Below are 144179 nucleotides of genomic sequence, written 5' to 3' on the forward strand. Positions count from 1 at the left end.
AGAACATTCTCGCCTCCTTTTTTCCATGCAATATCCTGGCAAAGATATTGGGCTGACTGACAAGATGTCCCCAAGAATTCTAAACATCAAATCAGCAAGCCAAACCAATGCTACAACCACTATGCTGCTCTGACCTTTATTTGCCCTTTTGTCCTTTTCTGATAATGATTCCTTAACTGATTTTACCAAACTGCTTCCAAGGGATAATGAGGATATTACAAACGAAGGGCCTATGTGCCATGCTTCATCTAAGCCATGGGTGGGGAACTGGATCCAGCTGTGGGCTGGATCAATATTTGCCCTGCAGCCTAGCTTGGCAGGTGGCAGATGACCAGTTTTCACCCATTCTCTGAGGGGCACTTTGGAAACCCAACAGACCAGCTACAAATGGTGCTCCTAGGCCACAGCATACATAGCTGCCAAGTTCTCCCTTTTTTAAGGGAAATTCCCTTATGCTGAATAGGCTTCCTCGCGAGAAAAGGAAAAACTTGGCAGCTATGACAGCATAATGCAGCCAGAGGGGGTGGCACTGTCCTCTTTTTGGATGATGCAAAACCTCTTCTTTTGGCAGTGATAACTAACCACCACATTGAAAGTACAGTTCTGAATTTTCTCTTGTCTTCAGTGACACTGAGAGATCTGCTGTGCTCCATCTTTTTGTGAGAGATCTAGAAATATTAAAAGATTATCATGTTCACTCCAGTCCTAATCAGTTTCTATATTTACCCATACATGAGTAAACCATGGAAGGGTAATGGGGTTGTACACAACTGCCTCACACGTCCCCACCCCACCCCAGTTCTACCCTGACCTTCACATATTGATTGGGGCGAAGTCTGAAAAGTGATTCTTCATGTGTTTCTCTGAAAGCACTTAGAATCATCCCCATAATTGGGACCCCTGATTACACAACATTTCTGATCACAAGGTAGATTCTTAGTGTGTTTGGCAGAATGGATGAAGATCATCCCCCCCACACACACAGAGAGAGAGATCAGCCTCCTTGCAGAATGCAGGACCCAGAAAGGGTGTTGGCTGGTACATGAGCCTCTATGCCATCTTCACAATTTATGCCCCCCCCCACATGTCAGGGACTGGCAGGGCTCTGAGGAGTGGGAGAAAAAGGTAGTGGGGCCAGAAGCTGATCCATTGGAAGGGGGCGGTGATTTATGGGGGTTTGTTAGGGTTGCCAAACACCTGAATTTTCCAGAGATAGCTGGTATTTAGCCCCCTTAAGCAGAGTCCGGGCAAAAATCGCTAAAAACATCTGGGAAAATCTGGACGTACGGCAGCCCATGTTGGTAATGAGATTTCTCAACAACCCTAGTTTTGTGCCTCCCACTAGGCAGGAGCCAGAGCCTGAGCGCTGGAAGATGGGGAGAGGCCTCAACAGTTGAAGAGAGAATAGAAAGTTCAGGATGTGGGGCTGGAGCGGGAGGTAGAGGAAGTGTAAGTTGTACCAGGAGTTGAGGGAGAGATAGTGCCTGGAGGGAAGGGGCTGCCAGAACCCCTCCCAAACTGCCTCTCAGACCAAGAGAGGACTGAAGAGGCAGGTACAGCGACAAGGTGTAGGAAAAGTCATAGGTTGCTTGTGCTCAGGCTGTCAGGTGAGGGTACTTAAGTTGGTGTGTGGGCATGGCCACACCATTGCTCCAACAGTCCAACTCGGAGCACAAACCTGGGAGAGAGCACCAGCTACCTAGTCAACAGAAACATGTGTGTTGGTGCAGCTCAGGTGCTACTCTAAGTTCAGTTAAAGCATTTAAATACCAGCCGTTATTGCTCCTTGTACTGGGTGTGCTCAGGACAGCTGACCTTACAGTGCTATCTTATAAACTGAGTGGTATTCAACTAAGTTTTACACAGGCTACACCCACTGAAATGAATGACAATTACTAAGTTAGGTCCATTAATTTCAGTGGGTCTACTCCGAGTAAAAGCTCAGTTGAATTTTATACACACCACTCAGAAATTGTTGTTTTATTAAGTTGTTTTATACATTTTTTAAAAAAAACAAAAAAAAACCCTTTATACTGAGAAGTAAGTCACATCAAATTCAAGGAAACATGCCCACCAGAGAGTGGTTATAGGTTGCAGCCTCAATATGGGACTCAGCTAGACTGGTAAAGAAAAAGTGTTTTATATGCATTATATATGCATTATAACACTGTGACACCAGACGGCGCTGTGGAGTCCCGTTTTTGCCAATGCAATTTCTCATACAAAGTTTGCAATGCGTTTAACTGAAACACTTCGTTGATGTGCATCTTTGATGCATGATGTTGATCTTGTTCAGTGAACCGCCCTGAGACCTCCGGGTATAGGGCGGTATATAAATTCGATAAATAAATCCAGCCATGATTTTCAGGATAAACTTTCAAATCTATATTCTTTTATAAACCACCTGAAACACTACCAGTTTATTATTTTCAAGAGTTTCTTCCAATCATTAAATTCATATTCAATGTGGAATGGCCAATTTTCTGGCATATGGAATCAGTAACTATAACTGAATAATCCTAAACATGTCTACTCTGAAGTCAATCCCATTGAATTCAACAGGGCTTACTCTCAGGTAAATAGAGTTAGGGCCACAGCTTAAGTCACCATGGCATCTGAATGTGGAGTATTACAACATATGGTGAGTCCAGCAGTTGCTTAATTAGTGCTACTACTTTCTGGACCTCACAGTTTTCTTTAGATTGTCTGCAATATGTTGTTGCAGCATTACCTTGATGATTCATTAAAACATTCTCGGCAGCATAACCCCCAAGTCAGTTTTGCATTCATTCTGTACTGATGTATTCATAAACATGTTTTTCCAAAAACATCATCAGTATCATTGGTTTAAAAATGACAACAATTTATTTTCTACAGGTGATTTTATAACTTTGCTTTCCTACTCTCTTTCTTATATCTATTCCTGATATTCGTATTTAGTTGCCAAATCTATTTTTATGCTAACTGCAGTCTCTTTAGCTGTCAGAAGGCATGCCTTTTTCTGTGAATTTTCTAGCTTTCTGGAACAATCTACCAAAAGTTTTCCACATGACTGATTCCCTACTGCTAATAAAATGGATCCCAGAAGCTAGACATTCTTTCTTCAAAACTTTATTAGACTAACTTCCCATTACTGTAGCAGCAGGAGAACTTAATGTTTTCTGCTATGTTTACTGTTCCCAACTTTCCCAGCAATGAAAGTTCCAGACAATATTTTGAGAAATGTGCCTCCACTTGGAAATATGAGTTCTCAGGTCTATTTCCACCGTATATTTCTGAATACCAGTTGATGGACATCACAAGTGAGGAGAGTGCTGCTACACTCCGGAATTCTAATAGGTATCTGGTTGGCTAGGATGAGGGACTAGATGGAACTTAAATATCTGCATTTAACATCCACCAAAAGGAAAGCCTTCTTCAGGCATTCTGATGGTGTGTTAAGTTAACACATGAGGGGCCTGTTGGATGAGTATGCTAGCTCCATCCTCATACTTGACACTCTCTATGAGTTGCAGTGTAATATAGCCTCTTGTACCCTAGGTACTATATTGTTCAGTAGGCTCCCCAACTCATGGGAAGAGATATGACAGTGACAGGGGGCAGATCTTGTGCACTCACCCACACAGCCCCCCCCCTCGTGATCAGCTTTCACAGAAGTGCAGTTTTCTGAATTGCACATATTGTCATGAATTAGTTCAAGGGACTTGTCGGCTAATACTAACAACACAATCCTATGCATGTCTATTGTGTTGTTGTTGTTGTTGTTGTTTTGTTTTTATTAGGTATTTTGTGGCTTTATATCTTGATTTTATTCTGGGAACCGCCCTGAGGGGGGGACCCCCCCCAAGTATAGGGTGGTATATAAATTCAATCAACCAATCAAATAAGTAAGGACTTCTGAGTTCAGTGGAACTTACTCTCATTTGATTGTGTATAAAATGCTGCTCAGTAAATAAGCCCTGATCTCCATGGGACATTCACTTGTACTTGATGCTATAGGTAATGCAATCTTAGAAACAATGCAAGGGAACTGTTTTTACAGATAATTATTGCAAAGACTCAAGATGAAAGTTGGGGGAATGGAGAGAGGGAGAGGGAGAGAGACTCATTCTTCTTTACCATTTCAAATATAAATCCACCACTAAAATGATGATTTTTTTTCCCCTCCATTGGAGAAAACAGGAAAGTTCTTGTCTTAATGGGTCATATTACTGGACCATCTTCAAGCAGGAAAATTCCGTTCATGAGTATTCAGAAGCCCATCTTTAATTGGGATTTACTAGGAAGTGTGAGCACATGATTGCAGCATAAATTCCAGTACTTCTTGGTATTGTACTAAGATGGAATGCTTTGAGTGCACTATAAATAGAGCTGTCAGAAAATTTCTAATGTTGACAGAGTGATTTTACTCCCTGCTCTTGCTGATATCCAGCCTTCTTTCAAAGCATATAAGCATTCACTTAAGCATTCTGGAGAAACTCGAGATCAGATGTAGCAGCAGTGAATAAGTCCATGGTGAGATGTAGAGGTGGTGTATTTCCCTTTTAGAGACCTGCAGTCAACACAGCATTTGAACACCTATAGGTCAGAATTTACAGTAGGAAATAAATGAACCCAGCTATCTAAATAGCTTATTCTGTATTTCCATGTAAAAGGCCAAATGTGTGTGCATGCAATTGGGTTATATTTTGATTGCTTCCGGTGTGACATTGTGGGCAGGATGAATTTTTAGCTATTTCCTGATTTGTCCACTCATTGAGAAACTTGCTTTTATTTCAAACTGGAAACTGCTTCATTCCAAGTCAGGTCCATCTGCCCTCCATATTGTCTACACTGACTTACCAGGGTTTCATCTCCATCTCCTGCTGTAGCTATAGTCCTTCCCTAGAGTTTCTGTCTTGATCTCAGGTACTGTTTGGTAGTGCACAGTAGAACAAAGGGGGGGGGGGCACCAGAAAAGCAGAAAAGTTAGGAAGAGGTCAGTTCAATTTTGTTGCCCTCCACTCCTAGAGGTGGCCTTTCTAGTGTGAAATCAGGACTATGCGGTGCATAGATGATATGCTAAAGATGATATAGATAAGATAGCATTTCTGGTCAACCTGAGAAGTCATAAAGGAATATGCAAATGATCTCTTTTTTTCAGCTGTGTTGGCCCAAACTTTTAAAGACTTTTAAAGATTTTATTAGACATTACTTAGACCTTGACTTAACCCCAGAAGTCAAAAAGTAACCCAGTGCAGACATTGGATTGTTGGGAAAGGCAGCCTTCACAAACGGTAGTGTCCAGGGACTATGACTCAAGCAAATACACTATACCTAGGTTATCAAGAGGTTCCTATTTTGGGCAAGTTTAGGGATCAACAGTGTGACTCATTAGCCTGCTTGCGCTATTGGTGCTTGTTGACTAATGAGTCCCTGGTATGAAGAAAGGGACAGTTGCCAGTACTCAAGGCTCAGTTCTGGGAATCTTGAAGAAGATAAATCGTATGCAAGGAATAGAAAACTCTAAATAAGAATGTGCCCATTGAATAACAGTTTGTTCTTTCCTATAGTTCCCCTGAATTATCATCAGTACCAGAACATTGACTGTGAGAGGTAGACATGGCTGTGTGTATGGATAGAAAAATGGGGGTGGTGGAGTGCTCATGAAAGGGAAACAAACATAAAACATACCTGTTTATGTACCGTAAATATATGAAACAAAACAACCTTAGCTGGATATATAAATAAGTGTATCACCAAACTGAATGTGTTTAATTATAGTGCAAAATTACTATAAAAGTTCTGAAAAGATCTCATCTGAAAATAATAATTACACAAATTATAGAGGAAATTGTGTGAGGATAAGCTTGCTCATATCATTTTACTTAAAAATAAAGGAGATTTACATTTTAAATCTCATGAAGAGGAGTATGCAAGTCTCGAAGCAAAAAGGTTAAAAGAAAAGAGCTTTGTTAGGAGCAATGATTCAAAGAGGGGTGAGAGTTGTAGCCTCACACTTCATTGTACATGGCTAAAAATATATTCAGGGTGTTCAAAGTGGAATGAGACAAAACGTTCTGTTTATATGTGGGTGACATGGTTCGGATGATCTTTAGCATTCATTATAATTAAAAAAAACTATGGTGGTTATGCAGATGTTTAGTGAGATTTCTGACAGAGTAAATCATTGGCACCAAATATAGAACTAATAGTTGCCGAACATACAGAAAATGGGAGAAGAGGTGCTAGAAGACTGGAACCAGCATTGGTTAGGGTGCAATCTTAGCCCCCCTTACCTGGGAATAAACTGAACTGAATTCAATAGGATTTATTTCTGAGTATACATTATAATGATTGCAATGAGGAATATGGCCTAGTTATTGAACTCTTTTAACTCTCTGAATGTTAGCATGCATCAGGTTTTAGTGAGCATATGGGCTCAAAGCTTTCAGTCATGCTTTAGGGGACTCCTATTTCACTGTATCTGAAGAAGTGTGCATGCACACGAAAGCTCATACCAAAATAAAAACTTAGTTGGTCTTTAAGGTGCTACTGAAGGAATTTTTTTATTTTACTTCGACCCAGACCAGCACGGCTACCTACCTGTAACCTTTCAGTCATGGTTAGGGATGGATGCTTCATATTGTTTGTTTGTTTGTTTGTTCATTAATAAATTCGTATATTGTCCTTCATCTGAAGATCACAAGGTGGTTCACAACATAAAAATACAAAATGAAAACAAATAATAAAAACAGGAACAAAGCAATAATCCCCCTCCCACAAACACATTTAAAAGGATGTAGAATGTTAATCAGCCAAAGGCCGGGTTATATAGAAACGTTTTTATTTGGTGCCTAAAGATATGTAATGAAGGCACCAGGTGAACCTTCCTGAGGAGAGCATTCGACAAATGGGGAGCCACCGCAGAAAAGGCCCATTCTCACTTTGCCACCCTCTGGACCTCATGTGGAGGAGGGCCTCAGATGATTATTGCAGGGTCTGGGTCAGTTATCATCTTTCTTTTCTCAGCTAGTCTATTGAAAACTCCTACACAATGCAAGCTAGTATGTATAGGTTTTAACAATATTTTAAGCAAGCTGGAGTTACTCATATTTAGAGGCATGTTAAAAGTAGGTGATTATCTTCACCCAGCATTATAAGATATCATAAATTGGCACTTCTGAAATCTTTGAAACAATGAATATAAAATTCTAGTTGACATTTCCTTTTCTTAAAAATACCAAGCACTGAGCACAGTTTCCATTAAGTAAATGGATGTGGCTCTCAAAAGTAAATTGGATGACCATTCAAGAAAGTGAGACATGATCTGCCATTATTTCTGTATGAGAGAGGCTTAAAGGGATGTTAGCACCTCATATTTCTCCTTTAACATCATATATTAATTGGAACAATTTAGGTGGGAGGTAGATTAGGAGATTTTGATATTTCACTGGGCCATGAGTGGTGTTTTTTCAAATAGGAAAATAAATATTGTAAGTTACAGAACTGGTACAAAGGTAATCCCCTTCCCCCCAAAAGATATTTGTATAAAATGCAGAATACTTGATAAAATCTAGCAGTATGATGATAAAATCTGAAGCTGGGTGGGGCAGGCAGGAGGTATTTCAAATTGTAACCAAAGTAAATCAGTATAATCTTCTAGGTGCCGAGGAATCCAAATACATACAAGAGGGTGCTACAAAATTGATCAGAAAATGAATGGAGGTCTACTGCAGATGTGCTCTAGGAATATGGAGCATATTTTACATGGTTGTAGGATATATAAAGATAGACATGTTTAGATGGGATTTTATAAATTTATGAAATAACCAGTAGCGTCATGTGGCTGGATTAGGGTGGCAGTGGTTTCCTCGTGGTAGCAGTACTGCTGCTTGCAGTATAGGATTGATGAGGTGGCAGCCAGGTTGAGGGAACTCTGGGCTGGTGCTGGTGGTCCTGCAGGAGTGTGGCCCTGAAGGCATATCAGTAGTTGCAGCACCATGGAGAGCTCCCATTGAACAACATGCTACAAGCCCCACTGAAAGTGAGCCAAGGCCTTTTGAGCCTCAGCCTCCAGTCCATCTTTCCTAGGCTGTGCTCCTTATGGCAAACTAAGAGTCTCTTAAAGAGTGCCGACCTACCAGTCTGAAGGCAGGCACTCCTCCTGTGCCCCATGGCCTCCTGCCTAATACACTCCTTCCACCATTGGACTGGCAAGGTACAGTGGGCATATTGTTCATCGGGATAAGATACCCATAAGGATCCTGGTGCTATTTCTATAGGCCCTGATGTATGGCATCTGGTTAAGGGGACTCCTACTTGTCAGCCCCAGGTTCAAGAGTTTCCTGATTAACATCAACAGGTACTAAGTCAGGAACCTGGTCTAGCTCCTTAGGTACAGCACTGTAGCCTCTGACTCAATATCCCCATTGCTGCTAGGCTCTGTGCTCCTTCTGCTATCTTCTCCTCTGTTTCATTTAGTGTAAAAATTCCTTGGTTGCAAGGACTTGTTGTCTTCTTCTTTTTAATGAATCCCTGCAAAGCACTGTGCATTCTTGATGGTACTGTTTAAACTTTAAATAAATGATAATACTGAATCAGCACTACAGCAATTACCAAATTTGACGAGCCAGACATGAAAAAAGAATTATGTTGGTCGAGCAGCAAAATTTTGCATTCTGAGTGCTGGGAAATACAATTTTTGAAGCTGAAGCCCTAAAGGAAAGAAAGATTTTTGGATCCCACATCCAACCCAGCAGTGTTCCCTCCCCAAATAGCAAGAGGGAGACAGCTACATTAGCGCTATTTAGTCTCCAGGCTACAAATATTCTTTTCATCAAAGCTTTTAATGGTTCTAATGGTTTATTATGAGCTGCTGTGACAATTAAAGGATATTTGGTGGTTATATATATATATATATATATATATATATATATATATATATATATAGCTGCTCTCTTCATTTTGTTGTTTTAGGATTTTGTGAGTTAGTGCTCTATGAATGTTATTGTTAACATAGTCTTTGTAGGCTTATAAATAGATAAATAAATAGAACAGCACTGTTATTACACAACCTCCACCCCACACGTATGTGTGTGCATGCACATGCACCACATACCATTTTAATAGGCAGTTTTAAGAAGAGAAGAGCCTGCTGGATCAGGCCGATGGCCCAACCAGTTCAACAACCTGTTCTCGCAGTGGCCAACCAGATGCCTGTAGGAGGCCTGCAAGCAGGACCTGAGCCCAGGAGCACTCTCCCCACTTGTGGTTTCCAGGAACCGGTATTCAGAAGGATAGTGCCTCTGACCACAGAGACAAAGCACAGTCATGGAGGCTAGTAGTCGGAGTTTTAGCATTCCACATGGCACGATGCAAAAGCAGCCACTGACTCTCTGTCCTCAAGTTCAAATGCGCAACTGAAAGTCCTCCTCCACATCATCATCTTTCTTACCTTGCCACATCCAGGTTTCCTTGGGGAACACTCCATTCCCATGATGGGGAAATCAGAATTTGTTCTGTTTTGAAAGAGCTGGTGAGATCACAGCACAGTGGTGGCACGTAATATGGCTGTGAATTTTTGGAGATGGGAAAGCTCCGGGAGCTATTTTAATTGGTGAAGATTCAGTGCAGACTTGATGTGCTGAGGACTGGACGTTCCCATCTTTAGTTCCCATCTCTCACACGTATGCATTTTCTTAATGCACGCAGCCACCCTCAACAGTACATATCAGGCTCTGTTTCTATCCACATGCTGTTTTCAAAACATTCTTTCCAAAATTGCAACTTCCTATCAGAGGCGAGCACCATAGTCCAAGGTCACTGTATTGGACACGGGAGAAGAGTTGGCTCAACAGATACTGGAGCATTAGCTAGAGGCAAAGAGGCAGTGTTTTCCTCCCCCAAATTAATAAAGGAACTGTTGAGGGGGCGTCGGGGTGGGGGTGGGGGTTAGAGAGCTAATACAGGACCCAAGAGAAAGTATGTGAACTTTATCTTACTTTTTTTAAAAAACAAATCACTCGCAGATGATAGCAAACGTGAAGCAACAGAAAGAATGTCTGCCAAAAAAATAAACAAAAAAGCATTCGCACAAAATGCTGAGGTTTAGCGCACAAGGGAAAATAATAATATTGAGTAGTCTTGCAAATACAGCAAATGCAATATATGGCACCCAAGGAGGAAATGATTCGTTTCTCTCAGCAGTGACGCTCGTACTTGGACTACTGGGCTTCTTTCCAGCTGCAGTAATAGCCCACTGTATCATACTGTGAGACATAGCCAAGATGTATTTAGAGGCCTAGACAGAGTTGACCAACCTAGGTCTGTGGCTTATTGACCAAATAAAGCCTGAAGGAAGGGGAAGGGACAAGAAGTATAGGCAAAAGTTTCTCAGCCTCAGAGAGTCAAAATCAATGTGTTGTGAAATGCATATCGACATTTGAAATGCAGTTTTTTTAAATGTAAAGAGGATCAGCTGGAGTGGGGGCTAGTCATTAACTTCAGTAGGCATGGGGGATATTTGAACTGCTCCCTCCCCTGCTGCAGTTCTGAAGAAAATCCCTCCTCTGAAGGGATTGGCATTGGAAGCAAAGTTTAGGAGGAATAGATGTGGCACAGAAATAATAATAATAAAAAAAACTGGCTGCAGCCACATGTGAGTGCCCAGGCGAAATGCTGGATGAGCAGGCAGGTCGGATCAGGCCCAACGGCATCACCTGGAGGCAGTGGGGTTGGCTCAGGATCCAGTAGATTCCAGGCCAGCTCAGCTCCTACCTGCCCTTGGAATGCTTCATTTCAGAACTTTATGTTGGAGATCCCATGGGGGACACTTCTACTCATATGCACATTTAGCTCATTTAACTTCTCACGTAGTTTAACTTTTAGTAAACGTCTGTAAATCATGAAAACAAACTCCAGAATTTGAGGAGGTGGGACACTGGGATGAATAAACAGTAGGGAGCAATAGATGTATAAAGAGTGAGATTCGAGAAAACATTTGCCCTGGACACTGGAAAGCCCCACATAGCTCTGGTCTGGGAAGAGGTGAACTGAGGGCCAAATTTAGGGACAGGAAAGAGATTCCCTTAAAAATTATATGTTTGTCTCACACCTTTCCACAACTACCCTACACATGGGAATAAATAACTTGCTGGTTTGTGCGTGCACTCACACCCACGCTGAAAGTCAGAATTCTGATGATCAAGCAGGAACTATATTTTTTCCCCATTAGATACATTTTGTGTAGTGTGACTGCAGTCAGGGATATTCTTATTCTTGTTCTTATTCTTTTATTAGAAAAGAGTCCACCAAACTGTTCCACAAACAGGGGCCTGTCCTTGGCAGATACTGAGCCTCTCTTTTATTTAAAAATAAACCATGTACTGTTAAAAAAAAATCATGGAAAGGATTATAATTCTTTGTACAGACAGTATGTTTGCGTGCTTGCTGTCCCAGTTCCAAAATGAAACCCAAACATTCCTTGTCTGTAAACAAGAATTCAGAATAAAACAAACATGATTACAGCTGTCATTTTAAAGTGGACGCAAATAGGATCCCTCAAATTTATTTGTTTCTTGTTTAACCTGCTCTGTCCTCTCAAGAGGGTCAGAAGAAAAAGTTAAACTTTGAACATTTTATTTGTATACTCACATTTACATTTTCTGTGAGTTGCATTTTTCCTATTGAAACGAAACAGCTTTTTAAGCAGAATAGTGAAAGGTGGTCTCATTTCTGAACCTAGAATATAACTCATATGTTATACATAGGTTAAGTAATTTTGGACAGTAGCACCCTTTTAAGAGCTGGACCATAAAGAAAGCTGATTACCAAATAATTGATGCTTTTGAATTATGGTGCTGGAGGAGACTCTTGAGAGTCCCATGGACTGCAAGAAGATAAAACCTATCCATTCTAAAGGAAATCAGCCCTGAGTGCTCCCTGGAAGGACAGATCGTGAAGCTGAGGCTCCAATACTTTGGCCACCTCATGAGAAGAGAAGATTCCCTGGAAAAGACCCTTATGCTGAGAAAGATTGCACAAGGAGAAGGGGACAACAGAGGACAAGATGGTTGGACAGTGTTCTCAAAGCTACCAACATGAGTCTGACCAAACTGCGGGAGGCAGTGGAAGACAGGAGTGCCTGGCATGCTCTGGTCCATGGGGTCACGAAGAGTCGGACAAAACTAAATGACTAAACAACAACAATGCAATTGGACACCTCTTAAGATATTATAACTAAATTTAGCACAATGGTTGCAGAGATCAAGGAACAGGTTTTCATCAATGTTTGGGTGGAATAGGAAGCCATTATGGATCAAGATGGTGGGCAGAAGCTTTCAAAAGTGCCCTGATTTGGAGGGGTTCTTAGAATTCTGGAACAATGCCAGATATAGGGCTATCCAGTATCTATAAATAATTGCTAAAGCCATTGTTTATATGTAATCATAAATTCATTTAAAACATATAACAATTACCACAGGACAGATAGCCTTTATGGAGTAATTGATCAAATCTGGGTCACGGTCCATTAGGGGTACTGTGCAGGAAGCCAAATAAGGTGAGACATTGGGCATCAATGATTGGATTTCTCCTGATTTAATTTCTTTTAAGAGCAGGCATGGAAGAATGCTATTTGAAACAGAACCAGGATGCTGAAGAGGTTACCTTTTTCCCACCCACCAGTTTCCCCCTCAAAATTCTATCCTTGTTAAGAGGGATAATATAGCTTCTTTGTGATTTTAGTGATGCTATATGCTGTATGCTATACATAAATGCAAAAAGGAGAATTCTCAAAAGGGTCAACTAATGATCATGGTACAAGACAGGCAGCAGAACCTGTGCAAAGCTGCTTCAGCTAAAGGGCTGTATCCAACATTAGTTATACTTAGAATAGACCTATTGAAATTAATGGGCATGGCTAACTTAAGTCCATTAATTTCAATGAGACTGTTCAATTAGGTTCATTAATTTCAATCAGAGTAGAGTTCAGCCGGGTTTAATATTGCTCCAGAAGAAGGAGCCTGTTTTCTGAAACACAGAAAAGGCTATAATAAAGCCTCCTGTTCATTTGTTAATATATTACTGTAAAAGACCCCTGATGCCTGCTCCCAAGACAAGTGCCTCTATCACTCCACCTGCTTTTTAAAACAAAGCTATACTGATATTGCTATTTCTGCTTCTCAAGTGATGCTAAAAATGTCTTGTTCTCTCTCTCTCTCCACATATTATTTGAGTTTTGGAGTATTACCCAAACCACTGGCTTCAAGTTGCAAGAAAGACTAAACATCAGGAAGAACATTCTGACAGTAAGAGCTGATTGGCAGTGGAATGGACTCCCTTGGAAGGTGGTGAACTCTCCTTCATTGGAGGTTTTTAAGCCGAGGTTTGGTGACCATCTGTCATGGGGTTGGACTAGATGATCCGTTAGGTCCCTTCCAACACTACCATTCTATGTGCCCATTTGATGCAAACTTGTGCCCTCTTTTGTTCTGTCATTTAGTGGTGTGTAAGTGGCCACCCTAGCCTTTGGGCCTGTCTACGGGAACATTGTCAAGCCTGCACTTCTTTTTGGTTCTTCCACAGGGCACTGCTGGAGGTCAGTACAGTGGTACCTCTAGTTACAGACTCGATCCGTTCCGGGGTGCTGTTCGCACCCTGAAAAGTCCGTAACTAGAGCGGTGCTTTTGCATGCGCGCGCGGCAAAACCCGGAAGTAAACACTTCCAGGTTTGCCGCGTTCTTATCTTGAAAACACGCAACCCGCAGCGGACGCAACGTGAGGTATGACTGTCAAGAGGAAAAGCCACACGAAGGCAGAAGGATGCTCCGCATTTACTTTAATGCACAGTAGAGTGGCACTATCAAACGCTTTCCGTTTAACTTGTGGCACACTTGCTGAAAAGGGTAAACCAGCAGTTTATTCAAAGAGCAGCTGTAAAGCGGATGGAAGAGCATCTTCAGATTTGACATGTTGCACTTCCTACTCTTATTATTTCAACAACCAGGAAACTGTGAGAGAAAAGCAAAGCGCTCATTTTTATTTTTATTTTTGCTTTGTTTTTCTGCCGCATCTTCTGGGCCTACGTGATTTGGAGATCAAAGGAATTTATGTTCGATGTTGCCAGCTTATTCCTCTCTGGAGTGTGCTTACTGCTTCGTCTTTATCCAGTATGATGTCTGTCAGTGTTTGAATTACTTCCTCATTCTCTCACTGGCTCACTCATCCACTGAGGCTCTGCTTTCCTGGATGTCCTAATACACAGTGAACTTAAGGGACCTATTTTCTATTTCACGTTTAAAGAGGAGGCATATATTACATACACACACACACACACACACACACACACACACACACACACACGATGTTCATTACTGCCATTGCTATTGAATCTGTACAATTGTACTTACCCGAAAAGACTTGTTCTGAAAAGAGGTGGTACACATTGTTTATATATATATATAAAAATACACAGACCCCATAACCTAATGGTCAAAAAAATATTCACAAAACAGAAGCTAATTAAATGCAGCAAACTATTAATCGTACATTGTGCCAGTGGTGCGACATCTGGCTGTAATTAGAATGGAAGCCCCAGAATAAATACTGGTAATGTACTAGTCCTCGTGGACACATCTGGGTCTCTATTCTATTTATTCATCATGGAAAGCATAGTTTCTGGTGCATGGTTTGGAACTGGGGAGAAAAAGCATTCTCTCCTTTATAATTAAAAAAAGTCCTCTAAAATTCATAACAAAGATTCTTGCAATTTACAAAAGTACAGTCTTTTAGAAATGCAGATATCAGAAGGTCAGAGCCAGAGAATGTTTCCAGTGGCTTCAGGCAAATTTTATCTATTATCCGAGCTTTTCCCCTGGCTCAAAATATGGTTTAAATATATGCAAAATTAAATTTCCTTTCCAGTGTGATCCTGAATATGGAAATAGGATTAGATCTTTGATGTATCCAGTTAAAACCTCACACAGAAAGAGATAGAGGTGGTGTTGCATTTCATGCATGTACAAATTATTTTTTTCTTGCTCTTTTGGCAAAACGTCATAAAATAAATCCTAATGTGACCTAACCGGCCCTTGAATGGTGGTGGTGGTAGGTAGTTCTTGGATTTTAATTTCCAATTTCCATACATAGAAATCAGTATCTCATACTGCAGTCTTTGAACTTATTTCGGCCATTGGTAAGGCAGAATAATTTAGAACAGGGACCCATCTTCTCTTAGGCTTAATAACAGTTCATAGAAATGTGATGATCTACTTCCTAAGGATTTCTCTCTTTGTTCCTGTAAATAGGAAAAAATTTAAAGGCAGATGTTGCGAATAAAAACAAAATAAAAGGGACAAGTTTTATTTAGATTCTATCAAGGCTACAATAAAGCATTTTGTTTCTGAACTGCCACTCAGTGCTTTATGAAGCACATAACCTGCTCTATACAGTTCAGTTCATTTAATTATTATCTGTCTTCTGAAGTGAAAGTTAAATAAAGCATTTCAAGCTGCTTGCGAACTAGACCATCTTTATTTTCTTTCACAAACCACATGTTTATGCCATTAAAGGCTGCTTTCCAACTGTTTTCAAAACATCTCATATTCTACAGCAGGGGTGGTCAATTTGTGTCCGCAGATGGCTATCAACCCAATTTCATGCAGTGTTCGGCCGGGAGTGCTACATTTGTCCCCCAGTACTAAGGTTCCTGAACCCTGATCTAAGTTATCTCTACCTGAAGCACAGTGGCAGCACTGTGTGGTGAACTGGGAAGAGGCAGTCTAGAAAAGTTGTGAGCCTTTGAAAAGCCATACTCAAAACTGAGAATGCCCTTGTTCAGAAGCCTGCACATCTTTGAGTGAAGCGGCTGGCTGCACAAGCAGTTGAGCAGGCGTTCCTTGCTTCACAATGCTAGTGGCTGCCTCCCCTCCCCACCCATATCCTATCATGGACTCACATAGCCTTAGATGAGGCATAAGGTGGAAGTAGCACAATGTGCCCAATATCAATGCCTGATTGATGTAAAGGTTCATCTAGTCAAGCATCCTGCTTTCAGCAATGTTGAAATAGCCACTTTCTTTAAGGAAGCTCCCTAGCAGGGTGCAATGTCACCAGCCCTTCTGTTTGTCCCAGCATTTGCCATTCAGAAGCATATTGCCTCTCATGATTAAATTTCAGGTAACTGAAAGTCATAGGACTATGAGTCCAGCTGAGGAGCACATGCTATACTTCTGGGCTTCCTGTAGGCATCTGGTTGGCCACTGGGGGAAGCTGGGTGCTGGCATTTGGTCTTACCCAAAAGGGTCCTCTTGTGTAGGTTTGAAGCATTTAAATTCAAACATTCATGACAAAACCGAATGAATAATAAACCAACAGAAACATAGCCTGGATCAATACTCAATCAGTTGATGTGTATGAAATCCTGAACTGAAGTCTGATCGTACAATACCTTTGGAAATATGCATTCCAAACAGTATATCCAAACAGCAGCACTAATTTTAAATTAACTGTGCTTAGGTGCCAGGTTGCAAACCTGCTTTCCCATGCTCATCTCCCCCTAGTACCATCAATATATATTCTCACATTATGTTCTTACAAGTGCGCATGGTCCGTTTCAACACCACCACTCTACGTAGCCAATGGTTGCTAACTTAAGCAGCACTAGCTGACATGGTGCCAACCGTAAGAGTGTAAACATAGAGACTATTTGACTTCTGGGCTGGGAAAGCATTTTCCCTGGAAGAAGGAGGGCATGACAAGTAACAGAAACCAAGTAAATATTTGCATAAGGGAGACAATCACCTTTGTTTGCAATGTTCTTGGAAACATTTCTCAGGCTATGAGCAATTATTTTCACTACTTATCTACCTACAAAATGCTGTTTAATGTTTCACACACACACCCTTCTGCTTACAAAATATATTCCAGGGGAGGCTAAATGACATATTGACACATGCTGTTTTAGAAACGGACCAAGGAACAAATATGCAAATAATATTTGTTGAAGTGCAGTATCTTCAGAAAAGCAGATTGCCTAAGAAGATTCAATCTAGTCCAACATCCTGTTCTCACGATGGCCAGCCATATGCCCAGGGGGAGCCCGCAAGCAGGATCCAAGAGCAACAGCTCTTATTCCTCTTGCGGTTTCTGGCAACTGGTATTCAGAAGCATGCTGCCTCCAACAGTGGAAGTAGAGCCTAGTCATTCTGGTTAGTAACCACTGATAGTCTTATTGCCCATGAATTTATCTAATCCTCTTTTAAAGCCATTCACATTGCTAGCAATCATTGACTCCCGTAGGAGCAAATTCCATAGTTTAGCTATGCACGGTGCGATGAAGTACTGTACTTTTCACCTCTCCCTCCTTACCTTTTCCCATGTGGTGCCCATACAACCTGGAACAAAGACGTGAAACAGGTCTTAGACTAATAACCACTAAGGATCTGCAAACAATTAGCAACCTGGGTAATTTCATTAACTCGACAGGCAATGTGTTACGATAAGAGCTAGGAAGATGCTTCTACCCTTGCCTGCCCCACATAGGCTCAGTCCATGAAATGGGGATGGCGGCAGGGAGAGAATCTGTTTTGATTTGTTTGCAGGGAGGTTATTCAACAAAGAGCATTTTTCTGGAATGTATCCTGACTTGCTTGGAGAGGGTTTATCTTCCTGTAAATCTTTCCACACTTTTCAAAGCATTTCCCCATCACTTTCCTTTCCACGGAGAGTCAAGGTTTTGTTGTTGCTGTTGTTCAATGTGAATTTGTGGCACTAGAGTGACAAGAGTGCTTTAGTCCACTTTGATTACATGAACCTAAATTTTCCAATACGGTATGTGCCTCAATCTCTCCTGCTAAATACTGACAGTCTGGAGATGCCTGACAGAAATACGACTGTGGAAAGAGCCACTTTCTTCCTGTTTATGGTCTCATCACCTTCCAAGACTGTGAGGTAGCAATGCGGCTTCTGAAAGAAAGCTTACATGCCACATAGCACCATCTAAGGTGTGTGCTGGGGGGGGAGCCCTATAAACTAAATAGCTTTCAGATCTTCCTTTCTTATTCACAGACATTCAGACAAATACACTTCAGGTGTTAAAACATCCATTTTTAAAAAATATCCTCACAATTCCCTCCTTACTATTGCTTCAGTTCTCTAATTCTCTGACTGCAGGAAGTTTCACAGGTAGCCTTGACTAGGTCAGCACTGGTGTATTAGGCTACATGCAGACATCCGTATAAATCAGAACCTCCTGTGGAGGGTTTTTTGGTTTTTGCTGCAGCTTGAGCCCATCTTCCAAGCCCCTTTGACAGACATCTTGAACAGTGAATTAAATGCTGATTCAGCAGTTTGTCTTCTCTCCCTGGAGCACTTCAGGCAGGCTCCATGTAAATTCAGGTTACAGTATGTGGGTCTGCTTCCTTTGATAGCTGATCTCACTCGCCTGGCAAGTCAGAAACAGGATTGGTGTGTTTTGCTGGTCAGAATGATGGTGCTGTGTTGTTTAGTCGTGTCCGACTCTTCGCGACCCCTGGAACAGAGCACGCCAGGCACTCCTGTCTTGCACTGCCTCCCGCAGTTTGGTCAAACTGCTGATGGTGATGTAGGACTATCCAAAAGGGTTTAGGCTTTTTGTGACATCCAACCTCTGCAGCATCAGGGTTGATTTGTACACACTTCAGGATGTGGCCTTTTCATGTTGTGAACGGGCCTCCAGAACAGATCCCGTTCACAACCAGAGGTACCACTGTAATTCCTCTGTGTACTCTTGCCAGAGGCAAGTGTATTTTTTTTATTAAACAATAATACTTGACAATGCTCAAGCCCCCTTCAGATCTGAATGCAGAGAAGAGCCCATGCCAGTGGGACTATTGAGGTAGAGCTTTTCTGCATGCCACTCACTATTCTACAAAGGTTTAACCCTCATGTGTTCAGCTGAATACTTGAAAAGGGCTATAGCCTATCATAGCGTTGATTCAGCCCTTCCTGGGAACCATAGCTGCCAAGTTATCCCTTTTTTACAGGGATTTTCCCTTATGCTGAATAGGCTTCCTCGCGAGAAAAGGGAAAACTTGGCAGCTATGCACTGGGAACTCACTTCATTTGATTTTTTTAAAAAAATTAATCTCAGTTGTTGCAAAAAAAATTGAGAAGAGGATAGAATAAATAAATAATTTAAAGCAGATTTATGGCTGAGAAATGACTTTGGTCTTTTTCATCTTTAGCAAATTCAAAGCACTGCCATTCAATGATTGATTTGAAATGTCTGTACTCTAACTTCTCAGAATCTTTTTCCATACGTATCTTGAATATGTTAATGATGAAATTGGCCAAAGTCCCTGGTCATCCATAAATCTACTTTTTACAGTCAAGAGGTAATTGATATGCTAAGGCTGTAATTTGCTAATAGCATTTTATAGGTAGGAAAATGGAAGAAAATGGCACCTAATCTCCTCCTTGATTTATTAATACATGAAAGTATAACAAGCTGAAGTGTATGACCCCCACACACCATCATTATCACTCAATTAGGAGTGAGCATTGGAGTTGGAATACCATTCTTAGGAGATTGACTGGTCTGCTAAGTAGTTCTGGGTACTAACAGTTTTAAAGGAAACCAGCACTCTGGAAGTAATGGGACTTAGTCTCAGTTTTACAGAGCAGGCTGCGGTGGTACACCAGAAATACCATTGTGATTTCATTTGTGATTTAACAAAATGTTGAGTTCAAATGTAGTTATTGGATTTCACTAACTATCATTCTGCTGTGTCACTCCTGGAATATTTAAGTGACATAACTTTATAGAAATAACCTAGAGTTATCCTTAGCTTCAAGTTTCCAGCATTCACTCATTCCAGATGCTACAGTGCTCAGACAGCATGCCATGACAATACTTGTGGATCCCAGGAAATGCCTTTTCTTCTGTCCTCTGATTTCCAGATCATTGTTAAACAGAAGATCTCCCTAAGTGTGTGTTTAGGGCACAGCAGTTGGCTTGACATCCCTGACACAGGAGCAGTGAGGAGAGCTTCTTGTACTTCACAAGTTTATTGTGTACACCAGTCAAAGGCCATGGGGAAAGGGAAAGAACAGCTGATTCATTGCTGACTGCATTACTCAAACCATAAAAAGAGTAAGTTTCAGTTTGAAATTATTTATATTTTCATTACAAAAATGTTTTCTTCACAGATACACAGCAACATATGGAGATGCATAGGAAATGTGCATAATTACTGCTAGATGTTTTGGTTGTGGCAAGATAGATCTATTTGTCATTCCATCTTTTATTTAGAAAGTTACAACTTTCTGAAAGCCCTGCCTATTGGGCCTGCATTTCTGCTGTCTTTTCATGGCCAATTGTGGGGGTTGACAAGCAACAGATGAAAGAGAGAAATAAGTTCTTTAGCGAGATTTTCAAGATTACAAATGATTCACAAATACTGAATTAGAAGGAATCCTGCTACCAGGGATGTAGCAAGTGGGTGTGGTAGGTGCGGTCCGCCCTGGGTGCCCCCACTGAGGGGGGTGACAAAATGGTGGGCAGCACTCACCGCAGGGCCTGCAGCATGCCTGAGCCACGTCTCTTGGGCGCCCCTTGGCCAGCTGAGGCCCCGCCCCCTGTGGCATGCCCCATCCCACCTCTACAGGTGCCGCATGCCCCACCCTTCCCTATGGGCACTGCATGCCCCGTCTCATCCTTCCCTAAGGCCACCATGCACCTAGCCCCTATGGGTGGTTTGCCCTGCCCCTGGGCGCACTTCCCCAGGTGCCTGAGAAGCTTCCTCCGCCACTGCCTGCTACCAAACCATGCACAAAAATGAAACTTGTAGGTCTCCTTAGCTTCTCATCCCTGCTGGTCACACCCAGAGCTGATTCCCCAACCTATAACCATTTCCAAATCATTTTAGTTCCTGCTCACATTACAAGTTCAGCCTGGAGAAGAGAAAATTAAGGAAAGACACAATAGCAAATTCCAAATATCTGAAGGACTGCCATGCAGAAGATGGAGCAGCTTTGCGTTGGCCTGGATGGCAGGACAAGAACCAATGAATGGAAATCTCGGAGAAGCATATTTGGGCTAAGTATTGAGTGAAGCTTCTTAACCATAAGAGCTGCACAATAGTTAAACAGATCTTATCAGGAGATAGTGGTGGCCAGTCCTTTCCTATAAGGACTTAAGCAAAGGCTGAACAACCACCTGTCTGCAGTACTGTTGTTCCATCCTACACTGTAGGTTCTGCACTGAGCAAGGGAATGGACTAGATGCCTTCAGTTCTATGGTGGCGGCAGGGTTATTAGGAGGTGGCTGTTTCTACTTCCTTTCTACAGCTCATTGCTTCAGCTGCCTGTTGAGAACAGGACTGCAGCTACCAGCTTGCACAGGCATTTTCCTAAACATGCAAACACTCAAGGTGTGAACAGGGGCAAAGAGCCATGGACCCTGACATCTTTGTGTGCATCTTTCTGCTGGTGGATCCCCGACCACCCCATATTGTATAGGGAAGGCCTGTGGGTGACCTCTGTGTGCATTCGTTTGGAGGTGAGTAGAGTGCTCTGCATTATGGGGATATGCCCTGTGTTACATTATAACATCTTAATATTACGAAAACATTTTTACAATGAAATTATCAATTATTTCAAACGAAAACTCTTTTTATGGTTTGATTCATTCATTATGAATCCATTGTTCTTTCTCTTTCACCCTGGCCTTTGACTAGTGTACACAATGAATGGTGAACTGAGAGAAACCCTGCTTATATCTCTCCTGTGACAGGGATGTCAAACCAGCTATGGTGACATGCAGACATTAGCCTAAGGAAGCAGGACCATGGGATCACCTTATAAGGAGCTTGATACAGTTCACTGGTTGTAGTGATTTGTCTTCATAAAGATGCCTCCATGCACATGAGTCAATATGAAATGTGTGTAGAAACTCTTAGCTTGCTGGCTCTGGGCCAGATTGTCATATATCTAATAAAACACCTAGTAGCCCGTTGGAACTAAACACATATTTATTTATTCATCATTATTACCATCTCCATAAATTCCTACTCATTCAAAATTTACTGCTGACATTTGTTTGCACTGCAACACTGTTTTCACATTAAGAAAAAGTGGTCATTTATTTTAGGCTTTGCAAATCAAACGATTACACCTCAGATCTTGTTTAATGGTAAAGCTGATCCAAGCACAAGCATGTCTTTTATAATTAAATACTTAAAGAAGAATGGTTGGGCACTGGTGTGTTCAAATTTGATTTAAAGTCTGCTGCACATAGTTTATTTAGCCACATGCTGGAGGCTGACAGTTAAGTGCAAAATGTGGTAGGGAGATTCGGGTAACATTGTTTTATTCATTTGTTTGCAGATTTATAACCACATTTCAGCCAAAAGTTGAAAAGTCCACCAAGTACACACGTAAAGTGCAACAATTACAGGATAAAACATTACAAAAAAATTAAAAAAACAAACAAACATGCAAATATTAGTATCTGAGTATATGAAAAGAGGCAACATTTTAAAAAAAAATCATTCCCAGTGGCATACAACCCAAGGACCTGTCTGAACTCACTACTGTAGGTGGCCACAACAAACCAATGTTTCACAGTCTAAGATGGAGATAAATAATACTTGCTTACCTTACAATGTATTTATTATTATATATAATAATGGCTACCTTGTTTGTATAATAAACATGTTGCAAAATCTGTTACAGTCATACCTCAGCTCCTGAATGCCTTTGGAGTCAAACGTTTCGGCTCCCAAACGATCAAAAACCAGACGTGAGTGTTCCGGTTTCCATACGTTCTTTTGGAAGCTGTATGTCTGACGGGGCTTCCGGGGCTTCCAATTGGCTGCAAAAGCCACGCTTTGATTTTTTGATTTTTGAATGTTTTGGAAGTCAAATGGACTTCCAAAATGGATTCCTTTCAACTTCTGAGGTACGACTGTATTTTCTTGCTGTGACATATTCCCACTTGAGATTATAGTTTTTGCTGAAGAAGTGTATCTTCCAAGAATTGGTTGGATGTTGGGGACTTCACAGCAAAACAACTATAGGGGTGTGCATTACACCCCGAAAAACATGTCTGGTTTTCTAAAACAAAGTCAAATGTATGAACCACATCATTTCTCCCCAGCAATTTCACCTGTTTGTTTGTTTGTTTGTTTGTTTGCTTGCTTGCTTGCTTGCTTGCTTGCTTGCTTGCTTGCTTGCTTGTTTTAAAACTGGGATAAGGCATCTAGAGACCACATGCTTTTCTTATCTTACGTCACTCCAGCAAGTTAATAAAAGGAAGAGCAAATATAGAATTGGCCTTATCTGCTGAGACAGGAGTAAAAAGCATGATTATAGCACTTCGCTCTTATTCATTCTATGTAGGAGATGTACAAAAGCAGCTGACCTTGATTTCTGGGGGGAAAGGAACTGCAAGTGAGTAACTTAATTCAAGAATAGCATAGTCAAGCTTTTGACTTTTGGCATTTTGTAGCCTTGTCTGCAGATGCAGTAGCAAGCAACAGCCATTTTTGTTGGCTGCATACAGTTGACTCACTTGCAGATGGATGAGTTTACCAGAGTTTACTCTCTGTTGCTGGGATGGGACCTTTGACAGTTGGGTGGTATTTAATTGGAGTGCTACTCGCCAGCTTCCTTCCTGTCCTTTTATTGATTTGTTTTAATCATTCCTACTACTGCTGTGAAACATCTGTGGCATAAAGGCTCAGCAGATATTAAACTGTAATAGCCCCCAAACTGACTGTAGGACAAGAACCAATGAAGATGGCAAAAAAAAAAGTGTGTCAAAAAAGGGTGTTTTGTTAGTTTATCATCCGGCTAGGTGAGGCTGGGACTGGAGTGAAAGTTAAAAGCATGTGTTAAAGTCTTGTCTAACAAACAAATATCCACAGGACAAACACCCACATCTTAACAGGGCTATGATCACTTGTTTATTGAGAAGCAGAGATGGAAGAGGATTTTTTGTTTCATACAACACACACTTGAGTCTCTAAGAGCATTGCATTGGGGGCAGGGGACATGGAAAATCAAGGTAGCTTGAATCTGCTTCCTTTAGTTCAAGGGTCAGCAAACTTTTTCAGCAGGGAGCCAGTCCACTGTCCCTCAGACCTTGTGGGACAGACTATATATTTTTTTGGGGGGGGGATTGAACAAATTCCTATGCCCCACAAATAACCCAGAAATGCAATTTTTTAAAAGCACACATTCTACTCATGTACAAACATGTTGATTCCTGGACTGTCCGTGGGCCGGATATAGAAGGCAATTGGGCTGGATCCAGCCCCCCAGGCCTTAATTTGCCTACCCATGCTTTAGTCACTACAAAATAAATATAACCTCCATCTTTCTTCAGCTTATTGTATTCAGACACATTGTTGCATCAAAATTTCCTTCGGCAGGGTGAAGCTGTAGCATCCCACCATACCTCAACTGATGTTTTCCCACAACTCCCCTTTATTTCCCCACCTTTGCCACCATTTTATTCCCATATACATGAATGTAACTCTTCACTAGGCTTTTCATTGCTCTGTGTTCAAGCAGGTAGGATAAAAGTCCAGTAACATGGATAATTCAAGTCCTGGCAAAGAAGGCAATGGTGCTGTTTGTTCACATGGCATCTCTAAACTATTATTTCTACAAACGCTACCTCTAGGTTTAGACCTGGCACCCCTACTTGATGTTAGAGAGCTTTTTTAAAAAAGCATTTTGCACACAATCAGTTGTCCTTTCTTCTAATAATAATAATAATAATAATAATAATAATAATAATAATAATTTATTTATACCCCGCCCATCTGGCCGGGCTTCCCCTGCCACTCTGGGCGGCTTCCAACAAACATTAGAATACATCAAATATCACAGATAAAAAACTTCCCTAAACAAGGCTGCCTTTAGGTATTTTCTAAATGTCAGGTAGTTGTTTATCTCTCTGACCTCTGATGGGAAGGTGTTCCACAGGGCGGGTGCCACTACCGAGAAGGCCCTCTGCCTGGTTATTATTAATACATATACCTCAACATGGAAAATGGGTCCCACACTGATGCCTGACTCATATTAAATAAACCTGGGGTTGCTCTATATACCCATTTATTTAAAGCCCCATATTAGTCTTTTCCCCCTTCATCACCCAATTCTCAGACAAAAGTCCCAAAGGCTGCTAACAAGCCCCGCTGTGATTTGTGACATTATTACAATTTGCATGGGAAGGTTTTACAAGGCAATTCATATGAAATATGCTCTCACATTCCCAGATTTTCTTTTTTCTGTTTCTTTTTAAAGCTGGAGGCATGTCAAACTCACTTTATGTTGCACTGTGTGGCCAGACCACAGTGGCAAGCTGATAAAACATCGCTTTCTTTTCTTTTTAAGCTAGGTAGCTGAAAAATCCTGCCTCTGCAAGTGCCAATTAGTTGGACTAGATTAATGGTTACTAATATCCTGGTGTGATTACCTGCCTAGCATTTTGATTTCATTATTTTTCCTTTGTATCCAACTGGCTTTGTTCTGAGTTGGTCAGTCCTTTTGGGGGGACAAGGGGAAGTTTGGTAGCTGCTTGTTTCAAATATAATAATAATAATAATAAACCAACTTCCAGGTGATTCAATTGATAGTTTGAACCAAGCAGCTGGACCTCATTGTTGCTATTATCCCAAATAAAACCTGCAGGGAAGGATATGTGAGAAGCCTAGAGAGATAGCATGCTAGGAAATAAATTATTCTGAAGTCCTTTGTTATGACTATGTGTATTCCAAACATGATGGCACAGATTTACTGCTTGCCAGAACTGCTAAGGAGGCATTCTTATTCAATGGCATGTCTTGGCAGAGAGCAAGCCTAACAAAATTGCCAGAACATAGCCCATAACTGGACCCATTATCATTTATGAAACATCACGCAGTGGCAACATTTATGTGAATGCTACAGCTTACTCCCTGGGAATTTGTTTTATATGTTGTTCCAATATCATATCAAGAGACTATTTCAACCTCTGTCCGGGTTTTTGTCAGCTTGGCTGGATGGCTTTATTTAAATGATAATGCCACCTGAGGGGGAAAAACAGTGCATTATTAGTAGCCCTGCTATTTTTATTCGTAATTTTATATTTTTATTAGTCATCCATTTGATCCAAACGGTGGACGGGTTTTGTCAGGACTGATGGAACTCTGGCATGGCAGCACCAAAAAAAGAGAAGAAAGGAGAAGAAAATATGCACAAAAGGCAGTCATTTAGAATTAATTACATGTTATTCACCATTAGTTTGAGTAATCAGAATGATTCATGGAAGCAGCAGCCCTATGAAAGCTTCACACATGGTTTTTCTACACAAAATATCATTGTAGAAATGTCCTGGGGGACGTTTTAGTGCTTGAGTTGTCTACATTCCATGCAAGATGGCACAGAATGTCTAGAACATCTTTGAGATAACAAACGTTTCCAAGCTGGAAGATAAACCTTAATGGAAAGCAAAATATTTGTGCTCTGTGTGTGAGGGTTTGTGTGCATGCACGTAAAGAACAGCAGCATTTAATATTTCTAGTTACAGGTACCTAAGTAGCTGTGTTGGTCTGATGTAGTCAAAACAAAATAAAAATATTCCTTCCAGTAGCACCTTAGAGACCAACTAAGTTTGTCATTGGTATGAGCTTTCGTGTGCATCCACACTTCTTCAGTGTGCATGCACATGAAAGCTCATACCAATGACAAACCTAGTTGGTCTCTAAGGTGCTACTGGAAGGAATATTTTTATTTTGTTTTAGCAGCATTTAAATTATTGCTCTGACAAAAATTAAAGGGAGAGGGAAAGTCGTGAAGGATGTGTTAGGTGAGCTGTGATCTCCTTGAGCTACCAAGAAGAATCACCCAGTAGGGTGAACTCTTTATTAGGACCAGCCAAGATGTTGCAAATCAGTGAGACAACTTTTGAGTTCCTCAGAATCCTCCATCAGGATCAATGTTAAGCATAACAGGAGATGAGAGAGAAAGCATGTATGTGGTCCTTCAAGAGACAGGCAAAATGGAATCACAGTGGTACCTCGGTTTATGAACACAATTGGTTCCGGAAGTCTGTTCATAAACTGAAGCGTTCATCAACTGAAGCGAACTTCCCCACTGAAAGTAATGGAAAGTGGATTAATCCGTTCCAGACGGGTCCGCGGAGTACTCAACCTGAAGCGTACTTAACCCGAAGCATGGGTGTAATTGGTTCCGGAAGTCTGTTCATAAACTGAAGCGTTCATAAACTGAAGCAAACTTTCCAATTGAAATTAATGGAAAGTGAATTAATCCATTCCAGATGGGTCCGCGGCATTTGTAAACCGAAAATTCGTAAACCGAGGTTTTCATAAACCGAGGTTCCACTGTAGCCTATGGCAGATATCATGCAATTAGCCTCTACCAGGTGCCAACAATCCCCAGGACACACCCAGTCTGCTGGGAGCAGACTCACCATCATCCATTTCCTGAATGTACAAAGTCCAACTGTCACTTGACTATGCCTCCATCTCCAAGTGAAATTCACTGGGTATGTCCTTGGCCACAAAATGAACCTGTGCAATCCACCCAGAGCAAGGGACAGTACCAAACAACAGCCAGACCCCAGATATGGAGGGATGGTGGCAAGATTTCACAATATATATAAGCTCCCTGCTCCCACTGGTGGGACTTTGCAGAGTAGTAGGTCCACTGCTGCAATGGTAATCCTTCTGCTTACAGTTGCTGCAATGGAAAGTGGTGGGGCAAGGTGAGTGAATTTGACACAGTCGCAAGACAGCAGTGAGTTCAGCTCAGCTGGGAGATTTGGGCAGAGGGACACCTCTGCTAAACCCAACTCCCCCAACCCAGTGGAAGCGGGGCGGGCTAGATTGCTCTTCCTGAGTTCTTTCAGAGTTTCTTGAATCAGCTGAACACTGAGAACTCCTAGAATTGGTTTCATGGTTTCTACAAGTTATAAACAAGATCATGATGAAAAAAATTAAACTCCAAACCCCAGAGATATTTTGTATTTCAAAACTCATCTGCTTTTCATTTCTTTTGTTTGTAGTGCTTAGTAGATGTTCAGTCAGAGCTAAGTATCCTGAAAACCCAGTCCTCAGAGATTTCAGCATCAAGGCTGAATTGCAAATTCTTTCCTTTCAAAGCACATTTGTGCAGCTTTACAATATTGTTTACATGTATGTGTTGCCTTTTCTCCAAGGAGTTAGTTGTGGTCTATAGTTTATCCTCACAAGGCTGTGAGGTAGGTTAGGCTACGAGACAGTGACTGGCCCACAGTTATCCAGTGAGCTTCAGGGCTAAGTGGAGATTTGAACCCTGGTCTGCCAGATCCTAGTTTAACAATGTAACCAGGGCACCACACTGGTTCCCTTCAACTATCTCCAGTGTATCCCAGTGATTGCTGGCATATTCCTATTCCAGCTGTTTTCAGTTTACCTGTGGTGTATTGCCTGGCTCAACTGAATGATCTGGAGCTACTCGCTGCTCAAGCACACTTCTCCCTCTGTCTGATTTTGTAGCATGCTGTGCTCTAGATTGCAAGGCTTAGCCTATTTATACATTATGCAAGAGCTCCCATAGACTAAGACTGATGCTCACTATTTGGCAATGATTTTAAGCATACATCTTCCTGTGTCAGCATGCGCTCTTTCCACTTGTAGTATCTGTTGGGTTGGGTAGAACCATTTGTCTCAATTGTCAATAGACAAATTGTGACTTACTGTTAGTATCTGCTTGTACAGGAAGCAAAAGAAGAAGAAGATGGTGATGAAATAGTGTAGGACAATGTAGTGTCCCAGGCTGCACCATGAGGAGCAGACCTGCAAACCTAGCCTCTCCTCCTTTGGGTCTCAGAAGCATCTTTATTTCCAGGCTGACTCCCATAAACAGTTCTTCAACCTCCATAGTGTGAATAGTCTTGTGAAGAATTTGAGCATGGGGTGAATAGCAAAGACAAAAGAAAATAATTTTAGCTTTTACTAGCAGTTTTTGGAAAGGCAGCAAATGAAACTGCTATTGTAAATATATTAGAAGAAAGCTAATTTCAAAGCAGATTGAGCAATTAACCATATGGGCAAATGAAAATAACACACAAAAACAGATTCAGCAAAACCTAATCTAGACTATTTCGCTACCCAAGCCAATATAAATAATTTCCCTACTGCTAACCATGCCTTAGCAATGTCTACGAAAACAGTTCAGAAATTGCCACGGGTTCAGATGACATCATAATAGATTACATCTTGCTTGTGTTGAAACATCTTCACTAGCTTCAAGCTTGTTTCCAGGAGCAATTGAAAGTGCTAGTTTTAACAGATAAACCCTTACATGACACGGGTCTCTGGCTTATATGAAGAAGTACTTTCCTCCATATTATTCTGTTATCATCTGCTGTCTCCAGAAAAAAACACACACTGAGGTTAGGAATATATGTGCTGATGGATTGGCCCTGGCATCACTCTGCAGGCACTAGAGCAGGGGTTCCCAAACTAAGGCCTGGGGGCCGGATGCGGTCCAATCACCTTCTAAATCCGGCCCGCGGACGGTCCGGGAATCAGCATGTTTTTACATGAGTAAAATGTGTCCTTTTATTTAAAATGCATCTCTGGGTTATTTGTGGGGCCTGCCTGGTGTTTTTACATGAGTAGAATGTGTCCCTTTATTTAAAATGCATCTCTGGATTATTTGTGGGGCATAGGAATTTGTTCATTTATTTTTTTCAAAATATAGTCCGGCCCCCCACAAGGTCTGAGGGACAGTGGACCGGCCCCCTGCTGAAAAAGTTTGCTGACCCCTTCACTAGAGGCTGGCAGGGCCAAATGGGGAAACACCTCCACGCCCACCATCTTTCAGCTTGGCAAAAAGGAAGTTTGGATTGCCTGCAACAGTATTTTTTTCCTTAGATATGTAACTCCATGTTCTTAGCCATACACAATATGTAAAACAAAAAATAAGGGTACTAAACAAGAATTGTGCTCCTCGCCCTCTACCCTACAGATCTGATGTGGCTTCTGATTCAGCCCTTTGGAGCAGCCCTGATCGGACCAGCAACCAAACCAACTGGAATCTGGGCCCCAAAGCAAATTGGAAGCCTTGCCTAGACTTTCATTATTATTTCAATCCAACATTGGGGAGAAGGGGTAGATGCACGCAGGCAGCCATTCCAGGGGGAAAGAGGAGGAAGGTCTGAGCCAGCCTGGGATTCCCTGGAACTTGAGTCAGCCTCTTGCTGTCATTTAATGACACCAGGCCTAAACTGGGTCCAATAACTCCAATTTCAGGTTGGTTCTACAATTTGCCTGCCCCCTTGCCTTCCACCCAGGTTGGCATGAGCAGCAGGGCTGCAGGTGGGGCAATGGCACACACTCCATTAAGCTGGGCCACTTCCGAGGAAGCTGCTGGGATTTAAAGGCTTTAAATTTTTTGTCCTGTTAGATTTCTAACAGGAAACATTCACAAAAGCAGAATGTTTTCCATTACTAGTTTGATACTGTTTGTGTCCAACCAGTTCTTTCTTTGTCAGTTACTCTACTCAACAATACCTACCATACACAATGCATATCTCAAACACATCACTTTTGTGCTGGGAGAATTGTATAGATCACAGTTATGTTCAGAGATAACAAGAGAGGTTTTTTGGGGGGAACGGAATAGCCATAAGAATGATAGTCATGAAGACAGGAAGTTAAACTTGGATGCATTTGCCATTTTTAAGATAGTTTCCATTACCTTGGCTTTCCACAACTAAATTGGTTCCAAGACACAGAAATCAAATACAGCAAGGATTTTCTATTGGGGGAAAAAGAATTTTATTTCTTCCTCAGTTGATATTATCGAACTTTTCTTTTTCTCAGATAAAGCTGCAAACAATCAACCTTGTTGTGCAGACATTGGGAAAGAGAAGTGATAAGGGACATTCCCATGAAAGAACTCTGACCTTCTGACATCCGTTCAACCTCAATACAGTTTGCATGATAGCAAGAAAATCTATGATATTCACCATGGAAGCCTTTGTGAAAAGCTTTCTTATAGAAAAACATTGAGACCCAAAGTGTGCATGCACACGAAAGCTCATACCAAAATAAAAACGTAGTTGGTCTTTAAGGTGCTACTGAAGGAATTTTTTTATTTTGTTTCGACTCAGACCAACACGGCTACCTACCTGTAAATTGAGACCCAAGTCAGTCATAATCATAGAAGCAGAGAGTTGGAAGGGACACCAAGGTCATATTGTCCAACCCCCTACAATTCAGAAATTACAGGTAAAGAATTCTGATAGATGGTCATTCAGCGTCCAGTGAAGGAGAGTCTACCACATTCTTGTTAGTACGCCCTGTTCAGCCCATGTCTTAAGCGCGTGTATGGGCTAGGCGACTGGAGCACCTTCATCAACCTTCCAATCACAGGAACATAGACATAGCATTCCGGGATAACTGGTCCTGGTGCAGTGGACTCACATCTGCTCATTGTGAGCACCAAACTTCACAGAGTAAAACAGAAGCATAGTTATGGAGGTTTTGAAGCATACCTAATTTATTTCTAACAGTTACTACAAATCACTACAGACATGCATGAGAAGAGCAGCCCTCATGCAGCCATCTTATCTCTACAAGAGTGAAAAACTTTCAGTACCAGAGACGGAAGAACCAAAGAGCAGCTTCCGCCCCCTCCTTTCTCATGACATGAAAGCAAAACAAAAGATCAGGCGATTCTTGCAATGGGAGGGGTGAAAATGCCAACAGTTCTGAGGTGGTCCGTTCCACTGTCAAACAGTTCTTACCATCAGAAAGTTCTTCCTAAGGTTTAGTCAGAATCTTCTTTCTTGCAAATTGAATCAATTAGTTCAGCTCCTACCCTCTGCAGCAGCGGAAAACAAGGTACGTAGCTCCATCTTCCATGTGACAGCCCTTCAGATACTTGAAGATTGCTTTCATATCACGTCTTCTCCAGGCTAAACATTCCCAACTCCCTCACCTGTACATCAGAAGGCTTGGTTTCCAGACTTTTTATCTTCTTGGTCACCCTCCTCTGCACATGTTCAAGCTTGTCAATATTCTTTTAGAACTGTGGTGCTCAGAACTGGACACACTACAGTGGAACCTCGGTTTACGAACGCAATCCCTTCCACGGAGGCATTCGTAAACGGAGGCATTCGCTCCCCAAAGGCACGCTTTTGCACGATCTGCACATCCGACGCTGCGGAACGCAGATGTAAACACTTCCGGGTCCGTGGCATTCATAAACGGAGGTGTTTGTTTATGAGGTAGTTGTAAACCGAGGTTCCACTGTACTCCAAGTGGAGTCTACACAGAGTAGCTCCATTTATTTCAGTGCACCTTCTCTGAGTATTTACTTACTTCAATCTCATCTAAAGCATTTAGAAAATATTTTCTCCAAAATTACATGTACACTTTCCACCCAGTTTCGAAAGGTTCATAGTACAGTGGGGGGGATGGGGGTGTTGTATTACACACACACAAAATGGTATACTCTACAAAAAAAAACAACTGTAGACATTTTCAGTACTTCAAACACAAGTCCATAAGAAAGAAAATAAATACATTCTGAAAAATAAATTTCACATAATGAACAACAAACTGCTTATAGTGTGCATATGAAGTTCCTCTTATTGTGGAAGTCTGTCTGCCAAAAGATTCTACAAGTTTCCTGCTCACAAGTAGAAAGCCCAAGCTGTGGCTCTATCGGAGTTTTAAGGATTTGTTGTATTTTTATCTGCTTTAGAAGTTGAGTGAAACTGGTTTTATTGGACTATTGGTTTACTGTTTTATTGTAAATTAACCATTTTCTTCCTTTGGATCCTACACAACTGAGTGCCACAATTTTTCTCTCTGAAATCCTTAAGACACTTGGGAATAACAATGTGACGGCTGAGTTGCAGTAAGCTGCCTAATTAGAAGTTAATATATGTTTACTTCTTGAGAGATAGCTGAGGCATGCTGTTTGGCCACCTTCTCTCACCCCCTTGAAGCATTTTGCTTGCCCAGAGCTGCATGATAAAACAGTTGCTCCTTTGAAATAGTGTGTCATGTGAAGGTAACCCAGAGCATGACCACCCCCTTGGAGAAAAATTGAGCAGCTTGATTTGAGCATTCCAAATGAGATAGAGGTGCCTCTGGCACCAAGGAGACATTTGGCAACTGAAGATAACTCTAAGGCACAATTTATTCTCTGCTAGACACACAGAAAGGGGCAATTTTGAAGGGATGTAGAGAGGTTTTGTAGTGCTGTATAAGGGCCAAAGAGTGACAGAATGCCATGGCTGTTCTCATTTTGCAGAGCTCACTTTGAGTATAAAGTAATGTATTCTGGTCTAACAGAAATAGATGAAATCTACATATCCAGTTGCATAGTCTCCTTGTTCTCATAATGTTTCCCCTGCACTTGGCCAAAGTCTCTTGATTTCCCACTTTGGGTAAGATTTGAAAAAGAGTGCCAGCCTATTTACTCCTAAGAGTGTGAGTGTCTGGAGGCGGTTGGATGATGGATGGCTGCTAACAGATTGAGGTTGAAACCTGACAAGACTGAAGTACTGTTTTGGGGGGACAGGAGGCGGGCAGGTGTGGAGGACTCCCTGGTCCTGAATGGAGTAACTGTGCCCCTAAAGGACCAGGTGCACAGCCTGAGAGTCATTTTGGACTCACAGCTGTCCATGGAGGCACAGGTTAATTCTGTGTCCAGGGCAGCTGTTCACCAGCTCCATCTGGTACACAGGCTGAGACCCTACCTGCCCGCAGACTGTCTCGCCATAGTGGTGCATGCTCTAGTTATCTCTCGCTTGGACTACTGCAATGCGTTCTATGTGGGGCTACCTTTGAAGGTGACCCGGAAACTACAACTAATCCAGAACTAATCCAGTACGTTTCCAAGCAGAATTCAGTTGGTGCTGACCTTTAAAGCCCTAAATGGCCTTGGTGCAGTATACCTAAAGGAGCGTCTCCATCCCCATCATTCTGCCTGGACACTGAACTCCAGCGATGAGGGCCTTCTAGTGGTTCCCTCACTGCGAGAAGCCAAGTTACAGGGAACCAGGCAGAGGGCCTTCTCGGTAGTAGCGCCCGCCCTGTGGAACACCCTCCCATCAGATGTCAAAGAGAAAAACAGCTACCGGTACCAGATTTTTAGAAGACATCTGAAGGCAGCCTTGTTTAGGGAAGCTTTTAATGTTTAACAGACTATTGTATTTTAATATTTTGTTGGAAGCTGCCCAGAGTGGCTGGGGAAACCCAGCCAGATGGGCGGGGTATAAATAATTACTACTACTACTACTACTGAGAGAACAGAGAGGTTTCTGAGGCCTTTCTGGGAGGTTTGGTGACCCTCAAGAAGTGATGTGTGTTTAAGTCAATCCACAGCATTGGGCTTCCCAATGGATATTCTTACAGCTAGACCCAGGTTACCATCTATAATAGCTAGAGCTGACCTGATTTATTTGAGATACTAGTTCAGATTATATGACATTTAAGTTACTAGTCCTACTAAACTGTGCTGGATGGAACGATTAAGGCTCAGATGTGAGGTAAAGGGATGTTTAAAAAAATGGCAAGTTAAATGCTGCCAAAATGCTCCTTGGCCTTAGACCAGGCATCCCCAAACTGTGGCCCTCCAGATGTTTTTGGCCTACAACTCCCATGATCCCTAGCTAACGGGGACCAGTGGTCAGGGATGATGGGAATTGTAGTCCAAAACATCTGGAGGGCCGAAGTTTGGGGATGCCTGCCTTAGAGCGTCATTGTGCCCTGAGGAATTGTTTCTTTGGTTAAGATGCAAGGAAGATTGTGCAATCATTAATTATCTGCACTTCTCCCAATGGGATGCTACGATCAAAAAAGATCTTAGTGGGGCACATTCTTTTCAAACACTGACTTTCCCCCAGTTACATGGGCCTTTATAAAACATAGATGCCAAGTAATGCCATCTGCTTATCTTGAAGAGAATTATAAAGGCATCCCACAGCAGGACAGAAAATGTGCTTTTGGATGTAATATTGAAGACATAACTCACTTTTTATTATTCTTCCCACTATATGCTGACCCAAGGGAAATTCATTATCTAGCATTATTTTATAGTACCTGGATAAAACAGCTCAAGGTGATGTGCCAGTTATTATTAGATAACCAGCTTTATATTACTTTATTTGACCAGCTGAGTTTTGCTAATGATTCTAACTTACTAACTGACCTGTGTTTTATGTGCAGTAAATACGGTGTATAGGTTTTCGCTTTTGTGTACTTTGCCAATGTACATGGTATTTTGCAAACTATTAATCGGTCCTGTGAATGGATGAGAGGTTTTCAAAGCTCTTTGGCTATATGCAGTAAAGTTTATTACAAGAACTAAAAGGGAAAATAAAAGAGCTTCAAATGAGAAGCTTGTTTAGATGGAAGCCAAGATCATACCCATACCTTTAAACAGTGGGATCACAAATGTCTCAGGTGCGTTTTGACCCAAACTCCACAGTCTTTCCTACTGCAGCCTTGGCAAATGAGTGCTCCAAAGCTGGATGGGGAAAATTGAATGGATCGTTACCTGGAGGGGCAAATTATTGGAAAGAAAGAAAGGCATAGCACACTGTCAATCCAGTGTGGTCAAGAGATGAATGCTAGGATTTCTTCTACCAGAAAGATCGGGATGCAAGGGAGGGGGTAGGGAGGAGGCACCTTGCTACAGAACAAGGGTGGGGAACCTTTGTCCCTCCAAATGTTGCTGAACTACAACTCTATTCAGCTTTAACATGCATGGCCAATGGTCAGGTATGCTGGGTATTGTAGCTTTGCAACATCTGTGTGGCCATTGTTTTCCACCACACCTCCCTCTAGAAGTTGATTTACAAGGAATGGCATCCTTGTACATTTGGACAGAAGTCTTTACAAACCATAAAATGCCTATCTCAAGATGCTGGTTTTCTGGGGTACATAATAAAATCAATGCATCTACTCGAGACTTCAGTTAAAATCACTTTGAATAAAATAGTGGTTAATCAAAACTGACATTTCCCTGTTCTCCCTCCACCTCCATTTTTAAAAGATTTATCATCACTGCATATTTGATCTTGCTGAACTTAGGGAACAAAAGATCCGTTACATAATACATTGCTCCGGCCTCTTAAAATGCTATTCAATTTATTTTCACAAGAGCTGGCTATTGGAATGCAAATGTTCATTGATCGGCCATCCAGGCAACAGGGAGTACCACTTACAGATGTTTCTTTTGAAGAACGAATCCCTTGTACATCAAGCCACCAATCATCTCCCTCAGACCTTACATCTTTCGTGCCAATATCATGTCTTCTAGGTACTTCGCTGATTTCCCCACCTGAATTTGCTGTGATAATCTTATAAATGATACCAATTTTGTATCGTGGTTTGGTAGCATTTCTCTTAACATTGTGCTCTTAAAATATACATTCAATTGTAGCGAGCAACCCTGAATTGGAAATGAATTGGTCAAGTTGGCTCACTTTTAATTTAAGTGAATTTACAGTAGATTGCACCAAATATTCAATATTTCTTTTCAAAGCTTTTCACTCTATTCCAAGGGCTTGGGGCAAGTAAAAGTACATTTTTATCCTGTTTTATCCTCGTAACAACTGTGTGAGGGTGTATGAGCTGCCAGTCAGTTAACCACTTCTGTGACGTGTGAGTTGTATTCCTTTGGTATAATAATAATAATAATAATAATAATAATAATAATAATAATAATAATTCATTATTTATACCCCGCCCATCTGGCTGGGTTTCCCCAGCCACTCTGGGCAGCTTCCAGCAAAATATTAAAATACAATAGTCTGTTAAACATTAAAAGCTTCCCTAAACAAGGCTGCCTTCAGGCCTTCAGATGTCTTCTAAAAATCTGGTAGCTGTTTTTCTCTTTGACATCTGATGGGAGGGTGTTCCACAGGGCGGGCGCCACTACCGAGAAGGCCCTCTGCCTGGTTCCCTGCAACTTGGCTCCTCGCAGCGAGGGAACCGCCAGAAGGCCCTCGGCACTGGACCTCAGTGTCCGGGCAGAACGATGGGGGTGGAGACGCTCCTTCAGGTATACTGGACCAAGGTCGTTTAGGGCTTTAAAGGTCAGCACCAACACTTTGAATTGTGCTCGGAAACGTACTGGGAGCCAATGTAGATCTTTCAAGACCGGTGTTATGTGGTCTCGGCGGCTGCTCCCAGTCACCATTCTACCGTGTTTCTCCGAAAATAAGACACTGTCTTATATTTATTTTTCCTCAAAAAACACACACTATGGCTTATTTTCAGGGGATGTCTTTTTTTTTCTTCCTCCTGCTGCAGCCAGCATTGCTGCTGTGCCTATCACTATGTCTTATTTTCGGGGTATGGCTTATATTCCTTGAATGCTTAAAAATCCTGCTATGGCTTATTTTATGGCTACGTCTTATTTTTGGAGAAACAGGGTAGCTGCCGCATTCTGGATTAGTTGTAGTTTCTGGGTCACCTTCAAAGGTAGCCCCATGTAGAGCGCATTGCAGTAGTCCAAGCGGGAGATAACTAGAGCATGCACCACTCTGGCAAGTTTGTAACTCTAGTCATCTTCAGGTTTTCAGTCTGAACACACGAAAGGGCAGGTGCAAATGTGTGACATAAGCTCCACCCTTCAATAATGCCACATGAACCAGGCACACAAGGCATACATGACTATGCCTTGCATATGCAGCATCATTGAGAGGGTGGGGTTTGTCCCATATGTTTCAACACATCCCTTTTTGGTGGGCACAGGGGAGTGGACAAAAATGGTTGCTCCTCCCTTCCTCCAGCCGAACATCCCATGGGTAAAGTCCCACCCATGGGTACTTTGATCCAACCCACTGAGTATTTGACAGTATTTCAGGAACTGACAGCTTATGAGACCCTGTATTTCAAGCCTGTCAAAATCAAAATGATCAAAGGATGACAGTAAGGAAGTCTTACTTATTCAAATTTTTTGGAGGATAAAGTCAGGCAAACTGCAATGCTTGTCGCCGCTTGACTAACCATTGTTCAGGGATGGAGAACTAACTTGGCTTTTTCCCTTTTTACTTGGTTTAAGAAGGCTCCATTTATCACATCTTGGGGGGGGGAGGACGACACTCATTCTTTATGAGTTTCCAGGGGTAAAGACAAACCTACAGACTATACAGCTACATGGTGGTCATTCATTATTTATGTCAAAAGACAAATTTAGGTCTGGCAAGTTCCTGAAAAGTATGTTTTTATCTGGATTTGAATTTATTCCATGACTTTTTATTAACCGCTCCATTGTGCTTCCGCTGAATCATTATCTTATTCATTGTAGTGGTATTTCTAGATTCCTGAAATAACCATTTTTCTGCTCTGCATCATTTTCTTTATTAACTTGTGGACCATATGATGTTAAACATGCAAGCCTTCTTTCTGTGACTCTCAAATACCTGTATTGCAAAAAATACAATTTCGGAATGTGCTGCACAAAGTTTGTAGAGCGAATTTGGAAAGTTTACCATATTCTGAATATTTCTGAATATTAATTTCAGCACTACTCTGTGCTTCCTCTTAAGTTTGTTTCAGCCTAGAGAATGGAAAAGTACAGCAAGTGCTTTTGAATCTATGTGTGTTCTTTATCACCACCAGAAGTTTCTATTTTCAACACACAGCTGACTTACGAATATCTAAAAATTCAAAGCAAAGATATGGAATAGGCAGGATGTCACCAGAATTATGACAAGATCAAAGAAGTTACAGCCCACTATCGACCAGTTATTTGTCATCAAGTGGCACTTTGACAGCAGACTTATATTACAAAGCCATTTCTCTTCTCTATTCCACATAAACATCCCATTAACGTTTCTTACCATAGATATTTTTTATATATGTGTGCTCAAAAATGAACATAAATGGTGTTCTGAAAATCCATTTAGGAATCATAAGCGAGAATAAATCAGGCAATCAAAATCCAACCTTCACATGCAAAGAAATAAGACGAAATCTTTCTCAATAACTAGATATGTTGCCATAAAAAATGTCATGTAATTGGGAGGAATGGTCTTGTAAAATGTCAAAAGGGGGAGGATGCCCACAGTCAGTGGAAAGAAGGAAGGGCTTCTTTTGTTTTCGTCTTGATAAAGGGAAATTTGGTAGGTGCAGCCTTGTCCATCTGTGAGAGGTTGTCAACATAGCTGCCAAGTCTCCCGTTTTCCCCAGGAAATCCCTGTTTTTCCAGCTGTTCCTAGCTGAAAAAACAGATTTTTTTTTTGTTTTTCCCCGGTTTATTCTGGCGCGGCGGCCATTTTGGAACTGGGCGGCGCATGCTCAGAAGTGACTTTTGATGCTGCTTTGCCCAGTTCCAAAATGGCTGCAGTGCGACTTCTGGCGCGACGGCCATTTTGGAACTGGGCAAAGCAGCATCAAAAGTCACTTCTGAGCATGCTCCGCCCAGTTCCAAAATGGCAGCAGCGCTACTTCCGGTCTGCTATTTCCGCCCGGTCCCTTATTTCTCTGACAGCAACTTGGCAGGTATGGTTGTCAAGGTGTTTGAAACTTTTACAAGATCAGTACTAGAAGATAAGCCTTGGCAAGATCATAACATGGCTGCATTTCAAGCTCCAGGGCACAGGTGAAAGGACTCCATAGCCTTCTGGGTGTAATTTGTATTTCAGATATCCTTTCTCCTTAACTGTGTAACCCAAATGTCCTTTTAAGATCTTAACATGACTTTCTCCTGCAGAAAATTGTAAAAAAAAAAAGAAAAAAATATCATGAGAAGTGGGCACAGTTTCTTAGAAAGTAATGCCAAAAAGCAAAAAGAGTATTTCTGAATTTCTATTGCCCAGCTGCCTCTCCAATCTCATAGTCCACACTCCTGCCCTCAGGCTGTTTTTAAAGTAATGTTGCACTACAACATATTCTTGTTTTGTATTTTTATATTGAGAACCTCCCTGCTTCATCTTCATATGAAGGGCAGACTACTAATTTAATCAATAACAACAACAACTTTTTGTAAGCAGTGCTCAACAGCTTTGCAGGAGAAGCAGACTGAACAATCTTTAGAGAACGGGCAAAGTCCTTAAAGACTGGAAAGTGTGTTACACTGAGAAAATCGCAAGACACACTTTTTTAAGAGGACTTCTGAAGGATGACCAATCTTGTCAATATTCTTATGAGTTTCAAGTTCATAGCCTCCCATTTTCCAGGGGGGGGGGGGGAATCAAATAAAGATTCTACCATAAGGTAGAAAATCATAATTCTATTGTGTCAGGACCTTCTTAAAAGTTTGTCAGATTGGATCTCTTACGCGATTTAAAAAACTTTGTATGGATTCTTAGAACTCCTTCAGGCACTTAACATTAAAAGTCAGCACAGAAATCCCCAAACATGTGGCCTTGATAAAGCATGGAGCAAACAACCTTGGGCAGTTCATAGGACAAAATGTTATGGCAGGTGTCAAACTACTTACTAGCTGTGCTTGATGTTACATAGCTTGTTAAAAAGCACAAAACTTGTTTGACTTTCTTTTGCCCTGCAATATAAATTATGTATTAGAAAGATGCCCATGTACTACAGGTTTATAGCTTAGCATACATAGTCTTCTGTTTGCTCAATATAACAGCATGAAATGAAACTGGCCTTCTGCCATTCAATATCACTGGTCTCTTCCTCTTTGAATTTATTAGCGTTCAGCTGGATTCTATTAATGGTTTATTATCATTATTAGTATTATTAGTATTACTTCTCAACCATACAACCTTCAGAAACAATGCATACAACCTTCAGAAACAATGCATTTAGAAGTCAGGGAACCAGCTACAGGGAACCAGGCAGAGGGCCTTCTCGGTAGTGGCGCCCGCCCTGTGGAACGCCCTTCCATCAGAGGTCAGGGAGATGAACAACTACCTGACATTTAGAAAACACCTAAAGGCAGCCCTGTTTAGGGAAGTTTTTAATCTGTGATATTTTAATGTATTGTTGCATTGTTGGAAGCCGCCCAGAGTGGCGGGGGAAACCCAGCCAGATGGGTGGGGTTTTAATAATAATAATAATAATAATAATAATAATAATAATAATAATAATAATAATGCATTTAGAAGTCTGAAAAAGAAGGCCCATGCATTTAGAAGTCTGAACTAGAGTGGGGACCCATTTCAATGTCTTTTGTTAGCATCCCATGTCCTTGTGCACATATTTATAGTAGTACACCTGTACACCTGAATGTTGGAATCTTTAGCCTCTGCCCTAGTCATAGTGTACCATGGCAGAAACTATATTTTCAGTAGGCAGGATTAACAATGAGGCAAAACACTAGAGTTCAGAAAACTCAGATGTGTGGTTCATTACACAAATAGACATAGTGAGTACAAAGATAATATTCAGGGGAAATTAGCACATTTTTTGGTAAATCTGGAGGAGGCAGGAGATGGAGAAGACCAGCAGAGAGGAAGCCAAATGAGTATATCAAAAAGTATATGAATGAGGTGCTTTATTTTAATTGTGATATTGCATCATTCATTGTGCTAGATTCACACATACTCAGTAATGCAATCTGGAGCATGTAGCTTAATGAGTTGCATATTGCCAAATCAAAGCTTACCTACAGTCCCAGATAGGACACTTTCCTGTACATCAATTTTAACACATCAGATGTTCACTGCATCCTGTCCCCTTTGTTCATGGAGGCAGAAACTATTTGCCAACTAGGCAGCATCCCAAAATGTGTCCACTCAACCATTTGAAGAACTGCACAGCCATTTGGAGCAGTGTTCATCATAATTAAATATTTAACTTGTTTGCACTGTTTTAATGAGAGGTAACAGAAATTTTTCCCGGCCTCAACTAATTGCTGGGGAAATCTGAGGTACATAAAATAACCAATACAAAGCAAACTGGCCTTGGAACAAATTGTTGGTTTGAATTACAGTATTTATGCAGCAAAGATAAAACACAAAGTTATGGACAGAATGGAAACAACATGCCAAGTGAAACTGGGAACCAATTTAATCCTAAAGTGGTCCAGATTTTATCTACATGTCTGTCAGCAATGGTGGGCTATTTATCGCCCCTGTTGAGGGGGACCATTGGTATATTGACTTTCATGTGACAAATGTCCTCTCTTACTAGGACTGCTACTGCTATATCACCATCAGGATGTATGACATTACAGAGTGTAAGAGAACACATCCCTGCTCCAAGAAGTCTGCAGACTAAAATTTGACAGGGAAAGCATAGGAAGGGGAGGCAGGGATAAATAGGAAAAAGAATGTGTGACTGTTTCACGTGTGATTATGTGTGTGTAAACCAGCGTAAAGACTATGTTGAATGTGCAGGTACTCACCCTCTACCTTCAGAAATCATCCAGATTATAATACAGTCCCTTCTAACTGGGAGTTTCCATTCCATCTGCATATATATATATATATATATTTAGAGTAGGGGCTTAAATTCTTTTCTAGTGGCACTTTGGAACATACCTGCATGTTAGTTTCACTTCCCAAAGAAGCTGTCTGGCAGCTTCACCAAGCCTTTCAGATAGTGGCATAAACAATAGGGTCAGGTTGACCTGAAATGGGTAACAAGCTATGTAATTACAAGTGACACTGACCTTCACAGCTGTTGGGGTTTTGTCCCCCAGACTTGTGCCAACATCATAGCTGAAACAGCACCGTGTCATTTATAAGGTTATTTAAAAGGCTGTTTTCTCCCCAAGAAGAAAGGTGTGCGGTCAAACGCAACAGGCTTAGTAACTTAACTTAAGACCCTATCAACATCCACCTGTCTGACCAGATCTAGGATTGATAGATTGTGCAATTTGGGCTTCAAGTGCTATAATGTTGTAATTTCATAATAATGTTCTATTAAGTCTAACAAATGGTTGAAACCACTAAAAATCCCTGATTTATTTTGATCACCTACTCCTACCCAACTTTACAACCTAATACACATAATCCGCCACAAGCAAATAGCAGAGATTTGATAAAATAGGGTTTCCATGTCTGGGAGTCCAATGGCTAAATTAGTGGGGGGGGGATTTTGAAAAATTGTCTGGGTTTTTGCCAACAGAACCAGGAAGTGTGTGTTTGAGTATCACTCTTTGCCTTTTTTGGGTGAATTCCAAAAAGGTTCATTTCCCTCAAAAAGCTCAAGAACCTTGATGCCAATAGGGTTGCCATATTTCAATTTTCTTGAAATATGGCAGCCCTGTGATAAAATAAATTCATATTATGCCCAGAACCCAAATATAGCATATAATAATGGTGGTTGTAACAATAATATTTCTGTACCACTTTTAAAGCAGTTTACTAAAATAAATCCATTTAAAACAGATAAACCAAATAACAGATAATAGGACAGAAGGACATAGTGGGGCCTATATAAAGGAAGATGGTCCTTCAGATGCAGATGTCAAGAGTGACAGTCTTAAACTTATTCATATCCATTTTACAACTTGATGAGCTTCTTTAATCCCCCAGTTGCTTTGGATAGACTCTTCAAAAAAAATATTCAGGAATCATTGTAAACAAAAGGGGTGAAATTCAGTGTTGCACTATCTTGATTATTCCTTCGGGACAAGCTTTTAAGCTTCCCAGATGGAACAATTCTCCATCTCCTCCCCCCTCATGCTGCTCTGAGGGTTCTCACAACCCCCCTCCCCAGAGTCAATTTCAGGGGAAATCTATGCAAGGCCTCTTTAGTTGGCTCCTACCAAGTACCATTGTGGGAATGCCCACAATGTACTAATAGAGCTGAACGGTGGTGAGCCATGGTGCATAGATAGTTTACTACTACAGGACTGATAGAAAGAAAATGAAACATGGGATTTTGCTATCTCATTTGCATTTAAGCTTGTAGCTTCCATAGTCTAGAGGTTCGAAAAGCCCCCTCCTCCTTTAAGTTTTTTAAACTGTGTAGAACATTTTTACAAGCTTCACCTTTCTGATGCCTCATTAACATAGCCACTGTAAACACAATGGTACAGTCAATGTGAACCACATCAACACAATTTCCAGATCCTGCCATTAATCATTTCTCCTGTCGGGAGCACTATTTTAAACCTTTCTCCTCCTATGGAGATGCCAAACTGGCAAAGTCTCTTAAAAAGAAGAAAGAATGTCACGCAGCTTTTACATCTGCTTAAAGCTAACTGAAGGGTGATGCATACCGTATAAACACCTCATTTAGTGAGAACACCCGGCATAAAAAGTTGACAGGCGAGAAAAAGCAATTGAAAAGATTAATTCGCTAGGATGTGGGTGCTGAGATAAGCTCTTGAGATGCAGCATCTTGTTTTCAATGATGTCTCCAAATGTGGCTATGGTCCTAAGAATATTTAATTATGTTTAAAGCAGCGAAAGAAAGAGCTGCAGTGTTTAAAACGATAGCATAGCTAGGACATTGCACACAAGCCCAGAGCTTCCATCTTTAAACAAAAGATATTTATCTTTAAACAAATTTGGTTGGTGTTAGATGTTATGGGAGATACAGAGTTTCCACCAAAAATGTATTATTATTTATAACTTATTATTTTCCTATGTAATGATATGCCACTTTTCTTCTAGCATGGAACTCAAGGTGACATCATCTGGTTCCCACAAAATCTCCCATCCAGGCATTAACCAGTTCCAAACCTACTTAGCTTCACCAAGGTGGTGGTCTCTGCTGCTTTCAGAGTTGTAGTCTCACTTGCCCCATGTCCATATAACCTGCCTCACCTGTTCTGTGAATGGGTGCTGGACAAGGGAGTCCATTTGAGCATCCCCATGACATGTCATTATACATAATGGTACATCTGTTCTCTCAACCTCCCAGGTGTTCCAGCTATTAGTGCTAGTATTACTACCACCCATGTTATTGTGTCATAGAATCATAGATTCATAGTCATAACAGGTGAGTCAGTCTTCAAGGTGTCACATGAGACTTCATTGATTTTGGTGCAAGAGACTAGCACAATCACACCTCTAGAAATCAGTCTGGGTTGGGTTTTTTTTTTTTTACTTTGCCAGAATCAATATATATCAAAGTGACTCAGTGTCTGCAATTTCAGTCTTCTTCACTTTAGTTAGGTTGCATGTCTTTCAAAATGTTCTACTGTAGACTTCCATGTAATCTATTACCAAGGTAGGCTTTTTAATTGTTATGTCTAACAACAACCATCCACGATAGCCTGGATATTACTAAGGAGGAAAAATAAAAGGGATTAAACAGCTCCATCCATTTGTATAGGGATGTTGCATAAATTTCAGGAACAGAGAAACGTTTTCCAGGAACTAATATTAGAAAGAGAGATGATTCAACAAAGACATTGAAAATAACCTTTAGATAGAAATGCACTACGGCAAGTTAATTCTTATCCTCTAACAATGACACCTTAAACCTCCCTAAGCCATATCAGAAAAAATTCCTGTGTGCACCTAAAGATGAATTCACAGGTCACATGAACAATTGTGTTATTTACAGTTAACACTTGATAACTGAAATCTATTAGGCCAGTAACATCAATGATTGCAAATTAATACATACCCACAATTTCCAAGTGACGGGCATTGGGGGGGGGATTCTGGAAGCAGTTAATACAGATATGAGCACTAAACTTTTGCTGAATTCCACTATGTTGTGAAATATCACATAAAATGCAAAAATGAGCAGGTAAGGAAATTTATTAAGGTAGAATGAAGAGTAGTCTGGATCACATACCTTCAAAATGCCCTGGAAAAAACAGGACATTCCATTTTTTCATTTGAGATCTCTGAACATTTTGGGTGCCATGCTCTCCCCCCACGCCCCCAAAGTGCTTTTTTCAGGGCTGCGATCTCGTGCGGCAAAAAGACCCCACACTTTTTTTCTGGGACAATAGTGAGGTGCGGGTCATGTTACTTGCCGGGGAGCACGTCCTGGTTTTGGGTTGGGAAAAGTAGGATCGTATGTGAATGCAGCCAATGATATTCTAGACTAATGCAGAGGATTCCACGTGGAGAAAAATGGTAGGCTTCAATCCTAGCTGAAATATTAGTGACACTGATATATCATGGGGAGAAAGTTGCCACAGCTTGACTTTAGAATCCTAGCAATTAAAATATACCTCAGTTTGACAGGAGTTAGACTTCCTGGTAACATCATAAATATGCAGGAAAGCAGGTGTGATTGAATACTTTCATGTCAGAAAATAGGGTTCAGATGATCCAACATAGAGGCTTTTAGAGAACATTGTTGTGTTCATTCATAGCAAGATCAATAGATATTGGACAAAGACTGTTTCTTCCTGAGGCCTCAGATTTACTGTAATCAACATTGTAATCTGTAAATGCTCCATATATATTGAATTCACACACAACAAAATCTGACCAGACCCATTCAATGATAACAAAAAGCACTAATTAAAGACTATGAGGCATAAAGAATCAGAATCACTTCCCCGCAAGAGGGAGGAGTTCTTCTGAAAAGTAGAAAGCACTTGATCTTATTGCCAGGCCAAAGTGTCTGTACACGAAATTCAATTTCATGTTGGAGATGAATCCTTATTTTTCTGGTCATTCTTAGCAAGTAATTTTATACTTTGTTATGTTTTGTGTTGCTGCTGTTTGTTTAATTCTGAAACTTCTTTGGGATCAGATAATGAAAGGCAGGATCCTCTAATAAATAAAATAATATTAATTATATCTAAGCACTCATTCCCCCACATGCTGAGATGGTTAAAGGATTCTTTATCCTCCCTCCCTACCAAACAGAAAGGGGCTTTCGATAGGTCCTCTCTTCATTTGCCATCTCAGGCTCTCTGAAACACTGAGACAGTACTTTTAAAGTGCTTGCTTTGGCAGCACATATACTAAAAGATAGTACTTTTTAAATCACTACATGAAGACACAATAATTGTTCCAGTGACTTTGACAAGAGCTTTCCCCATATCCACTTCAACTGCTCTCTTCTGTACATGAAAATGGGAGTGAACTGCTGAGTGGTTTGGGGGTAGGATTAAGGGCTGTACTTGGGGCTGCATGGGAAACCTGTGGGGTCTGGATCGAGCCCCCTTGGCATTAGTTTCCTATCCCCACTCTGTGGACAACTGCAAAGGGAATTAAGAATTATTACAACAAAACCACATCCCATTATCTTCCCATCACAGCAAATAATGTGGCATGTTCAAGAGCTTGTTACTGTAATTGTGTGATTCGTTTCGCCGTCTGAAAAATCCATCATGGCCACATTATCAAGAGACATTTAGAGAGAACTCTTCCCGGACTGCCAGCTCTTTGGATGGCGCACAATGAATTACATTTAAAAGCAGACAGTCCAGTCACAACCAGTGTAATAAAAACGGTATCTTTGCTGCTGAGAAGAAATGATTAATTGGGTAGGAATGACCCAGGCAAGAAAAACACACGTGCAGGAAGTAGATCAAGTTCTAGTTGGTATGTTAACTGAACAGCACAGGAGCTATTGGGGTATGGCTACCTCCTATAGCATACCAGTAACTTCCCACTCTAGACTCACTCTAAATCAATGGCTAGCAATGCAATGGGAAATAACCACAAGGGATGTGCACAGCCTCTGGTTCAGTGATGGGAAAACAACCATCTTCAATCCAAAGCACTTCAGAGGCTGGCCAATTCAGTTTGGGGTGTGAGGCCGAATCAGTTTTGGGCAAACAAAGCAACATGTACACTCAGGCACACACACACCCCATTTACTATGGCAAAATAAAAACCAGCTCCCTCCCCCTTTTGACAAACTGGATGAAATTTATAGGCATGGTAATCCTTCCAGAATGGATAAAGTGACAAACTGGTCCAGGAGTTTCTGTACTGGACACCTTTAATATTTTGGAAGAGGAAATGTGGAGGAGGAGATCCTAAGGGGATCCATTGTGTACGTATCCAAAGGATAGCTACAGTGGCTTTCCTGCAAGAGAAGATAGAGCTTCGACTGGCATACCATACTAAGCTGGTGAAAAGCACTGCTTTTTACTTATGGCACTGGGAGTCAGAAGGAACTGTCCCTCAGTGGTAGAGCACATAAGTTGGTGCTCCTTCCTTCAGCCTGGTCATTCAGGTACCCAGTTTACATCATCTCAGCTCCTTTTGAAGGATTGTGTAAAGTGAGTATCTACTCAGATTTCAGTATGGTATGCCACCTACATCGGAAGACATCTGGAGAGCAGGCACACCAGTCAGCTAATGCATGAACCAGGGCTTGGTGGTTAACTTTCATGGATTTATCCAGACTGTGATACCACAATATTATGGAGGATGGGTAACTCAGTGACATGCAAGAGTACAAAATAATGCAGCACGTAAATTTATCTGCTAATTCAGGATAGGTATAATCAGAAAAGCTTATTTGTTTGCTTTGCATTCTCTCATCAAGTATGTTGAAGGCCAAGTGCCTGCAGGGGGATCTTGACATCGAGATTTATTCTAAGGCAACAAGATGGGAGAAAATAAAGGCATAAACAACACTTAATAATTCAGGCATTGTGATTACTCAATCTCCTGCATTCATAAAAATGGCAAGCATATTGGTTACTGCTCCTCTTTCATTTGGAATGCACCTTCAGTAAACATTGTCTTGCTTAATGAATTTTATATGCCGGGTAGGAATATTATAAATCAAAGATGTTCAAGGCAAGTGGCGTTTCCTACAACAAGCCTATTTAACATTTTGATGAAAGAATGACTGCATCGAGTGCCTATCTACGATAAAATAGAATTCATTCTGCTTTGCTTGAAGTATGGGGAAGTCTTTCCAATGAATATCAGTGCACCGGATTTCACCGACTTGTTATTCTCAGCTTTGGTAATTCATTTTTATGAACTTCTCTAAGACATTATAATGTATATCTCCATTTGGGTGATTGTGTTCATTTCCATACACATGTAGAGCAATCCCTACCAAAGTCCCCTCTAGGCAAGCACTCTGTTTACACAACGGCCAACTAGATGCCAATAGAAAGTCTGCAAGCACAACATGAGGACAAAATCACCATACAGATAATAATACCCAATTTGTGCACTCAAGTCAGAAGGATCATTCATCCATTTCTGGAGTAGTGTGACTGCTGCTTCTCCACAGCTTTGGCCAATGCTTCGAAGTGTTGTTTTCCTCTGTTTTAGCAAGGAGGAGTTTGCATCAAAAACTCTGATAAAATAAAGGAAAATAATTTTCATTTTAGCAGCACCTTGGAAAGTGCTTTGAAGTCCCATCTCTGGGACTTCAAAACACCTTGGACCTGATGTTATGAAATCAGGAGATTGACTGGTGGCTGGCCCCGCCCACTTGTCAGATTTGACCTTTAGTGCCACTCCTGCCTCCGGCCCATGGAGCCAAATGGTTCCCCAAACCTGCTCAAGGACTTCACCACAAAAATTATGTAAAAACCCAAATGCCAGGATCTTGTACTATGTGTAGCACCTTTCAAGTCATCAGGACTATTTCTATGTACGGTACATGATGCCAACTGTTTGGTATCAAAGTTGAAGTTGTACAATAAGGGCTAATTCAATGTAGGCTAAGCAGATTGTTTCTTCAGCACCGGGATTTCTCCTTGCACAATAGAATGATCTCTTCTTCTGCACACCTCCTAAATCCGTTATCAGATTCCCCCAACCAGAGCAGATTCGGGGATGACACGGGGACACATGCAAGGGAAGGAGAAAGGGGTAGAAATTCCCTTGCACTAGTGGAAAAATGGACTTGAATACTCTAAGTGCGGACATTTAAATATACGAAGGACAGTCTAGTGTGAAAATCATTTAACTACATTCCACATAGGATAGCAGTTTATTTTGTAACTGCGCGCACACACACGCACACACACACACAAATATTTTAAAGCTTTTGATCAGCTGTAGAGTTGACATGTCAATTAAGTTGGCTCCTATGTTGCTAAAAAAATGCAAACAGCGTGTTACAGTTGCTTTTGATCTATGAAAAATTTGGGAATTATCCTAGAGGATATCATTACCATGCAGTCTGGCAAGCAATTGTAAGGGGTGGCCTTTGATACATACTGACGTCGTGAGCGGCTTTGAACTTGACAGTTGTAAGCTGAGCACATACTGTAGTTCATATGCCTCAAGTTTTCAATTCCTCTAAAACAGCACCTGGTTGAAAATTAAAATGCTCCCACCCCCCCACCAGAAGTGCATGCACATTTTCTGAACACTCATGTGGTGAATTTATTTATTTGTACAGTGCCATAGCTGCCAAGTTTTCCCTTTTCTCATGAGGAAGCCTATTCAGCATAAGGGAAAATCTCTTTTAAAAAGGGATAACTTGGCAGCTATGTACAGTGCCTTGCCCAAGAACTGACCCCATGAAAACTCCGAACAGAACTTTAGTTTTAAAAGTGACTGGAGATTTGGCTTGAGAACATTTTAAAATTAATTCAAAGCGGGAAATGCAGCATGCTTGAACTAGTGACCACTTTCCTTTTGACTACTTTCACACCAAGACTCTCTTTCAATTCCCCCAAGTATCTGTGTGGGCAGCTTTCAATTAGGAAACACTGGATAACATTTGGGTGCTTAGAACAAACATGTGTGAGGCCTAGATCATAGAGTAAGGCTTTGTTTTTATCTGCTTATTTATTAAAGCGATCTCCCCCCCCCCCCGCTCTTTGTTTTTTAAGTAGGATATGGTTTATGGTTATCCCCCAAGGATGCGATAAGGAAATATGCAATAAGCACTCAGCTTTACACCTCATTAGCGGATTTGGGGATCTGTCTGCAAATGTGTTGCTGCTAGGACTGGTTGCTGGCACGCCATGAGGAATGAGCTTGCTTATTAAATTTTGGAATACTGAAAAGGTCACAGTTGTACTGCACCAGCTAATATTTCATAAAAACTATTAGATAGGCATGCACTCACGGCAAGAGGGGTAAAGCAGGAACAAATTAACAGAGGAGGCTAAACGTTGGCAACACATGTTCTGGTGCATTATTTTCTTGATCCTGTTTTAGCATTACCAATGTTAATTTCAATGTCCCTACACAAAAGATGTGACCTTTCAGATGCTGCTCAGTTGCCATAAACCCAGCCAGGATAGACAGGGGATATGAGATATGGTAATCCCCCAATAACTGGAGGGTCATGGATTCTTCCTTTTTCCTGATACAGACCACTGTAAATTGTATTATAATGTGGACACTACCACATTATGGTCCTTTAATGCTGCTCAGGTTTTGTAATCTTTCCAAAGGGATATAACACTGTGGTGGTCCCTCACCACACTTAACATTTAGGCAAGCCTACCAAGACCTGGTAGGTCGTGGGTGGCTCTGTGGGTTAAACCACAGAGGCTAGGGCTTGCCGATCAGAAGGTCAGTGGTTCGAATCCCCACGACAGGGTGAGCTCCCATTGCTCGGTCCCTGCTCCTGCCAGCCTAGCAGTTCGAAAGCACATCAAAGTGTAAGTAGATAAATAGGTACCGCTACAGGGGGGAGGTATTGTGTTTCCGTGTGCTGCTCTGGTTCGCCAGAAGCGGCTTTGTCATGCTGGCCACGTGACCTGGAAGCTGTACACCAGCTCCCTCGGCCAGTAAAGCGAGATGAGTGCCGCAACCCCAAAGTCGGTCACGACTGGACCTAATGGTAAGGGGTCCCTTTACCTTACCAAGACCTGGGATGCAGGTGGCGCTGTGGGTTAAACCACAGAGCCTAGGGCTTGCTGATCAGAAGGTCAGCAGTTTGAATCCCTGTGACGGGGTGAGCTCCCATTGTTCAGTCTTTGCTCCTGCCAACCTAGCAGTTCGAAAACATGTCAAAGTGCAAGTAGATAAATGGTACCGCTCTGGGGGGAAGGTAAATGGTGTTTCCGTGCGCTGCTCTGAGTCGCCAGAAGGGGCTCAGTCATGCTGGCCACATGACCCGGAAACTGTACACTAGCTCCCTCGGTCAGTAAAGCGAGATGAGCGCCGCAACCCCAGAGTCGTCCGTGACTGGACATAATAGTCAGGGGTCCCTTTACCTTTACCTTTACCAAGACATGCAGAATGCAAGGGTGTATATCTGAAATGTCTGGTATTTATTTATTTATTTATTTATTTATTTATTTAGTAAACAGTTTAGAGGTTTTATTACGAGCAAGCGGTATATAACCTGTAAATTAAAAAGTAAACATATGGTGGACTCTTTTTCTGTTAATGTCCTAAAATGCCTAGCCTAGAAAAGGTAATGTCAGGGGGTTGTTGAGGCTATTCTTGAGTAACGGCCATCCACATCTGCTTCTCTTTAAGATGTTTTTATTGGTGCATATTATTTACAGTGCAAAGTGTCCATAAATCATGTCTGCCTCAGTCTGAGTCAGAACCTCGCAATGTCTGCTTTCTGTTTCGCACCCAACGTAACAGCCTGGGAACCCCAAAGCGCTGCCCCTTGCTCCTACGGGGAGCCGTTCGTCTCAATTCCGACGTTGGGGGGAATGGCTTCCCTTCTTACTGTCTGCCGGTTCCTTCCTCCACCGCTCTCTCTCCCTCCTTTTGGAGCAGAGGCTCTCTGAGGCTGCCAGAGCCTCGGGTCTCCCTTCTTTTTCCTGGCTCTTGTAATCTGATCCTGTGCTGGACTTACTGCTCTGCGAAGAACTCGACCTGATGAGGGGGGGCTGTTCCCTATAAGCCTTCCCCCTTATAGGTAAAGTGGATGTAGACAAAGACAATTTATCATTAGTGGCTGGTCTTTCGGGTACTTGGGAGAGAAGGGGGGATCTCAAAAAGCAGCAGCTTCTTCCCACCTGAATCCTGTTGCCTCCACTACTGCCACCCTCCCCATCCTCATTAATCCACAGTAGATACCTCAATTTGCATCACCAAGATCTATGGGTTCAGATCAATTCATGACATACATGCCACAAATGGTCCCTCAATGTTTGCTTGCCTGCTTGCCTTGCCAGTTTAGCTGGAGCCTGGAGGTCCTATTTCACCTCCCCTTCTGGATCCAAAGCCAGTTGGACAAGTCCCCCTCATACTGCATGGAAGGGAACTAGAAAGAAAGAGACTCAACTGGAGATGAAGAACGAGGACTTACACCAGGTTGCAGTGAGTGCATGCAGGAGTTGAGCTGGGTTCGTCAGAGAAGGCTATAACAATCACTCCTTGGTGCGAACTCTTTAAAATTCAGGCTTCCTGCAGCTAGGAATGAGAAACAGGATTCTCTGCCTCTGGCTGCAACTCCTACCCTTCAATCTGGAGCAACTCCACACATCTGCACTATTCTCAGTTTATTTTGTGCACATGCACCCTCTCTTGCCCCGCTCTCTTCATTTCGTGCATAAGTTCCCAATACAGTGGTACCTCTACTTACGAATTTAATGCGTTCCGAATGCACATTTGTAAGTAGAAAAAAATTGTAAGTCGAATCCCATAGGAATGCATTGGGAGAAAAAATTCGTAAGTAGAAAAAATCCTATCTAAAAATTCGAAAGTAGAAAAAATCCTATCTAAACCGCATCCAAGATGGCGGATGGAGCTCCATTTGTAGGTAGAAACATTCGTAAGTAGAGTTATTCGTAAGTAGAGGTACCACTGTACTTGTTTGCAGCAGCTGTAACAATGACAGCTGGGGAAATTTTACCTATCCACCCGCTACTGTTGTCCCTGAAAATGATAGTTGTTGAATGCACCAAAGAAAGGAGAGCAAGGGGTGGGTGGGTGGGTGGGTGTGTACGCACACACCCATTCATTGGGGCATAAGCACACAAGATTAGCCCTGTTGGATCAGATCAAAGGACTTACCTAGTCCACCATCATGATTCTCACTGTGGTCAACCAAAAGCCTACAGGAAGACCACAAGGAACAAGAAGTCCAATAGCCTTCTCCTGCAATTCAGGAGCATATTGTCTCTGAATCAGGGTATATCATGACTGGGAAATACAATCTACTTTAATCTGAAAAGAGAACACACCAGGCAAGACTGAAACAAGCCAGGAAGTCATGCCTCCTCCACCTTCTCAGTTTCAATTTATTGGAAAGGGCAAAGCTGTTCTGGTGAAAAAAATAGTGATGGACTGGAAGGGCAGGCAATATTGAAAGGCAGGGCCACCAATCATGTCACCATCTATTTGCCTGCAACGGAAGTGACAATAGCCTGTGGTGAGTACACACCTGAAAAGGCATTGCTGTAATTGTGTCAAGAGCTAAATTAATCAATGCTTTATAAAAGCGCCAGAGAAACAGGTAAGGACAAGCTTTGTGTTGTTTCTTAACAATAAATTAGTGAACACATGGTATAAATACCAGACTAAAAGGAAAACTTGGGGAGGAGACCCATTATTCTTTAGTAGATTTAAACAGAAAGTTAATGTGAAATTCTTGAAAATACTTTGCATTCAATATTAAAAGGCACATCAATTTCCTGTCCAGCCCTGCTGAGCTCTAGAGATGTTTGAAGCATCCTGTCATGATTGATAGGCATCATTTTTCACAGTGGATGTTGGAAGCTTCTTTTCGAGGCACAGCATGCTCTCTTAGCATGCAGTAAACAAATGCTTGTTGTGTCTGTATGATACACTTGCAGCAGCAGTCTCTTGAAGCATTGTCGTTCCTCCCCCACCACAAGCTTGCAAATCCTCTGCTATGATTATTATTGCAATCAGCTCCAGTTCAATAATTCAAGTAAGCCACTCAACTGTCATTCTGAGAAAGCCTTTCAAGTATGCACCAAGCAGACAATATTGGGAGGGAGATGGACAGGGGGGGGGGGGGAACCAATGTAGCCTCCCACACGGCAACAAAACCATGGACCTTGATTATTGGTTCTGTTTGCTCCCCTATTTTTGATGCTGTGGTCTGAAGTATTTGGTGCTGTGATCCAATATCCCAGGTTGCTGAAAAGCCTCCAAGAGCATTGCAAACCTTAAAGTTTCTCCTAGCTCTATTCCTCTACTCACTGGATTCATATATTCTGCCACACATTGGGGTTCCAAAGGACACACCACTCTGCTTAACACACCTTGCCCTTGCAACAACAAATCTTCACAAATCCTGCCTGAATTAATATGGTGCTGGCTACAGGTTCTCCTTAGAAATCACTGCCAATTCATCAAAAGCCTTTCATGGATGAACTCAATTCTGGCAATATGCTAGAGTTCTCCAGGGTCTTTCACTCTAGGAAATAGTAATGTCTAGTCAGGAGGCCAAGACTCTTGAAGTCTTTCAGCTTTTATAATAGTTTGTTTACAAGATCAAATATTGAACACCACAGGTTCTAGGGCAGGCATCCCCAAACTGCGGCCCTCCAGATGTTTTGGCCTACAACTCCCATGATCCCTAGCTAACAGGACCTGTGATTGGGGAAGATGGGAATTGTAGTCCAAAACATCTGGAGGGTCGAAGTTTGGGGATGCCTGTTCTAGGGGCTACATTCTGCTTGGTGATGGGCAGAGCAATTCAAACTCCTGATCCACCATGCAGGAGGAGATTTGGCTGAAGCAAAGAGATCCCTTCCATTCAGCTCCAACAGCTTCTCCTGGCATTGGAGTTCTAGTATTGACAGGGAATGTCCCACTGGCAAGGACTGCCTAACTTTGCCTGCGAGAAAATAGTCCCAGGAGAAATGCCTGTAGTGGCAGTTTTGTGGATGGTGAAGGAATTGGGCCAGTACAGGATCTGCTGAATCCTGTGCAGGTGCTGCTGTTGTCATGATAGAGTAACAGGCTCAGTCTGGACCTCTTTGCTGTGGCAGTCTGGAAGCAAAAGGGTGTCTCCTGCCCCCCCCCCCCGGTCATAGTCCTGTGCTGCCAGCCATGGCAAAGCTCAGTGGAGGGAGAAGCCAGCCAACCAGCAAAATCTCAGGGGGGTACTTGCCTTGAAGCAAAGCCCTAATAATAATAATAATAATAAATTTATACCCTACCCATCTGGCTGGGTTTCCCCAGCCACTCTGGGCAGCTTCCAACAAAATATTAAAAACAATACAGCATCAAACATTAAAAACTTCCCTAAACAGGGCCACCTTCAGTTGTCTTTTAAAAGTAAAATAGTTGCAAGGTTGAGTCCAGTCCTAAGGTCAGGAGAATCTCAGTTCATGTAGTCAGATGATCCAGGGTCCAAGAAAGCAAGAAGGTTGGACCAGGACCGATGAATGCTGTTTCCAGCAACTAACTGAGGCTGGAAACCCTGCTTATGAAAGCTGAAGCCAGCTGGTTCTCACCAGGAGCAAGAAGGCTGATCAGCAGCAGGTGGAGTCACTTCACCTGCTAACTTCAGGCTGCTGCTCAACAGGTGAAGCCGACTCCTGACCCATGACACTCCCACCTTCCACAATGCATGGTGTGAGTACCAGGACTGTGGATGTATTTTCTGGCATTGCCACTGCATTAGGCCTTCCCACTGCCAGCCAGGGGTTTAATTTTGTTTATAATTTGGTATGTTATGTTTTGCGCCACATGTATTCTTATCATTATAAATGTATACATCTGTCAAGCTTCTTCTCTTCTCTCATTTTGCATCGGTGCTGAAACCCTTTTTATCATAGCTGCCAAGTTTTCCCTTTTCTCACGAGGAAGCCTATTCAGCATAAGGGAATTTCCCTTTAAAAAAGGGATAACTTGGCAGCTATGTTTTTATTCCAACAGGCAATTTGTGATTAATCTCTGCTGTCTGTATGCTGTCTCCTCTGGTTTTTGTGTTTATTTTATTTGATTGATTTTAATCTGCTTTATTTTTAATGATACTGTGGTTTGCTGTTGCTTTCTTCTAAGCCACCAGGGGTGGGGGAGAAAGCTAAAATGGGGTATACACACGCACAAATAAAGAGACCTTTTGTTTAAAAAAATCTCTGAATACAGTGCTCTGGACAACTACAATGGCATTGTTTATCTTGAGGTTAAACAAAAGCAGGTTAAGATCCCCAGAGTAACTACCGGTAGGAGCTCATTGCCTTCTGCTACAGATTAGCAATGTGAACAGGTAAACAATTAGAGCACGGGTGTCAAACTCAAGGCCCGGGGGCCAAATCCGGCCCTCCAGACCTTGTCATGTGGCCCGCTGAGCGCCCCAGCCAACGGGACCCAGCAGCGGGACCTTGCTGCTGAAGCGCCGCGCCGACAATGCGGTGACAAACAGCTGGGGCCTGGGGGGGGGGTAGAAAGGTGGCCGGAGCAGCGCTGCGTGGAGCGCCCCAAGCCACAGCAGGAGAAGGAGGAGGCAGCTTGCCGGGTCAGCGCCCAGCAGCACCGCACGAAGAGTCCCGAGCCTCTGCGACGCAGCAGTGCTCTGTAGCACTTTGAATCCTCCTCCTCCTGCCATGGCTCGGCGCCTGGAAACGGCTGCTGCTGCTGCTGAAGCACAGACAAAGCACCCAGCAGCGCCGCGTGGAGGAGGAGGAGGATTCAAAGTGCTACAGAGCACTGCTGCGTCCCAGAGGCTCGGCACTCTCCGTACGGTGCTGCCGGGCACCGACCCGACAAGCCGCCTCCTCCTCCTCTTGCCTCACCTCCTCCTCCTCCTGCCGTGGCTCAGCCTCATGAACGTGAGCTCAGCAGCGACTCAGCCTCATGAACGTGCAACTCTGAGGCTTTACGCACGTCTGCTAAAACCGACACCCGCTGTCTCACGCTGCACGGGAAATGCTTTTTGCCCCTGGGTCCCTTCGCGCTCTTTTCTGGCGCTGAATCAAGGCGGTGACCCCCCTTCCCTTTCTTTCTTCCTCTCTCTCGTTCTTATTATTTCTTTCCATCTCCTTCCTTCCTTCTTTATCTCTGTCTTCTCTCCGTGTTTCTTTTTCTTTCCTTCTTTATTCCCTTCCTTCTTTCCTACTCTTCTTTCTCTCCCCTCTTTCCTTCCTCTCTCCCTCCTGCTCCCTCTTTTCTTTCTTCTCTTCCTTCCTTCCTTCCTTCCTTCCTTCCTTCCTTCCTTCCCATCTTTCTTCCTCTCCCTCATTCTTATTCTTTCTTTCCCTCTCTACTTCCTTCTTTCTCCCTTTCCATCTTTTCTCCCTCTTTCTTTTTCTTTCCTTCTTTATTCCCTTCCTTATTTCCTACTCTTCTTTCTCTCCCCTCTTTCCTTCCTTCCTCTCTCCCTCCCACTCCCTCTTTTCTTCCTTCCTTCCTCCCCTCCCTCTCCCTCCCCCTCTCCCTAGAAACATAGGATGCTGCTTTATACTTCTGGCCCTTAAACCCTGGAACCAGGAGAGCAGCTCCAGTGAGTCAACCTCAGCCAGTCCCTTTGGTGAAGGGTGGTGGCTCACTGGCAGAACATTTGTCCTGCATGCAGAAGGACCCCAGCATCTCCAGGTACTAGTAGCTCTGCAAAGCTCCTGCATGAAACCCTAGCGAGCCTCCACCACCCAGTGCAGTTACCGAAAATCATTTTTCAATAAATTGTACAATAATTGTACATTTGAATATCTACTTGCCATTATTCTGACTATGTTTCTGCTTTCAGAGCTAGTTATTACTTACATTATTACAAAAAACCAGTAATAATTGAATGCAGTGACAATAATTTATGATAATAAAGAGTGGACACATAGTCCTACAGATACAACTGGCCCTTTGAGGGTGACCAAACTGCTGATGCGGCCCCCGATGAATTTGAGTTTGACACCCCTGAATTAGAGACTGAAGCAATTAAGAAACTGTATTAGCAAAGCGTCTGACACAACATAAAGAAAGGACCATAAACTTGATGAGTGAATTATTGTACAGCCATAACAGCAGCTCGGATTTGTGGGTTTTTTATTTTTTTTATTTTGCTTCAGGGTTTATATTGCAGCTTCATTAGATGTGTGTTTGTTTACTATTACCCTTTTTCAGAATATTTTATTCATTAATATGCTTTTGCCTGCAAGCTTTATGCTTTCAATAGTGTGGGAAAGCAAAATCATCATCCACTGCGGTGAAGAAAAGGTTTTCCCCAGCCATGAGGCAAGTGTCTGCCCGCAAATGGCTCATCAGATGATTGGCAGACGATGTGTGAAGTGATTAAAATAAACCTCTCAGATAGGTAAACTGGCTGTGGATGCAGATGAAAAATGCCATGGAAATTACAACAGAACATTACATACCTACTTAGGGCTGAGAGTTTTTCAAAACTCAGAATCTCCCCGGAGTTCTGAGGCAGTGGAGGGACCATGTTTCCACCTCCGAAAAACCCAGGGCTACCCCAACCCATCCTGTGTCCATCACAAATCATCCAGAGGAACCGTGATTCAATTCAGGATTCAGCCAGCTTTGTTGCACAGCTCTAATATCTACAACAGGAACTTGTGAAATAAAGTGAATAAAGTTGTGCTTCTAAAAAGAATACGATGTGTTGCTTGGCCTTAGGACGATCATGACCTCACATCTGAAATATTACAGTGCCCTTTACATGAGGCTACCCTTGAGAGTGGTCTGGAGGCTGTAACAAATGCAGAAGTAGCTGCCAGGTTGGTAACTGGGGCAGCAAGAGGGGATCTCTGCTTGTGTGCTAGTGAACCCAAATAGTAATGGAGGTGCACCATCTCTGAGTCTTTTTCAGCACTAAAAAGCTGCAAAAAAAGAGAAGAACACCAACTGCTCAATTCTCTTGCGGTATGGTGGGATTTCGGTCCATTTAGCAGTGCTAATATGATTTTTGATGCTTGAAATGCTCCTTTTTAAAAGCTTTAAAAAGAACCCATCTTCAGATTTTCTGCTTCCTGCAGGAAATAAAAGTAAGTGTCACAATAATGCCTCTATATTTTAATATCCCAGTGCTTAGAGATTATCCACTCTGTGTCCATTTCCAATTAATTCCACACTGGCTAGCTACAGGGTGGGTTCCCTCCCACCCACCATGTATAGTTTTAAAATCAATCTGTTATGGGTGATCCATTGGTTCCATTCCAACAGAGAAACTCAAGCTAGAAATGAAACACCTAGCCCTTTTTTTTATTACTCTGTCCAAAAAATGTCTCTCATATAATAAGATGTATGCCAGCTGTCAGCTACTATTTGAATAATTTAGGGGGGTTGAGTAATACATCAATGGAATGCTACCATACTTTCATACTTTTTGGGGGGGGGTTGTCTAGGGTGGATGAAACTGGTCTGTGACAATTTTGCACAGAACCGATTCAAAGTCCATCCCATTCTTACTACATGTGGCTTTTTAAAAATCAATTTAAACAAAATTCTCTTTAAACAAACAAAAAACCAGACATTACTGTGACTAAGCACATCAGCTGAAGGTAAATCATTCATTCTCCATCTAAAAGATGATTGGTCTTTTCCTTTTAACTCACTTCTTATTCATAATTAGGTGCTTTTCCTTGAACAGCTGTTTCCCAATTTAACCAGAGACAAGGGTCTCTGGTTAACCACTGGTTAACCTCTGAAGAGGAAGCATGTAAAATCAAAGGTACCCAAAGATATAAATGTAATAAGATACCTCCATCCCAATTAAACAAAGATTCTCAAATGCATCAGAGAGATAAATTCTCTCCTTTTTCTTGTTTTAATTAGATACCCCTTTGGTGCTATCAGAAAACTGACAACTATCCAGACATCTCTCTTCAAGGGAAGATTTAGGCCACATGGCTGTGTTTATCTCAAAGTTTTTATGGTAGAAATAAGGATTCATGTATTCGATGATGCTTAGCCATAAGGATCATTATGACTTCCGGAAACCAAAATTTTAGTTAATACAATAGGTGAACCTGCTCCTCCTGTACAGCACCCCCAAACCCAGAAAATAAGTTCAAAAGGGATTTGATCAACACACTGAAATCTCCTGGATTAATAAGTACTGCAGTGGGATGTGAAGACTCCATGAACTCTAAGTAGCTTTCTAATTAGGCCAAGAGATTGTTCAGTTGTTTTCTAAGAGCAGGGCAGTATCTACCGTCATGTGGGTTTCCAAGAACATAATGGAAACAGGAATCACAACGGGATCACAAGGAATTGTAACCATTATAGGGATGTTGGAGAAACTTTCCAGATTTATATTGCGTGCAGATTTGAGGTGTTCTGGAATCTCAAATCCACCCTGGAACAAACCTATCTCCACTACTTCTCATGGCGAATTAATGTAGAAGGGAATTTGTATTCATAACCTAACATCATACAGGCAGCTCTCAACCTACGCTGGGGCTACGTTCCGGGGAGAGCACATAAAGCTAAAATCACATATGGTCCAAACATTGGGTTCAATGGCAGCTGGAATTACCAAAGTCTTTTTTCCTAGACTGCCCCCTTCCCTCCCGCTGTTTATTCATTGCCAAGCATTTAAAGCTGAATGTGCCCAAGTTAAATGTGCGTAAATTGCGAGTTACCTGTACTTTGTTATGCTGACATTATGGCTTCCAAATCACATAACTCAGTGTTTCTCAACCTGTAGGCTATAACTCACCAATGGCTCACAAAGCCTAGGCAAATGGCTCATGGGCTTTATAAGTAAACCTCAAATAATTATTTCTTGTAACCCTTAACTGGTATGATGAATAACTTAAAACTTTCCCTTTTTTGGTATATTATATAGCTGTGTTGACAGATACGACAATAGGTCACCACACCAAGTAACTTTGGGCTTACAAATCAATGTCTCACCATACCAAGTAACTTGTGGGTCACCATACAAAAAATGTACATGTATGCTAATACATAGGTGAGGAACCTATGGCCATTCAAAAGTTGTTCCCATAATCCCTAGCCATTGGTCATGCTGAAAGGGACTGAAGGGATTTTGAGTTCAAGGGAGTCTGGAAAGCCACTGCATTGCAAGTGGAAAGAACCTGATTTTAAAAGTCAAGGGGTAGGGAGTTAAAAGATGGCCCTTGTACCAGATAACTGTACATCTGGGGGAAATGCAGGCTGAGCCACATACCTACGTCCCAATTTGCACAGTGGTCCTGCACATGTAACCAAGAATATATCCTCAATGCTGGATGTTCTCATCTTTTGGTCTTTCACGGTGGCGGAAACTTCATCAATTGGCTTGGCACCAAATTTGATGTCCTAGGTTAAAGCAAGCTTACTTACCCAATCTTTTAATGGCTTTTAAATTGGCTGTAGGTTCTCAATAAGATCGCTAATGCTTCAAACTGCTTCATTTAATTAACTGTTCTATTGTTATTTTAAATGCATTTTTGGAAGCCACCTATCAAAACCCTAAAAGATGGAATAAAATAACATTTTATATAAATAATATCAGCATTGTGGTCTTATAACCAAGTGTGGGTGCACAAGAAAGAGAGAGAACATTTCCAGTAACTGCTTTGTGCACAGTGCAGATTATAAAGGGCAATTGCCGCTTAATTAATAAGAAAGTGCTTTATACATCAAACTGCCAAGGAAGCAGGCTTTGTAGTCTTAAGGCCCCTGGTTGCTCCCTATCACAGTTCACTTATAATGATGTATTTTAAAAAAAACATGATTAAGTATGGTATGACTCCATATATTGGAGCTATGTAAGTGGTTAATAATTTCAGCATGCTTGAGAGTCTCCGCAAGTTTGTGTGTGTGTAATATGCTTCAACTATTAGGGCTGAAAAACAGATTGAAGAAAGCCAGAGTAGTTACAGTCAGTTCAGTTCTGCTGGATAAATGGTGATGCAGTACTTGCCACATAGGCAGAGTCATGTATGTCTGTGGAGCAGAGAGCTTATCTAAAAGGTCACACCAGTACAATATTCTGAAATGAATCTAGTCTCTCATAGTTTACTCACCCCCAGCTGCAGGGAGAGGGAGTTAAGTGTCCTATCTGAAGTGTCCTGGACTTCTTGTGCAGATCAGTCTAATGTCAGACCAAGAGATGTACAGTACATTTTTCTGCATGTTGGGATGCAGTCTGAATGAATCGGTGTATGGATTTACAAGGTATTTTGAGGGAAAGATGCATTTAAATGCAAACTCAAGTATTATTTCAATAGCATTTTTTAAAAATGCAGGTTAAAGCGGAAAATGAATGGAATGGGATTGAAGGTAAAAAAACAAAATGGAAAAGGAAAAGTGGCATGATCTGAAAATAGGCATCTACACCACTCCATTTATTTAAGAACAGGCCCTAAGCAGTACACTGTAAAAGTCCAGCACTTTCTTTATATGTTTTGAAAGGGTTTATGTACCCTGCAGAATGACTGCCATGAGAGAAGCTCAAACTTATTATTAAAGTTCTTCCACTGTTGTTCTCAATATACTACAGAAGCGATGCATCTACTGTATTCAGCAAAGAACATGCTCTTCACACAATGCAATCAAAGCAAACATCAATAAAATGTGAGCCAAACTGCAAATCAGTCATAATATTTCAAATAAAAAGAGAAGGGCAATGAGTTACCTCAAATTAAATGCACGATGAAACAAAAAGGTCTTCACAACTTGCTGAGATGCCAATAAAAAGGTGGGGCAGTTGAAATCAATGAGAGGGCTTTCAACAACCTGCTTGTTTGAGCTGAAATGGCCTGTGTCACATCCCACTGCTTCTAGTCTCCAGCTAGCCAGGCATCCCCAAACTGCGGCCCTCCAGATGTTTTGGCCTACAACTCCCATGATCCCTAGCTAGCAGGACCAATGGTCAGGGAAGATGGGAATTGTAGTCCAAAACATCTGGAGGGCAGAAGTTTGGGGGTGCCTGAGCTAGCCCTTCGGGAGCTGCTGACAGAAGAACAAATGTGCAGGGTGAGAGCCTTCATAAGGGAGCTGTTTCTGGAGGAAGAACTGTGAAGGGGGAGATATTCTGTGGTTGCCATCACGGGATGGTAAATTTCATCTGTGTGGCCCCCACCTTCCAGCCCTGGGGCTGGAAGACAGAGGGCCTTCTTGGTAGTGGCACCCGCCCTGTGGAACGCCCTCCCAGCAGATGTCAAGGCAATAAGCAACTATTTTACTTTTAGAAGACAACTGAAGGCGGCCCTGTTTAGGGGAGGTTTTAATGTTTGATGCTGTACTGTTTTTAATATTCGGTTGGAAGCCGCCCAGAGTGGCTGGGGAAACCCAACCAGATGGGCGGGGTATAAATAATAAATGATGATGATGATGATGATGATTAGTGAGCTGCTGCCACAGGAACAACTACGAGGGGTAAGAGACTTTGTGTTGGCCAAAACTGGAGGGCTTTTGCATCTGTTTTGCCCCACCCTCCAGCTCTAGGAGCCTTCATAATACAGTACCCTTAATGGGCATTTTGACCCATTAAGTAAGCAAGCCGCATGCCTAGCTGAATGTTTATATATGTAAAATGAACAGTTAATTATTTTAATTTTGTCATATTAGGGGGCAGTGATATTATATGTCTGGCCAAAAACAGATTGGCAGTCCCTGGGTAATACATCCAATTGCGTCTTGCTACCCACATCTAAAATATACACTACATTAATAATTCCACTGAAAGCCAGGCTGTGTGGATAAGCAGCAGTGCTCTCAAGAGATTTACAACTGAGTGGGCATCTGAGCTGGACCCAAAGTTCTTAATCTATCAAGAGAGATGTATGCAGAAGGCTACTTCCATGCAAGGATCCCCTATCTTACTGGATGTGGGGAGGGGCAAGGTAAAGGAGAAGAAATGTCCTCCTCTTTGCCCTGTGCCCCTAGTTCTTTGGGGGTGGAATGTAACAAAAGAGAGGAGGAGTAATATATAAAACTGTACATTTCCTTCAGACCTACACATGTCAAATCCAAATACTGCCTTCATTTCTTTGATCTGCCTTGCATCCTCTGGAGTCAGTACCCTGGCAACCTAAGTGGCTGACTTGGAAAGAATCTTGATCATTATAAAGAGCATTTTCTCAAGCATCATTAAAAAATAAGTGCAGCATACACCATAAATGTGTGGCTTGATTTAATTGAACTTTAGTTTTCTGTCTGTTCATGGTTGCAAAATTTTCTGCTGCATTTAAATATTAAGAATGAACCTGCACATAGTCAATTCCTGCTTTCGTCCTGACTAGCACAGTTGTTTCTATTCCAATTATCCAACCCACTGGCTGCCTAAGTATTGATGTTCCCAAGCTATGGGCATGAGGAAATAGATACAGAAGCAAATTGCCTTGTAGTAGTTCTTTCCTCAAGTGTAATTCTTTTGGAAGGACACTTACGGTAGCTTTTTTCATTATCTTCTTTCTTCAAAGGGCAAGCATGCACAGAAAACTTTCTAGAACCAGGTGCTATTTGCTTTGCTGCTACTAATTGGTTTATTTTAAAAGAGCAAAGAGAAAGGTATCTTTTGCATGTGGAGACCTTTTAACCATCCCCAAGAAATAAATTCAGACAGACTCAAATTTTTGGTTTGGTTTTGGGCAGAATTTAGGCCACAACTTTATTGATTACAATCAAGTAAGTGGTTGCATAGGCTCTGGTTCGACTAGCTACCTGCAGCCCTGCAGGCAGCGCTGACCCTGGGCACCAACCATAAGTCAGCCTTGGGTGAACACCTGGGACAATGGCAAGCAGGCACCTTGCTATACGTCCACCCAGAAGAGCCCTGGACTCAGGCTCAGGGCACAACCCCGCACGGGGAAGACCAACCATGAGTCCGTGGATTCCATCTTAAAGGAATACCCAAAACATAGGGATGGCTAGGTATCCTGCCAACCCTATCCACCTGAACCAGAGCCTATACGCAACCTTACAAGTTGTGACAGTTTGCTACGCGGCAGGCGAAACCCAAGTGGTACCTGCCAATTGGGGAAAATTCCTGCCGTGCCCCTGTCCCAACGACAGGCGACACACGACGGCATAGCAAGGTCAAGTGCAAACCCTAAATATAGGGAAAGGTGGGCGGGTCTTCCGATGCACTGAGCCCAAAAGAGAATCTCAGGGACACGTGGAGCGGGTTTAATAGTGGTCCCTCGATAGCTTTGACTGGCGTCCCTCTAGCCCAATTGCTCCCAAGATCAAGGGACCACCAATAGGGTGTTGTGGCCGCTCCAATGTTCCCACCAACAACACAGGGTCTGATTGCCAGGTTCCACCACAGCACGTGCCCTCTTGTTAGTGAGGACCCGATTCAGGAAAATGAAAAACATGTTTTCTGAGCATGTTTAATCCTCTGAGCAAATAAATGCTATACAGAGCATCTTTATAAAGGTTGATTCTTAGAATGTATTCACATCTAATAAATCTTCCATATTTCTGGTATCACTTGCCATTGAAGGTGAACTTTCAGCTTTTCATCCCCCCCCCATGTTTTGGGGAGTAGGCAAATATCTGAAACACTGCCTTCTTCCCTATACAGATCCCTTTGGGTGCTAAGATTGGCAGAGAGGGCCCTCTTGCCAGTTCCTCTCCACCCTCAAAATAACAAGGGATGGGGGAGACATTCAATTCAGTTGGCATTTCAATGCAATCCCACCTAATTTGCATTTTTAAAACTATTAACTGAAGCCATCCTTTTACATTCACATCTCTGACTGTTCTTATTCAGTGCTGTTCTCCAGCTGATTACTGTGTACAAAGTTCCCTATATTGTGCACAGAAATGTATATGTACAAGTAAGGCCAGTGTGAGTTGTGCCCTGGACAGAGTTTCAAGGAAAAGGCGTGGTTGGGCACATTTGGCCTGTGGTTCCCAACCCCTGAGATATGGTTTTCTGCTGCCATTTGATCAAAGGAGCTCCTACCGTGGTAGGTTCTACCCTCTGTGAGTCTTCTAAAAGGCCAGAAGCTCTTTACTGTGTGATCTAAGAAGCAATATCTGCGTGGTTACCATCTACATCAGTATATCCATTGAATGAACAGTAGATTATCCTACAGTAAAGGGAAAACAAAGTAGTTTCAACTGCTCCTTCATATTAAATCAAGTTAGACTTCCAAATCCAAGCCTTAATAAATGGAAAAAAATTGATTCAGAGTGTGGAAATTAATATAGTAAGAATTACCTCTTGCTTATTGGCGAGGTATGCCTTGGTTTAATCCATATTATTGATTCAGGTGTAAAGTGACTGACAGAAAATGATAGCTCCCACTAAATGAAATATAGCAACAGTTCATGGAAACCATCCTCTCCCCACCTAAAAAAGAAAATATTGATGATGTTGAAGCCAGTAGGCTGTCACTATGTTCCCTCATTATTCCTTTTTCTATTCTCATATTTTACATTTATAACTAACGATGCTTGCAGTTTTGCTGTGCCTACGTATTGCAGAAGTTCAGCTAATCAAGAGCAGTAAAAATAAAACAATGCTGGAGAAATGAGAGAAATTCCCTCTTCCGCCCAGAACAGGATCTAACAAACCTTTCATTAAGGCAACCTGTTGGCAGAATTGTCCTTCATTTGTCTCTTGCTTCCATTTATGGTAGTTATAGTCTCTGTTACACCTATCCACTGCAACCTGAAGGCCCACCTATAAAGTTCTGTTGTGCTCTTCAAATAATTCTACTTTTTTAACAGAAAACTTCAGGAATCAAACACAGAATGTGTGCATATGTTTACGCTGAACTTGCATCCTGCCAAGACAGTGGCACTCTGGGTAAGGAGTGGTTCCTGTGTTTGAGAAATTAGTCAGCTGCCTGCCCTGGACAGGGTTGTAGCCAGAGATGGCAGCTTACATGTAGCTTATATGTACATTTAACATTTAACATCCAACAGGTACCTTCCAAGGAGGAAGGAAGCCCAAGCTATCATGTTAACGGGCATTTTTAACAAGCAAATTTCCCAAAGAAGCTACTCAAGTTCTTATAGGGAACATCAACCTATACAGATGTTTGATAGGCTCAACTCTGCCACATAAAGGCCTGGCCTCTCTACCTTCTCATAATTACATCACTTCAAGTATGATGTGACAAGCGCTTTCTGTACAATCAGCAAGAACTAAATACTGTATCTTGCCTTCTGATAACTAAAAATAAGTATGGCTCATCTTGTTTGTTACTATTGGAAACTCTGAACTTGAAGTTACCACCTCAAAGCTGGCAGGATGAGCACTGAAATGACTAAGCTACATGATGAATACTAAAGTTGCTAACTTCTGTTGAGAGAGACTTCTAAGGTTTAAGGTCTACTGAATATGAAATATGATGCTAAAGCTATTGATTATTGATTGACTGTATAAAACTATAACACCTATTATTTTACAGGCTTCACAGAGGACTTAACCAAAAGGCTTCCCTCTGATCAGAGATTCACTGTTTCTTGTAGACCAGGGGTTGGGAACCCTGGGACAGTCTTAGCCAGCAGAACCATTTATTCCCCAACCATGCCCACCTAGGCGACAGCTGATGGAAGGGGGGCAAGGTTCAATCCTGCTGGGTGCTGCTTTGCCAATGTATTCCCGGCAGAGCATGTGCTGGCAAAATAGACCTCTTCCACCATGAGTCAACTTGGACAAGTGGTGGGATGCCACCATGTCAGAAGATTGACTTGTGGATGGTCCTGCCTACCTGTTGAAGTCTCTGGATGGGAGAGAGAAAGAGGTTCCTCACCTCTTTTGTGGACAGCTGCCAACCATTGACAATTTGGCTTCACTCTGCTGGCATTTTCCTCTTCTCAGCCCTCTCCTATTTCATCCTTGGACAGAAACTCCTTGCTTCCATTGGAACTTTTCATCTGTCAATCCTCCTAGGGCTCAGTTAGAAGTAAACAAGCGGTATTTTCCCTCGTTCTGTTGACTATTCACAAACCAAATAGCTTTTACATATGCATCTGTACACTAACATAACCTTTACAGCTCCTCCACAGCACCCAAGGCTGGCCAAGTTATTTTGACACCTGAAACTGAAAATCCCACAAGTGCCTCTCCCTGGTATTAAAAATACTATAATAATATATTCTGTAACTAACAATTCAGACAGGTACCTGATATTTTGATATTTCGCACCTGCTGAAAATATTTTTTTTGTTTTGCAAGCAGTGTTGGTGATTTATTCTGTATTTTATAATTTTATGATATTTTCATAATTGTATTGCATACTGTCATATATATATATATATATATATATATATATATATATATATATATATATATATATAATGAATTAACAGCTTATGAATATTCTCCCCCAAGAAAAAATGTTGACCCTTTCATGACAACAAAAATCAGCAGCCTGAAGCAGCTGCCTTATTTTGCATAATGATAGTGCCAGCCCTGTTAGTACCAAAGAAGCAAGCAAAATCCTTCTTCAGCTGTCAGCCGAGCTTTGTATTACACATCAAAATTCATTGGCCATCAAACATTACACAAACAAAAAGCCTCAGCTTGCCTTCAAGTGTGAACTCAGCAGGAAACGCAAACCACCCCAAGCCTAAGGTCACCTAACCATTGTCATACTGATTTATTTATTCCCTTAAATTTATAAAACCACCTTTCATCATTCTTATCCCAGCATGTGTTACAACTACAGTAACTATATTGTGCTTTTTTTCCCCTACCCTAGGTATAGAGAACCTTTGGCTCTCCAGATGTTGCTGGAATAACAACTCCCATAATCCCTAGCTATTGACAATGCTTGCTGGGGCTGATGGGAATTGTGGTTCAGCAACTTCCAGGGGGCCAAAAGCTCTCCAAACCTGCCGTACCCTTCAAAAATGGGTACAGAAGTTGAGCTGGTGTTGAACTGGAATCATAGAAGTATAACCTGAAACCTGTGTCAAAGTCCATGCTCAATGTGTCTGCGCTCAAGGGCATGATTGTGTTGCTTACAAACAAACAGAAAGCCAAATGGGTGAGTTAAACCAACAGCTTCACTTTGATTGGTCAACAAACAAGTGGTATGAAACCCAAGAGGCGCTGCCAAAAATAAATGAGCTATTGATTAACATTGTACTGAGATTAATTAGGTTTGTGTTTGGACTTATTTTCAGCATTGCTTACTTTTTTTGTCCTAAACTTTACAGAGACTTTAGTGAATCGGTAAGAGAGGGAGGAACATTAAACAAATTTTCAAACCACCACTTCAAACAGGCTCCTCCCTGTTTTACAAATAGTATTGTGCAATGCCAATTATCTTATTTTTTAGGATCCCCCTCTTTCACACATACACACCTTTCAACTTTACATGTGCCTGGGAATGAGTTCAGTTCTGCCGGTTATTAAACAAATGGAACTCTCAACAATAATAACTAATTTTCTGCGTGTAATAAGGATTGAAAAGAGCCAAGACTTCATGCTGTTGCCTCACAAAAATGAGAATGAACTTAAATTAAAACCTTCAGGCGCTGTACATTTTGCACTGTTACTACAAATAGATAAATTGCTAGGAGTGTGTCAGACCACTGTGATGTATAGCAGAGGACTGTAAAAGCAGTACAATGGCAAATAGAATGAAAGCACTTTAGATCCTTCCATATGTAATTTAGTCAAGGGATCTGTCTGTTGCGATTTGGAACAGACACCTTCAAAGGTTGTGTTCATGCTGCCTAAATATGACTTCAGCACAGAGCGGCATTAGCCCCCTGGGTTCCATTGTGAATAAAGATGGGGTATAATTTCAATACGTGTGTGCATACATTTCACTTTTAGTCTGTGCAATGCTATTGATTCTGTAAAAGCAACAACAGTTTTACATTGATGGATAAAACTGCCATTCAGAGCCAGATTTCAAGCATGGAGGCAGAGGAACAAGATCTGTAGCTATATCGGGAGGGTCTCGGGAGTCCTGCAAGCCCATTACCACAAGGAAGAAAATATATTGCACATCATGCTTAAGAAGCTTTATGCAAATATACTCCTCTGTATGAATGTAGGTATATGGTGCATCTAGATGTGAGATCTGCATTTAATAGAACAGGTCATGCAGTGAGAGCAAAGGCAATTCCCAGTATCCCCTAAGCGCAGGTAGGAAGAGCAAACAGGCTGCCAGAAATATAAAGAGCTTAAACAAATTGAACTAAAAAGAAGCAAATAACACCGGGGGGGGGGGGGTCAGAACAGAAAAGGCTTTTCATGTTGATTTTTTAAATCAGAAGAGGAATCGGATGGAGGGTGATACAGGTTTCAGCCAAAAGAAATTAGGCTTGAGCACTGTTCTGAGCAGGCAATTTTAATTAACTGAAAAATTAATCCTCCATCAGAGCCATATTAATTTGAACTGTCCAGTGTTCTAATCGAATGCCTTTTTTTCTAGCAAGGCGATGAGTTGAGTCATATCAGCAGCATCCATATTCTTTTCCTAACCCTCCATAAACAATACACACCACTGCTGTTGTATTACTACTATGGGTGACACCTGAAATATTTTGTTCTCCAGAATATTGATATGAACACTTCTGCTGCTGTCCTGACAAAACGTGGGCTCAGTTTTCCATACACCTAGCTGTCAATATGCAGACAATTTCCAACCTTTTGCTGCCTTCTAGGTAGTGGGATCAAGTGATGCTGTAACTAGAAAGGTGTGCATCTAGCTTCCAAAACCCTTTTAGAATGTGGCTCTTTGGGGTTTGTTTGGTTTTTTTTTAAAAAAAAAAACTGGGTTATTGTTTTTGGTTTGATTTGATGTGTTGTGGTCTTGTTTGTGAACCACTCTGAGACCGCTGGGTATAGGGCGGTGAATAAATTGAATAAATCATCATCACCATTTTTGAAGATAAAATATAATAATGATATAAACTGAGATGTCTTTAGAAGGGAGGCACATTCTGGTCTACTGATATACCAGTAATTATTTCATTTAAATAAATAAATGAACTGCTGTACTAAGCCAACCAGGCCATACAACAACAGTCACATGACCTTGCAAGGAGAACTCTAACTTTATGGCAATTCATCCACCTTTACCTCAATACCATTCTAATGCCTTAAGCCTAAGCAACATGGTAGGCATTAATGATCAGGCATTAATGCCATTCATTCTGTAATAGAAATCCTACAACACAGAGATTTGCACAAAGGATGCCTAATCCTAAATTATCTAGCTTTTTGCCCATATAACCCCCTGAGTCAAGGCTGCTCTGCATCATTATTGTCTTTGCAAAGCACAGCTGTATTTCTTCCGAGTACAGCATTATACCTGCCTAGCAAATAGGTGTTTCAAAATGAAAGCATTTTTCACTTCCAGGAAAGCTAACCACATTTCTGGAAAACAACCTTGATTTATAATCCAGTAACTACTGTTCAAGTTGTTGCTGTTTCACCATTACCAAACCATGAATTCTTAGAGCTCAATGCCTGGTGATAGATGCAGAAAAATTAATGAACTATAGGCTTGCTTGTATTTATTTCTTAACAGGGATGAAGACAAATTCAAGTCCCCTTGAAAGTACATCTGGCTGGGCTTGGGAACTAGTATGGGCAGCCTTTGTCATTATTAGATATTACTGTCACATGAAATGAATATAGATATATAGATATATATAGGAAGGGCATCATCATCTCAGCACTAGGTCTAAAAGAGCTCATGTAAAACATGAAATTGAACTCCTATTTTTGTTGGGTCAAGATATCACATATAAATTGTCATGAGGTGGGGCAAGGGTCATTTGTTTGACCAATGCACCATTTCAAATATTGTTTCAGAGTTCATGAAAAGAATTGTAGGAGCCTGCTGAAAGATTTCTAAGTTTCTGGCTTTGGTTGTTTGAGACAATGGGCTCAAAAACGGAATTAGAGGTTTTCCAGGTATGGTAGGAGAGGGGAATGGCTGTCAGGTAGTATGTCCCTTGGGATTGGGACGGGGCATGACTGAATTGGGCACCCAGTTCTCCAATGTCTGAAAATTAGGAATTTCTTTTCCATGTATGCCTGGAGGAAAGTTTTCCCATTTGTCTTCTTCCTGTTGCTAAAGGAATTATTTCAAAGCTAGAAAAAGAACAAAACGTTTCTCATTAATATTTATCCAAGGTTTAAGACTTCTTAGAACCACCTTGAATACAGAGATATAGATCAGCATGGTATCGTAGCAGGGACTTAATCTCTTGATTAAAGTGGTGCATCATGTGAGGAAAAGTGCTCTATGTAAATTCCAAGTGCAGAGAATTAACTAATCTTAAAATTCACTTTTTAAGAAATAAGCTGTTCCATTAGTTGTTTGTTAACTATCCCAAATTCTTTTTGGATGACTCTCCAACAGATCTTAGGGAAATCACCTCTTGTTACATATAAATTAATCATAAGACAATGTTTTCCACTGATTTATTGCTTCAGTGGCAGGAAAGTCATTCATTTATCTTCCAGGCTCCATCAGCACAATACTTTCAAAGCAGTTATCCTACCACTTCAAACAGCCAAGGCTTCCCCCAAAGAATCTTTGAAACTGCAGTTTCTGAAGGGTGCCCTATTCCTCCTATGAGGAGACCCCTTTTCCTCCTATGGGGCTACAACTCCCCAAGTGGTTTAACAATCAATCCATATTGCAAGGTAACAGCTACACAGTCACAAACACTCAAAGATAGGGAGAGAGAGCAGATATGGTTACCACAGCCTAGAGTTCATAAACAAAAGCTTCATGCTGTTGTTGTTTAGTCGTTTAGTCGTGTCCGACTCTTCGTGACCCCATGGACCATAGCATGCCAGGCACTCCTGTCTTGCACTGCCTCCCACAGCTTGGTCAAATTCCAAAACTGATTAGATAAAGGAATAAATGATTTTGGACAGTCATCCCTTCCAATACCTAGTATGACTCTGAATTCATGGCAGTATAAGAATCCTACCATGGTAAGATTTTGTTTTGTTTCTTTAATTGACATGGGTCACTCTTTGGTTAGTATGACTGGATTTGCACTCAAACAATAGCCACATCCCTTGAGGGACATCCTAATGTAATTATGACTGATTGGATTGCATTGCCAAAGGTCACATCCGGTGCATATGACTTGCAACATCATCTCCATAGACGTGACCAATTTGAATCCTTCAGCTACCTTTCTCCCAGGGCAGGCCTCTTGCAGCCTCTTTGTTCTGGCTTCCACACAACACAAGCAGAGGTTCTTACTTGGAAGTAAGAAAGAAATCTTCATTCAGGGAAGCAAGAATACAGGCTTGACAGCAGACAAGAGTACTGGTTTGGCAGCAGACACAGAGTGCTCAGGAGTCACAGTTCAGGAGCAGGGCAAGAAGTTCATAATTGGACAGAAGCAACCAAGATACCCCAACAAGCTTCCCTTCCCTTCCCCTCCTGCCAAGCTTTTAAAAGGTATGAGGTATGGTGCACTCACTTGTGGGACTCTCTTGCCTTGTGGGAATATCAAGATTGCAAGTGCATGATGTGTCGGGGATGTTAGGTCTGCAAAGGTAGTGCTTGGTTAGACTGCACCCTCTTGTTCAGGATCCTGCCCTTGGAGGCTCCGGGAGCTTGGAGGAAGGAGCTGGCATCTCTGCTCCTGCTTCAGAAGTGACTGAAGTCGGAGTGGACTCCAATCCAAGTTCACAGGCCCCACTCCCCTGTTTCCTCCATCAGAGCCTGCCAGCCCAAGCCCAACAGCAGGGCTCATAACAATCTTTGCTTTCATTGCAAAGTGAACCAAACTAAAGCCATTTTTAAAAATCATTCAGCCAATATCGGAGTAGAGCATCTTCCAGGCTCTTGAGATAGCAGCCCATCAACAGGAGCACCATATAAAGCACATCACAATAGTCTAATCAGGAGGTGACCATAGCATGAGGAGTTACTATGGCAAGGCTATCCCAGTCTAGGAATAGCTGTAGCGGGTGACTCAACCACAGCTTGGAATACCCATGTGTTCTGTGGAACTCTCTCCCAATGGAGATCTGACAGGCTCCTCCCAGGGCCGTCTTAAGCACATCCAGCGCTATGGTGCAAAGGTCCCTCCGGTGCCCCCTCCCTTTCCCAAAATTTAGCGTGGGGTAGAGGGCACCGTTGGGGCTGCCTGACTACAGCCTGCTGCCAACGGTCTCGCTGCTGCCCAGCAGCCGCGAGGAGCTGGGCTGGACAGCGAGTCGCTCACGAGAGGCACACAACGCAGACGCCGCCGAGAGGGAGGCGAGGAGGAGCAGGAGAAGCCACGGCGGTGACTCTGGTGACCCCCAAGCCCATGTCCTGGCCATTGTTGCCTTTCTTCAGCCAATGAGGGTGAGCCCGTGCGTTTGTACACAGAGCCAAAAAGAGACACCCGCCTTGCCCCAGCACCACCGCGGCCAAGGGAGAGGAGGAGGTGGCGGCGGCGGAGCCATAGGGCTTAGTGGCTCGTTGCGTCACGCCAATGCTGGGGCGCCCCTGGGAGGCTGGCGCCCTGGTGCAATGAGCCACTAGTCCCTATGGGAAGGACACCTCTGCTCCCTCCTTTCAGAATTTCAGGTGCATGACAAAGACTTTCCTATTTCCAAAGTCATTTTAAGGTAGTTTTCCATTTTTATGATGAATTGCAATCCATCATACCGCTTAGAAATTCTTACTATTAAGCAGTATATAATAAATATCTGAAATAATAAATAAATAAAATAGGCACTCCTCGCTTCTGAAAGCACCTGGCCCTCAAGTGACAAAGCTGGAAACAGAAGTAACCCCAGGTACCTACTTCTTCGTAAGTACAGCACCTTCTGGAACCAGTCATCTGCTTAAATGCAGGCCATGGGAATGATTCACCAACTGCACCTCTTGCTTGTTGGGATTAAGCTTCATTTTATGGGTTCTCATCCAAGCCATTACTGCCTCCAGGCACTAGTTCTGCAGAGAGTTTTGGGAAATACAGCTAGGCACCATCCACATTTGGAAATAACAACAACGATTACTAGCTTCTGTACTGCTGCACATAATATAACTTTATAGTTCATAAACAGACCAGATGAGAAATTATTCATAAAAGCACCTAAAATCATTAGGAACTGACGAAAAAATAAAATCAGAACAAGCCCTGCTCACAGGCTTTTATACTAATGGAAATGTGTCGCTTACTTAAGGATGGAACATTAACTTAATGTATGTTAGTGATCTCTATCTCATGTTCATTATGTACATCATTCCTCATGCCTGACTAAGTTTATGACATCTTGAATAACCCAAGGAAGAGCGGTGGAGAGAGAAATGAAGGATGAAATCTGGCACTCAGGAGAAAAGAGATAATTTTTGTGGAAGTAATTTATTTTGACACACACACCAGGCAGTATACTGTGTCAGATTCTTATAAAATTAATGGCAAGGACATTCATTTGAGAACATCAGGTTTTTAAATTTAATTTAATTTAATTTTTGCCTAGTTAAACCGTTTAAGTTTATTTTTCTTACAGTGGCTTCTGTAATATTTAATATTTTTATGAATGTTTGCATTACTGAAAAACAGAGTAACTATCTTATCTTCCAAAAACGTTTTCATTGTTACGGTAAGTCTGTATTGAGGCTACAGTACTATACATACAGTTACAAGAAAATAAGCCCCATTAAATTCAGTAGCACTTTGGGATAGTTTAGCAAATAAACATCTAATTAACTTTGAGCAGAGAGTTAAGCAAATGTTTATATACATTACTGGATCAGAGTTGTAAGTGCAATTTGAGTATGTGAGGCATTGTCCCAACTAGAATCATAGAATCATAGAGTTGGAAGAGACCACAAGGGTCATCCAGTCCAACCCCCTGCCAAGCAGGAAACACCATCAAAGCATTCTTGACATATGCCTGTCAAGCCTCTGCTTAAAGACCTCCAAAGAAGGAGACTCCACCACACTCCTTGGTAGCAAATTCCACTGCCGAACAGCTCTTACTGTCAGGAAGTTCTTCCTAATGTTTAGGTGGAATCTTCTTTCTTGTAGTTTGAATCCATTGCTCCATGTCCGCTTCTCTGGAGCAGCAGGAAACAATCTTTCTCCCTCCTCCATATGACATCCTTTCATATATTTGAACATGGCTATCATATCACCCATTAACCTTCTCTTCTCCAGGCTAAACATACCCAGCTCCCTAAGCCGTTCCTCATAAGGCATCGTTTCCAGGCCTTTGACCATTTTGGTTGCCCTCTTCTGGACACGTTCCAGTTTGTCAGTATCCTTCTTGAACTGTGGTGCCCAGAACTGGACACAGTACTCCAGGTGAGGTCTGACCAGAGCAGAATACAGTGGTACTATTACTTCCCTAGATCTAGATGCTATACTCCTATTGATGCAGCCCAGAATTGCATTGGCTTTTTTAGCTGCTGCATCACACTGTTGACTCATGTCAAGTTTGTGGTCTACCAAGACTCCTAGATCCTTTTCACATGTACTGCTCTCAAGCCAGGTGTCACCCATCCTGTATTTGTGCCTTTCATTTTTTTCTGCCCAAGTGTAGTACCTTACATTTCTCCTTGTTAAAATTCATCTTGTTTGCTTTGGCCCAGTTGTCTAATCTGTTAAGGTCATTTTGAAGTGTGATCCTGTCCTCTGGGGTATTAGCCACCACTCCCAATTTGGTGTCATCTGCAAACTTGCTTAGGATGCCCTCAAGCCCATCATCCAAGTCATTGATAAAGATGTTGAATAAGAATAATAACTACTGGAAAAATGAATTATTTTTCATTGAACTTTACATATTTTACACATAGAATTCTACACATAGAATTTACTGGTTGATAAAAGTGATAAAAGCATCTACCTGTAAACACTCAATTGTTGGCTGCAATCCTATTCAATGTATACCCTTATGTAGGACAAAATCTTGTTGAACTCAACAACTTCTGAGTAATACAGTATGTAGGGTAGGGAACTTCATCACTGTGAACACTGCCTCTAGACTGCCGCAGAAAATGTATGTAACATCCCAAGACAAATCACCCTTTTGACCTTACCCTCTAGCCTTTTTTGTGCATATTAAAATACTATGTGTTGCTTAATTTCTTGGCTGTTTCCACTCAGCTTCCTAACTTTCCTCCCTCCCCCTCCCAGGTTGGCCCCGTGACCGTGTGTGGCACCAAAATGTGTGGGTGCCCAGGCCATGGGGAATTTTGTGGGTGCTTGGGCACCCAGGGCCCCAGGGTGTTGGCACCTACATACCCTCCCTGTCCCTTTGGCTCAGACTTCATCAACATGATGCCCTCCAGATATTTTGTACATGTTGGATCACTCCTGACAAATGTAAGGTTACCAGAAGTCCCCGTTTCCCGGGGACAGTCCCCAAATTTACAAATCAGTCCCCTGACAAAATCCATCTATTTAGTAGGAAGCTGAAAAATGTCCCCCCGGATTCATTGAAAAAAATATGGTAACTTTAGACTAATGGCCATGCTAGCTGAGGCTAATGGAGAGCTGGAGTCTGAAACATCAATGCCAGCTAGAATGGTCAATGAACCAGAGATGATACTCCAAAGTGTCTGGAGTACAGCATGTTGGGGAATTTTGCCCTATGGTCTTGTATGCTGCTCCTTCCAGCCATTAGGATTCCTCACTTCCCTAATATAGGAACCATCTTTTGCCAGTACCGCTGTTGCAGGAGTCCTCTCTTTCAAGCAATCAAGACATTCCACAGTAGCCACAGTGGAGAAAGCACCAAGGAGACCAGGATTCTAATGCCTGGTCAGTGAAGTTCACTGGATATCAATGTGAATAATTAACAAATAAATTCTTAGAGGTGAACCATAGATATGCCTCATTTGCTTTGTGACTGCTGCTGCACATTCACTGCAAGCCATAAATCAAGGTAAACCCAGTCTAACATGTTTCTTCTCAGTTGTATACCCATAACAAAGGGTTATTACTGAGCCTCAGGTCTGTAGTATTAGATTATCACAATGGTGATTGAAATGCCTTGTGTACTTCTTGCTTCTTCCCAGCCCAATGTGCATCACACTTCCTGTCTACCCTAACCTGGACACAAGAAAAAAAGAACTTTGGGAAAGTTTTCTCCTATGTGCATGAGATGTCCAGAATCTACTAAATATATTTGTTGAAAAGATGGTACGGTGCAGGGGGGCGAGGGGGGAACACCTCATTTTCTGGCAGCACAAATATTTTATTTTCTGTTTGCTCCTTTCTAATAATGGCACCAAATGAGAGATAGCCTGCACTAGAATCTTGAAGATCTGGTTCTGAGTTCCTTGAAACAGTCATAAAACACCTAGGAGCTTACAGAACCGTTTTAGATTATTGCCTCCTCTGCTATCTAAACTGCAGTAGTAATTACAGGGCTTTGAATATGCTTTGCTTCACAAAGCTATATTGCTTTGCACTGTGTGCAGCAAGGAGAATGTGAAAAGAATATTATGAAGTGATTGTCTCAATTATTTGGGAAACAACGCTATATGCAGTAATTCTCTATCCACTAAGGAAATCTTAAAATGCATGTTATACTCCTGACACTCAGCCACACATTTTGGATTTGGCACCATGTTGTTGTTGCTTTTTCTGAGATAGGTTAATTTTCTACTTTAACAGTATTTATTCTCATTAATAACCCCTAGAGAGAGCACTTACGGAAAGTACGCTGAAAAGAAAACCTCCCTACCTCTTTAAAATTGTCTATTAGAATCAATTAAGGAGAGAGAAAAACCCACTTGCCTTCTCAGGTCTATGTTTAAGTGTTATACAATGGCATATTCATTTGAAAATACTTTGAGGGGCTGATTCAAAAATATGACTGGGTTTACATATAGCTATCCTGAGTTAAGGAAGTTTGAACTCATCCTCTGATTGGTTTATACATGCAAGGCTTAAAATCGAAATCTCATGTGAATGAACAACCCTTGGCTTGTTCAGTGTTATCTCACATATTGTAAAATGAATTCTTCTTTAAAATTGTGGGAGATTGTAGTCAAACATAACTATGGACACACACACACCCTCCCAATTCCTTTGAGGGCTGCACTTTGCATTAAGTCCTAAGTATCTGAATTTTCACCATCAAGTACAGCTACAACCTTTGCCAAATGCAGTTGGCCAAACACCTGTGCTTGATCCCAAAGACTCAGGATCAGGCATCTTACATCAGCAGTCCACCCCACAACCCACAAATGGTAATGATGTTCTCAAAACATGTAGACATCATGTTGTATTAAAACGACACTGGTCCAACAAATGACTAGATTTTATTTCACTTTCTTTGTCTCATATTTCTTCTCTAGGCAAGGACAAACATTTCACCTGGATCTATTTGTAACACCTTTTTCTTGGAAACTGAGAACAGAAGTGATTTCCCCCCCCTATTGTTTTCTAACAGACTTCTCGGCCTCACTGTGTTATTAACAGGCCACCCATTGTTAAAAGCTGATCTACTTCCTTGTTTACTCAACAGAGTTCAGCAAGTTTCCTTGCATTCTGCAGCTCCTACTGCAATTACAGTAGTATACAGTTCAGTGAATAGTATAGACTCACCTGAGTTCCTTGGGTTCAACCATCTCACGCTGTGGAAGCTCATATCACTATGGTAAGAACTACACCGTTTGTGACAATTAAACTACAAGGCAAAGCAATTGCCACAGATTCTGTAAACAATGGCACATGATTATATTTTGAAATATGTGTTTATCACACGCCCCCTTTCTTTTTGACTGCAATGTTTTACAAGCAAGTTTTGTATTAGAAAGAGTTTAAAGTTGCAAATGACTCCTGTTTTCGTGTTTTTATGAGATGCATTTGCTTGCAGAATGAATGGTGTTCAACATATGTTTGCATTCAGCTGAATGCTGACTTTAAAGAAGGGAATGACAGAGAAGATGGCAGTTGAGAGAACAATCCTACACACAAGAAGCTGACATAAAGCAAACCTGCGTAAATTAAGCTGTCATAAAGTTACAACATGTTCAATCTTTGTTCAAGACAAGGGCTACATCTGTTTGAGCAGGCCTAAACCTGTCAGAGGGAAAACAAGCCTTTAAAATAGTGCTTGAGTTACACAATCATTTGCGGAGGCTTAACATATGCCTGGTTGCCAAATCACATGACCAAGCTGAACAGGCTTAGGATCCAGCCTAAGTCCCCACCCCTCTCTGATACTGCACTTCAGAAAGCCCGTTTTCAGGGTTTATTCATGTTGGTTTAAGATCCTCCAGGCATGGCTTAGTCAGCTGGGATGAGAGAAATACAGAGAAATATATCTGACTGAGCCAAAGATGAGGGAGTTAAGATGGTGTAGCCTGGCTGCACCAGAAACCTTCTACCTCAGCTGGAGAGCCACTGGATCCTAACCTGCCCGTCCCAGGAAATTTTGCTATAGGATTGCTCCCTTAATGCGTTGCATCTTTGTTGCAAACTAGGATATATTTCTTTTGCTATGCTGTTTTATTTTAGCATGCTGGCTGATACTTTTTAGGAGAAAGAAAGAAGCTCAATCCATTAAAACAAGCTGAGTCAGGCAAATCTTTGAATCCAAACGGGTTATGAGACTGTCACAACAATGGAGCAGAAAATTACATAAGTTCTTGCAGCAGTTTAGCACACAGTCTGATTTTTGTCCCTCATTTTCTTGACCCTGGCCCTTTTGCGGAACAATACTGCTTTACACACATTATTTATGGAAACTTCACCCGAAATATCAGTAGCGCAAAGTCATGAGTCAGTTTCTGCAATGTGAACAAAGCACACTCTAAACAAAGTGTGTGCTTTCAATTCCCAGCAGGGATTCAAAGCCTAACTTATTAGAGCATTATCTCAACCTCCCACCTATTGAGCTGCCTCTGGAATGTTCAGTATTCTGCTTTTTCATATAGGCACACGAATTTTGTGTTCCTGGTGGCATTTCAATTCACCAGCTCTCCTTCTGATTATGCCATTCCGAGATGATTATCAGTCAGGACTGCCAGATTAAAATACCAACCCTAATGGAAAATTTGGAAGCTAAAGCAGCAATCCTATACAAATTTACTTGTAAATAAGCCCCACTGAACTCAGAAGGACTTGCTGCCAAAAAAAAACCCCACATTGTGCTGCGAGTGTTTCAAAGAAACCTCATTCCATTAGATCTGGCATGACCCAGTACAGCATGGGCAGTCAACATGCTACTCTGCAGGTAGGGTTGCCAGACTCAATAGAGGACAGGACTTCTGTGCCTTTAATTGCCCTGCTCTCTTTTGAGTTTGGAAACCTTAAAGAGAAACCAGCAGACCCTTTGCTTGGAAATTAAACAAAAGGTCTGCTGGTTTCTCTTTAAGGTTTCCAGACTCAAAAGAGAGCAGTGCAATTAAAGGCACAGAAGTCCTGTCCTCTATTGAGTTTGGCACCCCTATCTGCAGGTATTGTTAGGCTCCAACTCCCATTAACTTCAACCGGCATGGCCAGTGGCCAGCAATGATGGAAATCCACCAACACCTGGAGGGCACTACATTGCTACACCTGCGGTACATTAATAAATGCAGCCCATCATTAGGATATGATGCTGGCCTTCCTAGCATTGTAAACATACACATCCTGAAACCCCGACCAAGCTCAGGAGCTATTGGTCATTCAAGCCAGATACAGATTTGGATTTGGTCCCAGCATGCTTAGCATGACCCAGACCATTCCAGTGCATGTCAGAATTTGGATCAACATTTTAGTGAGTTAAAATCATCCAGTGGAAAGCTGGATTAAAAACCATATTGTCCTCAATGTTTTTTCCAGTACATAACGCAGCAGTTTTGCCCATTTCCAATGTTCAGTTTAGAAGATCTAATTAAGTAAGTGTGTGAATACTGGGCAAGAGGCATAAGTATGTAAGGCACATTGAATCAGCTTCCCAGTTTCTCAGGACGCATGTTTGTGACTGCATGCTGGAAAACACTCACATCATGGGCACTTCCTGCATGTGGAATGGAAAACTCAGTGTCTTCTACTGTGGTACAAGCCCATGAGAGGGGTGAACCATGTGACGTGCTGCACTTGAATCATGTCTATGTTTGAGTACCTCAAGTGCTGAAACCAGGGGTGTCTGGAATTATTATTTCAGTTGCACCAGTGGGCACAGTCTCCCCAGTATTAACCCCTTCTTTCTTGTATCTTATTTTCAGCCCACACTTAGAAATTTCTGAAACACTACTCTGTAAATTCATTCTTACAGTGCATCTCACACATGGCCTCAGTTCAGACATAATGCCAAACTATCGTTTGGCAATCAGCTGTTTCCAAAAGGTATTCCCCCTCTCCCTTCACTAACTATGGCACCAAACCATTAACTGAAATTGTGTGGTTTCACCAATTCAGCCATCACAGAAAACTATGGTTAGCAAAAGCTAGGAAGTGGAGGAGCAAACAAATGTGCAAATGGGGGGGAGGGGAGAAGAGGGCAGTGGAAGGAGAGCATGAGTCAAAGGAAAGCTCCCAGTGCCAATCCATAGCCTTGAATCATAGTGAAAAAAGGTAGAATCCCAGGTTTTCTGACTCTGAAATATTCCCTTTCTTCCAGCCAAAACACGACCTGTAGCCAATGTTTATTCGATAGCTTACCACTCATGGTTTGCCTGGGGCAGATAAACCATTAGTTCAAGTTCAAATGACATGCTAAACCAGGCACCCCCAAACTGCAGCCCTCCAGATGTTTTGGCCTACAACTCCCATGATCCCTAGCTAAGAGGACCAGTGGTCAGGGATGATGGGAATTGTAGTCCAAAACATCTGGAGGGCCGAAGTTTGGGGATGCCTGTGCTAAACAAAACCATGGCTTAGCTCACAGCAGTGTAGCAGCAGGAGGACTTGAGGAAGAGCAAGGCAGCCATCATCTCTCTGGGAGCCTGTATGCTTACATGTTCACACCAAGCTTAATGTTACGTGTGAACTAAGATAATGGTTAGAGACTGCCAGAGTTTCCACTAAATCCAATGAGAAAGATAAGTAGAACTGGGCACTATCAGCACACTGAGGATAACTTATCCCAAATTGCTAAATGACCACACTCAACCATCCCCCAAATAGCATAGGGACAAAATAGATCCCCAGAGAGTTCCACAGCATAAGTGCCAAGGAGAAGAGCTATCATCTTCCAGAACTGCCTTCTGGATCTGTCAAGATAGGGAGCAATGTGATGCCTCCAATTCCCACCTCCAGAAGGATGCCTCAGCTAATGGTTGGGAACATATGCACAGCTTTGCTCATAGCTATTCTCAGAGGTGAGCTATGCTCTGCGTTTTCCATTTACAGTAATAATTAAGCAGCCAGAAGAAAGAGTCAAACTGCAAAACAAGCTGTGAATTTCATACATTGGCATCCACCCACCAAGCAAGCACAGACATCTGAGACGGTACAAATAGAGATAATGAACTGGCCATTAGCAATGGAACTGATGATGAAGCTCCTAAAAATGCCAATGGTGAGCAAGAGACAGTGTGCGTGAAATAATAATTCCCAAACAAATCACATCGGATTAATAAACTGAGCTGCACCGAGTTAACTTTTCTTCATCAAATCATCAGGTCAAAGTTGCCCTGAGTAAAATCATCAGCTTTTAGTAGAGAAAGCTGTGCTGACTCAGAAGTTGGCCCAAAGTTTGCATAGGTATGGACAAATTCTGCTCAAGACTCGTAGCAACTGACAGCTCTTGAGCATAATGAGAAATCAAGTGTTTGCATCGAAAGATGAGCTGTGTCTCTCAAGGACCTTTTTTATGCTGACAGGCCTATGCAGCTGTTTAAAACTTTATTGATTAGTCAGTCATTTTAATTATTTTGTACTGCTTTTAGAGGTGTTTTATGTTTCTTTGCCTACATATTGCTGTACACCATCGTGATATTTTAAAAGGTGGTGGCATAGTAGAGAACCCCAAGGGGCCAGGGCCCCTAATCCCCCTCCCCAATAAAATATTGGAGGGGGCCATCCCCACCCCAGGTTGATGGGCACTGCCATTCAAATGGTGTGCATGCGCCACGTCATGTGATTGATTATGCAGGGTGAGACTTACCTTCCCTCATAATATTTTATTCAAGTTAACCCCCCTCCACCGGGTGATATATAAAAACTTTTGTAAATAAGTAAAATATATACCTGCATCTCCTTAGAAGTCAGCCTTAGCAATTGGTGGTCATAGGAATGGTGGCCTGGACTAGAAGGAAACCACAGTTACAGTTCGGAATAGGGTGGCCTTGGGAAAAAGAAGACAAGGCTGCTGCCTCTTTAATAGTGGTCTTAAAAAAGGTACTGTATTTCAGCAGGCAAAGCTTGCCATAAAAACTACACCTGCTGAAATTCCCTCTTGTACACAAGTGTTAAGAATGCAGGAATCCTCCGCTCATTTTCCCCAGTGTTGAGAAGGGATTTGTTTTGTGCTGATTGCATTTGGGTCCCAGAAGACGTTGTTTATTGTAATGTAAATCGAAGACATCATGAAATCCATTACCAACCTGAACTCATGCCTACCTTATCCGCTTCAAAATTAGCAGGAAACAAAAACAGTCTCTGAGCAGAACAGAGTGTAATAGGTGTGCGCTACAATCCTATATGTGTCTACTTGCAGGTATGCCCAATTGAGTTTGACGGTGCTTCCAGGTAAGCACATATAGAGCTGCTACAGCCTTAAATCTACTTAATTGTGCTTGTGATACAGTTTAAAAATAAAACATGCTTGAAGCTTTTATGTATTAGGGTTGTCTAAATGGGTAGCCATTCCTAGAATGTGTTACATATATCCAAGATGAAAACTTATCATTTCAATTTAAACCAGTTGTTTTAGTTAACAGCAGCTAACTCCAAATACACATTTATTTCTTCTTCCTTTTCAGGAAAATCAGCATCAGTATTGGGGGTGGGGAGCAATAGAATAAGTTTCCTTTGCTCTGTGCCTTGTTTTATTTTCAACACAGTACTTGCATTCTTCTATCAGTTACCCACCTTGTGCATTTTCTCCTCTGAAGTTGAGATGAGCTGATCGAGCACCAATTGACATTGACACCACTCCCTCCATATTTGATAGCCGAGGATAAAAGAGATGCACACCACCCGTCATTTTTGCATTTTTAGTAGCACAATGTGGCACAAACTTGCAAAGCACTCATAAAACAGGTAGCTCTGTCCACCATTAAGTATCCGAGCACAAAGTGTGCCCATATTCTAGCAGCTTTTAAAAAAACATCCATCCGTTTTTTAAGTTGCCGTGTTATTAAGTAAAGTGTTGTGATTCACAGGGACACCAAGCCATGTGGTGAAGTCCTACTGGGCCACAGCTCTTTATCACAACTCAGAATGAGTTAACTCTTGACATCCTTGATGTCAATGGGGAAAGAAAACAGGCAAAGATGTTACATAAAATAACAGTATCTGGTCCTTACATAAATGAATATATGAGTTTATGTTGCACTGAGATTTATGTTGTAAATCTCTCTTATTTTGATCATAATCATCATGCTTTCTTACAACAAGACCAGGCCCTGGTCCAGCATCACCACAAGTTGGGTGTGTGTGTGTGGCAGTGGCAGCCCAGGTAATGACATTCTCTGGGCCAGCCCCTGAATTGTAGAGATCCCTTCCCAAAAAGGTGAGCCTAGCACCTTCATTAGGTACCTTTCAACACATGCTAAAGAGGCACCTCTTTACCCTGACCTTTGGGATATCCACAGAATCATAGAATTGTAGATTTGGAAGGGACTCCAAGGGTACTGTAGTCTAACCCCCTGCAATGTAGGAATCACATTTTAGTGTCGCGTCCCGTCCCGTCCCCCAGCTATGCCTCTGACCTGAACCTTTATATTCCAGCTTGATCACTGAGGTGATGTGGAAGAGCATCTTTAGTCATTCCCCGAGTTGGTAAGACTCATTTGACAACAATGAGAAATTGAGTCTTCAGTGCCAACAGCCCAGTCCTGTGGAACTCCCTGCCAACAGAGAATCAGCAAGTGACTTCTATGCAAACTTTTAAACACCTGCTGAAAATATTTCTATTCCACCAGGTCTATGCAGGCAATTTAGCATATATCCCTCACGGTGGTCTATTGATGCTTGTTTTTAATTTTTATTTATTTCATTGCATGGTTTTATGATTTTATATCATTGCAAACCCTTGTGATATATTTTATGGCACAGTGGTATGTAAAAAAATGTTTTGAAAAATAAAAGATTGGAGCACTGATACAGAAACTAAGTGGAGGAAAGCAGGCACTGTTTCAACAGGCAGCGGAACCCCGTTTCCAGCTAAGCCCAACAAGAAATGCCTATTTGCTACAGTCTTTCCATCCATTCAAACTACAAAAAGACAAGTTTCTCTCACAAACCCTGCAGAGTCAGGCTGGCAGATGGATCGCTTACTCAGGAAACAGCCTGCCAAGGAAACAATTTATCTGTCAGAAGCCACATTCCCTCTTGGGTAGTCTGCTGAGAGCTGGGAGACTCATGGTGGGCAGAGGGTAGGGCCAGATAAAGTCAAAAAGAGAGAAATAGATTTCTCTGTCTGCTGTCTCCTTCCCAAATCCATTCCTCAGTCCTCTTCCAACTCTGCCCAGCTTTCTTTATTCTAGAGAAGTCAGAGAATTCCAAAGAAAAGAGAAAAGGAAGCAGAAATTGCTGTGGTTTTCTTGTTTTCCTGTGGTCAGGGATAGAAATCAGCCAAGTGAATACAATCAGTTGCGGGAAGAAGGATGGTTTAAGTTTACAAACTTAATTGATGACTTTTTCTAAATGTTAATATGAAATGAATGTAATTTAAATAGTTCCCTAAATTACGTTTGTTAGGTAGCTTCTTTTAAAAAGCAGACAGCAAGACAAGTAACATAGTATTTGGTGGAAATGAAACTCGAAACAAAATTTTGGTGGAGTCGAAACAAAAATTTAAAAAATAGCACCTTGGAGACCAACTAAGTTTGTTACTTGTATGAGCTCTTGTGTGCATGCACACATCTTCAGATACTTAGTTGGTCTCGAAGGTGCTACTGGAAGGATTTTTTTTTTGTTTCGACTATGACAGACCAACATGGCTACCTACCTGTAACTAGAACTAGAACAGAAACAGCACTGGTGGCGATGAAGAAAAGTCAAAATGCCTGCTTACATTCCTATTTTATACAGGTTTCCTTTCATGGGCGTACCCAGGATCAAAACTAGGGGGGGGCAAGGGGAGGGGCCAAGGCACGGAAGGGGAGGGGCCACAAAGTGGGCGGGAACGGCGAACTCGCGCTCCGACGGGCTGTGCCCCTCCCTAGCAGCAGGGCTGGTAGGCGGAGGCGGAGCCCAGCCCAGCGGAGCGTTCCCGCCCGCCGCGCCGCGCTCTCTGGTTCCCCGCCGCGCTTGGCCTTGCCAGAGGGCGCGACGGGGAGCTGGAGGGAGGGCGCAGCGCGGCGGGCGGGAACGGCGAACTTGCGCTCCGCCGGGCTGTGCCCCTCCCTAGCAGCAGGGCTGGTAGGCGGAGGCGGAGCCCAGCCCAGCGGAGCGTTCCCGCCCGCCGCGCCACGCTCTCTGGTTCCCCGCCGCGCTTGGCCTTGCCTGAGGGCGCGCCGGGGAGCTGGAGGGAGGGTGCGGCGCGGTGCGGCGGGAATGGCGAACTCGCGCTCCGCCGGGCTGTGCTCCGCCTCTGCCCACCAGCCCTGCTTCTAGAGTAGGGCAGCTGCCCTAACTTGCCGCATGGTGGGTACGCCCTTGTTTCCTTTTATCAGTCAGCTTTCATCACATACACCCAATCCATTTCTCAAAGGCTGGCTTGATCATCAAGCAAAATGAGGCAATTGTCTCAAGCAGAAAGAATTGGGGGAATAGCAAATTTCCTCAATTCTTCTCCAACCCACATGGCACAAAGCTCATCTATGGCTTTCCAAAGCAATCCCCTGCCTTCTTCTTCTTTGATTTCGCCCCTCCACCCCACTTCCTCCTCTTTTACACACAGCCTTGTCAATTGCTTTGCCACTCCTAAAATAGCAGTAGCACTGGGCGTGCCTCACCCTCCAGCTCCCTCCCTTTGTCTCACGTTGAAGAAAGGCCAGTGGTCCTTCAGAGCAAGGCATTTTGGGCAAGGTGACCAAGGAGATTACGCACACTGTTGTGGCTTTGTCACTGTGACTAGAAATTCTTTTAAAAATGTACTTTAAAATTACTAAAATAACTTTAAACTTTTAAATATTTTAAAATATAATTTCTAGCCATGGTGGCAAAGATGCGGCTGCACAGGCCTGAATGCCCTGCTCTGAAGGACTACTGTCCCTTCCTTAGACTGGGAGAGAGCAGATTACCCTCGCAGGGAGTTGTCAGGAGTATGGGCAGGAGTCAGGCTCTGGGGCCTGTAGTGCTTTGCAGGACTGCGGCATGCCTCAACTTGTGCTGGAGAAGCAAGGCGTAGCCACACAGGTGAAGTCCTCAGCTTGTGCTGGAGAGGCAAGGAGTAATCACCCAGGTGAGGCCACTTGAGATCTCACTGCACCTGGTGGCAGGAGCTGGGAGGGATAAAAGCCCAGCATTTCCTTTCAGCTCTTTGCCACAGCAACGCTATCCCTGCCTGGTTGCATCTGGCCTCCTGTTCCTTGGACCCTTGCCTTGTTGCTGCCGTGCTTCTTGGACCCCTGCCTCGCCTTTGCCTTGCTCCTGCCCCGTGGACCTTCGCCTTGCTTCTTGTTCCTGGATCCTTCGCCTTGCTCCTTGCTCCTTGGACCCTTGCTTCGCCTTCGCCTTGCTCTTGCCCCGTGGACCTTCGCCTTGCTTCTTGTTCCTGGACCCTCGCTTTGCCTTCGCCTTGCTTCGTGCCCCGTGGACCTTCGCCTCTGCCTTCGACCCTGCTTCTTCACCACCATCTTGCCTCTGGTCCTGACGCCCGCCGACCGGACCGTGACAGGAGTCGACATTGCAGGCAGATCATAAGCCCAACCCGTGCATGTGGGGCTTAGGTAGCTCTGCGTCACTGGGAGTTCCTGGCCGCGTTTTTTTCATATTGGCCAGTCCGATCGGTGGAAGGGGGCGTGGCTTAGCCCATTTAAACAAGCCACGGCCAGGCTCGCACCCTCTAAGGTTAGGTCCTTATCCTTTGACCTTGCTATGGACTTCAGTTAGTCACCTTGGTTGGCCAGGGGGCCTGGTAGGAATTGTTTCCACTTGGCAAATTGGCACCAGCCACTTGGTTTTTCACCTACCTCGTAGCAAATCATCTCAACTCTGTAAGGTCGGGCGGTTAGGCAATGGAGTATTTGGTTGGAGGGGAGGGGAGGTGGTGGCCATCACTTATCCCTCCTATTTCAAGGGTATTCCATTAAAGGAATCCAGGGGGCGTGTCCTCTGTCCGAAGCCCAGACGGGGGCCAGGGCAATAGCACAACCCCTATCCGTGACCCTGGGGGAATTCCTAGTTGATGTGCATCAACAGGGCTCCTCCTATCGGTGGTTAACCCTTACTAGTCTCCCAGCAGGCAGGCAGGAGGCAGATATAGTCATTGGTTCCAATGCCTAAGCCAATACCACTCACATTCTGTAATCAATAAAGTTGTGGCCTTTTTCAGCCCATTAACCTAAATTCTGGTGTCAAGTGTCTTTATTCTACAATGGGGGAGGGTTCAGGACCTTGCCACACAAAGAGGCCGAGGCATGACAAGCACAGCCATTGCACGAACAAGGGCAGGAGAGAGAAGTAAGCAGGTGGAAGGGTGGTGGCACATAGCTTGTCTGCTGTGTTCCTTAATCTCCCACAACTCAACCTCTCACATTTGATTTTTTATCACACTGGTGTTTCTCTCCAGCTCTTTCCCTTTCTGTCTCTCACGAGATATATTTTTTTATATTATTATTCTATTGAATCTGCCCTACCCTGAAAGACTGATGGCTTCAGCTCCTTGCAAATACAAGGAACAAGCTGACCTTCTAGATTGCAGCCTTGGGGCATGCAGGGGAAGCGACTCTGACAATTGCTAGATCTCAGGTACAAAAGATAATATACAAAAGGCAGCTTCAGCAGTCACTGATAGGAATCTTCACTTTGCCTATGAATGCCTTACAAACCCTGCTTTGCACTCTCATACAGACCAGTATTCCTACTAGCACAGGTCAGCAATCATATCTCCACAGTGGTGTAGATTCCAAGGTATTACAATAGAATTTGTCAATGTACCACTGCTCACACAAGTAGCCATAATGAATCATGCCTAAAGCGACAGTCCAGTTGGAGTGCTTTGGTTTAGAACTCATCCAGGCTTCCTTTTGTGCGGTGCTGCTTTCCTGGCACAGGTCTCCACTTTAAAGCTCTGTGTCTGGGCAGTTTATCTCCTTCCCCCCCCCCCAGCACTTTCCCCAGGAAAACCCATGTTTTACCACTGAATCAGAGCAAACGGCAATCCACAGAAACCCCAATTGCCATTTGCATCTTCTTTGATTTGTTTCACATCCATTGACTTGTGCAACCCTCACACCCAACTTGCTTAGACAACCGTTTATGCTCACGATGATTCGGGAATGGGACCAAAACATTTTACATGGTTTCAAAGGTCCACATTTAGGAACATAGGCAGCTACAGTACCTTTTACTGAGTCAGACCACTGGTCCACCTACCTCAGAGTGTCTCTCTGAGATTTCAGACAAGGGTATCTGTCTCCTAGCCCTGCCTGCAGATGTTGTGATTGAATCTGGGAGCTGCTGCATGCAAAGCAAATGTTCTACCACTGAGCTCCTCCTCCTCCTTTCCTGGTGAGATAGGCTTGGTGTCTGGATTTCTCTTTCTTATAGCAGTTAGGCACCACTAGTTTAAAAGACACTTATTTTAAACCAGCAGTGCAGTGGTATGAAACGAACAGGCCCTTATATTTTAAAATGGCAAAAGCATATCCTGGTTCTGCTCAAGGTCTTATAAATGATGTATTATAACCCAGAAAATATTCTTCAGCCTCACTTAACTATAAATAAATTAAAGCCCAAGCAGTAAAGCCCTTACTCCTTAGCAGGAACAAAAGCACACCGGTCTAGTATTGGTTTGTTTCAAACAGGTTTTCTATCTCCATTGTTACTGCCACAACCTGTCCCTCCCTTCCATTAGAGCTCAAGGATCTTTCACACTAACAAACACTGTTTTCACAACAGTATCATTCCTCTTTAGGTATCTGGTTTGATCCTATGCAGTGGTGAAGAAGAAGAAGAAGAAGAAGAAGAAGAAGAAGAAGAAGAAGAAGAAGAAGAAGAAGAAGAAGAAGAAGAAGAAGAAGAAGAAGTTTCAGATATTGTCTTTGCATCCTCTATGTTTCCAGGAAAGCTGGACCATTTTCCTTTTCTAAAGAAGGAGGAGAAGGAAGGAAGGAAGGAAGGAAGGAAGGAAGGAAGGAAGGAAGGAAGGAAGGAAGGAAGGAAGGAAGGAAGGAGTATTACACTATGTAAAGCTACTTTGGTAGTTTCCCATAAAGTTGGGGAACAGTCAGATAAATTGATGTTCTAAAGTCTAATTCAATATAAATATTCAAATGTATACCTATGTGCCTTACGCCTCAAGAGCTACTTTGCTTTCACCATAGTGGCAAAACTATGTTTGTTCTGTACCACTAGGTATATGAAATTGTATTATACTGAATCAACCTATTGTTTGATCTAGCCTGGTGCTCTCTACTCTGAGAATACAGGGAATCAGGCAGATACCTTTCTACCTGAGCTCGTTGTAGGACAATTCCGCACAGGCTTGTTGGTGACTTACACGTATTATCACTACTATAACTGCTTGACCACAAGAACCACCATTTAATCTCATACACCCTAATAGTCACAGCACAGTCCCAAGTGGTCTTGCAAACACCCCTGATTTGAAATGTGCTACATATTTAAGCATTCATTGTTAAGTAAACCCTTTCTTTTGCTCCACGGATGAATACTTTTTTCTCTGTCCCTGCTGTGATGAAAATTGTATGTCGGGTATTACAAAGTGGTGGGTTGCCACAGCTGGGCTTCTTTCCCAGCCAATCCAGACAGGATTTACACTGATGTTTCTCCCACAGCACTTCGTATGTTGCTGCCAACCTCCCAGAGGAAGCGAAATGACAGTGAGTCTCACACCCAACGGACAAGAACCACCTGCTCTCCCTTCATCAAGCTGCCTGCCTGCTATAATATGCCTCCCTTATGCAACAGTTTTACTTTTTTTCAATGCACATTTGTTTCTGTCACTTGGTCGCTGTGCTGCAACAGTGCTCATGGTGCCTTTCATCCCAGATGTACCCAGATGAAAGTTGAACAACTTTGCTATCTTTACCAAGCTCTAGATCAGACATCCCCAAACTGCGGCCCTCCAGATGTTTTGGCCTACAACTCCCATGATCCCTAGCTAACAGGACCAGTGGTCAGGGAAGATGGGAATTGTAGTCCAAAACATCTGGAGGGCAGAAGTTTGGGGATGCCTGCTCTAGATGATCAATTCGCTCTGCTATACTAGCAAGTGAAAAGAGGGTGGTCCTGGCAGTACCTAAAATTATCTGAAGGCATATCTGTTGGAAAATAACTGGATAATACCAGTTAATCTTGAAGTCCCATCTGTGTGGGAAACTGGGGGGGGGGATCCAGTTGACTGCCTGAATCCAAAAATCATGTGGGGCTTAACTCACTCTCTAGCCAACCCCTGGCAGATTTTAAAACAGAAATATCTGCTATGTTTGCAAAGTGCAGGATATATAGGTTGTTAGACCTTTAAAATGTCCCAGTATTAAGCACCTACAATTTACTCCACTGCTTCCACCCCTCTCAGATTGAATAGCCCACAACCTTAAGTAAGTTTAAATGCTTTACTTACAGACATCTCCTCAATCATGGTTCAAAGAGAGAGGGAGGGGGACAAGAAGCAAGCCTGACTTCCTCCTGCCTTGGAGAGGCGAGAGTGTGACATTACAAAGCCTGTTCTAGTAATTTAGAACTCTGTGGTCCTTAACCCCTTCACATACTAACTAGCATTGTTAGATTTGACTATAAAATCTTCCACAATATCTATATGTGAAGAATCTATCATTGGTCCAGCTTGATCTTTTCAGTTGGCAATAGCTCCCTGCTTCTTAGGATGAGGCCTTCCCTAGCCCTGTTACCTCCCATCTTTCTCACCGAAGATGGCAGTGATTGCACCATCTGCATGTGAACACTGCACTCTATTACTGAGCCATGGTACTCCCTCTCAATCCCAGAAAATGAAGCTCTAGTGCAAATACAATATACATGTTTGAGCTACAGAAAGGATCCACACACACACACACACACACACATATCTTATTTGGACATTACTAGCATTGAAAAAGCATCTGTGTAAGTTAGTGGTCCTATCACACAGAGACTTGAAAAAAATGGACTCTAAAATCAGTATCAAAGGGTATGGGATGTCACTAATAACATGTTGTATCTGTGGCTTGTTTTTCTTTAAATTTTGGTAGAGACTATGTACTACACATGACACATGACAAATCTAAGTCTCCTACAACCATTGCAGCTGGAAAGGCAAACAACTGAAATTAATTAGGATTCTGCCACCATCCCCGCCCCCTTCTCACTGACCAATCTATGCTTCATTGGGGCTAATCTGTCAGATTGATATCTTCTTGTTCTTTAGTACTTGGGGTTGTTTTTCTTTTTAATATACCCTGAAAAGCTGCGGTTAAATAAATTATTAGCTTCAGAGTGGAAGTTTCCATTATTCACTTGTGTCCTTTAAAAAGAGACGAGGGGGAGAGGGGAGGGTACAGAGCAAAGCCCAACAAAATAGACAGCTGCCCATAGGCTATCCTATTTGCATAATGGAGGTTCCCCATCAAACAGAAAAATTAAAGCTGCTCTCATTTGAATTCAGCATTAGGAACATTCTTCTGAACTATACCACTAATGCAGAATATGTATTTGTGTGGTGTTGCTGGTGGGGTGGGGGTGTTGCTAGTGTCAGAAGTGATTAGCCCTTTAGGAAATGCCTTTTTAAGCCTATTTGTCAGTCACTTGAGGAATTTGAATAACTTGATTGTTTGCATGCTGAGCTTTGTCACAGAATCCATACTAGACATTACACAAGGGACAATACAGTACTTACTCTCCTGGTGGGTTGTTGTTGTTGCTGCTGCTGCTGCTGCTGTTCTAACTGTATAGCAGCCACAGTAACCTTTTGTGAAGAAAAGGCAAAGGAGAGGGGATGCTTAACCCTTTCACTGGTGGGAGGAGTAATCCAAAGCATCTGGAAGCAAAAGTGTTGTTCCTCAAGATCAGGCATCCCCAAACTTTGGCCCTCCAGATGTTTTGGACTACAATTCCCATCTTCCCCAACCACTGGTCCTGTTAGCTAGGGATCATGGGAGCTGTAGGCCAAAACATCTGGAGGGCCGCAGTTTGGGGGTGCCTGCTCAAGATCATTTGTAAATACGGTACACCACTCAGTACAACATAACTGCTGCTGCCCCTGTCTCTTTTGTATTGGTTTTCTACTGTATTTGTGAAATTAATTTGTTTCTGCACTCTAAGATGTTCTGAATATAAATAATCAAATGTGATATGGATGCCCCACACATTGCAGAACATTGGCACATAAAAGTGCGAGCTGACAGCTGACCATGGACATGGCCACAGGGGAGCCTGCTGCAAATATGGTACACAGAGTCAACAGATCTTAGTTGACCTTGGCAAGCCTGTCAAAATTTGTTTTCTTTGTGATCCTGCTACCCTCCCACCTCCCGACAAAAGGACTGGGACTTCTGATATTACACTGAGATCAAGATCCAGGATAAATGTGTGAGGAGGAGGTGTTGATCCCTATTTCCCCCCATAGCTGTGGAGAAGGATAGGAGTTTATCCCTATTGTTCAGGCACTCAGAAAAGTAGCAAGAAATGTCATGATTTCCCAAGCGTTCCTGAGGTTCAATTCAGTGTCAGATCTATCACAACATGTAATATTCTGCTGCTTTCTATTTTTAATGTGGGTGATTGTTGCTTTAATTGGGTTTTTTGTTTAATGATTAGTCACTCTGGAAGTCTCTCAGAGTTGGACAGTGGAATAGAAGTGCATCAACGAAATAAAGAAACCAAGGAATAAGACTAAGTGATGTTACAGGAGAGGGCTTAGAATGAAGAAATTACAACATTATAAGAATGTAGCTTAGAAACTGCCAACCTTTGGGGGCCTGTCGATAAAATTTGCCAGCAGGAGACACTGTTGTGGGCACCATGATGCACACATGCAGCAACCACAAATATGCCCCCCCCCAGCAGTTCCATCTTGAAAAAAACATTTTCACTTTTTATCAAACCTTGTGGGAAGGGGGGTACCTTCTTTGAGAGTGCAGCTGGGGAGGCATGAGTTAACCTTCCCTCCAAACAGTGGCCTAGCATGGGTAGCTAGTGTCCAGGGCCACGCAAAGGAGATGGATAAGACACAGATCGAATACACATGCACATACAACTGCCTAATAGCATCCGCATCACCCAGGATATTGCAGCTGGAGAGATAAGAAAAGAAGAGTTGTTCCGTTGTCTGGAGAGGTTGCTTCCTGGTTCGCATGGAGAAGCCATTTTCAATGGAGCCAAGTGACAGAAGTGTGCGGCTGTATTGAGGCAGCACTGGGTATCAAAATTTTGTGTCCCTAACAGTTTTGTGCCCAGGAACCACCTCCAAAGCTTCAGTCTCCAGGAAGATCACACACAAACACATGCAATTAGACAGGGACTCACAAATAAGGATAAAGCACAGGGTTTTTTCCTATTGCCTCTCCTTGAAGACCCATAATATCTTGGGATCAGTGTTTTATTCTCTCTGGCCAGAACCTTAAAACTAATCAAGTTACACTATGGGGGCCTGACACATCTAACAAAGGATCACTTAGGAAAGATAGGTCGAAGTGAAAACGTTCTGTCATTGCCTGACCACCTCCCACTTTTTATGTTCTACTATCCTGGATGAATCCCAAACCGGAATTAAGATTGTCGGAAGAAATATCAACAACCTCAGGTATGCAGATGACACAACCTTGATGGCAGAAAATGAGGAGGAATTAAAGAACCTTTTAATGAGGGTGAAAGAGGAGAGCACAAATTATGGTCTGAAGCTCAACATCAAAAAAACCAAGATCATGGCCACTGGTCCCATCACCTCCTGGCAAATAGAAGGGGAAGAAATGGAGGCAGTGAGAGATTTTACTTTCTTGGGCTCCTTGATCACTGCAGATGGTGACAGCAGTCACGAAATTAAAAGACGCCTGCTTCTTGGGAGAAAAGCAATGACAAACCTAGACAGCATCTTAAAAAGCAGAGATATCACCTTGCCTACAAAGGTCCGTATAGTTAAAGCTATGGTTTTCCCAGTAGTGATGTATGGAAGTGAGAGCTGGACCATAAAGAAGGCTGATCGCCGAAGTATTGATGCTTTTGAATTATGGTGCTGGAGGAGACTCTTGAGAGTCCCATGGACTGCAAGAAGATCAAACCTATCCATTCTGAAGGAAATCAGCCCTGTGTGCTCACTGGAAGGACAGATCGTGAAGCTGAGGCTCCAATACTTTGGCCACCTCATGAGAAGAGAAGACTCCCTGGAAAAGACCCTGATGTTGGGAAAGATTGAGGGCACTAGGAGAAGGGGACGACAGAGGACGAGATGGTTGGACAGTGTACTCGAAGCTACCAACATGAGTTTGACCAAACTGCGGGAGGCAGTGGAAGACAGGAGTGCCTAGCATGCTATGGTCCATGGGGGTCACGAAGAGTCGGACATGACTAAACGACTAAACAACAACAGCAAAATCCTGGATGAAAGCAGTGAACTTTAATGTCAAGTGTAAACCTCTCAGTGCAGATATAGTCACTTTCTTAATAACCATAAAAGCTCTGCTGTTTCTTGGCAGGCTGCTAACAGTAGGCTATATATACACACATTGTATTTTCAAGCTCATTTAGAGGTGTTCTGCTCATACAGCTATCAGTTCACAAATAATTTTGTAACATTCTTATTTACCAATTTATACAACATCTGGGCAACTTCTTCCCTCCCCCAGAATTGACTGAATCTCCACAGGCTGCTAGAATTTTTGGAGCAGGATTTAGAAGTGCTGGATCCATTATCGTCTCATTTTCCCCAAAATAAACATGTCAATAAATTTAAGCAACAAATATTTTCCACTCCAGTTCTCTCTGCATTGATACTGTCTTATAATCTAAAGAGTCCATGCATGAGACAAGGTAAGGCACTTACCGCAGAACAGCAGGCTCTGGATAGCTGGGAGGGGCAGCAGATTCAGGCTTTATGGAGCATGTCTTGCGCTTGTCGGCTTCTTCCTCCTGTGCTGTGCACCTATACACCTATGTACCTACTACTACCGTACATAATACATGACACTCGGTGATGAGTGGATATGCAAAAGCAGCCACACAGGCACCGAGGGGTGGCCTTTTCTGTTTTGCCTCCAGTGGCCAAATGTCCTGGGGGCCAGCCCTGACTCTAAAGCACATCTATCCAGGTCGGCATTGCAAAAAGCAATTCAAAAATGGTCAACAGTTAACAGTAAAATTCATATACAAAGAAACAAGAGCAAATCAAATTGCAATCCACCATCCAATCTGACATTAAACTCCAGTGAAAGACTGGGCAAAATAACTGGATCTTTTCTATCTGCCACACGTTCAAGATCTTTCTATAGGTATCATATCTTTCCTGCCTTGCTCTTTATCTTCAGACTTGGATGTGCCCTTCTGAACCTGACACGAAGCCTTAGCTGCCAGTGCAAACACAGGTTAGTTCCCATGAGAGCATTTTGCAAAAGCAACTAAATGGCACCGTTCTCCTTAAAGAAACACAGTGGTGCATCTAGGTATAGTCTTTCCCAGTGAATTCACTGTTCTCTTCCCCAGACACCTGCTGTGGTCTTTGGAGAAATGGCAATTACAATATAATGTGCTTGTATCGCCAGATTTAGGGGCAGGGACACAAACCAGAACTTTTAGAATAAAGCAATAATGCAAGGTGCTGTCTTGTTCTAGCAACACTTTTAACTTCCCTAGGCTACCATCAATTTTACTCTGAGTTCCAAAATAGAAATTGGCTTTATGTACTTTCTTTTCCCATTCAAAGAACCCCAAAGGAGAATTAAATTGTGATGAGCCAAACAGAGGAAGCATGGTGTTTGTGTCGAGAAAATGTAGCTTCAAATAGATAGCACAAAACCTGCTTCAGCAATCGATCTTGCTTTCACACACACACACACACACACACACCATTTGTATGGAACTATCACACTCCCACTCCCCTCCCTACCCAGGAAACTTTTTAAAAAGAATTCGTGTCAGTACTTCTACATTGTGTATATATATATATATAAATCAGGGTTTTTGTCTGGGTACCACGTCATGAAGATAGTGCTGTGAATGAGATGTACCATAACTATTCTATATGTTCTGAATACAAACCTCCTTGCATGCTTATTCAATTTTTTTAAAAAACGTGGTTGCGTTGTGTGTCCAACACCTTAAAAACTGGTTTTAAAACAATCTTATTGCATTTAACATATGGGGATGGCAGTTCAAGAAGTGACACTGCAGCAGGTTAGATTGTTTTTCATGTATGCATATGTCTCATTTTTTAAAAAAGGAACATGCAAGCCCCACACTCCTGATATAAGATATGCAGAAGAAATACGAACCCTAAAGTGCCGCGCGATTTCCTTTTTATAAGTAAAGAAGGGACCTAAGTTCTGAAAATGCCATTTGCTTTTCCCTTCCATTTGAATTATTATTATTTCCACCCTCATCGTTCTGCCCGGACACTGAGGTCCAGCTCTGACGGCCTTCTGGCAGTTCCTTCACAGGAAAAACTGAAGTTACAGGGAACCAGGCAGAGAGCCTTCTTGGTACTGGCGCCAACCCTGTAGATTGCCCTCCTGTCAGATGTCAAAGAGATAAACAATTATACAACCTTCTGTAGACATCTGAAGGCAGCCTTCTATCAAGAAGTTTTTAAACCTTTATTATTATTATTATTATTATTATTATTATTATTATTATTATTATTTACTTATACCCCACCCATCTGGCTGGGTTTCCCCAGCCACTCTGGGCGGCTTCCAACAAGAGATTAAAAGTACATTAAAACATCAGTCATTAAAAACTTCCCTAAACAGGGCTGCCTTCAGATGTCAGATAGTTGTTTATTTCTTTGACATCTGATGGGAGGATGTTCCACAGGGCAGCCTCCACTACCAAGAAGGCCCTCCGCCTGGTTCACTGTAACTTGGCTTCTCGCAGTGAGGGAACCACCAGAACGCCCTTGGCACTGGACCTCAGTGTCCGGGCAGAATAATGAGGGTGGAGATGCTCCTTCAGGTCTACAATGGAACCTCGGTGTACGGACGCGATCCGTTCCACGGAGACTTCGTAAACGGAGGCATTCGCTCCCCGAAGGCACGCTTCTGCGCATGCGCGAAGCGCCGATAGAGCTGCGCAAATCACGTCTGCGTATCCAACGCCGCAGAACCCGGATGTAAATGGAGGCATTTGTAAATGGAGGCGTTCGTAAATGGGACTGTTTGTAAACCGAGGTACCACTGTACTGGGTCCAGGCCATTTGGGGTTTAAAAGGTCAGCCCTATGTTTACTTGTATTTATAAATAATATATGTTTATATTATTTTGGAAGCTGCCCAGAGTGCCCATTCTGTTTTGTTTATTATTTGATTATTGCTGTAAAGAATGTATTGGGCTGATACCCTGCAGATGCTGGTTAACTCCAATTCCCATAAACCCAGCCAGCATTGCCAATAGTCAAGGATAATGGGAGTTATTTCCCAACAACCTTTGGAGAGCACTTAGGGTTGCCAGACTCAATAGAGGACAGGACTTTTGTGCCTTTAATTGCCCTGCTCTCTTTTGAGTCTGGAAACCTTAAAGAGAAACCAGCAGACCCTTTGTTTAATTTCCAAGCAAAGGGTCTGCTGGTTTCTCTTTAGGGTTTCCAGACTCAAAAGAGAGCAGGGCAATTAAAGGCACAGAAGTCCTGTCCTCTATTGAGTCTGGCAACCCTAAGAGCACTAGGTTAACTGCTCCTGGAATAGCTTTCCACAATATGTCTCTTCTACAAAGCCTATACTGACCATATGAATTTTTTTAAAAAAGAAAAAAATCCTCAACATACTGGCAAGTTGTTAAAATACATGAAATAATTGTGCAGCTATGATCATTTATTAGAGTATAAAACACTCATACGCAACTCTTCACTTAATTCTCCTGCCTGTAGTTCAAAAAGAAACACAAAAAGGCTTTGTAAGTGCCCTTGGTTAGACCTGCAGAATGAGAATTCCACTCACTCTAATGGCTTTACTTTATTTTCTTCAAAACAACACTTTTTCATTGCCCTCCAGAGTCACAATTTCCATTTTTCCTCGAAGAAGAAATGAAATCTGCTACCCTGTAGCCTTTCCCCATGTATTACACTTTATTAATATTTGGTTCATTGCTGTGTGCAACAGCCAGAAAACACCGCAAACCTTTGCAGAAAATATAACATTGCAGACCAGTGTGACAGTTTCTAAGCAGGTGTCTTGAGCAACTCATGTGGGGTATTTGAACTGATAATTTGACCTTGAACAACCTGTGTGGGTCACAAATACCTCCACAGCTTTTGCTGAGGCACCTGTTAAAAATAAAGATTGTAAAAACTAGATGGCCTCCCTTTAATATGCTGTGACATGAAGGAGATCTGCTTCTCCCGTGCTGTGTAAAAAACAACAATGGCTGTTCTCTATTGGTTGCACCTGGTCATCCAGCCAAGAGCAGCTGTCACTAACAATACTTCTATTTTCTCTGGAATGTAATTATTTCAGTACAACCAAACTAGCAGTGCAACTTTGCATCTGCTTGTAACCACTAAATGACCTACAGTTACTTTAACCATACTTATTTGTTCCCACCTCCATAGCTTCCCAAAAGATTTTAAAATTTATTTACATATTTACAGTACTTTTACAGTGCCTTGCTGCAGGAATATTCTCAAAGTGATTCACATAAACAGGTGCCAAGCAGTGGGCACAATTAGCATATCAGCCAAAGCTTAAAACCAACTCTCAAAAGGCAAATCTGATCCTTAAAGAGAAGTTTAGGGAAGCTTTTAATGTTTAATAGATTATTGTATTTTAATATCCTTCTGAAAGCTGCCCAGAGTGGCTGGGGAAACCCAGCCAGATGGGCGGGGTATAAATAATTATTATTATTATTATTATTATTATTATTATTATTATTATTATTATTATTATGTGTGTAGCCCCATACAGAACATTGCCACTGACCTCCATAAATTCTGTCATGCCTGGAATACACTTAAACTGCTGGAATCTGTATGCTTCTGCCCTGGTCTGGCTCCACCCTCCCAGGCTATCCATAATGCAATATAATGTACCATATATACAATATTGGTACCATAATGTACCACAATTATATCACTTTAACAGCCATGGCTTCCCCAAAGAATGTTGGGAATTGTAGTTTTTTCAAAGTGCATAGACTTGCTAGGGGGGGCTGCTATTTCCCTCATAGAGCTACAATTCTCAGAGTTCCCTGATGAAAAGGACTGGTTGTTAAACCGCTCTGGTTAACTGCATTGTTAAACCTCCAACCAGGTTTGTTGCAAATCTCACTTGCATCCCCTTATTGACTTGCCTGCCAAGTTAGCTGTTCTAGAGCCACACTTCACATTTTATAAATAAAATAACCTTGAAAACCCAAGGAAAGTACAGGCAATGCATCCTATAGATGCGTCAGAGTTTCTTCTCGGGAACAGTAAGGTTATTACATCCTAGTGCAGATTACTGAGTGTCTGAAACACCCTTTCATGAATCAGAACAAACTGAATAGAAGGGGAAAGTTAGGGTGACACAGAATTCTTTTTCCTGAGAGGATGTGGTGATGATGCAGATTTGTCTCTCTGGGGTATAAGTGAAAGCTCTGAGATCTAGTCACTAGCTAAGACATAATACATTCTATTTTATTAATCATCATCCTGTACTGGTATGGAGAAAAACTGGACAGTATGTTCAAACCCCATACTGGTTGTCAAAGGACTGTCTTCCCACAAACTCCATATGTGGAGCCTTATGAAGAAGAGTGAATAAAACATTTTCCCCACCCACTTCCTAAATTCGTTTCAGGAAGACCAATTCTGGTTTCCGTTAATGTAAGCTGCCCCTTGTCTACTGCCTCTCTCTCTCCAGCAAAGACTGTACAATGTAGAAAGACATATATCCAAAAGCACACAGTCATCATGTGTTCGAGAGTTTTAGACATTGCCATTCCTACTGTGCATTTCCAAACATAAGATATGCCTCCTCACTACACATTACAGAGGACAAGTAAGAATTTGTCTTATCACAATATTTGAAATGGCTCAAGGTACATTCACATCTATCAGTTTTGTGTCTTATGGAGGGAGGTGTTGGGCAACATACTGGCGAAAGGTTTAGGAGAGTAGGCAATAGAAAGCACATTTTCATAAAGTGCCCAATTAACCTATGGAATTAACTCCCACAAGGTACAGTAATGACCACTATGCTTCAAAAAAGTTTGAACAGGGAGGAAATGGAGGCTGTTTTATCAACAGCTATGAGCAACGATAGCGAAATAGAACCTTCATGTTCAGAGGCAGTATACCTATGAATAGAAGTTGCTGGGGAGAACAAAACAGCAAGGGAAGGCTGTGGCTTTCATGCCTTGCTCATTGACAGCCCAAAAACCAACTGCAGGACTAGTGTTCCTAACATAGCCTTTGGTTGCCTTTTTTCTCCGTTTGCTTTCATCCCAGAAGATTCCTTATAAAAACAGAATTGTATATGGGCCAGGCAGAGAGCTGTCAGATCAAGCAGCAACCTCTTCCTTCTGATGAATTTTTCAGTCTTTAAGCACATCTTGATTGCCATATTTTCAAATTAGCTTGAAACTGAATATATGCTTCCATATCACTGTTGTTAATAATTCTGGATGCTCATCAAGTATCATTAATGACTAAATTAAGGCTTGAGTATTCTATGTCCTTCAGGTCTGGGGTTGTTTTTATGGCTTAAATCATATAGCACACATGTGCTGTGCTTCACGTTTCAAACATTTTAGAAACATTCATGACTCACCATGCTTTCCTGAGGTGGTGTAAAACAAAGGCCGTTTACCTCAAAGGAGCTGTGCGGCTCTGTTATGTTTTCTTAAAGCACTGTATAAACTCTGGTACAACTTCAGAAACCCCCTTTTCTTCTATAGAATAATAGGCATGGGCCAATAGGCATGAAAAATCAAATGTGAAGGTTCACACAGATTTTTCAGCAATGATCCATAAGCAGGAGTGGGCAGGCATCTAGTCTCCTGCTTGTAGGCTTTACCTAAAACCAGATAAACGCACACACACATACGAATTGTGAATTCCATTGCAACGTTTTCACTTCACTTCCTCCATGGGTATTCTTCCACAAAAGAAAAAACCATCAACAGGGCCAGGTGTTTTATTTCTTATTCAGACTGTTATGGGGAAACTTGGGTCCAAACAATCCCATCTGCCTGCATAGGAAAAATCCCCATGAGGTTCAGTGGAGCTTCTTTCCCTTCCCAACTGGCTTCTAACCAGACACATGTAGCATTAAGTCTCCCATGATGCACCTGGCCAACGATAAGCCAATGCTTAACACAATAAAATTGTCTTGAACTGCCTGCCCAGGCTTTTCATGAGCCAAGAATGTAAGAAGAACCTATTGGATCAGGCCAATGGCCCATCTAGTCTAGCATCCTGTTCTCACAGTGGCCAGCCAGATGCCTGTAGGAAACCCGCAAGCAGGACCCAAGCACAGGAGCACTTTCCCCACTTTCTGATTTCCAGCAATTTCTATTCAGAAGCATTACTACCTGTGACTGTGGAGGCAGAGCATAGCCATTATGGCTAGTAGCCACTGTTAGCCTATTATTATTATTATTATTATTATTATTATTATTATTATTAATTTTTATACCGCACCCATCTGTCTGGGTTTCCCCAGCCACTCTGGGCAGCTTCCAACAAAAGATTAAATATGCATACCCTTATTCTCTATGAAGTTATCCAATCCTCATTTAAAGACATCCAAGTTGGTGGCCATCATTAAGACATGTGTATGCTGCTTTTCAGTTCAGAGACCTTTCCCAAGACAGCTGCCAGCCAAAACCATTGCCTTAACAGAGGAACCAGTCTGGCAGGTTTTCTCTTATAGATTCTACCCTCACAGCTACAGGGTCATGGGTATTATCTGGATTCACACACACACACACACACACACACACACACACACACACACCACACACACACCTAAGTCATATTATTAGGTTTGAAAACAATACAAACATCCAAGGCAGAGAACTAAAAAAATATAGTCTAATATTCTATATCATCACTCAGTGACTTGCATCTGAGCACATGAACTTAGCTCTCTCCACTTCTATGTTTAAAGGGAGATGGTAGGAAAACTTTTATCTAATCTGTGACCTCCAGATATAGTTGGACTACAGCTCTCTGCAGTCCCTGACCATGGGTTGTGCTAGCTGAGAGTGACAGGAGCTGGAATCCAACAATATCCGGAGGACCACAAGCTTAACCACCCCTGATCTGATTCAGACATGTGTGCATGCATGCCATTATCTGATGTGGCAGACACTGAGAGAGGAACATGTTGTTCACTCACCCCAATTAACCAGCCACTGGCGTTGTGTATGCATAGCACATCTCCAACCAGACAGAAGAATGTTCTTCCTGATCAGAGGTATGCTAGAAAAAGGTGCCAAGAAAAATATGAAAGAATTATGAGAAATCCACATGGAAAAATCAGAATGCAGACGCAAGAATTCTTTCTTACATTCTAGAGATTTCTGAATCTGAATTTAGGAATGGTGTGAGATGCAGCTATCTAAGCAGTGTTGGGAGATTCATTCCCCGTCTGCAGTCATAGGTTTATTGTCTGTCATATGACTGTGTGTTTTGTTCCCACAGAGTGGATGTGACATAGACAGGATGTTTGTCTTACTGTGTTCCTAAGTGGAACTGTTGTTCCTTTGTTCTTTCTCTTTGCTGTCTGATGATGGAGAGAGAGGGAGCCATGATGAAGAGCTCTGAGTATGTTTATATGTAAATAAAGTAGTTTAGCAAAATGCTGTGCTACTGAAGTCTGTTATGCTACTGCACAACCTCTGCGGATCCCTAAAGTGTGCTGGTGTCTTCTGGCACCAGTCGCTGTGATGTTCGGGCTGGAGAATGCTTATGAAGCTCCCGAACGATCGCCCAGGAAGGGGAGAACATGCCAGCCGGGCATGTGTCTCTGCCAAGGTCCTACTCGTGAGTAGGCAGTCTCCTGGACATGCTGACAAGCAGAAGTATCTTGATGGGGTCTGGGGTTCAAAGCCCACTATAGGAGGAGGAGGCACCGTTGCCCCTGAATTTATTCCTATAAAGGGGAAAGAAGCATATGAAAACATGCCAGGACTAGTAATGGCATCCCTTGGAGGAGCTACCACTGATTTCATGTTAAAATATTTCTACTACAAACACCAGTATACATGGGGCAAATGCACTTGCCACATAAAGTAATAAGTGGCCTTCAGATCAACTAACCCTGTTTATAGTGCAGACCTCTCAGCTAAGACTCTGAGTTCCTCCTATCAGATGCATGAAGTGCACTGGGGAAATGGTGAGTATATTATGTGCATGTGCATATTATGTGCATACAATAAAGGATCAACTAGCCCTTTGCAAAGAAGGAAAATGAGCAAGATTTAAAAGGATGGGTGAAATGAATAAAAACAAGAAGTTTGGGGAATCCAGAGACTTCCCCCCCCCCCCGCCTCAAAAGCAAAGCAATTTAGGTGTCAGGAGGATCAGAACCTGCATTAGTCTTTCCAGGAGAACTATTTTTCTGGAGTTCACTGGCCCAGCTCATTTATCTGTGAGCCGTAAGAACATACAAAAATGTCAAAGTGCTGTAATCCATTTGTACCTTACATGTTTTACACAGTTAGCCTGAAAGGGCCTGCCACTATCTGACTCCTCCATCCAGCCCTTGGAAGTTGGACATAAATTAAGTAGCAGCTTTGAAGTTGTTCCATGCAGAGGTGTCTCAGCAGAACAAGGTGTTCCTTTCATAGGGAAGAAAGCATTGTGCAAGAGAGAGTGAAAAGCATGAAAGAGGAGGAATGTTCGGGGGCCAAATCACTGAGCAGTCACTGCCACACACAGTTCATGCTCAATTATATGGAAGCTAGAAAGGATCAGGAAGCCTCGTGTGAGTGTAATTGGAAATAGGACTGCTAAGATGTTTGGGGCAGTAGGGTCCCATTTATATCTTCTATCCAGAAAGAGGACCATGGCATCCAACAAGAGTTCCCATTCTTTTAAACCAATACCAATAAATATGTGGCTCCAACCATTCACACCAGAGGTTATTAGATGACAAACTTACCACACACAGTGCTTGTGGATGAGATCTTTTGTAGCATTCTGTGCATTCCATTTCATAATTAGTACTCTCCGATGCTTCTAAAACTAGCATTTTGAAATAGTTTACCTAAATCTTTTGTTGCTTCTTTGGCCTTGGGACTGAATGAGTGCAATATCATGTTTTGTTTCTCAAACATGAGTCCATGAATAGAAGCAGAAGGACTGAACTTCATACAACACTATGGCAATAGGCAGATGTTGTACCATGCTGCCAATTAGCCATAAATGCTGTTCACATCACCTTCTTCACTTTATACCATCCACTGGCCCTGGACCTTGACTTTCAATCATTCATTGGAAGGCTGGAAAACAGCTTGCGTACATATGAGGCACAATTAAATGTGTGGGCTGAGTTCTGATTCCAATGAACAAGTAGAGGCTGGTCGGTGAAGCCAGCCATTCATATTCCGCTTCTTTGGCCAATGTGTTTATCTCCACAGGTAGCATGAAGGGCTATGAGGAACCAAGTTACAGGCGCCATCTGCACCACCCAAAACCTCACTTCAAATCTTGCTGCTGCATGCCGACAGCTACTAGCAGCCACAGGTGAGAGCTGAGTGCAAGATGGGGACACCAGGTACTCCAGAAGGAGAACAACGTGTCCTCCATGAGAGGGACTACGCCTCTCTTAACACCCATACATTCCTATACACCACTGGCTTACAGAGTAATGCCAATTATGTCTGCTTAGAACTTAGTCCTGTTAAATTCAGTGGGGCTTACCACCAGGTAAATAGGACTCAGGATTGGAGCTGTGGATAGGAGCTGTGATGCTCATCGCTGGAATGCATTGCTATCAAGAGTGTTTCATCAGAGTGCAGTGAATTACCCTAATAAAAAAAATTCCTTCCCGTAGAACCTTAGAGACCAACTAGGTTTGTCATTGGTATGAGCTTTCGTGTGCATGCACACTTCTCATACCAATGACAAACTTAGTTGGTCTCTAAGGTGCTACTGGAAGGAATTTTTTTATTTTGTTTTGACTATGGCAGACCAACATGGCTACCTACCTGTAACGTAAATTATCCTGACTGCCTCCTCCTTTTGAGTCAAAATATACCTAGAATAAATGACCTGCATAGCAGCGAAAGCTGAAAGTTGGGCAAGACAGTGAGGCTGAACAGCATTACCAGAAACAGTAATGTTTAGTTAGAGTGCACATGTAATCAAACGATGTGATGGAAATATTGAAAAAGAAGAAGAAACAAAATAAGTTAATTTTGTGGAAAGGTGTATTATTATTTTTCTTGACTGTTCTCTTTCCTTTGATTGTTCACTTTCTTTTGGAATTCAATAAAGGATTAAAAAAGAAGACACAACATGTTTCTTCCTTATTTCTGCGGAAAACAGAAACATGGGGCTTTCAGAATGAGAAACATGACACTAAATCCGACAAACAAAGGAGCAGGATGCATGGTCCTGTTAGAATGGAATGTGAGATCAGTTGACAACCAGCTGTGGCATGAAACCATGGAGGGATACAATGCACAAGCCATGTACAACAGGGATGTGGGAAATGGTGCATAAAGTAGCTAGGTATTACAAACCCAGACTCCTAGTGTACAATATACCACCTTGTGGTCATTACTGTGATAGTTCCATCAGAAAAAAAGAGGACATGGTTGCTTTTTAACCAATGACAAGAAGGTAAGCTACTCGTATGGGATGGCACTAACTGTGTTTTGCCTGCAGATATCTGTACTTTTCCATATTATTTCCTCCAGGGCAGAGGAGACTCCAAAGGCTAGCAAAGGATATCAGGCACTCCTCCCCAAATATTTCCTGGTACCCTTGCAGCTGCCCCACACATCTGCACAGAAAAATAGCAGAACTATGTGAATCAGAGTGTTGTGCATAAAGCCGAACCTTTAAAAAAACAAAACCCAATGCAAACCTGGTGGAACTCTTAAAAGAGGAAGCATGAAAATGACACATTTATTGAATACAATTCAGGAAAAGAACTCTTATACACAGAGACAATCTAAAAGTTCAGAGTGGTGAGAAGGGAGGAGGAGGAAGGCATGGAGCAGCTGTGGCAACACATGTGTCATGCTCCTAGTGGATGCAGAGTTCAGGCTGCTCATGTTGTCCAGAGCATGCTGTTGTATTCCCCACCCCAACCCCTGCAGCTATCTGGACCAGTTGCTTAAGCCTCCTCCTTTCACATTCTTTGTTATTGTGACTACAGGAGAAAGAGTGTTGCCAGTTCTGCAACACTGCCAATGGAGTATGTGCTGATCTCTGGGTGCTTCTTCTGGTCTGAGGTCATACTCAACTGGCTGCTGAGGTCCTCAACTGGCTGCTGTTCCTTGTCACTCCAAGGAGTTTAGGCATCTCAAGCTTTTTATGGCCAGTTTTGTTCTGCACCTCAGGTTTTGTGATGAAGCTTACACTACCTGCTTCTCCTTTCCTTATGACAGAGTCCTCATCTCTAAGCTAAACATTAACACAACTTATTCATATTACACTGATGACATGAAAGACAGGTATCATTGGAAGGCAATACTGTAGAAAATGTCGAGGCTGTTTATGGGTAATGTATCTTGTACTTACCAAGAGGCATTCCTGGATTTTTATACATACATGAGTACCCGGCCTATAAAGAAAGCACATGAGTACATACATCACAAAAACATGCCTTATTAAAATGAGCAAGCGCAAATTACTTTCTTTCAATCACAATAAATTCCTGCATGGTTTTAAACGATTTTAGATCCTGCTGGTGATTTTCGGTGCATCCCTTCCTTTCCTCCACAGCTGGCTCTGGGGCTAGCTGGCAGGACACAACAAGAAGCCCTGTGGTACAACTGGTTACACTGAAAATATGGAAGGCAAGAGAGTGCACTGGCATGCCTGCTCATTGATTGCCATGTGTTCATCAGCTCTTCTACACAGAACCTAAGTGTGTACAACTTCTACATGTGTAGGTTCAGTGAAGAAGAATGAATGACTACGTGAAGAACAAGAAGTGAGTAGTTACAGGTAGGTAGCCATGTTGGTCTGAGTCGAAACAAAATTTAAAAATTCCTTCAGTAGCACCTTAAAGACCAACTAAGTTTTTATTTTGGTATGAGCTTTCGTGTGCATGCACACTTCTTCAGATACTTCTTCTTCAGGTATCTGAAGAAGTGTGCGTGCACACGAAAGCTCATACCAAAATAAAAACTTAAGAAGTGAGTAAGCAGCCTCAGAGCAAGTCAGGCTATTAAGTCCATCTACCACAAACTTGACATGAGTCAACAGTGTGATGTAGCAGCTAAAAAAGCCAATGCAATTCTGGGCTGCATCAATAGGAGTATAGCATCTAGATCAAGGGAAGTAATAGTACCACTGTATTCCGCTCTGGTCAGACCTCACCTGGAGTACTGTGTCCAGTTCTGGGCACCGCAGTTCAAGAAGGATACTGACAAGCTGGAACGTGTCCAGAGGAGGGCAACCAAAATGGTCAAAGGCCTGGAAACGATGCCTTATGAGGAACGGCTTAGGGAGCTGGGTATGTTTAGCCTGGAGAAGAGAAGGTTAAGCGGTGACATGATAGCCATGTTCAAATATATAAAAGGATGTCATATAGAGGAGGGAGAAAGGTTGTTTTCTGCTGCTCCAGAGAAGCGGACACAGAGCAATGGATTCAAACTACAAGAAAGAAGATTCCACCTAAACATTAGGAAGAACTTCCTGACAGTAAGAGCTGTTCAACAGTGAAATTTGCTGCCAAGGAGTGTGGTGGAGTCTCCTTCTTTGGAGGTCTTTAAGCAGAGGCTTGACAGCCATCTGTCAGGATGGTGTTTCCTGCTTGGCAGGGGGTTGGACTGGATAGCCCTTGTGGTCTCTCCCAATTCTATGTTTCTATGATTCTAGTGCTGTTTTATCTAAACTGACTGGAAGCAGTTCTTCAGGGTTTCAGAAAGGGGCATTATTTCAAGGGCATTGCATTGGATTGCACCACATGCATTCTGAAAAGAATTTATGGCCTATTGTAAATATTATTCATAAAATAATCCTCTCTCACTCACTTGAAGTCTCTGCAAGAAAGTATTTAAATATTAAAACTGCATTTTCAATGAAGATTAGTTACACATCTGTTAAACTATCCCTATACCCTTCTAGCTTGGTGAAGGCTTCTTTTTTACCTCTCTGGCTTCTTTCGATATTTACAAAATCAGAGTTTAGTGCCTAAATATATTTGACACACTTTCCTTTTAAATTATAATAATACTTTGTCTCCTCTCAAGTTCTCTAGGATGGTCGTTCCAGATATTTAATTTTTTTCTGCCACAAACCTTGACACGTTCTGCCCTTATATGGTAGGGAATATAATAAAGATGAAGGGTGAATTGAATTATTTATTTCACTTGCCTTAGCTGCCCTACCTCAGTCATTTGGTCAATTTTTAAAAAGCTCTCAAGCTGATGATATTTCTGCACTTTTTTTTACCTCCATCCTATTCCAGGCGGCTTCAAGAAATTACAGCAGCAGAAGCCAGCATGGTGCCTCCATGCTTTGCTGTTGTGGGAATTATAGTCCAGCAATGTCTGGGAGGTTCCACATTGGCTACCCCTGAAATACAGAGCTGAGTGGTAGCAGCGAACACAACTGCCCTAAAGTGTATGAATGAACAGAGCAGCTCTCCATTCACTTCAGTGGCATAATAGTATCCCCAGTCACCATAGCTGCCAAGTTATCCCTTTTTTAAAGGGATTTCCCCTTATGCTGAATAGGCTTCCTTGCGAGAAAAGGGAAAACTTGGCAGCTATGCCAGTCACTTCAAAGGGAAAGAGTTGCACCATGCTGTAGAAAACACCTGACTCATAGCTGCCAAGTTTTCCCTTTTCTCGCGAGGAAGCCTATTCAGCATAAGGGAAAATCCCTTAAAAAAAGGGATAACTTGGCAGCTATGACCTGACTAAACACATCCCTCATCTTCTGTAAGGAAAAGTGACATGTAAAAAATGTTAAAACATTTATTTATACTTCTAAATTTCATTCTTCCTTTTATGTACGCATTATGATACATATGATATAAATTTCCACTGCCAATAAAAGAGATATATTTATTGCAGGTTTTTATTGCTTTATTCTCTTAAACGTGCTTTTATATTATGTGAGTTAGTTTTCCTTAAGTGCTTGGTTTGTATTAAGCCAGCTTTTCCATGGGTTTTTATAACTACTTGAAACAAACTTGAAACATGTAAATTAAATAAAATTCAAATACATTTTCTCTATATTATTATGCTTCTATTTTCCAGCATTGGGGCTGCATATGGGTTTTTTTTAAACAGCTACAGTCCTTCGCATGTTTAAAAAAGGTAAAGGACCCCTGACAGTTAAGTCCAATCACAAACAACTCTGGGGTTGCGGCGCTCATCTTGCTTTACTGGCCGAGGGAGCTGACGTTTGTCTGCAGACAGTTTTTCCAGGTCATGTGGCTAGCATGACTAAGCCGCTTCTGGCGAAACCAGAGCAGCGCACAGAAAAGCTGTTTATCTTCCCGCCGGAGCAGTACCTATTTATCTACTTGCACTTTGATATGCTTTCGAACTGCTAGGTTGGCAGAGCTGGGACCAAACAACAGGAGCTCACCCCATCACGGGGATTCGAACTGCCGACCTTCCAATCAGCAAGCCCTAGGCTCAGTAGTTTAGACCACAGCACCACCCGTGTCCTGCATCCTTTACATGTTTACTCAGAAGTAAATACTACTGAATTAGTGGTACTTACTTCCAGCTAATGGTAGATGAATATCAGACCTTTTTGTGTGTATGGTGGGATTAACCTCTGAAGGTCACCAATGGCATGGTAGTGGATACACAGAAAATTAATTTATCTTTGAGGTAAGACAGGGAAAAATACATTTTTGTTAATGCATATCATGCTGCTGCTAAGCATTTTTTCTTCTCCTTTCTGTGGTACAGATTTAGAAGCAGCCTTCCCCAAGCTGGTTCTTTCCAGATTTTGATGGACTCCTACTAGCGCCAACCAGCATGACCAACAGTCAGGGTTGTCATCCAAAATATCTGGAAGACACAAGGCTGGGGTAGATTGATGACATACACTGTTGAATGTACATGGACTGCACCAGTGAACTGATGGGGGGAAAGAGACAACTAAATTAATGGTTTGCAATTAGTTTACTTCCAACACTTTCACAGTCCTTATCCTATGAAACACTGTGCCGTTTAGAAATGCTTCTTGTAAGAGCATTTGGGGTGCATTAAAAAGTGTATTGAGCTGAAATATTTGCTTAAGGTATTCTCACCACCAAGCAAGAGTTTCAGTAAGAAAAACTGATAGCGTATTTCATATGTCAGTTGGGCTGTGTCTCTGCATTACCAGCCTTCTCAAAGCTTTTTGTCATCTTTGATGCATGGAATTCTACCTTGAGATAAAACAAGACAGCTAAATATGTCCTAATTTCAAATAATGTAAAAAGAAGAAGAAGATAGAAATGGACAAAAAATAAATAAATTGCAGCAGAAAGATAGGAACCCACAGGACTCTTTAATGCACTACTTGACCCACCTGAAGCCCTCTAGATGTTTGAGGCTGCAATTCTTATGAGACTGAACCCAACATTCAGTAAGAAGGTGCTGAAATTAAATGTTCCACTGTTGTGGTCCTGGGAAACTAAGGAGTTAAAATATGACGGGAAATGTGGTCCTTATGGAAAGAAGAGTATGATCTCTGTGTGGTGGAGGTATTCCATATTTCCCATGAATCCTCTGATGGGGAGAAAGGGATAAAAATCATTTTAAAAGAGAATGCTAAATAAAGCACTCTTGGTTCGCTCAGGCAATCCTATGACATTTAAAAAATCCTCACTGACACGTTAAGAGCTTTGTGGACTACCACTGAAGCAATGAATAATTACATAAGTGACAAGTGCTCTCCAGCATCCTTGAGAATTTAAGGGCATTTAGTGACAAAGATTAGAAATGAATGAAATGTGCCGTCACACTTTCACAGTGGCTGCTTTACGTATAGCAAGGACTTCAGTTCATAAGAATGTGAAAGCCCTGCTGAATCAAATCAAAGGCTCTTCAATCTATTCTCACAGTCGCCTACCAAATGTGTCTGGGAGATCCACAAGAAGGATGTGAATACAACTGTCCTCTCTCTCTCTTGTGATTCTCAACAACTGCTAGGCAGAGGCTTGCTGCCTTTGATCCTAGGGGTTATATATAGCATGACTAGCAGCCATTGATAGCATCACCTTCCACGAATATATCTAATATCCTTTTAAAAGCCGTATAAATTAGTAGCCATCAACACATCCTCCAGTAGCAAATTTCATAGTTTTACTTTGCATTATGTGTGTGCTGCTCTGGTTCGCCAGAAGCGGCTTTGTCGTGCTGGCCACATGACCTGGAAGCTCCCTCGGCCAATAACACGAGACGAGCGCTGCAACCCCAGAGTCAGTCACGACTGGACCTAATGGTCAGGGGTCCCTTTACCTTTACCTATGTGAATAAATAGTTCAGTTTATCATTGGACAACTCTGGGTTATCCATAGTTGTGCCTAAGAATTCTAAGGAACCCCCCCACCCCCCCAAAAAAGGTGCAGTTTTAAAAGTGTGACCTTGATTCAAATTTGTTTCCAATTGTATCCAAACACATGAAATCCTGCTTCTTGATGTCAGCAATCACCATGCATTTGGTTACTATGTATTAAAAGGTGTCCAAATGCATAAAGAACAGACAAGCAACTTGTTTCCAATTGTATCCAAACACATATGAAATCCTGCTTTTTGATGTCAGCAATCATCATGAGAAATTTGGTTACTATGTATTAAAAGGTGTCCAAATGCATAAAGAACAGACAAGCAACTTCCCCAAATTTCTGGTAGACTAGCAGAAAGTAACCAGCATTGCTCAAGAATTCTAAGACCCATAAAATACAGAGATTTATAAATGTAATTTGTTAGTTTCTTGCCAAATTTGGTTAAAAACAGTGCAGCTTTGAAAGGTTCAATCCACCATTTCGATTCAAAATGTTATCTAATGGTATCCGAACTCAAAATCTGGTTACTGTCCTGCTTCAGAGAATACAAACTCCAGCAGTCCCAGCCTTCTCATGGGGGCAATCCAAAATGGTAATAAATAAATAAAAAGAATAAGTCTGGTCAGAGTCAAAAGTGAAAACACGGGGAATTTCCATTACCAGCTAGGTCTCAGGGAACTGTTGTGCTAGATTGTGTGATGCTATCTCCAGAGGCAGCTGGATTGGTTCAGCTTGGAATGTTTCTGTCCACCATCTTGAGTTAATTTAGCATTCAACAGGATCCAAACATAGGCAAAAAACAACAACTCCTCCGCCTTGGGAACCATCATGGCAAATTGGACAGTATCTCAAGAGATGTTAAAATGCACAGAGAGCAGAAAGACAGACAAGCCACTTTCCAAAGCATGTAATAAGTGTTCATGCTTAGGTTGGCTCTCAAGCATGGTTATAAGCCTTAAGGGGGGTGTTCTCCATTGGGGTCAAGACTCTCCATTGGAGCCAAAGTGCTATATCAGCAGGGGACTCAAGAGATGAACCTCCCCTTCTGTTTTTTCTGCCTTCACAATGAGAATTGAATTCCTTGCCCCTTGTTTCCCAGTAATTAAGGGAAAGCATGATATGTACTTACCTGCTACATACCTAATTTGACTTTCAGGTTTCTGGGCTCAGTTTTTGAATCTCCTGCAATCTTTTGTACTTCCTGGCAAAGCAGCCTCTGAACAGAAAGCAAAACAAAACGGCTCTTTCACAAAGGCAAAAGTTTCAATACATTGTTTTTAATGGCTTCCTTAAGAATTTTGCCAATGATCATTTATGCCAGTCACAATAAAGCTATCATAAAACCTTATTGATATTTGCGCCCACAATGTTTATACTTTAAGGTCTGGGGCATAAACACTGTGGGCTGAAACATCAATCTGCCAGATGCGTTTCAACCACTCTGATCTTCTTCAGCAAAATGTTTCTGTATTGATTGCTCAGTGGTTAAGGATTCCCCCCCCCCCTCTTTCTTGTCATTGCTAGGTCTGCACTGAGGTCTGCACCTGAAATTCTGGATCCCTCCCAAACAAATGCCAAAGTTTTCAGCTAGTTTTGTGCCATTTTGTGCTGTGAACCCCACATTTTGTGCTGCCCCCCAAACTGAATAATGGATACTCAAACCAAGGTAACAAGTAAAGGGCCCCAAACCCAACCATGTCCTATTGACTCCAAACCAGTGCCAAAATGGTGTGCTGGTTTTGTGCCATTTTGTGCTGCAAACTCCGCTTTCTTCACAGCCCGCCAAACATGAGTGTCATGAACACATCAGCCCCAAGTAGAGAAACACAGCATGAGTTGGGAAGCAGTCAGACAGCTGGGAGCAGTCCTCCCTCCCCTCCCCCCCCCATCCGACATGGAATGGAATGTAGATAAGGTGCTAGCAGAGAGTGGGAGGGAGAGAAGTCAGCTTGCTCTATATGCACAGGCAGCTTCGAAAAGCCAGAGGGGTAGCATTTCCTCACCGCAAGAGGGGGCAATTAATCCTCTGAGTAGACGTATGGGAAAGGTATTAGATAGGAAACAAACTCAGAAACATAAGGGTCATAGGTTCAGGATATTCTGCAGAACCAAGAAGCACTCCTCAGAAGGGTCAACTGACTCATAAGCCATGAACACTCGGTTAGACGTCCATCTTGCAATAAATCTTCGAGCTAATTACAACTTGCGTGCTGTGTTATCAAGACGATAGCCTGTCCAATTGGCTCCAAACTAGTGCCAGCTATCTAGCAATCTAGATGATGATAGATAGATAGATAGATAGATAGATGATAGATAGATAGATAGATAGATAGATAGATAGATAGATAGATAGATAGATATAGATGATAGATAGATAGATGTCTCTATTGAAGTGAATGGGAAGCCCTAGGGGTGTAGGAGTTTTGATGCAAATTTTTATGGGATCAGTATATATATATGCAAGGCCAGTGATGTTTTTCCACTTGAGGCAAAACAGAAAATGCCTCTAAGGTGATTGGAGGTGTGTTGTGGAAGCCCCAGTGCAATGAAGATGGCACAGGAGGAAAAAAAACAAGACCAGAGAGGAGCAGTATGGTATTTGTGGAAGATGCAAGTAGTATGCTTCTCTGGGGGCCAGATCTGCCCCTCTCCCAGCTGCCCCAGCCTGCCACCTGAGGTGTCTGCCTCACCGAACCATGTATACATGTTAACATAAATATTGCAGAGATTTTTATTTTGCACTTGGTGTTTACTTCCTAGGAAACAATGTAAGTCTCGAACTTCATAGCAAGAAGATTTATGGTGTAATTACTTTAGTATACTGTTGTACAATTTGTAACTTAATGGAAAAGAAATTTACTGGCTCTATTTCAGCTGTCAGAAGTGTCCCTCTGGAGAATATGACAAAAAAGGGAAGGAATAAGTGCTTCTTTAAATGTGTGGGAATGTTTGAATTCAAGGCACTGACTAACCTAGTCAAATATTTTGAAATCAGCTCAGTTGCTTATATTGTAATGAAGTTGAAATTAATTAGGCTTCAAGGCAAGGCATAGAAGACCCTGATCTTTTCAAACAAATGATTGCTCCAATCTTTTCAGACATGTGATTTGCATCTTGTCAGTCAGCTTCTTCTAATTGCTTTGAATGCCAGTCTCTTCCAGTTTTTTGACAAACTGAGGGGAAACAAATTAATAAGAAATCATTTGATTTCCAGAACTGAAGAAACAATAATTTTAACACAAGAATTTGTGAACAGGAGTGTGTGAATTGGAATTAGTGAGAAGGTTGACATTAATTTTAAGACAGGAGACCCTCCTGAACCCTGATAGCAGCCTGCTGTAAAGGCATTCATGAAATGCCTTACACCAGTGGTGTCCAAACTTTTTTCAAAGAGGGCCTGATTTGATGAAGAAGTGAACATGCGTGAGGGCTGGCCAAAATTGTAAATTGTTGAGCTTTTTTTAGGATTGCTTCCCACAGAAATTGTTGGGGAGCCCGCCCCTCGACTCCATCCAGGGAGAGCGCGCACCATAGCAGGAAGGGAGAGTGCATGTCGGCCGAGGGAGCAACCGGTCCTGGCAGCCGCCCAGAGAGAACCTCGCTAGGCGCTGCAGGGCTTGCTCAGCCAACGCACGCTCTCCCTTCCTGCTGCGGTGCGCACTCTCCCTGGATGGAGGCGAGGGGCGTGCCAGCGAGGGGCGTCACGGCCGTGCATCGTGACGTCATACTGCTGCGGAGCGGCACCCCGCCCCCGGGTGGTGCCTCCGCTTTGACGCCTCGGGTGCCAAAACGGCTAACAATGCTCCTGACCCCTGGTCTCTGAGCCACCTCAGCTCCTGGCAACTAGCACTCCCTGGACAGCCCCAAAAGTACCATTTGCCTGGGGAACTTGTAGCCAGGGCTGCTGCAACAAACAGCTGTGCAAGCATTTGGGAGGCAGAGACACAAGAGGGCTTCAGAGGAGGAAAGGAGAGAAGGAAAGAGAGACAGAGGCCAGTGTTGCCCTCAGTACCCCTGACCATCATTCAAGGCACCCCAGGGTGCCATGGCACACTGCTTGAATACCACTGCCCTATAGAAATGCCACACACATACAAAGAAAATATCTCTGTTCACAAGTACGCTGGAAATTTTTAAGAAGCCATTTGTGCACAGCTAAAGGACCCACCTTTTGGAAATGTATGAGTGGCACAGCAAATCATGTATGGTAAGACAAAAGGTAGAGCAATGCACACAATAAACCAAGCAAATGCCTATTTATGTTGTAGTTTGGCTCATCATAAAATGAATCAAGTGAATCAAACCAGATCTAACCAAATGGAAAGGGCTACAAAGTATTTCTGTGAACAATGTTTTCGACATGGAAATTCAACTGAAATAAAAGCCCAGCAGGTTTGAAGCTGTCATATGGTCTTTCAGCTACATTCTGGCAGCTTCACAGCAATCATGAGTTTATACTGATATAATTTACATTCCCTCAAGTATTAGCAAAGAGTTAGTGCAGAACACATTGGGAAGTCTCCTGATCCTCATCTAGCCAGGGCTGGCCCTATTATCAGGCAAAGTGAGGCACTTGCCGCAGGCAGCTGATACTGATGGATGGGGAACCCTGAGGAAGTCTTCCCAGACAGAGCTGTGGTGGGCATCACACACAGCCTGCTGACCTCAGGTGTAGCTGAGGACACTGCCCCATTTACAGTGTTGAAGTGAAATTGAACTGCCAGAGGGGTTAGCTTTGTATGTGGAATTGGTGGGACATCTTCTGCCTCAGGCAGAAAAATGTCTTGAGCTGGGGCCTTTACAGATATTTTCCTTCAGGCATAGATTATATGTATGAGGCAAAACCATGCCTGCTGGCCCTGCCCTTTATGTCAAGTTCCCTACCAGCTCCGTGTTCTGTGCAGTATCTGAAAAGAGGAGCAGGCACACTCCCATTCCACCCCACCCCCATGAAGATAAAAGCATCTGTGTTAATGGGCTATTATCATGATCCAATAGATCGATGGTTTTTCCAAATATACACCAGCACTAACAGCAAGAGCTCCAGTACAAAGGGAACCCCATTTTACAACTAATTCAAAATAAACAATAAAACAATTCCTCTTCATCATATTTTAGCTGTTCACTGACCCATCACAGCTGCATTTGAAACATTAGTTAATCATTTGGTAATAGATACTTCTGCCCAGTAACACGTTAATGCAATTTTCATAGCTGTCAATAGGCTTTGTGATAATATAGCTACATAACAATGATAGATAGATCATTTAATAGTTATCAAAATAATTCAGTATGAAGGTTATTATATCAAATTTAATCATATTCCTGTCATTTGCAAAGCAACACCAGGTACTTGGGTCTAATATTCTTGGACAATCCCCAAAATGGCTCACATCTGTCTTTCGAATGGCTCTTAAGATGTGGTATTTTACCTGAATTCATTCTTAATGGATTTGCATGACATTCCAAATACATTCCATCAACTCATACAAATCTGAAAGCTTTTTACCCCCTTCACAGAGTTCATTGTTTTAAACACAGACAGATGTGGAATTACATTTGAAGACATTTTTTATCTTCTACCTTGCTGGCTCTGAGAAAGAGGTTTTTCTCTCCAGGCTAAGAATGAAAATTCCCTGTAGTTTTGCCAGTACAACAAGTCAACATAGAGCTGTCATGTTGCATTTATTAAGATTAGAATCACAACTGAACGTAGAACCACCCACCAGATCTTAAGGCTCCTATTATCCCAGACATAGCAGGTCCCAGAAGAACTTATTATCTACACATATGGGGAACTTGCAGTTGGCTAAGTCACATTTAAGAGCACATAACTAATTAACTTTGATTAGCTTCACGAAGAGCAATGTGTGCATATTCATTCACTTCCATTATTATTATTATTATTATTATAAGTATCTGCTCATTTATTTTATGAGACCATACAGCGAAAGACAGGGAAAACAAGATAGATTAGATGTTCAGAATTGAAATGCCACAGCTACAAAATGTTTGTAAAGGTGAACATTACCATCTTCAGGTTTCTCTAAGGCCCAATCTTCCTACACTAATTCCACAAGCTTCCTCATATCTGCCAGCCCCCATGAATATTTCTTCTGCCCCTACAATCTGTCCTTTATCATAATAACAGCCAAAAGCCAAGAACTTTATGCAAGCTTTCATTATGGATAGCAAATCAGTTTCTTTGCCACACTCCTCTAAACGTATCCAATTTACAACAAATATTTATGATGCAAAATGATAATTGCAGAATGGTTGGGAGTGAAAAGGTTAAGTCCCATGTCCATAAGCATAAACACATTAATGGTGCAATCCTATCCATGTCAACTCAGCATTAAGTTCAATGGGTTTTTACTCCCAGATAAATGTGTACAGGACTGCTGCAGCATGAAACTTAAAAAATTTACTAGACTGATGTGCAAAAGACTGAACGAGGACAATGTGTATTTTGATAAAGCTGCTTCATTTCTTTGGAATATTCTGAATGGATGGAGCCACAGAATTCAACCTGCTTTTGCTACCAGTTCATTTTTTATGGCAAATCTAGTCCAATGCTAGAAAGTTATATGTACACACGTCTCTCAGATCACATGTAGATCGCAAGATTTCTGGGATAGCTCAGCTGGTAGAACATAAAACAATTCAAGGGTTGTGGGTTCAAGCCCCACTTTGGGTGAAAGCTTCCTGCATTGCAGGGGGTTGGACTAGATGACCCTCGTGATCCCTTCCAGTTCTACAGTTTTATGGTTCTATGACATCTGTTTCCTAAAAGAAAGCCAGATTTCCATACACATTTTTGATGTGGTAAAGTCATTAGGGCTTTGCCAGATTAAGCACCCTAAATTGGGCTTGAGTCAACCTGGGATGATCCATACCAATTTCAGAATCAATCTGGGCCCTTTAGCAGTCTCAGATTACTCTGGGTGGACGTGGCCTGGGGCTGCTGTGACCTCAGTAGTGGAGGAAGCCTCTCAGACACCTGGGGTGGCGTGCTCAGGGTTGGGGCGAACCGCCCATAAGGGCCGTCCCATGCCATCCCTATGGGCGCCGTGGCGCACCCATCCCTATGGGCACCCATAGGGACAGGGTGTGTGATGCCCATACAGGACAGGGCACACATCGGGGCCTCAGCAGCCCTACAGCTGGGGGGGGGAGGCAGCGGGCAGACAGTGAAGAGCCTGCAGGCACCGAGATGCGTGGCTCGTGCACACTGCAGGCCCTGCGATGACAAGTGCCACCCACCATTTCATCACCCCTTGTCAGGGTGACACCCAGGGCAGATTGCACCCCCCGCGCCCCCTCTATATGCCCCTGTGTGACCTGCTCTGGGAAAATCCCATCTTGACCTGAATCTGCCCAATTGAGTTCCAGATCCAGGATTTGTCCAGAGCCAGTGCACAGCCCTAGAAGTCACCATGACCTATGCTTTCATCAGTTACCACCTCATAGTGGATGTTTTATCAGAAGCATCTACTTGCAATTAGGTTTGAGGTTTTACATATCCTGAAAGCAAAGTCACTGTGGATTAGATCCAGTAGTTTTCCCTTGTCATGAGCTGAACATTGCTTCCACAAAGGCAATCTCACTTGGAACATGATCTAAGTGGGCCATCTCCAAGGGACTCAACCCTATAGGTATATCTTGTGATCATTGCTTTTAATTTCTTCCAAACTAGAGGAACTTTAAAAATAAATAAGGGTTTATGAAAAAAGTGTCCTTTTAACTGCAGCTATTTTGTCTAATCACTTAAGTGTTTTCCATCTTACTAATTTTTTTTACTTCAGTTTGGCTCCTTGTCATAAGAATAGGAAATTTATGCAAGAATGAAACCTAAGTATAGCTCTGGACATTTTGGGGATAGCCTGCTCCCATACACTATGAAAACTTATGTGTAAAAACTGAAGCTGTTTGAGGGAAATTTGTCCCTTGTCATCTTTAGCATAGCAATGTGTCAGAACTCATCAGAGTCTAGTATTTGCCTGAGTGAGAAATGGGAAACTGGAAGTTTTGCTTTTGGGGAAAGACTGGTATTAAATGTATATTACCATATGCAGGTCTCTTGAATAAGCACTGCCATTTACTAACGTAGACTTGTCTGACAACAGCTACTAATACCATAGCTGCCAAGTTTTCCCTTTTCTCATGAGGAAGCCTATTCAGCATAAGGGAATTTCCCTTAAAAAGAGGGATAACTTGGCAGCTATGTAATACTATTTGGCTTAGTGGCAGGCAATGATTAGATTAGAAGATGTAAATCTAGGAGGAAGGTTGGATGGTAGTTTGGTAGATGGTAGATAGTTGATGAGGGCAATTTCCTCCAAAGTTTTATATGGAAAACCAAACCAAAAACTGTCTTTAAGTCAATGTATGCTGCACACAAAGCAACCCCATATTTGCTTTTAAAAAAGAAATTATTGCTTATTTGTCAATCAAATGGTGTACAGCCAGAGAATAACCAGAATCCAATTGCTAGCAATAAACAAGAATGATTTAGCATTAATCATTTATACGCCATTTTTAGTGCCCAATGCTCTGCAATCATTAGCTCATTCAATCATTAGCTCATTCATCCCAACAATTATCCCTTGTGGTGGGTAGTTATTATTCCCCACTTACAGATGGGAAACTGATACTGACAATCCAAAACCTATTCGCCACTATACCTGTAGCTTACTGGACAAGATCTCATCCCCACTAGACTGGAGAAGAATTGCATGGACCTCTTTCAATCTGGTGGAAGATCCAAATCCATACTAGATCCCGGGAACAGGGGCAGCTTCACCTCTAGAAGGTAATCTCTTCTTTAAAGGGATTTGGAGGTCAGCAAGGAATTGACTTCTATGTTTTGGTAATGGACCAATGCCCACATTTATCCCCTAATCTTTCTAGAGTGGTTATCTCCAACATGAATGCAAGAACACATGTGAAGAGAGCCGGTTCTGATCTTCTTTGGCAGTTTTCTCCAACCTGGTGTACTCCAGTTGTTTTGGACTACAATTCTCATCAGTGGCGGAGCTTCATGCTTCGGCACCAGGGGGCGGAGAGCAGGTGGGGGCGGGGCTGGCGTGCGTTCTGGGGGTGGGGTGTGCCACCCGCAGAGGCAGGGCGTGCGTTCTAGACCACTGAGATTGTCCAGTGATTACTTTCAGCTGTTATCCTCACTAAAATGGAATTATCCAACACTATTCCTAGACATCATTGAGAAAGAACAAAACATGACAGCTAGCCACTTCGACGTCATTAAACACACAGAACAAAACTGAGAGGAAAGGTTATTTCCATTTTAAAACCTTCCAATTTAAAACCACAAAAAATGAAGGAAGTTGCAAATAATGGGTGACTGGGAACATTTCCTAATGGCGGAGGCCTGTTGAACTGCAGAATCTCCTTCCCACAGAATTGGTTAAAATACAATTTCTTGAGTAATTTGAAACCAAAGTGGACAAAACACTTGAGAATCTACTAAGGGAAAAGAGACCTGCAGCCATAATAACAGGGACTGACGGTCCATGTCTATCATAGTCTTATTGTTCCACTTTGTTGCTTGCAGCATACAATATAATGCAATTTCAATGCTAGGATTATATTTACATTTGTGGCAAAAGGCCCAGGAGGCTTCTCTAATACTGATGCATAACATACCGTAGATGGAAAACATTCGTGCTATCACTTTAGTATGAAGATTACAAAACACAGAAATAGTTCATTGTTTATTGCACAGACTTTGGGAAATCGTCAAAGGAAATTAGTTAACAACTAACCAGTTGATGAGGGTTTCAGTGCAGACCACCTATCAATGTGTGTAACTACCAATGACTCTGCTGGGCAGTAACAAAAAATAAACTATCCATAGATATCTGAGACATTCGTTCAACTGCATTTAATTCAGCTATTGCAGCAGCAGTAGGTGTTCAAACTGGGGATACAAGACAGGTCAAATGAACTAGTGACAACGTAGGAGTGGGGGGAAACCACCGCAAATGTGCACAAAATACAATTCGTTGCTATTATTAATATAACTTTTCTACTGAGAAAATTCTGATTCAGTTCTATCACATAGATGTTGTCTTCCATAGCATCTCAAAAATAAATGAAAATATACACTCAGACCACTCTTTTGACCATCTGGTTGGTAGGTCCATGCAGATTATTTTTTAAAGTTGTGGGGGAGAGTTTTGGTTTCTCTTTGAGGCATGCTTACAAAAGTGTTATACAGTGTTAAGAACTTAATTAGTTCTGGAGGTCCATTCTTAACCTGAAACTGTTCTTAACCCAAGGTACCACTTTAGCTGATGGGGCCTCCCGCTGCCGCTGCGACGCCACCACATGATTTCTGTTCTCATCCTGAAGCAAAGTTCTTAACCCAAGGTACTATTTCTGGGTTAGCGGGGGAGGAAGGGAAAGGAGAATGTTAGCTACAACTAATCCAGAATGTGGCAGCTAGACTGGTGACTGGGAGCAGCCGCCGAGACCACATAACACTGGTCCTGAGAGATCTGCATTGGCTCCCAGTATGTTTCTGAGCACAATTCAAAGTGTTGGTGCTGACCTTTAAAGCCCTACACAGCCTTGGTCCTGTATACCTGAAAGAGTGTCTGCACCCCCATCATTCAGCCCGGACACTGAGGTCCAGCGCTGAGGACCTTCTGGCGGTTCCCTCATTGCGAGAAGTAAGGTTACAGGGAACCAGACAGAGGGCGTTCTCGGTAGTGGCACCCGCCATGTGGAACGCCCTCCCATCAGATGTCAAGGAAATAAGCCGCTATCCTATTTTTAAAAGACATCTGAAGGCAGCCCTGTTTAGGGAAGTTTCTAATATTTAATGCTGTATTGTTTTTAACACTCGATTGGGAGCTGCCCAGAGTGGCTGGGGAAACTCAGTGAGATGGGCGGGGTGTGTATATATATTACTACTATGTTACTATTATTACTATTATTACACCCAACACCAAAAATGGTTTTCAAAAAATCATGTAAGATAAAATATTCTGCAATATACATAATAAATGGAAGCAGTAAAAATAATTATTGTAAGCTACATGATTAACATAAAGAACGATAGCCCATCAACCTCCAGAAAGCCAATGAAAAATGCATGCGTTGTTATTTTATTGGGGGATTATTTTGATATCACTGTGACTTTTGTATTTTACGTCAGTTTGTATTTGTTATTGGCCTTCCTTTGTCTCCTTTGCTTTTTTCCTGTTTGCCAGATACTTGTTTCCCCCACAGGCACACACACTCAGATTGTAGCTTAAGGCCAAGGTCTTCCAGAGAAAGATTATATGTCGGTGACTACTGTGTTTCACAAGCTTTGGTTTGGGCACATAAAAGCTCCAGCTATTATTTTGACCTCAAGGGTGGCACCATACAGAATTTTTCTTCTGGGGAAGGAGCTGGATAAGAGGCTGGATATGTAACAGCGGGTGGTTGTGTGATGTGGTACTGCTCATTGAACAGCAAATATGCCCTCAGGTCACAACAAAATTGTATCATGTAGAGAGAGAGATACAGTGGAGCAGAAGGGGAGACTTGGAAATCACTCAGCCTTGCAGAGAGCTTGACAGGACAGGCACATATTATTGCTGGGAGACTTGGTGGTGCCATTGCCACGACCCTGTGCAGCGCACATCCCTTTTTGACATGGAAGAAAAATGCATATTGTCGTGGAGGTGTTGGTATGTTTTCTGAAATGGCTGTGCCCTGATGCAGCTGTGTGTAAGTGTAATACAGCTGCTTGCAAAGAGATGGAGGTATGTAAGCCCATATCTACTTTTGGAAGTATGGGAGACCATATCCATCCAGCTGCTCCTTATACCATACTATTCTGCATAATACTGTTTTGGTTGACAAAGCTACATGTTCGCAACCCAATGGAAGGGAAAGACCATAGCTCAGTCAAGGAAGGCCCATAAGTCAGCAGTAGAACATCTGCTTTCCATATGGAAGGTTCCAGGTTCAATCTCTAGGTAGAGCTAGGAGAGATTGATTGATTGATTGTATTTACTGTATATCCCTCCTTCTCCTCCAAGGAGCTCAAGGTAGAGCACATGGTTCTCTATGACCCCCCCTTTTTTTTCTTTTTAGGTCCTCAACCTGGTATTTTATTTTGTTCATATAAACTATGCCATAAACTCATATGGAATTGGTTCCAGCAGCTCTGGCTCCTTGCCGTTGTTTCTCACAAAGTGAGCTTCACTTGGAGGAGCAGGCTGGCGTTTTCATTCAAACCAAATTCCCTTTTCCTTTCCTTCATTTTTCTTTCCTTCATTTTCTTTCACACCCTGCAAGAAGCTGTCTCTGCTCTTTGAGTGCTTAATATGCTCGATCCTCACGCCGATTCTCTTGGCCAGAATCTTGCCCTTAACCTTCTTGTTCACAATAATGCCCACAGCATGCTGGGCAATGTTGTATGCCCTTCCTGTCTTGCCATGGTAACATTTGTCGGACATGCCTTTCTGAATTGTGCCCATGCCCTTTATGCCAACAATATCACCCTTCTTAAGGAGGCGCGTGTAGGTGGCGAGAGGGACCACACCATGTTTGCAAAAGGGTCTTGAAAACATGTAATGTGTCCCCCTCCGCTTCCCCATGGTGTTGGTCATCTTGGTGGATTACTGTAAGATGGCATCCAAGGCCGAAAAACCTCTATGACCCATTTTTCCCCCACCTTGTGAAATAGGTCCGGCTGGGAAGTAGTAACTGGCCCTAAGTCACTCAGTGCCTGAAACTCTAGAGAGTCACTGCCAGTCAGTGTAGAGAGAACTGAGCTAGATGGACCAGTGTCTGATTCAGAGTTCATGCACACTTCCACTTGTCCCACGCCAATATGTTTTTCACTTGTACCACCAGAAAAACTCACTGAATTAGAACAAAAGTCAATCTACAGGAAACCCGATGGGCATTTGTTCTGATTTAGCAGTAAACAGGTGGGTTTTCGCAGGAGAAAGTAGTGGGGCAAGTTAAAGCGTGGGCGATCCCTCAGCAGAAAGCAGCTTCCTGTGTTCCTGCATTCCAACTGATAGATTGGGTTGGGGATTCCCGCATGCAGGACCCATCCCCAGTCAGTCAGGAATACATGTGACAGAGTTTCCTTCCTCAGCCCTACTTGGACTGAGGTGCTGTTTTTTAAGGAATGTTTATGGACTGTAGCCCACGTACCCAGCAATCTGTGAAATCTAGAATGGGGTTGATTAGTGGAGATTTAAACTGGTAAGCTCTATTATTAGTACATAATGTTCCAAAGCAAACATAGCAGAATAAGAAGAGCACGTCTAAGCTATGTCTAATCAGCCCTCCACGTAAACTTTACCTTTTTTTATCCTTGATGCAAACACCTCTGTACAGTGATCTACAGCAGCCCAGCACTGTGATAAACTATCATAAGCTTTACAGAATTTATAGACTCTTACAGCTTCAAAAAAAACCACTTTCTTCTTTTTTTATGAAAAAGTAATACTCGAGGTTGTATGTCACACAGCAAAAAAATAAATAAAAATGAGCCACTTGCTCCTGCCTAAATTATTTATCGGAAAAAGAAAAGTCAATTTCATTTCATGACGTCAGCAGAACACCAGGGGAAAGCTGCAAATTATGAATAGACTATTGATCTATATGTCAGGAATATGCTAGAAACGTAAGACTGATATCTGGCACACAGTTCACGTAGACTCTAAGCACATGTCTTGACAGGGAAAAGTGCACAACTGTACAAAGCACGTCAAACATCTAACATGGAGTCAGGCCTATAGTGTAGGGCACCGTTGGATAACATACCGGTAATTGTTGTGCAGAAGAGTTGGTGTTTCAATGGCAAAACGGGCTATACCAGGTTCCGTCCCTAAACATATTTCTCTATGGGGTGGAAGCATGGGTGTAGCCAGGATTTTTCTTGGTGGGGCAGGCTTTGGGGAGGGAGAGGTTGCAGGGAAAACCTCAGATTTGTATTGATTAGTATTGGTTTTTATTGACTTGGGGGGCTGCTGCCCCCCCTTAGCTATGCCCATGGAAGGAAGCATGGTTAAGTGTACCTGATCTCAAATTCAATTCCTGGCATCTCCAGCTGAAATAATTAGGCAGCACATGGTGGAGACCCACTGCTAGCCAGAGTAGACAATATGGGGATAGATGAACAAATAGCCCGACCTGTTCTAAAACAACTTCCTAAATATTCATAATTAGCAAATAAGGAAAAGATGTCTCCTTGAGTGATCCCAAAGAGATGTCAGCTAAACCAGGCTTCCTCAACCTCGGCCCTCCAGCTGTTTATGGCCTACAACTCCCATTATCCCTAGCTAGCAGGACCAGTGGTCAGAGATGATGGGAACTGTAGTCTCAAAACATCTGGAGGGCCAAGGCTGAGGAAGCCTGAGCTGAACTAACAACAAAGCACCCATGATAGTCCACATCATCCTATCGTAAGTGGTTCACTCAGCCAGCTGTTCCTTTAAAAACAATGGGCAGACTATATCAAGCTGTAGAGCTCATGGGGATGCTGTTTTCTCTGTGGAACCATTTCAACTTAATGTCTTCATTAACTCATTGATAGCTGTTTTTGGGTTTATAGTAGTCTTACTGTGCTAGAAATTCTGCTTCCTCATCAGCTCAGAAAATAAAACTGATCAGGATGGTTAACAATCACAATGAGGCAAACGTGCCATCTGTACTATAGCCTCAGTTTCCCAAGCGTGTTACACCATGATCTATCTTGGGGGGGAGGACAACATCTGTGCACCCAACCATTACCTTTCAACTTTTACCTTTCCAACATCAGGAGCATCTATAGTTTTTAAATAGATAGCTAGTTAAATAGATAAATAATTACCTCCCTTGAGTGTCTATAGTTTTAAAATTGATAGATACTTATTTCTATTTTCCCTTTTTTAATACTCTTCTTGTGTGCATTGTGTTGTTTTGAGGAATTGGAGTGCTGCCATCATTTCTGCTCTCCAAAGCACTTCTGCTTCCTCCTTTCAAGACTAAATTCAAGTTTAAATCATTTCTCCTTCAATTCACTTCACTTCAATTAAGAAAGATGGCAGTGAGTCGTGAGGGAGCCTCGCTCTTTACTCATGGAGGCCAGATTCAGCTTGTCTTCTCAGTGAAGGAGCAGCTAATAAGTTTTTAGACGTTTGAGGAGGAACAGCAGTGTCCAGAGATTAGTGATCAGTAAGAAAACACATTCTTTTTTTTAACCAAACATTTCCTTTAATAATATGTTTAAATGGTTCAATAATCCATTTATTTATTTATTTTAGAGTTTTCCACAATCACTTCTCACGTGCGTTTCCTGCGGATATTGCCATTCTCCTCTTCTCTAGCTGCTGTTTACAAGAGCTGCCTTTTTGTTGCTGGTCAGAATGACTCATAATAAATTATATCTCTTCCATTTATCCTGCACTGCTAAGCATACCGGTATATTGACTCGCTCCTTATGTTTTGACCCCATTAGTGCTTCTATTTCTTTTTCTGTGCAACAGAGACCAAATTTGGAGGCACCATCAGGGTACCTGCCATCTCTTTGTCCTTTTATAAAGTAGGCTTCCTCAACCTCGGCCCTCCAGATGTTTTGAGACTACAATTCCCAGCATCCCTGATCACTGGTCCTGCTAGCTAGGGATCATGGGAGTTATAGGCAAAAAACATATGGAGGGCCGAGGTTGAGGAAACCTGTTCTATAAGGTCACGGGCTCACTTAAGAGGGTGTAAAGCAGGCATCCCCAAACTTCGGCCCTCCAGATGTTTTGGACTACAATTCCCATCTTCCCCAACCACTGGTCCTGTTAGCTAGGGATCATGGGATTTGTAGGCCAAAACATCTGGAGGGTCACAGTTTGGGGATGCCTGGTAGGGGTGGCCCTTGAATAGAGTTACCAAACAGATGTTGTGCACACTCACATGGGAGTAAGTGCATGTGAACATAGTGAAACGTACCAGTCCACTTTCTCCAACCTAGTTCCCTCTAGACGTTGTTAGGATGCCCAACTCCCATCAGCCCCAGCAAGCCTGGCCAATGATATAGGATTATAGGAGCTGCTAACAGGAAACACCGGGAGGAAATCAGGTAGAGTGATGGTGTCATAAGTAAGTAAGCCTTGGATTCAGTTTTATGAGCAAAGGCGGCAAAATTTTGGCAGGCATCAGATCATCTCAAAGACCCATCTAGTCCATCATCCTTTTCTCACAGTAGCCAACCAGATGCTATGGGAAGTCCTCAAGGTAGCATACTGCCTCTGACAATTGTGGCAGAACATCACTATCATAGCTAGTAGCCCCTGGGAGCTTTATTCTCCAGGTGTTATTTTTTCATTGCTGCAGCAGACATTTGCTCACCTGCCTGACCTCTTCTATCTGTAGAGTTTTAAAAGGCACAAGTATCCTGTTCTTTCTTAAGCAGAGCAGCCCCGTCCTGAATATATATTATTCTCCTAATTTCCTATCTTCAAGTGTCATTAAGGGCTGCTTCAACTCTTCTTTTAGACACTTCTGGCACCCTGTATCAGAACCTGCTGCATTTAATGGCTGCCAGAATTCAAATAAGTATGTGGCATAATCCAGACAGTGCCTTGGGGCTGAAATACACTTATCAGTAATGTTATTATTATATCTTATTACCTGCTTTTGGGAGCAGTCGCAGCCCATGTCTCTGCATTTCCTTTTCTCCAGGCCACTGAATAAGTTTCCTCTATAAATGTCACCATAATTAAATTTGACCCCCAAACCCGCTCTTCTTGGCCTCTCCACCATCATTTTCGGAAGTAAAGATATGTGAAATGCCTGGTAGCAGTGCTTAAGAAATACGCTGGGGATCAGGCATGATAGAGGTGTAGCGAATTATACATGATGTGGAGAAAGCAGATAGGGAGATGATTTTTTTTTTCACCTTCCCTCATAATACTAACCATGATGGCTCTTTTTTTGCCTCCACAGTAAGAGGTGGTTATGTCTCTGAATACCCAGTTGCTAGAAATAAAAACTGGAGAGAAAGCTGTACCCCTCAGGTCCTGTTTGTGGCCACTGTGAGAACAGGATGCTAATATTCTGGTTGTCTTAGTTCTTATGACAGCAGATGTACAAGATCCCAGCACATCTCATGGGACTGAGGGTGAAGATGGCTCTGTATTCTTTATGCTGACAATGTGAGACTTCACAGGCTAATGTTTCCCACACGCTGTGGAATTATGCCATTGTGGCTTCACTCTGGAGAGAAGCACAAGATTCAAAGGACAATAAAGCTTGTTCCAGAATCTCAAGGGGGCTTAGGCTACGTTTCCCCCCCTCCCTCAAGTAGCACATCCCTATGCAATTCTCAGCGTGGCATATCAATAGTCAATGTATGCAGCGTGTTTAACCTGTATACAGATTCTTCCCCTTGTGGTGCTGTTGACTGAAATTAGGTGTGTGCAGTGGTCAGATCTGATCCGCAGAGGAATTTCAGTCCTTTTTCTTTATATGCTTCACTAAAGTGCACAGCGAATCAAACGGGCAGAGAACCTTGATTTCAAATTATGTATAAGGCAATAAAAATAATTCAGACATTTGCAATAGCCTTTAATGGAGCATTACTATGTCATTGAAAACAGATTATTTAATTACTTTGACAGAGAACCAGACCCTGATTTCAAATTCTATATAAGCCTCAAAAATCATGTCAATGTTTGCAATAGTCATATATGTATCACTAAATAGCTAGTTTTCAATAGTATCCAGGAAGAAAGCTAGTACAGGATACAACCATATAAAGTCTAGTTCTAGGAAGAAATAGCCTCAGTAAACAGGACCCAAACTAGAGGTGACTAACTTCTCCTCTTATTTTTTTAGTACCGAAAACAGCCTCAGAGAGCTGTGAGTTTAAGTGGAGTTAATGGTGGAGGAAAGGGGCTGTCTCTTATCATGTTTCTGCTCAAAACATGCCTTTCTCTCTCTCCCCCCCCCCCAATCTTGACACTTTCCTATTCATAAAATGAAAAATAAGCTGAGAAAGATGATAAAAGAGATCTCCTCTGCTTTAGGGATGGGGAGAAATTTGATTCAGTTCACAAATCAAAAGTAAACCTTCATAATGTGCTCCTATCAAATCAATACACAAACTAAAACACAGCCATTCTTCAAAATTCACAATTCTCCTAATTTTGCTATGCAGTCTTTCCTTCTACAAAAATTCATTATACTAGAGCAGGAGTGAAGAAACTTTTCGGCCTGCATGGCCGGATCTCCCACCACCCCTTGGGCCAACTCTGACAGGTGGGTAAGACCACCCACTTGTCAGTCATCTGATATAATGGTATCATGGTATCATGTGATTGGCAGGTGGGTTGTCCTACCCAACTGTCAAAGTTGGCCTGTGTCGGGGTAAGGATGGGGGAAGGTAGCAGCCAAGCAGGATTGAATGCATCATCCATCAGCTCATGTATGGGGAGTTCAGTCCTACCTTCAGGTGCAGCGTAGATGGGCTTGGTTTGAGGAAATATCCTTGCATACCTCCAGAACTTGAAAAAATGGCCTCCTGTGGGCCAGAGGTTCTCACCCCTATTCTAAAAGAAATTGTTTTGCAAAACTGTGGATCGGGCAAAATTGCATACAAAAATATACACAGTAAGAAAAGATGACACCACTGTAAGATGCTAATGGTTTTTTCAAGAGGATTATTTTATTCTGTTTTATTTTTAAAGAACTTCTGGTTCTTCATTTGTTCACTATATATAAACAATATTCACTTCATCCCATCCAATATAACACCCAACATTGCCACTTTCTATAAACAAACATTATCTTCAACCCTCATATCCAAATTTCATTATTTCTTTTCCTTTTTCACGCAAAAAGTCTATGAGATGTTAACAATGACTTTTCTCTAATTAAGCATGCCAATTTTGCTATCTCAGCTAAGTCCGTTAGTTTTAACAGTCAATCTTCCCTTGTTGGTAATAATGGGTCCTTCCAAGAAGAGGAAAGATTGGAAAAATGAGAAACTGAAAGAAACCAAAATTGTCAGATTTTTCCCATCGCTACTCTGCTTAAATTCACAGCTTCCTGAGCTTGCTTTTGGTTTTTAAAGGCTGCATGATTCATCCAGTTCAGGCTAACTCAGAAGCCAACTTGCAAAGCACCAGCCTCCCCTGACAAAGGAAGTCAACATCTGTGCCATATAAGGACCATTTCCTGCAAGATGCAAGCAATATAAGACATGGGGAATTCATAAAGGCCCTTAAAATGCACAAACACAGATCGTATCTCTGATGAATCATGTTGTGAAATCCTCTTCCAAGTTCTCCGTCTCTCTCATGCTGAGCTGGCAGGTGCCCCCTCTTGCCTCTCACAGAGATGCGTGAACACCCACACACATACAAGCACACATATGCGCAGAAAGAAGCCGCAGGGAGGCTAGAGCTTGCTCTTGCTTGCGGCATTCCCTTTCCCACCCCCCTCTCACAAGGGCGTCAGAAACAGGAGCACAGATTGCTTAAGTGAGAAGGGGTTCTGTTGCTCATAAACTCTGCTGTGTGTGAGAGGTGTCTGGAGGCACAGGAGCACGTTCGATGCTCCGTTGTTTGGCAGAATGCTTACCGTTGAAGAATTGGCTCTCTAGCCTGCTCGTTGTACGTCAATCAACAAAGCCAACCTCAGGGGTACCCAGAAGCTAAAAAGCTGCCTTTGCAAATCTATAGATGCAAGCAGAGAGAGTTTGCATTCAGGTGATATAGTAACTTGCCATCAATCTCTTGGCTGGCTTGCCGGTGAATTGTACAGTCTATCTATTTCAGTGAATATGAAATACAGCAACCAGGTGGTCACCTTTCACAGTGTGTTTATTTTAATGCTAAATGTACTTGAACTAACACTGTATTTATTTGCTTAACTGATAAGTCACTGGAATGGCATCTGCATCCGGGATGGAGGGATCATTCAGGAAACCTGACAGCTTTCCTATTCTCGTCATATCGAAGTCTGGTTGGGGACATTATTGTTGCGATAAAGCTGGTTGAAAGCCGCTAAGTGATTCTGGCTGATCAGTGTTGCAGAATGAAGTGCACACTGTTCTTGTGAATGATTTTTAATGCTTCCAGTCTTCCACAAAAAGGGGAGGCGAAAGTTCCTGCATTTCTGAGAATCCAGCCCCATTGATTGTGAAAGCAAGGTTACACCAATTTTAATTTTTAAAAAGAAGTACTAGAAGCTGGCACTACGGTAGAAGGCAAAACTTCTGCACATACTGCATGACATGCACAGCAGGTAGGAATACCTGGGAGGTTGAGCCAGCGGCACCTTTCAACAACCCAGGAAGGTGGAAGCAAAAAAAGGGGAGAGCTAGGAGAAATTTCCATTCTACTCCTCATAGACAAGAACCATGGACAACCTCTGTGCATGGTGAACATAGCTGCCAAGTTTTCCCTTTTCTCGCGAGGAAGCCTATTCAGCATAAGGGAAAATCCCTTTTAAAAAGGGATAACTTGGCAGCTATGAATTGGTGAATGCTTGAAACAAGTAGCTTGGTGTGTGATATAAAGCGGGACTGTTATACCTGGTACACTGGATATTTAAAGAGACAGGCATTTTATTCTCAGTCCTTGGCTAGATCTAGACACGTCAAAGAAGTGATTCAGTTAAACGTGCTGTAAAGTCATACAGGGAAATCTGGTAGAGAAACACAGGACTCCACAGTGCTATATGGTGTCACAGTGTTATATCACATATACAACACATAAAACGCCTTTTCTTTACCAATCTAGCTGAGTCCCTTGAATCTGTTTTGGCTGATCACATTGCAATGCATTTGGCCAAGAAAATCAGGAATAGACTGATGACCTTTGCCCAGCTCACCTAAAATAGCCTCTTTTCTAAGCACCAAGGGTCACTTGTATTCAGAAGTATCCCGCCAAGCCTAATGGGAGCAAATGGGTCCTAATAATTTAAGGCTGTTACATCCATGCAGAGTCTACTAGGCCACGGGTGTCAAACACAAGGCCCGGGGGCCAAATCCGGCCCGCCAGACCTCGTCATGTGGCCCGCCGAGCGCCCCAGCCAGTGGGACCCAGCAGCGGGACCTTGCCGCTGAAGTGCCGCGCCGACAAAGCGCCGACAAACAACTGGGGGCGGGGGGGGTAGAAAGGCGGCCGGAGCAGCGCTGCGTGGAGCACCCCGAGCCACAGCAGAAGGAGGAGGCAGCTTGCCGGGTCAGCGCCCAGCAGCGCCGCACGGAGAGTCCTGAGCCTCTGGGACGCAGCAGTGCTCTGTAGCACTTTGAATCCTCCTCCTCCTGCCACGGCTCGGCGCCTGGAAACGGCTGCTGCTGCTGCTGAAGCACAGACAAAGCACCCAGCAGCGCCGCGTGGAGGAGGAGGAGGAGGAGTCAAAGTGCTACAGAGCACTGCTGCGTCCCAGAGGCTCGGGACTCTCCGTACGGCGCTGCCGGGCACCGACCTGGCAAGCCGCCTCCTCCTCCTCCTCCTCTTGCCTCACCTCCTCCTCCTCCTGCCGCGGCTCAGCCTCATGAATGTGAGCTCAGCAGCAGCTCAGCCTCACAAACGTGCAACTCTGAGGCTTTACGCACGTCTCCTAAAACGGACACCCGCTGCCTCACGCTGCACGGGAAATGCTTTTTGCCCCTGGGTCCCTTCGCGCTCTTTTCTGGCGCTGAATCAAGGCGGCGACCCCCCCTTCCCTTTCTTTCTTCCTCTCTCTCGTTCTTATTCTTTCTTTCCCTCTCCTTCCTTCCTTCCTTCTTTATCTGTCTTCATTCCCTCTTTCTTTTTCTTTCCTTCTTTATTCCCTTCCTTCTTTCCTACTCTTCTTTCTCTCCCCTCTTTCCTTCCTCTCTCCCTCCTGCTCCCTCTTTTCTTTCTTCCTTCCTTCCTTCCTTCCTTCCTTCCTTCCTTCCTTCCTTCCGTCCTTCCCATCTTTCTTCCTCTCCCTCATTCTTATTCTTTCTTTCCCTCTCCTTCCTTCCTTCTTTATCTCTGTCTTCTCTCCCTCTTTCTTTTTCTTTCCTTCTTTATTCACTTCCTTATTTCCTACTCTTCTTTCTCTCCCCTCTTTCCTTCCTTCATCTCTCCCTCCCACTCCCTCTTTTCTTCCTTCCTTCCTTCCTCCCTCCCCTCCCCTCCCTCTCCCTCTCCTCAGAAACATAGGATGCTGCTTTATACTTCTGGCCCTTAAACCCTGGAACCAGGAGAACAGCTCCAGTGAGTCAACCTCAGCCAGTCCCTTTGGTGAAGGGTGGTGGCTCACTGGCAGAACATCTGTCCTGCATGCAGAAGGACCCCAGCATCTCCAGGTACCAGTAGCTCTGCAAAGCTCCTGCATGAAACCCTAGCGAGCCTCCACCACCCAGTGCAGTTACCAAAAATCATTTTTCAATAAATTGTACAATAATTGTACATTTGAATATCTACTTGCCATTATTCTGACTATGCTAGTTATTACTTACATTATTACAAAAAACAGTAATAATTGAATGCAGTGACAATAATTTATGATAATAAAGAGTGGACACATAGTCCTACAGATACAACTGGCCCTTTGAGGGTGACCAAACTGCTGATGCGGCCCCCGATGAATTTGAGTTTGACACCCCTGTACTAGGCCGAATCACATGGAAAGTGACTTTGAAGAATTTGGGAATATTGTTCACCTGGATCCCAAGGAGCCTAGCCACATAAAAAAGGCATACTTGTTCCAGAGAATACTAGGGATTTCATCAAAATTAAATTGAAATCGCTTGGCAGCGGCGCAGCAGCAGCAGGAGCCCCCATTAGCTAAAGTGGTGTCTCAGGTTAAGAACAGTTTCAGGTTAAGAACGGACCTCCGGAGCAAATTAAGTTCTTAACCAGAGGCACGACTGTAACACATATCAAAGGTGTCTGGGTCAAGGAGCCATCTTGTCACTGTCTTAGACAATAAATTAAAGATAGATTGTTTGAACAGTGATCTCAATTTTCCACCTCTTAGTCCTTCATGCACCACACAGTATTCTGACAGCCTGACATTTTCCTTGCAGTACGGTACTCTGTGTTCCCCACTCAGGTTCCATGTTGTTCAAAATGGCACTCGGAAGGAACACGCAGTACTTAAAGGCTGTCACTACCTGTTTAGACAGGTAAACTAATAATCTTAAAATGCAAGCTTGGGGGGCGAAATAGCTGAGGTGACAAAGCGGAACTGGCACAGAGGGATAAGAATGATCTCCGAGCAGGGATAGAACAGCTCTCTGTTTTCTCATGCCACTGAGACAAAAATGTGCTCTTATTTATGGTCATTAAAATGCCATTAGACCTGAAGCTCTGTTTATTTTTGCTAGGCAAGTCTTTCTCACAGACAATCAAGTAATATTTATACAGCAAAAAGCAAAGTCCAGCTAGTTATGCTTGTTTGCAGATTACATATGCTCAGTTACCTGGTACAGTTCAGCCGGCAAGCCTTTCCAGTGAAATGTTAGTCCTAAATCAGCTTCAGTCATTTTGTTATGCTGCGGCTCAATATGCGTGAAACTGTCTGCAAAAGAAATCCTGGCTTACTCAGGCTTGAATTGGGGAACTGGATCTTGCCCCTTTGCTCATTCATGCTAAGGCCACACCATCCATTAATCTACATGATGCCGGGCTGAAATGTTTGTGTGTGACTGTATCTTTTTACATCCACAGCATCCCTGCTTCCCTGTGCTACCATTGCAAAAGAAACACCAAAAATATAACAACAATGACACTGTTAGGAAACTCACCATAAGTCTCACTGAACATGAGATAGAGCTCCTCTAGGTGCCCATTGTGGTGAAGTTGACAAATACATTGTTCTTCGTTAACACCATTGCACCTGTGCAGAGGCATTAAGTAAGTTGTTTCAGGTGTTTGAAGGTCTCCATGGAGGCAATTTTATTGATTGATTGCTTTTATATCCCACTTTTTCTCCAAGAATCTCCAGAGGGTTACATGATTCTCCCCCTTCTCATTTTATCTTCACAACAACCCTGTAAGGTAGGTTTGGCTGAGGGGTAGTGACTCATCCAAGGTCACCCAGTGAACTTCATGGCTGAATGAGGATTTGAACCCTGATCTTGCAGGTCCTAGTACAACACTCTAACGACTACACCACACTAGATCTCAATTCCCCAGGGACAACCTACAATGGTATATTTCCAAGACACTTTGTAGATAAAATTGTTACTATTTGTTCTGCCTTGGACAGCTGTGTTGTCTCCTCTGACTTGCGTTCTTTGTTTGTTTGTTTTAAACCCTCAGTGGAGCCAACACTATTAAAGCATTATTGACAACTCTTGAAAATTCATTTTGGGAGCATTTGTGTCTGCTCATGATACTGAAATTGTCACGATCACCTTGGTGGAAGACCTTCACTTAGAATTCCACAGGGGGAGTGTATCCCTCTTAATTCTGCCAGATCTGTTGGCGGTGTTTGATACCACTGAGTACAATATCCATCTGGATAATCTCTCAGAGTTGAACTTTGGTGGGACAACTTCACAGTAGTTCTGATCCTACATGAGAGGATATTTCCAGGTGAAGGTTCTAGGGGACTTTGGTTCATATCCGTGGCTTATAGGTTCCTCGGGTTTCTATTCTGCCCCTCCCCATGCTTTTAACATCTGTATAAACCTGCTGGGAGATGTTGTCCAGAATTTTGGAGTACTGCAGTCTCTCTCTCTTTCTAACCATATCAAGGAGGCTGTAGATGTCCGACCTAGTCCCTTGCTTGATGTCAGTAAGGGATTGGATGAGGACTAACAAACTGAAACTAAATCCAAGTATTCAATTTTAATGCTTACCTGGTGTTAAAGGGGGCAGGGCCACCCAGAGGGGATTAGAGGAGATACTATTGTACCAGGCCTACAGCAGGCAGGGGACTCAGACTCGTGGCTGTCTTTCTTATTTTTTTAGTAAAGTCATTAGAGCCAACTTTTGAAGACGTCTGAAGGCAGTCCTGTATAGGGAAGCTTTTTAAGGTTTAATGTTTTGTTAGGTTTTTATATGTGCTGGAAGCCACTCAGAGCGGTGAGGAAACTATTTCAATCTGGTTTCTAGCTTTGTCATGAAACTGAAAGTGGTATGATCACTTTGGTGGTAGACCAATCAAGAACAACTGCACAGGCTGTCTATTCATTTCTTAGTGCAATTCAGAGAGCTAGTTTTACTCTAAAATGGCTTCCAGTCACTTTACCTGGACTGACTTCCTCCATATAATGCTGCCCAAGAACCAAGATAGCCCACAGAGGTCCATCTTTCTGTTGCTTCAGGAATTTGCAACCACCCATGAGGACATTTTCTTTGTCAGCCCATCACCTCTGGAAGTGCTTTCCTCTGGACACTGCTTCTGCTCAGGGCAGTCAAAACTTTTCCTTTTATTCAGGTCTTTGAACCTTCCTAGATATTTTGGCTGCTGCGAGTTTTGTTATTGTTTGTTGATATTATTGAACTGTTTTCAATGTGCACCACTCAAATCTCCTTAGGGAGGATGAGTAGGATGCAAATGATTTTAAATAAATAAGTAATACCTAAATAAATTTCCTGCAGAGAAAGGTGGAAGGCAAAATCAATCCTCCTTCACTCCTGTCGACAATCATCACCAAAAACAGGGCTTAAAACTCCTTTGGGATATTTCACAAGCTAGTTTTCACACAATACCCCCCCCCCCACCCGCTGCCTTTCCCAGAGATGTTTTCCCCATTACGAATGTATGTATGCTGTCTGAGCAAACTAGGGACTGTGGGCTTGGTGATCAATTAGTGTTTTCTAAGTTGAGCTCCATTAAAAAAAAACAATTTGAAGACTTGTTTCTGAAGTCACTCTCAGGCATCGGCCTGTGCAATATTGAATGCTTTTAGTTTCTTTCCATCAGTCAATGGCAGCTTTGCAAATAGCATTGACGTAAAATTGGCAGTTCCCTCTGCTTGCTTGCTTGCTTGCTTGCTTGCTTGCGGGCAGAACACAGTTGCCCTGGATACATTTAAACTGAGGCTGGATATAGACTCACTGAACCATAGACTTGGAAGAGACCCCAAGAGGCATCTAGTCCAGCAATCACAACTAAGGCATCCATGACAGATGGCCATCAAACTTCAGGTGTTCAGATAGCTTCTTTTTGCCCATCCAGAGTAACATGCAAGGGGGACTTCAATTCACCCACATCTCCTCCCAGGTGATATGGGTGAGTTCCATCTATCTCTAGTACTCAGGCATCTCACCACAAGGTGACACTCTCCACTTGCAGCTCAAGCCAGGGCATCGTTTCCTTGACATGCCCACTGTGATCCATCTGAGTAGATTGCAAGTATGATGCTTTTTAAATAAAAACAAAAATCTTTCTATCCAAATATTTCTACCCAGGAGGACAAAACAATTACTGTACTCCCCAAACCATCATAACGCAGGATGGCTCCAAATATCAGCAAATCTGCAACTGTGTTGTTTTCTCCTCTATGTGCTTCCATTTGAATTATTTTTAGCATATCATGACTGGAAAGAGGTATCTGAAGAAGTGTGCATGCACACGAAAGCTCATACCAAAATAAAAACTTAGTTGGTCTTTAAGGTGCTACTGAAGGAATTTTTTTATTATGACTGGAAAGGATTGATCCAACTCTCTGCCAGCCTGGCAATGGATGTAGATGCCATGGCAGATGAGGCTTAAGCCTTCAGGACCTATATTGTTGCAGTAAGAAAGGTAGTGGCTCACATTGCAATCCTAATGCACATCTACCCCAAAACAAACCTCACTGAATTCACTAGTACAGTGGTACCTCTGGTTAAGAACTTTATTTGTTCTGGAGGTCCGTTCTTAACCTGAAACTGTTCTTAACCTGAGGTCCCACTTTAGCTAATGGGGCCTCCCGCTGCTGCCGTGCCGCTGCCACACGATTTCTGTTCTCATTTTGAAGCAAAGTTCTTAACCCGAGGTACTCTTTCTGGGTTAGCGGAGTCTGTAACCTGAAGCGTCTGTTACCTGAAGCGTTTGTAACCCGAGGTACCACTGTATTCCCAAGTTAGTGGGTTGTGGCAGCTGCTGTTATCTGATCACCCATTGACCACATCACTGCTGCTTAGCAGGAAGTACAGGAGGGTGGGCAAGGTGATGTTGAGCTTGGCACAGTGCAAGTGCATCAGCAGAGCACCAGTTGCCCATTTGCACTGTGCTGACCTCACCATGGACTATCTGCGCGCACATGCACAGACACACACAGAGAGAGCAAATGTGAAAGCAGCAGCAATGCAGGCAATGGGAGGTCAGGTAAGCGCCATTGGTTTGGCAATTGCTACTGCTCCCAGGTAAGAGTGCATATAGGATTGCTCCCTAACACTTTCATTTGTCTCATGGTGCCTTAATCGCTTGCTTTTCATTTCTTGCCTTCATGTAGCCTATCAGCCTTAAGTTGCTCACCTTGCTTGATATTTTTTTTTCAGTAGACAACCAGAAGCACACCATGCATTACTGATATATTATATTTTCCCCAAAAGTTAAAAGTTTTGCCTGACTGACTGCTTTACTTATTAATTAAATGTCTTTATTTATTAAATGTCTATCCCACCCTTCCTCTCAAAAGGAGCCCTTTAATGCTGCAGCTCACAAATATGACAGTATTTTTTAAACTTAGCACAGGCATTAGATTGTAAATGCAGAGTAGTCAGTAGGCTCAGTTCACCCTGGCAAGGCAATGGCCAAATGTCTTAGATTTCCGGAGCTTCCTTGGTAACTTGCAGCTTTTCTTCTGCTGTTGGCCCGATATGTAAATATTAATGTCACTTGTTGCGCCCTCATACTGGATTTCAATGCAGTCTGTTGTACTAGCTGGGCTAGACTACGCAGCAGAGCACAGCACAGCAATGCAATGCAAACAATAATTGCCCAACGGCTTGCCAGAACATCCTGAAATAATTATCTTCTTTACCACTGGCGGAGCAGATAGCTGTACAACTCAGCATGCATCCTCATGTAAAGTATTATTCAACGGCTGTAACTTTGCTACCCTTATTGAAGTGCTCTTCAATCTCTGTCAGTTCAAGTTGTACTTCATGTAAATTCCTTTCTTCTTCTTCTTCTTCTTCTTCTTCTTCTTCTTCTTCTTCTTCTTCTTCTTCTTCTTCTTCGACACAGCAAAAACTGTTTATTTTCAAAATAGGAAAATTCCTCAAGGAATTTGCAATCAAACACCGTGTTTTCACTCACCTTTCTGAAATGAATTTCACATAGGTAATTAAATCTGGATAAAGATCCTTGGAGAGACAAACCCTCTCTCTTTTATAAAAGTTAGAACTAAGTTGGGATAGGGACGCAGGTGGCGCTGAGGGCTTGCCGATCAGAAGGTCGGAGGTTCGAATCCCCGCGACGGGGTGAGCTCCCGTTGCTCAGTCCCAGCTTCTGCCAACCTAGCAGTTCGAAAGCACATCAAAGTGCAAGTAGACAAATAGGTAAAGGTAAACGGCGTTTCCGTGCACTGCTCTGGTTCACCAGAAGTGGCTTAGTCATGCTGGCCACATGACCCGGAAGCTGTACCCCGGCTCCCTCAGCCAGTAAAGCAAGATGAGCGCCACAACCCCAGAGTCGTTCACAACTGGACCTAACGGTCAGGGTTCCCTTTACCTTTACCTTTAAGTTGGAATAGTATTTTCACATCCTGAAAACCTCGCCTGCGAAGATCACAGTGGAGAAGCAGGAAGGCAAAGATAATAAGCTGGAGATCAAAGTCTACTGTAGTGTGTCGATACCTCATGGATGTTTGCCGTTTACAACCCCTGCTATCTTATTGCTTCTCCTCCTAGAGGTGAACGATAATCTGTGGATTCAAATCAGTTGAATGTCCACATTATATAATTCAGTATGGTGGCTGTCATTCAAAAGGCTTCAAAGGGGAACCATCAAAGGTGCAAACTACCCGCACTGAATAAGGGTATAATGAGGTTATAGCTGGAGAGCTATTCATATCAGTGCCTTCCATTGATATTTATTCAGGTTTTGTCTGAGACATTCTGCTTTGTGTGGCAATGTCCCTCCTTCCCACATAATCAAGACTCGTGACACAGAGATTAAGATTTAATTGGGTGGTTAAGGCCACAACTTTATTGATAAGCATGTTGAGCGGAATTGGCTTAGGCGTTGGAACCTAACAGACTATATCCGACTCCAACCCGTGTGTTGGAGTCCTTGAGAAGTTAACCACCAGAAAGGAGCCCCGCGATGTAGATCTACTAGAGCTCCTCCTGTGGCCACCGAAGGGGCGTGCCCTACGGCCCAGGCAACTCCAGGCTCAGGACCAAGCAACGCCCCCGGAATCCTTTAACGGAATTACTTCTCCAAATTTGGGCAGCCGTTGACGTAATCTGCCCCTCCTCCTTCTATTGTTATGCAAATTTCCAACGCCTAACCGCCACTTGAGCCCCCCTAGGCTCGCCGACAATCCGCTCGCATGCCTTAACCAATAATTTGAGATTAATTGGATTATTTAGGGACTTCCTATACTGTTTAAGGGGCCGTGATCCTCCTCTCTTATTCACCTAATTAAATTCTCTAACACGTAACCAATCTTTGATTCCCATTATTACGTTCTCGAGCCAAACATCATTCCCCCTGGGCGACAGATGAACACCATCGTAACGATAAAGGGCTGCTTCGCTCTGTTTTAAAGTTGGATGCGAAATGGCACGTCCATTCAAGGACAGGACTCTGCGGATCACGAAGGAATTCAGGAGCCGTCTGGCT

General features: G+C 42.5%; 1 long non-coding RNA gene and 1 pseudogene across 1 annotated transcript; one reads left to right on the forward strand and one right to left on the reverse strand.

Annotated features, from left to right (window-relative positions):
- The first annotated feature begins 19976 nt into the window (after window positions 1–19976).
- On the forward strand, window positions 19977–92272 carry LOC148685668 (uncharacterized). The gene is made up of 3 exons (XR_015950231.1): window positions 19977–20113; window positions 79938–80069; window positions 91593–92272. It is a non-coding gene; the product is annotated as an uncharacterized LOC148685668 (long non-coding RNA).
- Window positions 92273–126587: 34315 nt separating this feature from the next.
- Window positions 126588–127084, reverse strand: LOC118093872 (large ribosomal subunit protein eL21 pseudogene; annotated as a pseudogene).
- Between the last annotated feature and the right edge of the window lie 17095 nt (window positions 127085–144179).

The sequence above is a fragment of the Zootoca vivipara genome, chromosome 5, assembly GCF_965207765.1.
Source record: "Zootoca vivipara chromosome 5, rZooViv2.hap1.1, whole genome shotgun sequence".
NCBI lineage: Eukaryota > Metazoa > Chordata > Lepidosauria > Squamata > Lacertidae > Zootoca > Zootoca vivipara.